This window comes from Muntiacus reevesi, chromosome 4 (genome assembly GCF_963930625.1).
Source record: "Muntiacus reevesi chromosome 4, mMunRee1.1, whole genome shotgun sequence".
Taxonomy (NCBI): Eukaryota; Metazoa; Chordata; class Mammalia; order Artiodactyla; family Cervidae; genus Muntiacus; species Muntiacus reevesi.
This window is the reverse complement of record NC_089252.1, coordinates 43176978-43321156: the sequence shown is the minus strand read 5'-3', so window position 1 is coordinate 43321156 and position 144179 is coordinate 43176978. Positions and strand designations below refer to the sequence as shown.

Below are 144179 nucleotides of genomic sequence, written 5' to 3'. Positions count from 1 at the left end.
GTCCTGTTAGAAGGCTGAAGGCAGATGAGAAATGAGCAGAGCCATTTATCAGAGCCTGTTCAGCACTTCCCTCCACTAGGACCCCCTGCTTCATTCTGTGAGCCTTGATTTCTGTCCTTTGGGCTTCATATTTTGGTGGGGTGGAGTAAAAGTGTTCCTTTATCCGTTTCGGTGGCATCATCTTCCCCGAAAAGCTGAAGAAACAGGGCTGGTGCGGTGAACGGTCCAGGCTGGTAAGAGTGGCCTGAGGCACCAGTCCAGCCATCCACTTGGAAGGCATGTGATGCCTTTGACCGTGCAGCTGCCAACAGTGCAGGTGGGCCCCTGGGCAGGAGGGCAGGCCCCACGGAAGGGCCTGGAAGGTCAGCCAGAGGGGGAGTAGACAACGCACTACCTGGTTCTCCTTGGAATACAGGGGCCTCTCGAGACACAGGAGGAATGTGCCGGAATCCGTGCACGCACACAGCGGTGACACAGGCTTGTTGTCACACGGCCTCGTGTGGGCTGCTAGGCTGGTACTTCCTCTGTAAGCACGGCAGGTCAGGAGGTCAGGGTGCCGTCGCAAACACCTGTGTGATGCTGGCAGCCAAGGTGATATGTCCATAACAGAGCCAGTACATTTCCTCTAATGGAAAATACCAGGGGAGCAGGGACTACCAAACATACCCACATAAAACATGGAGGCATCTGCAGAAATGCAGAAGGAAAATACTTATCAAGATACTTCTCTCTCTGTCTCACAAGCACAGACATGTCCCAACGTCCCCACCATGAGCTCTTAAGCATTACACGCGGAATGGCAGGAGTGGCAGAGTAGCTGGTTGGGCTGAGTGGGAGAAGTCCTGCATGGAAGCTCCTCTACCCATTTTCAGGACCCTCCCTCTGGAGTGGGGTGCCCCTCCTCCACCACCGACTAACATTCTTCCTCAGTGGGATGTCGGAAGGGTGTGTCAGTCCCCAGGGTAGAAGTATCCCAGGACCAATGGTTCTCATTTCCACTCCAGAGCATATATTATGTTTTTGCCCCTAGAAACATGTCCTTGAGAGTCCGAGGGATGGGGTTTCTGATTCTGGGCTTCTGAGCATGATAATATGAAGATGTGGGGCAAGTTCTGGGCGCTCTCCTCAGTTTCCCCATCTGTAAGATGGGAACGGCACTAGCAATGGCACTGCCCCAGTAGCCTGGAGACCCTGGCAGAGATACAATGCACAGTAGTTGTTCTCCACCTCACTTCCATTAACCTCTGCCTGGAATATCCTGATGGTCAACAGGACCTTGTTTTTCAAGTGGTTTCACTAATTAGATAGTGTACCTGCCTCGCCTGATTCTGGCTCAGCTCCCAGGCTTGGGAGCACCCACCGCATCGCCCAGGTTAGCTGAGGGCTGGGGTCTTGCTCTGGAAAGGACATGGTGTCTCCACATCCTCTGAGTGAAGTCACTTCTGTAATTTCGAAAATGTCTTTGAAAAACTAGTGACTACTTGCACATTTGAATTTGACAGCTCACTTAAAACATCTTAAGTTTCAATAGTTAATTGCATTTTAAACATACAACTGTTGGAGGGCTTCTGGATGCTAGGGTGATATTGTTTCTTGACCAGGTAGCAGTTACATGAAATATGTTCATTTACCAGAAACTTAAGTGTTCACTCTTCTGGATATATGTTTAAAAAAAATGGATTTACTATAGGTTTTCTGAGCTCTGTCACTTGAATTCATAGTTGGCATTCAGGACTGTTATGGAGTGACTGCTGGCTCAGCCTGAAGGTCAGAGGTCTGGACCAGAGTCTAAAGGGGACCTTGGAGAGGTCACTTTAAGGCTACCTCTGGTAGGCAAGGAGACCCCATCAGCTTGTTGCCAGCCAGATCAAAGATGTTAGAGCTGAGGTGTGCACAAACTACTATGAGAGTGTCAAGAATGGAAACTAACTTTGCCTTGAGGGTCAGGAAACTCCTCATTAAAAAAATGCCAGTGACATTTGAACTGGGTATTGAAGACTGAACAGGAGGGTACCTGGTGGGAAGAAAGAGATGGCGAGAATAGTATGAACAAAGACAGTGGCATTAAGGTGCAAAATTGGGTCTGAGGCTCATAAAATATTCTAATGTGGAAGAGCTTAGTGTGTAAGTGTGTGTGTGTGATTAGTGGGAAGAAAGGCTAAAGAAGTAAGCAGCAGTTGGATCATGAAGCACTTTGTCAAGCTCAGGAGTTGGGATTTATCCTTCAGTGGTAGGATCTCTGAAGGATGCTAAGTAGGAGCGCCCACTGCGACTTCCCCACCATTACCCTCTCTATCACCAACCTCAGCAGCTCTACAACCACCAGCCTCATCATCACCTCTACCTCCCCCCACCCACCTTTACCACAACCTCCATTTCCACTACTTCCTTCCCCACTAAGCGTCTGCCTGCAATGTGGGAGACCTGGGTTCGATCCCTGGGTTGGGAAGATCCCCTGGAGAAGGAAATGGCAACCCACTCCAGTACTCTTGCCTGGAAAATCCCATGGGTGGAGGAGCCTGATAGGCTATAGTTCATGGGGTTGCAAAGAGTCGGACACGACTGAGCAACTTCTCTTTCTTCTTTCTTTCCTTCCAGTACCACCTCCTTCACTAAAGAATCTACTGCAATAACTGCCTCCACAGAGTGAATTATCACAATGTTAATTATAGCACAATTAATTAGAGAGCAACTCTTAGATGACACTTATATTTAACTACCCAGCATGGCCTGGGGAAGGACACTGGGGGAGTGTGGAGCCTGGAGCCGAGCCCCTTGGTGGGAATGGAGGCTCCCTTTGCTAACCTGCACTCTTCTGCTCACCGTTGGTGTCATGAGCTGTGCTTTATGCGAAATGATAAGGTCCAGACCAAAAATTATCAAGGAGACAGAGAGGCTTCTGAATATAGGCTTGAAAGACAGCCCAGAAGGAATTTAGATTTGCTTATAACTTGTTGATAATACAATTTTTAGAAGTTTTTTTTTTTTTTTCCAATTCAAGGTTTCAGGATTTCAAGCAATGCAAATCACTGCCTATGATAGAAAAACAATAGCCAGGAGCACTACCTTTACTATCTCATTCAACTGTTAAAAGAACGACACTGATAGGTTCATATTTTTCCTTGTTAAAATGAAAAACTTGCGCTCAGAGGCATTAGACAAGTTCCCCAGGGCTTCACAACTTATAAGAGGTTTTTAGAAAACAGCTGTGTACTCTCATGTGATCTGACGTCCTTTTGGGAATCAGTGAGGTGGGGCACAGGCCTGAGATGGGGAGATTATAGCCTGGGTGGAGAGTCTAGTGGAAAAGGAGTGAGGAGAAAGAGGACTCGCGTGGCTTTCGGAGATGCTCTGGCGCCCTCTGGTGACAGTATGAAGGTATCACGAACCAAAGAGTGCTTAGCGTGCCTGAGTCCAGTGATCATATATGTACTTAGGATGCATGCACATACACACGAAAAAGGGCACAAAGTGGGCGGTGGAGATGGGGACGGGAAAGAAAGAGCACAGGAGGGGAGGAGTCATTCTGGTCCCACTTAGCTATCAGCGTCTGTCCCCCGCCCCCGCCCGCATCTTGCCACAGACTATTTGACTCTCTCCCTTAATCCAAGCATGAGCAGCAGTTCTTAAACTGGTGTGAAGAGGAATCAACAGAAAGCCTGTCAGCACAGCATCTGGGCTCCAGCTTGAGAGTTTCTGATTATTAGGTCTAAAAGGGCCCCAGCAATCTGCCCTTAAAAACCACATCCAGGTTATTCTGATGCAGATGGTTCTTGGACCACACTTACAAAAAAAGAGAGAGAGAAGTGCTATTTAACATTTACCTTAAAAAATGATCCTTCATTATACACCAAAACTGTACACCCTAAACCAGTTAGCAAAGTGATCCAGAGGAACTCACAGGTTACTGTCTTATTTCTGCTGTCACATGGTTAAAGATGAAAACATGAAGTGAAATTACTCAATCGTGTCTAACTCTTTGCAACCTCATGGACTCTATAGTCCATGGAATTCTCCAAGCCAGAATACTGGAATGGGTAGCCATTTCCTTCTCCAGAGGATCTTCCTGACCCAGGAATTGGACCAGGGGTCTCCCTGCACTGCAGGTGGATTCTTTACCAACTGAGCCACCAGGGAAGCCCAAGAATACTGGAGTGGTAGCCTATCCCTTCTCCAGGGGATCTTCCCAACTCAGGAATCGAACAGGGGTCTCCTGCATTGCAGGTGGATTCTTTACCAGCTGAGCTACAAGGGAATCCCTAAAGAGGAAACACAAACAACCTCCAACCATACTGGTGGCTTAATTCAAAGAGGAAAGTTAAAACATTTTAAGAACATTCAAATGAGTAAGTCTGTTAAAAGAGTGAATCCCAAACTTGAGTTTCTTGGAAGCACACTTTTAGAGAAGTTAATATGTGCCCACATAAAAAGCCTTCACTGATAAAGTAGGAGATCCATCAAACATGCTGGTACTGAAAGTCTTTGAGAAGACCACAGTATGGAAACATGCTTAATTTTATTTACCTTAATATACCTAGAACTTGTTGGGTCATGTGACTTTTTTTTCCTGTTTTTTGTAACATGTTTATTAAAGTTCTCAATAGACCAGCTTGGGAAATACTACCTTAGAATAATAAGAATGTAAATTAAAGATTTTTCTGGGTTCTGGAAAAAAGTCCAATACGTGGGAAACAATAGTCTTATATAAATGATGCTAACTAAATATTCATATGTAAAAGACTGAGAATTCTACCTCACACCACATATAAAAATTAACTCAAAATAGATCAGGAACCTAAATGTAAGAGCTAAAACTGTTAAACTCTTAAAAGAAGAGTTTTCATGATCTTGGCTTAGGCAATGATTTCTTAGATATGACACCAAAAGTACAAGCTACAAAAGAAAAAATAAATTGGGCTTCACGATAATTAAAAGCTTTTGGATTTCAAAGGACACCATCAAGAAAGTAAAAGGACAACTCATAGAATGGTAAAAAATATTTGCAAGTTATATATCTCATAAGGGACTTGTATTCAGAATATATAAGGAACTCTTACAACTCAATAATAAAAAGACAACCTAATTTTAAAAATGGGCAAAAGATATAGACAGATATCTCTCCAAAGAAGATAACACAAATGTCCATTAAGGACATGAAAAGATGCTCAACATCATTAATCATCAAGAAAATGCAAACCAAAACCACAATGGGATATCACTTCACACCCACTAGGAAATCTATAATTAAAGACAGATAATAAAACTGTGAGAAGTGGAGGAAATTGGAACTCTAATACGTTCCTGTTGGTAAAAACATAAAATGGTGCAGCCATTTCAGAAAACAGTCTGACAGCCCCTCAAAAGGTTAAACAAATAGTTACCATATACCTAAATAATTCCTCTCCCATGTATGTACTGAAATGAAATTAAATCACACAAAAATTTGTACATGACCATTCATAGTGGCATAATTCATAACAGCCAAAAGTAGAAACAACACAAATATTCATTAACTGATGAATGGATAAACAAAAAGTGGTATAAGAACACAATGGAATCTATTCAGCCATAAAAGAGAGGAAATGCTAATTCCTCCTGTAGTGTGATTTGATCTTGAGAGCCTTATTTCTGTTAAGTAAAAGTCACATTTCCATATATGTGAAATGTCCAGAATATGCAAATCTATAGAGACAGCTGATTAATGTTGACCTAGGGCTTTGGAGAGGCTGGGGGAAAATGGGGAGTGACTGCCAATGAGTAGAGTTTCTTTTGCAGGTGATGAAAATGTTCTAAAATTGATGATGGTAATGCTTTTTATACAATTCTGTAAGTATTATATGCTTCAGTGGGTGAATTGGATGATATGTAAATTGTATCTTAATAAAAGTCTTATAATAAATTTACAAGTTTTTTTCTTCCATAGAGGCAGTGGAAAGTTCTTGAGAATTATGTATGAAAATGAATATTTATTTAACAATTAAGTGTTTAGTCTATCTTGACCACCTTTAACAAGACCTACTGCCTGTTTGAGCTAAAATGATAACAAGGACACAAAGTTTAAAAAATACATGTTCCTAAGGGTGGTGGAGACAAGATGGTAGAGTAGAAGGATGTGAGCTCACCTCTCATGAAAACACCAAAATCACAACTAACTGCTGAAGACCCACTGACAAACAAAACAAAAAAACCCACTGAAATCTACCAAAAAGCATATGCTATGTTCAAAGACAAAGAGGAAGCCACAATGAAATGATAGGAGGGGTGCATTTGTAATAAAATCAAATCCTGGGTGGGTGACACACAAACAGGAAAATAATTATATCACAGAGGTTCTCCCACAGGAGTAAAAGTTCTGAGCCCCACGTCAGATTCCTCAGCCTGGAGGCCTGGCTTTGAGAAGAGAAGGCCCCGGAGCATCTGGCTTTGAAGGCCAGTGGGGTTTGATCCTAGGAATTTCATAGGATTGGGGGAACAGAAATCCCACTCTTAGAAACTGCACACAAGGTCTTGTGCATACCAGGAATCAGGGGAAAAAATCAGTGACCTCATAGAAGCCTGGGCAGACCTACCTGCTGGTACTGGAGGGTCTTCTGCGGAGGCAGGGGTGGCTGTGGCTCGCTTTGGGGACAGAGACACTGTTGGCAGTAGTTCTAGGAAGTACTCATTGGCATGAGCCCTCCTGGAGGCTGCCAATTTCTCACCCAGACCTGGCCCCACCCAACAGCCTCTATGCTCCAGTGTGGGATGCCTTAGGCCAAACAGCCAACAAGGCAGGAACACAGTCCCATCAATCAGCTGACCCCACAGCTGTCCACTAAACACATCTCTTGACATGACCCTGCCCACCAGAGGGACAGGACCCAGCTCCATCCACCAGTGTGAAGGACCAGTCCCTCCCACCAGAAAGCCTGGAAAACTCTCCTAGACCAGACTCATCCACCAAGGATCAGACAGCAGAAGAAAAAGAACTACAATTGAAGCCCACAGAACAGAAGCTGCAATTACAGAAAGCTAGATAAAGGGAGATGGCAGAGGAATCTATTCTAGAAGGAACAAAATAAAACCCCAGAAAAACAATTAAGTGAAGTGGAGGGATGCAATCGACCTGGAAAAGAATTCAGAGAAATGATAGTAAGGATGATCCAAGATTTCAGAAAAAGAATGGAGGCACGGTTCAAAATGTTTAACTAGAGCTAGAAGCTAGAGCTAGAAGATCTATAGAACAAACAAACAGAGATAAACAATGCAATAACTGAAATGCAAAAATGCACTAGAAGGAATCAATGGCAGAATAAATGAGGCAGAAGAATGAATAAGTGAGCTTAAAGACAGAATGGTGGAAATCACTGCAGTAGAACAGAATAAAGAATGAAAGGAAATGATAATTTAAGAAACCTCTGTTGGTCATTAAATGACCAATATTTGTATTACAGAGGTCTCAGAAGGAGAAGAGAGAGAGAAAGGACCTCAGGGAATATTTGAAAAGGCAATAGCTGAAAACTTCCCTAACATGGGAAAGAAAACAGTTACCCAAGTCCAAGAAGAAGAGAGAATCCCAGGCAGGATAAACTCAAGGAGGAACATTCTGGGACACATAATAATAAAACTGACAAAAATTAAAGACACAGAGAAAATATTTTTAACAAGGGAATATCAATAAATAACTTACAAGGGAATTCCCATAAGGTTATCAGCTGATTTTTCAGCAGAAACTTGGCAGGCAGAAGGGTGTGGCACAATACATTTAAAGTGATGAAAAAGAAGAACCTACAACCAAGAACACTCTACCTAGCAAGTCTCTCATTCAGATTTGATGTAGAAATCAAAAGCTTTATAGACAAGCCAAAGCTGAGAGAATTCAGCACCATCAGACCAGCTTTGCAACAAGTGGTAAAGGAGCTTCTCTAGGCAGAAAGGAAAAGGTCACAACCAGAAACAAGAAAATCATGAATGAAAAAGTTCACCAATAAAGGCAAACATACAATAAAAGTAGGGCATCATCTACACAAATATGATATCAAATCAGCAATCGTGAGAAGAGGAGAGTACAAATGCATGATACTGCAAATGTATTTGAAATCAAAAGACCAGCAGCTTCAAGCAATCTTGTTTACGGTAACCAGAAAGGAAAAATATACAATAGATACACATATATACACAAAGAAAAAGGAATCCAAACACAACACTAAAGTTAGTCATCAAATCACAAGAGAAGAAAACAAAAGAAGAATAGGTGCAAAAAGACCAGCAAAAACAAATCCAAAGCAATTAACAGAATGGCAATAAGAACATACATATCAATAATTACTTTAAACATAAACAAATTAAATGCTTCAACCAAAAGACAGACTGATTGAATGGATACAAAAACAAAGCATATATATATATATATTGTCTGTAAGAGATCTGTTTCAGATCTAGTGACACATACAGACGGAAAGTGAGGGAATAGAAAAAGCTTATTCCAAACAAGTAGAAATTGAAAGAAAACTGGAGTAAAAATACTTATATGGTGCAAAATGAGCTTTAAAATAAAGATTGTTACAAGAGACAAAGAAGGACAGTACATAGTGATTAAGGGATCAATCTAAGAATAAGATATATAGAAATTGTAAATATATATGCACCCAACACAGGCAAATAGTAACAGTCATAAAAGGAGAAATTGACAGGAACATAATAATAGTGGGGGAATTTAACACCCTGCTTTCCTCAATAGACAGGTCAAGCAGAAAATCAGTTAGGAGACACAGGCCTTACATGACACATTGAGATCAATGGACTTTGCTGATATTCTTATAGAATCCCATCCCAAAGCAGCAGATGAAATTTCAAATGCAGATGAAATCTTCTCCAGGATTTATCACATACTGGGCCACAAAGTGAGTCTTGGCAACTTTAAGAACGTTGCAATCGTATCAAGCATCCTTTCCAACTACATTGCTATGAGATTAGGAATCAACTGTAAGAAAAAATTGTAAAAAACACAAACACATGGAAGCTAAACAACCAATTGATCACTGAAGAAATCAAAGAGAAAATAAAAAACCAAACACTAGAGACAAAAGAAAACAAAAGCAGGATGATCCAAAATCTATGAGATGCAGCAAAAGCATTCTAAGAAGGAAGTTTATAGCAATGCAATCTCACATCAGGAAACAAGGAAAATCTCAAATAAACAATCTAAACTTACAGCTAAAGCAACTAGAGAAAGAACAAAACCCAAAGTTAGTAGAAGGAAAGTAATAAAGATGAGACAGAAATAAATGAAATAGAGATTAAAAAGTTGAAAAGATAAATGAAAATAAAAGCTGGTTCTTTGAAAAGATGGGGCTTCCCAGGTGGCTCTGGACTAAAGAATCCACCTGCCAATGTAGGAGATACAAGAGACACAGGTTTGATCCCTGGGTCAAGAAGATCCCCTGGAGGAGGCCATGGCAGCCCACTTTAGTATTCTTGCCTGGAGAATCCCATGGACAGAGGAGCCTGGTGGGATACAGTCTGCAGCATCACAAAGAGTCAGACACGACTGAGTGAGCATGCACACACACTCTTTGTAAAGATAAAGTGGGCAAAACTTTAGCCAAACTCATCAAGGAAAAAAGGGAGAGGGCTCACATTAATAGAATTAAAAATGAAAAAGAAGTTACAATTGGCATCACAGAAATACAAAGGATTACCGCAAGCAATTGTATGCCAATAAAATGGACAACCTAGAAGAAATGAACAAATGCTTAGAAAGGTACAAGACTGAACCAGAAAGATATAGAAAATATAAATAGACCAATCACAAACACTGAAACTGAAATGATGATAAAGAAACTTCTGACAAACAAAAGTCCAGGACCAGATGGCTTCATAGGTGAATCCTATCAAAAACATTTAGAGGAGAGTTAATACCTATTCTTCTGAAATGCTTCCAAAAAATTGCAGAGAAAGGAACACTCCAAAACTCATGCTATGAGGCCACCATCACCCAGATATCAAAACTAGAAAAAGATATCATGCAAAAAAGAAATTTACAGGCCAATATTACTGATGAACATAGATGCAAAAATTCTCAACAAGATACTAGCAAACTGAGTCCAACAATACATTAAGAGGGTTGTACACCATTATCAAGTGGGATTTATCCCAAGGTTGCAAGGATACTTCAATATCTGCAAATCAATCAATGTGATACACCACATTAACAAATTGAAGAATAAAAACCGTATAATGATTTCAATAGATGGAGAAAAAACTTTTGACAAAATTCAATACCCATTTATGACACAAACTCTCCAGAAAGAGGGTGTAGAGGGAGACTATTTCAACATTATAAAGGCCATATATACAAAGCTACAGCTAACATCATACTCAACTGTGAAATACTAAACATATTTCCTTTTAGATCAGGAATAAAAGAAAGCTGTCCACTCTCACCACTTTTATTCAACATGGTTTTGGAAGTCCTAGCCATGGCAATCAGAGAAATAAAAGAAATAAAGGGAATAAAACTGTCTTGCAGATGACATAATACTACACAGAGAAAATTTTAAAGATGCTACCAGAAAACTACTAGAGCCTGTCAATGAATTTGATGAGGTTGCAGGATATAAAATTAGTACACAGAAATCTCTTGCATTTCTACACATTAACAATGAAAGATCAGAAAGAGAAATTGAAGAAACTAATTCCATTTACTACTGCATCAAAATAAATAAAACACCTAGGAATAAACCTACCTAAGGAAGCCAGAGACCTTTGTTCTGAAAACTATAAGATGCTGATGAAAAGACTGAAGATGACACAGACAGATGGAAAGATATACCATGTCCTTGGACTGGAAGAATTAATACTGTTAAAATGACTATATCACCCAAAGCAATCTACAGATTCAGTGCAATCCCTATCAAATTACTACTGGCATTTTTTTTTTTTTTTTACAGAATTAGAACAAAAAAGTTTACAATTTGCATGGAAACAGAAAAAACCCCAAATAGTCAAAATAATCTTGAGGAAGAAAAACAGAGGTGGAGGAATCAGGCTCCCTGGCTTCAGAGTGTACTACAAAGTTACAGTCATCAAAAGGTTATGGTACTGGCACAAAAAGAGAAATATAGGTCAATGGAACAGGATAGAAAACCCAGAAATATACCCACACACCTATGATCAATTAATCTATGATAAAGAAGACAAGAATACATGACAGAGAAAAGACAGTCTCTTCAATAAAGGGTGCTGGGAAAACTGGACAACTACATGTAAAAGAATGAAATCATAATATTCTTTAATATCACAAACAAAAATAAGCTCAAAATGGATTAAAAACCTATATGTAAGACTGAATACTATAAAACTCTTAAAAAAAACATAGGTGGAACACTCTTTGATATAAATTGCATCAATATCTTTTTCAATGCATCTCCTAGAGTGATGGAAATACAAATAAACAAATAGGATCTAATTAAACCCAAAAACTTTTGCACAGCAGAGGAAACCATAAATGAGACGAAAATCGACAACCCACAGAATGGGAGAAAATATTTTCAAATTATGTGACTGACAGGGGATTAATCTCCAAAATTTGGCTAACAACTGATGGCTCAGTATAGAAACAAACAAACAACTCAATCCAAAAGTGGACAGAAGGCTTAACTAGACATTTATTCAATGAAGATATACATATGGCCAAGAGTCACAGGAAAAAGCGCTCAACATTGCTAATTATTGAAAAGTAGAAAAGTGTTAGTTGCTCAGTCATGTCTGACTCTTTGTGACCCCATGCACTGTAGCCTGCCAGGCTCATCTGTCCATGGAATTCTCCAGGCAAGAATACTAGAGTGAGTAGTCATTTCCCTTCTCCAGGGGATCATTAGAGAAACGCAAATCAAAACTACAATGAGGTATCACGTCACACCAGTCAGAATGGCCTTCATCAAACAATCTACAAACAATATATGCTGGAGAGGATGTGAAGAAAAAGGAACCCTCCTACACTGTTGGTGGGAATGTAAATTGGTATAGACACTATGGACATTATGTCTATAGACTATGTCTATACACTATGGTATAGACATTATGGAGGTTCCTTAAAAAACTAAAATTAGAACTACCATATGATTCAACAATCCCACTTCTGGGTGTGTATCTGGGGAAAATCATAGTTTGGAAGGATACATTCACCCAATGTTCACTGCAGCTCTGTTTACAATAGCCACGATATGAAATTAACCTCAATGTCCATCAGCAGATGAATGGATAAAGAAGATGTGATACATACATGCACAGGAATGTTACTCAGCTATAAAAAGAATGAAATAAGTCATTTGCAGCAACACTGATGGGCCTGGAGATTATCATATTAAGTGAAGTAAGAGAAGGACAAATATCATATGATATCACCTATATGCAGAATCTAAATGATACAGATGAACTTATTTACAAAACTGGAATAGACTCACAGGCTTAGAAAAGAAATTTATGGTTACCAAAGGGGAAATATGAGGAAGACAGATAAATTAGGAGTCTGGGATTGACGTATACACACTACTATATTGGAGTGGGTTGCCATTCCCTTCTCTAGGGGATCCTCCCAACCTAGGGATCAAACCTGCATCTCCTGCATTGGCAGGCAGATTCTTTACCACTCAGTTACCTGGGAAGCCCTATATATATACAATGGACTTCCCATATATACAGCAGGTAATGAACGAGGACCTACTATATAGCACAGGGAAGTATACTCAATATCATATAATAACATAAATGGGAAAAGAATTTGAAAATGAATAGATGTATGTATATGTATAACTGAATCATTTTTCTGTACACTTGAAACTAACCCAACATTGTAAGCCAACTATATTCCAATATAAAATAAAAACTTAAAAAAAAAATGTTCCTGGAGAAAAGACTGGGAAGATATTCTGCTTGAACTAAGTCTAACAATGTGCCCAATGACATTCACGGAAGCTTAGCTGAGAGTATTAGCAGTATCTTACTTTACTCTTTCTGGAACTTTTAATAAGGCAGGGTGGGGATTATCATCTCCACTTTATTGGTGAGAAAACAGGTTTAAGGACAGGAAATGCCTTGTTCCAGGTCACAGAAGGAAACCACGTCCAATGCTTTGGTTCCACCAGTGTGGTTTCCCTTCAGTTGTCATGACTGTCCCCCCCGCAGATCTCCGTGTCACTTACTGGTGTTCAATTGCTCAAAGCCTCTTTTGTTTAATTTCCTTGGCCAGAATCCCTAGTCCAGGCTGGCTACTTTTATCGGTCTCCAATCAATCATGCCTGACTTAACAAACATTCTCACACAGTCCTCAAGTTCCATCCTTGCTCAAGAGACTCCAAGGGCAACCATGAAAGCTTGGGTGTGAATTCTGGATAAGAGATTTATGAGCTGGTTATTTGTGAATACAACTTTTAACTTACTGGATTCTTGGGTATTTGATCTGTAAAATGGGAATAACATGATCAACCCTATAAGAACCATGAGGTTAACTGAGATTTTACTTAAAATGCTTTATGGCCGTGTCTGTCACACCTGATCCTACTCCCTGACCTTGCATTAAATCTGAAGTATTTTGCTTAGCTTGCCAGGCCTTTGGAAAGCTCTTCCCTTTCCAGAAGCCATACAGAGCACACAAGGGCCAACATCACACTATTTTGGTGCTGGGCTACTTTTCAGTGAGTTTTCTGGTCTTAATCGTCTCTCACCTTGAAAATCACTGTCAAAGTGTGGTACTGAATCATGGAATAAGGGTCAGAAAAAGCTGGAGCTCTATCTTAATAATCCAGATCTTCTGAATCACACCCCTTGGGTGCTACTGGTAGAAAAGCATAAAACAACATTTTTCATAAGCCTTGCCATTATTATACCCCCTCCTACACCCCTGGTATACAGTAGCTATAAATTCTAAGCTTCTTGAAGTCAGGAGATGTTACAGGGTCTTTGTTCCTACCACATTATTTAGCACAGATTTAGGCACCTAAACAGGGCTTAACACCAGTACTTCTGTGATTGAAGAGACAATTCCGCGCTCAGCTTACTAGTTCTCAAACTCCACCTGCACCAGAATCACCTGGATTGCTGGTTCCCACCCTCAGAGTTTCTGATTCAATAGATCTGGGGCAGTGCCTGGGAATTTGTATTCCTAACATGTTCCTAGGTGATTCTAATGTTCCTGGTCTGGGGACCACAACCTTTCTCCATTCAAATCTGGCCTGAAGACCAGCAGCTTCAGTACCACGTGGGAACCTGTAAATTGCAGTGGTTCAGGCCCCCACGTGTACCCTCTGCTGTAGCTTTGTCCTGGGCCTCTATGTGAACCCCACTCTCACCCCACACAGAGCCCCCTCTCCTATGCCCCTCACCCAGTCCTTCATATACTCTGGAGGATCGGCCTTCTCAAGTCACTTGGTGATGCTTGTAGAAATGCCGTTTTCTGGTCCTCTTCACCTGTTGAGTCCCAGTCTCTGATGGTGGGGCCGCAGGATCTGCTTTTGAGCCAACACTGCCTTGTTTAAGGATGCACCTTCCAGAATTATTTGCTAAAGTAGGGGTTGGTTTGTTGGTAATTATTTACCAAACACTTATCACTGCCAGGACATGGAGTTGGAAGCGGGAGGGGGTGGGGATGGGTGGGTGGGTGGGGCGGGGGGCAGCCTGAGAGATGCATGATCTGGCCCTCAGAGGGCTTTTAGCATATGGAGAAGATGGTTTAGTGAACAAGTCATGGTGTGACAGATGCACAGGAAGCCAAGTCATGGAGGTGCTCTCTGCTCATACACACTTGTGTTCGGGTGAAATCCTGCTAAACTTCTCTATACCAGGGGGATGAGACTGGTAGGGGGAAGGTTGGCTGCTCTTCTCTCTTTTCTACTGTGAAGGGTTTTGCTTGTTGACCATGAGCAGGGTCTCCTGAGTCTTGCCTTGACTCTAGTTGGGAGAGCCATGGACATTTCCCAGGTTTCCTGGCCTTCAGAGTGGCAGGTGCCGCCTCTCTCTGCATATCCCTCTTCCCGGGTTACTTGCCTTTCTCTCTGTGTGGTCCCTTGAGTTACATTGCTGTCTCAGGCTGTCACCATGAGGAAGGAGTTTGGAAAGCAGAGGGGAACTTTGAAGGTGTTGCCATGGGAGAGAGCTCAGCCTCCGGTAAGGGCCCGGTGCAGAACCGGCTACGTAATTCACAGGTCCAGGGCAAAATGTAAACGTGGGTCTACTTAGCCAAAAATTAAGACTTTTGAGATGGTGATACAATAGCATTAAACCAAGCTGGTAGCCCACGTGACTGCAGGGCCCATGCCCAGGAGGCCAGTCTCAGCCCAGGAAACGAGACAGACTGTACATCACTTTAACTTGCAAATGACTTGCCTCTTAGGGAATAAGGTGGTCTGTGTAGGAGAGAACTGGGGGAAGAAGAAGAGAGAGGAGGCAAAGCCCTATTTTTCTCAACATGGCTTAGAGGATTTACTTGGGTAGAACTGTGTCTGAGTTTACTTGAGTGTAACTCTCTCTCACTGCTCCTGGGGAAGAGGGTGGGGTGCTCTGGGGCATATGAATCCTGGTCACTATCCACGGGGGCCTCGGAGCCGGCTCCTGTTGAGAACCTGGGACCAAGGCCAAGGAGCCAAGCTGGGGCCCCAGGGAAACGGGATTCTTAGGCTCAGGAATGGTGGTGGACACTCTGACCCCCGCCCCAGGCTCTCTCTGTCCTGCCCTCCTGTTTATCACATCAATCTTTCCCCCTGCTCTCTGCCTGCTCTGTGCCAGGGTAGCCACAGACTGGATGAGCACCAGTGTCTCTTGGGGAGTTTAAAAACAAAAGAACCATCAGGTGAGCTGAACAGGTCTTTGGTGGGGTCAGAAGCACAGCTAAAATATGTCTAGGTTCAGAGGTTAAGAAGTGGACCCCAGAGCCAGGACAACTGTCCCTTGACAAAATAACGCTGCCTTGATTCCTCCCACATGCTAAGTCACTTCAGTCGTGCCCAACTCTGTGAAATACTATGGACTGTAGCCTGCCAGGCTCCTCCGTCCATGGGATTCTCCGGGCAAGAATACTGGAGTGGGTTGCCATGTCCTCCTCCAGAGAATCTTCCTGACCCAGGGATCAATCCTGCGTCTCTTACATCTCCTGCATTGGCAGACAGGTTCTTTACCACTAGTGCCAGCTGGGAAGCTCCCACCTGATAACTGTCTGGAGAACCTTCTCCCTGCAGCCTCCCTCACACCCATCTTCAAGGGCACCGGCCCACAGCCCAGCACTCACAGCACCGAGCACCTTCCACGCTTTCTACCGCAGGGGTCCAGACTTGGCTGCATGTCAGCTTTTCCCGGGAGCTGTGAAAACTGCTCCTTCCTTGGCCCAACCTAGAGGTTCTGATGGAGCTGCTCTGGACTGTGGGCTATGGCCACTGGGGTTTTTTAATGCTCTGCTCCCTTGTAACCAAACTTGCAATCATTTTGAAATGTATGGAAACATCAAATCACTGTGCTGTGTACCAGGAACTAATAGTGTTATAGAGCAATTATACTTCTAAAACAGACAAACACTCATAGAAAAAGAGACCAGATTCATGGTTACCAGAGATGGGGAGTGGGTGAGTGGCTGGATGAAGGTGGTTAAAAGGTACAAACTCCCAGTTATAAGATAAATAAGCACTAGGGATGAGATGTACAACACAATAAATATAATTAACACTGCTCCACATTATATATGAAAGTTAAGGGAGCAAATTCTCCAAGTTCTCATCATGAGCAAACAATATTTTTTTCTATTTCTTTAATGTTGTATTTATATGAGATAATGGATGTTCACTAAACTCATGATCATCATTTCATGAAGTGTGCCTGCCAGATCATTATGCCGCACCCCTTAAACTTATACAGAGTGACGGGTCACTTGTATCTTGTTAAACTGGAAGAAAAAGCTGCTCTGCTGTCTGATTTGCTCTCTTCCTGCCCCCATGACTCTCCTTATCACGTCTGCTGAGGCCACACCATGGAGGACAGTTTCTCTCTAGCATTCTGGTGGTTCTCCTGGTGCAGAAGCAACCAGCGGAGACAGGAGTAAGAACCACCCCCGTCCCCATCCCATTCCTGGCTCTGCCATGAAGGGTGGAACCTCTCTTTGGCACCAAAACCCACCTGCTGTTTGCTCTCTTCCACTTAGAGGACCACCTGGCCCACCAGCATATGCTCCCTGCATTTCTCTGTGTTGGGCTTTCCCCCGTCTTCTTTATTTCTTTTCTCAACTTTTAAATGTTTTAAAAAAGTGAGTGAAGTCTCTTAGTCATGTCCGACTCTTTGCAAACCCATAGCCTGTAGATTCCCAGGCTCCTACGACCATAGAATTTTCCAGGCAAGAATGCTGGAGTAGGTTGCCATTTCCTTCTCTAGGAGATCTTCCTGATCCATGGATTGAACCCAGGTCTCCTGCACTGCAGGCAGACGCTTTACCATCTGAGCCACCAGGGAAGCCCCTTTCTTTATTTCTTATCGCAGGCGTCTACCTGGTCAGGATTTCCTACACATGGGTCTTGATGGAGCGTCCCTTCCTGCCAGTATTTCTGTCCGCCTGCGGCAGCAGCTGCTACCCTCACTGCCCTCCCAGCCCTCCACGCCCTGGCCACCCTGCACCCGGCAGCCTTCGACCTCATCCCGTACCTGCTGGCACGGCACCCCTGCAGCTCCTCACCTCTCGCCACTCTTCTCAGCCGGACCAGCGCTGCCTGTGCGCACAGAGTCGGGGAGACGGGCTCTGGGCCCAGGGCAGCGGGGGCGGAGGTGCTGGCCACAGTCCGCTGCTTCGTGCCTCCTCCTCAGGGCCAAGGCCGCCCACTCGGCAGGCTTCCGGGGCCAGTGCAAGACCTTGCTTGTCTGCCAGCTATTTCCTGTTAAGTGGTTTCATTTTTCTTTATCTAGTCTCCTTGGGGGAGCAGGGCTGGGACCCAACAACCCTGAGAATGAGGCAAACCTTTTCAAGGATCCTCTGTGCCTCCTGTACATGCCCCTCCTGCCTCCAGGCGCCTCAAGCTTTTCACTGTAGCGGAATCAGGCCCACTGCTCCTCATCAGAATCCACTGGGGGACCAAGGGCAGCAGGGCCTTGTAGTGTGTTGGAGTGATTCTATTGGGAGTCAGAAAAATAGGGCCCAGGAAATGGACACCCAGCTGTCTTCAACTTGGGCTGCCCATTGGAACCACACCAGGAGCTTTGAGAAATACCTGTTCCCAGACCCACTGCTGACTTAATTGGTCTGGGGGTGGGGCTGGGCATCCCAGATTAAACACTGTTAGCAGTGATTTCAAAGTCTGGATCTTGATCCAGCAGCATCCCTATAATCCAAGAGTTTGTTAGAAGCTCAGATTCTTGGCTCTACCCCGATGTACTAAATCAAAATCCTGGAGTTGAGGCCCAGGGATCTGGGTTTTGATAAGCACCGTAGATGATTCTTTAAGGCACAAGCGTTTGCAAATGGGGATGTACTGGAGTAGGCAAAGGGGACGGGATGATTGCAGAGAGCATCCCATTTCAAAGTCTATACCAGTGGTTCTCAAAGTGTGGTCCCTGGACCAATAGCATCAACATAACCTGGAGACTTGTTAGATATGCAAACTCACAGGCCCTTCACCAGACCTACTGAATCAGAAACTCTGGGCATGTTGGACATGCTTTCTCAGTGGTTCTGATGTGTGCTTGAGTTTAAGAGTCACTGGTCTCCCATCTACTTGCCTCACTTGCGACCATTACATGATTTGTGTCCGCACTGTGGCGGCTCTGTAGGGAAAGGATGGCAGCCAAGGACAATTGTAGAGGCTTGAAGTTATTACCCATAAAATGATGACAAGCTTAGGCTGCATCTGTTCTGAAGAGTTCTTTCCTTAATCACTCTTCAGGGAATGTCTATTGAGGGAGGCTACAGGCAGGAAGTTTTGGAGGCAGGATTCTGTGAGCTGCCCACCCTTCCCCGAGCACCTGTGTGTGTGTTATATGCATATGCCTGTGGATGTGTAACAGGTTTCAAGTTCCCCCAGAATGAGTGCACGGGCTCTGCAGAGAGAGATGGGGAACACAGAGGAGCCAGTTATTTCCCAGGGCTGCTGGGTGCTCACCTGTGGGGTAGTTCTGTGAATAATAGAGACAGAAACAATGACAACCGTGTGTGTATATGCAGAATACTGCCACATGTATGTATGAGTGTGTAAGTGCATTGTATGCATGTATTGTGTATCTGTGCGTACATGTGAATATGTACATACTTCTGTGTTTAGCCTATGCGTATACATCTATGTGAGTTTATATGTGCGTGTGTGTGAGTGTTGTGTGGGTGTGTATGTTACAACCACGATGCTCACAGGACTTATGATCTAACTGGAGAGGAAAAACACATTCAATTGAAATAATCAAGTTGTGCCCTAAGCTCCACGGTACTGACTTTAAAGAAGGCATCATTTAAACTTTTGAAGAAATTGCCCTAAAACAGGTGGTGCTCTTCTCTGGTGAGGCAGGAAGAGGAAGGATTGGGTAGTTCAAATGGAAAAGTGAGGGGGCACCTTTAGTGCACCCCCCTGGGTGCCCAGCCAGTCCTTTCATCTTAAAGCCTCGAAAGGGTTCTGAGCTGGCCCCGCTGGCCCCAGACACCACATTTTAAAGAAGACCCCCGAGACGATGCCCAGGCTCTGCTGGATGTTTCCAGTCACTGGGACTCTGCATGGTACTGTGGCTCCTCCATCTCTCCAGCGCCCACGGCCCCTGCGTGGACTGATCTGTTTCCAGGGCTTCTTAAGTAGCCTTCACATGAACACTGCTCTTAGGTGGGTACAGATCTTATTTTGTAGACAATGAACTGCAGGCTCCAAGACAACCCCCCAGCCAGTAAGTAACAGAGAGGGGCTGGATCCAAAACCAGGCTCATCTGAATTCAAAGCTGAGACCTTTTCATATTGACCTCCTGACTCGCCAACAAGGTTTGATGACTGTAGGAGGCTACGTGGATTTATTATGTTTCTTGTAGGCTCCTGGTCTTTCTGAACTCAGCTCATATCCTCAATTCCTACATCTTTCAATTATTAATTTGTTTGTTTCCCCCTTCAGTTCAGTTAGTTGTTGCTTGATGTTTTTTTTTTTAGGAAAATTATTTTTATTTAAATTAAAAAAGGATAAAGTACAGTGAGCACCTGTTATTCACCACCCAAAAGAAGAAAAAAAAGATTACCTGGTTCTCTTTATTTATTTATTTTTCAATTATTTTTATTAGTTGGAGGCTAATTACTTCGCAACATTGCAGTGGGTTTTGTCATACATTGACATGAATCAGCCATACCTGGTTCTCTTTAAAGGACCATTCCTTTGTTCTTTCATCGAACCATGGTAATGATAAACGGAAGCATTCCCTGTTTAGGTACTCTTACTTGGCAACTACAAAAGTGCTATTTCATCTTATGTCTGTCTCCTCTATTTAACTGGAGGGTGAAACTATTAATACCAGACAGACAGGAGGGCCTGTAGCAGCGTAGACCTTAGGACGTGCATGTGATAAAACACAGGCCTCACAGACTAGCCCCAGATCACACTCTTTCAACCCAGGACCCACCCTGACCAAGGAACTGACTTTTTCTTCAAATATTGGACAACATGATCTGGACACAAAGAGTAAACAGATTCAGCAGTGGATCGAAAAAAAGTACAAAGTCCAGATTACAGTGAAGAAAGCAAAGAGTGCAGACGAGCCTGAGAACAAAACGATAAAAGTGAAAACAGGCCTGAGCGACTGCTTGTGACTGTTTTCTGAACTTACAGGTACAGCTGTGGAAAACCTGGAAAACGTAAAGGCAGAGAAAAGTAATAATTCTGCCCAGTCTTGTGGCAGCTTTCTGATTGGGTTTTCAAAATCCAAAATGTACACACTTTTTTGCCACTGTAGCATTTAGTACTTCACCGCGTGAGAACATTACTTCCTCACTTAAGGGTATACTATTCTACTTCACAAACTGTGAAGTAGAATAGAGGGTCTAACATTTAAATAGGAAGACTAGAGACCCATACAGGTTCATCTTTTTAAGTCCGATTCCTCTTTATAAATGCCTATGAGATGCATTCAAGTCAAACTCTTCTAGAAAGTGTTAGTTTACAGTTCAAGGATTAGTCTGTGGAGGATCTGTGGATTTCACTTTTGGAGATTCACAGCTTAGCAGCAGATAAAGGCAGCATTTACTCCAGTGGTTTTCAGCCCTAGCTCCAGGCTAGAATGACCCAGGCCCTGGGCCCAGTCCAGCCTACCCAGAATCTCTAGAACCAGGTGTCTGTCTTCTTCTAACCAGCTCTGTGAAGGACAGTTGGGAACAGCGCTGAGCTGACAATCCGGGGGCATAAGGGCGCCCTGCTAGTGCCCAAACCCACCGCTTCGCACTTTTTGGGAGAGGGCAGTCTGGGCCAAACATAGCCTCTCAGTGTCATGACGGGGGATTCAAAACTATCAAGCCTTTAGTGCGTTGGACTAGTTACATGGAGTTTGTATAATCACCTGGTTATTGGACAGGTTTCGATCAGCTTAACCAGGTCTATACGATTTGACTTAGCAAATCCCTTATATAGCAATTCAAGAATGCTGGCTTTTATGGGTATCAGATAAGCATGAACACTGAAGAATCAGAGGTGCTGGTTTATACTAGCCTTTTGTTTCCTCTTCTAGGAGGAGATGTGTGATTGAATCGTCCAGACCATGTCTGGAATTGCAACCTTCTCATCCCGGCCGCAGCCCATCACAGGAGGCAAGGCTGTGATGTGTGTTCTTTGTCCCTTGAGCAAAAAGGAGGAGGCTGCGTGGAGAGCAGCTCCGGGCACCCCAAGAGGAGACACTCTGTATTTTGAGGCTGATTGTTTAGCACACAAGGGTTGATGATGACTGTGTACTTTTGGCCTATTCTTTTTAGATCATTCTTTATACTTTTTTGGCCTTATATTTCACTTTTCAAGGTGTTATGACTGATATCCCAGCTTTTTTTTTTTTTTTTTAGAATCTGTGTGTGTTTATCTTATTTCCTCTTCTCACATTCAAACATTTATGCCTTTCTGTTTTAAATCTATTTATTGTAAATAGCAAATTGTTAAGTCTCAAAAAAAGTGCAACCTAAGAGTCTCTGTATTCCAGTGGTGAATTTAATAGTTAACTTTTTTTTTGGTCAATTAGGTACTGTCATATTATATCTAATTTCTACCTTTTGTCCTTCTGTTTATTTTTTTGTGCTTACTATTTATAATATTTTCCTCCTTTTCTGCTTTAAATTGTGAAGATAATTTTTCTTCTGGTTAAAAATTTGTAGTTCTGATTTTGTTCTCATGGTGGTTGCCCTTATCACCCATGTTTATTCCTCCTGTGGACTTAGTAAACTTACCAATTTTTGCACAAGCTAAGTACTGTAATAGGTGCTCATGCCTCCCTCTCTATCCCACTCCTTGCCATCATTTAATATTCCAGTTCTAGGTCTATTTCTTCCACTTCTCCCCTTTGGTTGTAATGATCGATAAACAATTTGGTCACCTCACATTTCCTCTGTCTTTTGCAGCATTTCCTGGTTTCATTTTTCTCCCTTGTTGGGATGCTTCCACTCAGATTGTTTTCAGTGCAGGCGTCTGTGGGTGAATCTTATGCCTGAGGACACTTTTGTTATTCTCGTTAATGACTCCTGTGTGTATTGGCCCTAGTCTTGGAGTCTGTGGTTAGGAAGTCTACAGTATTTCTCTTTTCTCACCAAACTGACTTGTCTGTGGAGTGCTGGTGAGCTGGCCATCTGGGAAAACTCAGACTTGTGATCTGTTGATTTCTGGGGTGTAAATGCTCCCATCCTGCCCGATTTCCAGCTATCCAGGCAATGCCACTAAGTGAGACCCTGGAGCGATGTGTTCAATGAGGGATCGGTATAACCAGAGCTCAGATGCTGCTTGGAGCTGGCTCCTCTCTCCACTGTTGACACAGAAGTGAAGGGCTGTGTTGCCTGGGCTTCCTTGGTGGCTCAACAGTAAAGTATCCTCCTGCCAGTGCAAGCGATGTGGATTCGATCCCTGGGACAGGAACATCCCCTAGAGAAGGAAATGGTGACCCACTCCAGCATTCCTACCTGGGAAATCCCATGGACAGAGGACCCTGGCAGGTTGCAGGCCATAGGGTCTTAAAGAATTGGATACACCTTAGTAACTAAACAACAACAAGCAGGAGAACTACTTGGGTAGCCTCTAGATGTTGTACATTTCGTAACTCAATTCTTGTTTTTAAATCCCATCTATTTCTACCTTGCTTGGTATCCTGGGCCAACTCAACTTGCTTTATAGTGGAGGATTTTGAAATATTTAGAACAGCTGAACGAATTTGTTAGTGGTCAGTAATCAGAATGGCATGCATGTAGAGGGTTTTCTGCTCTTAATAAAACCAGATTATAACACTTTAGTGGAAAATGCACGAAAAGTGGTATTTTAATAGTTCTATGTCATCACTTAGACGTTCTGGGGCAGCTGAGAGAGCTGCGAACATAAACAGCCTTCTGGTGAAATTCCCGGATGCTGGATCCTCAGAGAGCCATAACTCCCTGGTCATGAAAATAGAGCCCGAGACCTTCTTGGCCTCCAGGTGTGATCACAACTCAGAGGTAGCCTCTGGAGTGTGACTTGCTCCCATTTCCTATGTGGACATTTGTTTCCAGAGGTGCACCATTTTCCTGGAAAAGCTATAATTGGTTAGATATAATCTGGAAGAGAGGTAGGCAGCCCAGAATTCTTGGGCTGGTGGAAGAGGACTGGGATCCTAGGGCTGACACAGGAAAGAAAAAAATCAACGCAGACACCAGCTTTTGCTAAATATTAGATTTATAAAGAGTTTGTCCCCTACACCCTGCTTCCTTCCTTCATCTTCTGCCTTAGGTCCTAACCCCATCATGTTATCCTGGAAATATGGAGGGCGTGGACATTGAGGCACTGTAAGTTCACCCCTGTTCTTGGGGGGAATGGGTGGGAAGGCTGAGCCACATGCCCCTTTTCCACAAAAGGGTCCTGTGTTTTAGGAACTCAATGTTATAACCAGAGCAACTAAATAACATTTAGTTACTGGTCATTTAAGAGGTGCTGGATTAGTCATTTTAGGGCACAAGACTCTCCCCTAAAAACTGGAATGAGTTGTAACAATGAGCATTTCAACTCAAATAGAAAACAATGATTATGGTCATTTCTGTATAATTCTCTTTATAAGCAAATCAAACCTTCTTCTGATAACTTTCAACCTATCCTCATCTCTTTTTTCTAGAGGGGAGGACTTTTATTGTTTTGGACTTTATATAATACAGTCATGACAACGAATATATAGCTGTTTCTTTCTCAGTGTTAAGACAGAATGTGTGGCAAGTGATCCTGTGGAAAGAGGTAAGAGTGTATCTTATCTGTTCATCCTCATGATATATGCTTTCAAATATACGCTTGATCACAGAACAGGTGAGCCCCATTTTTAAGAAAACCCACACCAACTTGCAAGCTTAATCATTTAATGAGTATACTTATGAATATTATAAAAGGAAACACATTTGTTTAAAATATGATTTAAATGTTGAGAAAGATCACTTTTCATTTAATGACATTTCTAGTAACATTTGTGATGTAAAGGATGGCATGTTGTCATTTCCTATAACTTAGGTTATAACCCCAAGTCAGAGAACATCACACGTATTCACGTGTGCTCAGTCGCTTAGTCATGTCTGACTCTTTCGACCCCGAGAAGCCCAGGCTTCTCCGTCCATGAAATTTTCCAGGCAAGAATACTAGAGTGGGTTGCCATTTCCTACTCCAGAACATCGCATGACTTGAGAATAAATCTCCACACAATGTTAAAATTCTCCTGCCTCTTCTCCTGGTAGCCCTTTCATCTTCTACTTAGCTTAAAGTAATTATTTATTGGTCATGTTGATTTGTCAGTTTAAAGGAAAGAGAAGGATCAATACTTCTGAGGTGGAAGGGACTGCAAGGCCCCTCTCCGTCGTGAAACCAGAAAGAAATTGAAGCTGAGAAGGGAGACAAACCCACCCGAGTGGTTGGAGTTCACTCGTGGCAGAGCTGGAGGCAGATCCGCCCTTTGCCTTGTTGGCTAATTTCCTGATACTGGACATCACTGCACTAAATGGCTGATGACAATTCACCCATCTCTGTTCCCTTCCTGGTGAGTTGTCCTTAGGGATGTGGTTTATTTTGCAAAAGAGGGAAGCTTCTCGTCAAAGGGAGCTCTTATGGAGTGAGCTATAGGTATAAAGTCGAAAGTAACCATATTTTTGACAAATATTCTGCATCTTGGAACAGAGAGCTTCCTGAATAGTGACTGCAAGCATATTCCCCTGTTCTTGGGAATAACTAGGGTGTAGGCTTGCTTGGGGGCAGAATCACAGAACAGACAGAAGGAGAGCTTAAGTGGTCTTCAGCCTGGGAACCTGGACGCCCTGCCAAAGGCTGAATTTACAGAGACATGTATCGCAAAGGGCAACTTAGGAGACATCGTAGGCCTGGTACTTTGTGATGGTCGATGCTCTTCTGTTTTTCTCCTGGGACAGGTAGTAGATGCGGTTGGCCTCTGGGTAGGTGACTCTGCTGAGTGGGAGCTTGTAGATGGCGGGGTTGTTGGTCGTCAGGAGCAGGAAGGTGAGTGCAGAGAAGCAGAAGGGCCAGGTGCAGGGCGGTAATCCAAACTGGGGGGAGGGGAAGGCAAGAGCAATCTTGGTTATATCAGATGCCCGTGCTCATTTCGTCAGCCTTTCTCAGCCACCCACGGTCCTGGGTGGAGACGGGGAGGCTGTGTGGGGCCTGACTCCAATAGCGCTTAACTCATGACCAGTATAAACCAAATACTGCCGGGGGGAGGGTCGGTCTCCACTGACGAGCACATATTCTCCAAAATGCAGAGCCCTCCCGGAACCCTCTTATAAGGTGCCTCTATGTAGAAGACACATTTTTCTTGGGTGTCTGGCCAGGCTCTGCCTCCCACTATAGGACTTGTGGCCATTCTTCACCTTCTCCACAAGCCCCTGTTGAAGGAACAGCACTGGCAGCCATTTGTTGTTGTTGTTGCTGTTCAAAACCTTTTTCTCTTTGTTCATATCTGCCTGGACTAGAGATAAACACGTAGCCCAAATACGGCTTCCCTTAGGCAGACAACCTGGGAATAGAATCTCCCTCTTAAGAGTATGAACTAAGAGACACAGAGACTGTGTTCAAAGGCTCTCAATCAGAAAAGGACTCGAGAGCCAGCCAGTGCTGGGTGGATATTTGGGGGCCTGTGTGCAGCAGAAGAAGCCCATTCCAGAGAGACACAGGAACAGAGCAGACATATGGAGAGAAGCAGAGACGTAACACCTGAGTCCCAAGGAGCTAAGACCAAGAGGGACTCCATCTCTCCTCAAGGGCGCTCCCATCCCCAACAGCCCCTCTCCTGATGTTCCTCTGGTTTTTATTCCTTAAAATGCCCTGAGGCTTTTAAATACCCCTCCTCATTCTTCATTTGGGATAACCTCAATAGCTTATTAGCAAAGAGCCTGAAGTTCCAACTATGAAGCAAATCAAACCAATGCCCCTTCTCCCCAACACATCCTTTTATCATAAGCAGTAAAAACCTCAGGGAATGCCATTGAAGGAATGAGGCCAGGTGTGTGTGTGTGTTCAAAGATGACCCTGCTGGGTGGGACTTAAGGAGCAATGACAGCCTCATATCAGAACTGTAGCCTTAAGGAACACCCACGACTTATGATTTCCACTCTGTGAGTATATCCAAAGCCCTGCTAAGACTGTGTGGGGTGTTTGGGAAAGCACTCCCTTCAAGTCCTACAGTGGGAAGGATGTGGGCTGGGAGTTCCACAGACCCAGATCCAAATCTCAGCCCCAGTCACCTTTGCGGGAGCCATTTCCTCTTTCTGAAAACTGTTTCCTCAATAAGAAAACAGGCATACAGCTATCTACTCAAAGAGTTGGTGCCTCGTGCATACTAAGTGCTCAATAAATGGTCTTCACTCGTGGTCACTGTCATCCAGCAGAGGGCAGCCCTGTGAAGTGATGGGGCTGCACATGCCTGGGCCGATTAGAAAGCAAAATTGTGCGGCTCCTCAGAGCCCTCTTCTGGGGAGGCATGAACAGTCTCATAAATGTCATTCAACACTTTTATACCCTGTTTCTCAAGGAGACTGGGAATTCCTTCAGAGTGAATTAATAGCCTGCACTTTTTTGTATCCCTGAGAGTGGGCAGCCACAGTGTCTTAAACATAGTACGCACACAGAAAGTAAACAGGATTTTGTTTTGAAAAATATCTAGATTGAGTGGTGTAACCTGTAACTTCTGTGCACATAGAGGAAGGGGCCATTGACCACAAGCAAAATGGGAGCCAAAACTTCCCGTTTGCATCCTTCCAGTATCTGGTCTGAGGAAGGACACATAGCTATTGGATGGACAATTAAGTGAAAGAATGGGGCAAGAAAAGATGAGAAAGCCTGGAGCAGACAGGAGCCTCAGACACCAGGCTTCATCCTGTTTCTGGTGATTGTTTTAGTCCCAGCTCTAATATACCCCATGGCGGGGGCTCACTACCTTAGAGTTTCATTCATTCCACATTTCTTGAGCACCCACTATGAGCTGAGCACTGTAACAGGCACTAGAGATAAAGACAAGAATACAATCAGGCCCCTGTTCTGAAGCGGCACAAGGGCTGAAGGTGGAAGAGGACTAGTGTGTGCTAGACTTGTCGCAGCGTCATTTGTTATATGCACTTTGTCATATGTCAAATGTCATATGTCATATGTCAGGTGTCATAGCAGATATGCACACAAAATGTGATAGGGCCCAGAGCAGGGACTTAATCCAGCAGGGGACACAGGATGGTATCAGGGAAGGTCAGTTCTATTGCTTAAAAATTTCCTTCCTATGTTATGTGCAAACCACCCAATGTCACTGAGGGTGGAGGAGAGATTTAAACAGGAGAGACTTAAATCCTCATCTTCACCCTCACCTGTAGGACCATCAGGACTTTTCCTGGTTGCCTGTGTGATGAACCTTCAATGCTTACGGGGTGGGGGGGAGGCATCAACTGTAGGCTGAGTCCCGTGTACTCTGCAATGGGGCCTGGGCCCCTCCTGTGTATATGGGGCTGGGGCTGGCCATGTGGCTCCCCTGGACCTCACAGGCCACTTACATTGGTGCTGAGACAAACAAAGGTTCTCAGACTGCCATGCAAGCCCTCAGCCACAAGCTCTGGTTTCTCTCGGACTTGGCTCCGTGTCATCCCAGAAACCTTGCCTCATGACACCAGACCCAGTAGCTGCTGTGGGATGAACAAAGATGAACACTGGCCCACAAGTTAACTGGGTGTTGATCCATAAACATAGGGAAAAATTAAATAATGATGTTTTAAAATTAGTTGTGGAAGAGATTGACTTATAAGAAACTTACAAAATATAAGCTTACTCAAACTCATGTCCACAGAGTCGATGACGCCATCCAACCATCTCATCATCTGTCATTCCCTTCTCCTGCCTTCAATCTTTCCCAGCATCAGGGTCTTTTCCAATGAGTCAGTTCTTCACATCAGGTGGCCAAAGTATTGGAGTTTCAGCTTCGGCATCAGTTCTTCCAATGAATATTCGGGACTGATTTCCTTTAGGATGGACTGGGTGGATCTCCTTGCAGTCCAAGGGACTCTCAAGAGTCTCCTCCAATACCACAGTTCAAAAGCATCAATTCTTTGGTGCTCAGCTTTCTTTATAGTCCAACTCTCACATCCATACATGACTACTGGAAAAACCATAGCTTTGACTAGATGGACCTTTGTTGGCAAAGTAATGTCTCTGCTTTTTAATAAGCTGTCTAGGTTGGTCATAACTTTCCTTCCAAGGAGCAAGCATCTTTTAATTTTTTGGCTGCAGTCATCATCTGCAGTGATTTGGGAGCCCAAAACAATAAAGTCTGTCACTATTTCCACTGTTTCCTCATTTATTTGCCTTGAAGTGATGGGACCAGGTGCCATGATCTTAGTTTTCTGAATGTTGAGCTTTAAGCTGACTTTTTCACTCCCCTTTTTCACTTTCATCAAAAGGCTCTTTAGTTCTTCTTCACTTTCTGGCATAAGGGTGGTGTCATCTGCATATCTGAGGTTATTGATATTCCCCTGGAAATATTGATTCCAGCTTGTGCTTCATCCAGCCCAGCATTTCTAATGATGTACTCTGCATGTAAGTAAAATAAGCAGGGTGACAATACACAGCCTTGACGAACTCCTTTTCCTTTTTGGAACCAGTCTGTTGTTCCATGTCCAGTTCTAACTGTTGCTTCCTGACCTGCATACAGATTTCTCAAGAGGCAGGTGAGGTGGCCTGGTATTCCCATCTCTTTAAGAATTTTGCACAGTTTGTTGTGATCCACACAGTCAAAGGCTTTGGTATAGTCAATAAAGCATAAATTGATGTTTTTCTGGAACTGTCTTGTTTTTTTGATGATCCAACGAATGTTGGCAAGTTGATCTCTGGTTCCTCTGCCTTTTCTAAACTCAGCTTGAACATCTGGAAGTTCACGGTTCACATACTGTTGAAGTCTGGCTTGGAGAATTTTGAACATTACTTTGCTAGTGTGTGAGATGAGTGCAATTGTACAGTAGTTTGAACATTCTTCACCATTGCCTTTCTTTGAGATTGGAATGAAAACTGATCTTGTCCAGTCCTGTGGCCACTGCTGAGTTTTCCAAATTTTCTGGAATACTGAGTGCAGCACTTTTACAGCATCATCTTTTAGGATTTGAAATAGCTCAACTGGAATTCCATCACCTCCATAGTGATGCTTCCTAAGGCCCCCTTGACTTTGCATTCCAGGATGTCTGGCTCTAGGTGAGTGATCACACCATACTGGTTATCTGGGTCCTGAAGATCTTTTTTAAACAGTTTTTCTGTGTGTTCTTGCCACCTTTTCTTAGTATCTTCTGCTTTTTTTAGGTCCATACCATTTCTGTCCTTTATTGTGCCCATCTTGGTATCTCTAATTTTCTTGCAGAGATCTCTAGTCTTTCCCATTCTGTTGTTTTCCTCTATTTCTCTGCATTGATCACTGAGGAAGGGTTTCTTATCTCTTCTTGCTATTCTTTAGAATTCTGCATTCAAATGGGTATATCTTTCTTTTTCTCCTTTGCCTTTTGCATCTTTCTTTTCTCAGCTATTTGTAAGGCCTAGTCAGACACCATTTTGCCTTTTTGCATTTCTTTTTCTTGGGTGATGGTCTTGATCACTGCTTCCTGTATAATGTCATGAACTTCCATCCATAGTTCTTCAGGCATTCTATCAGAGCTAATCCCTTGAATCTGTTTGTCACTTCCACTGTATAATTGTAAGGAATTTAATTTAGGCCATACCTGAATGGTCTAGTGGTTTTCCCTACTTTGTTTAATTTCAGTCTGAATTTGGCAATAAGGAGTTCATGATCTGAGCCATAGTCAGTTCCTGGTCTTGCTTTTGCTGACTGTATAGAGTTTTTCCATCTTTGGCTGCAAAGAATATAATCAATCTGATTTCAGTATTGACCATCTGGTGATGTCCATGTGTAGAGTCTTCTCTTGTGTTGTTGGAAGAGGGTGCTTGCTATGACCAGTGTGTTCTCTTGGCAAAACTCTATTAGCCTTTGACCTGCTTCATTCTGTACTCCAAGGCCAAATTTGCCTGTTACTCCAGGTATCTCTTGACTTCTTACTTTTGTATTCCAGTCCCCTATAATGAAAAGGACATCTTTTTTGGGTATTAGTTCTACAAGGTCTTGTAGGTCTTCAGAGAACCATTCAACTTCAGTTTCTTCAGCATTACTGGTTAGGGCATAGGCTTGGATTACTGTGATACTGAATGGTTTGCCTTGGAAATGAACAGAGATCATTTTGTTGTTTCTGAGATTGCACCCAAGAATTGCATTTTGAACTCTTTTGTTGACTATGATGGCTACTCCCGTTTCTTCTAAGGGATTCTTGCCCACAGTAGTAGATATAATGGTTATCTGAGTTAAATTAACTCATTCCAGTCCATTTTAGTTCACTGATTCCTAAAATGTTGATGTTTACTCTTGCCATCTCCTATTTGACCACTTCCAATTTGCCTTGATTTGTGGACCTAACATTCCAGGTTCCTATGCAATATTGCTCTTTACAGCATTGGACTTTACTTCCATCACCAGTCACATCCACAACTGGGTGTTAATTTTGCTTTGGCTCCATCTCTTCATTCTTTCTAGAGTTATTTCTCCACTCTTCTCCAGTAGCATATTGGGCACCTACCAACCTGGGGAGTTCATCTTTTTGCCTTTTCATACTGTTCATGGGGTTCTCAAGGCAAGAATACTGAAATGGTTTGCCATTTCCTTCTCGGATGGACCATGTTTTGTCAGAACTGTCCACCATGACCGTCCATCTTGGGTGGCCCTACATGGCTCATAGTTTCATTGAGTTAGACAAGGCTATGGCCCAATGTGATCAGATTTGTTAATTTTCTGTGATTGTTTTCCATTGTCTGCCCTCTGATGGAGAAGGATAAGAGGCTTATGGAGGCCTCTTATGGGAGAGACTGACTGAGGGGGAAACTGGGTCTTGTTCTGATGGGAGGGGCCATGTTCGGTAAATCTTTAGTCCGATTTTCTGTTGATGGGTGGGGCTGTGTTCCCTTCCAGTTGTTTGACCTGAGACCAAACTATGGTGGAGGTGATGAAGATAATGGCGACCTCCTTCTAAAGATCCCATGCACGCACTGCTATACTCAGTGCCCCCAACCCTGCAGCAGGCCACCGCCGACCCACGCTTCCACCAGAGACTCCTGGTCACTGACGGGCAAGTCTGGGTCAGTCTCTTGTGGGGTCACTGTTCCTCAAGATCACATATTGAAAGAAAATGAAGAGCTTCCCTGATGGCTCAATGGATAAAGAATCTACCTTTTCAGTATTTCAGATGCAGCCTTGCAGAGATTGCAGAATCTCAGTGAGGTGGCTTAATTTTTTCCCTGTATCTGATACATCTGCATAATCATCCTAGCAACCCACGATGGAGGATCCACAATGCAAATGATTTGAGACAAGAGAGGTGGATTGGGGAGGGGTTCTTGGAAGAGGGGCTTGGGGGGCCGAGAGAACATGGGGGAGGGTGTGAGGCATGTCCTTAGCCCTGTTGACTCACCACAGACAACATGTTAGCCAGGGCGGTACCGAGGTAGGCTGCAAACAGTGCTGCAAGGGAACGAAGAAATAGTCAGGAAACCAGCAGTGCCTCAAGTTTATACATTCTCTCCCCATGCATTTTATGCCACAAATGCTATCTCTCAGGTTAAAAAAAAAATTGAGTTACATTTCCATTGCTTGGCAGCTTTGAAAAGTGTTAAATTCCACGCAAATGCCGGCATAACTAAGACAGCAGATGAACTTTGTTAAAAAGGACCAGAATTTAGCTGTTACAGTTCTCCTGGGTCCTACCACCTTGCATTCTAGCAAAGGAACATTTAGCAGCATAAACCATAAATGAACATTTTACTATACAGCCAAGGCGTGTGAATCCCAGAACTCCCTGCTGGGATATTTCATCACAAGTTATTAACATAATATGGGTTTCCAGGGAGGAACAGCATTCTGTAAGTTTGAGGAAGACCAAATATGCTTGCTGCCTCGTCATCTGGGCTTTGTGTGTTGAGGGCATCGCCAGGCTAGCCACTGGGGAGACCCAAGAGCTGGTGGGAGGTCAGCGTCTGTGAAAATGGGTCACAGTAATTGGGATTTGCTTCTGAACCCTCAATTTCTCCACTAAAAACATCCCAATGGTTCCTAGGATATTAACAACAGCAAACCTTTATTAGAAAGTCACTGAATACCCCGACCACACACCTACAAGCATTATTTGAAGGTCCTATGGTCAGTGTTTGGGTGTTTAAGATTAACTGCCATGTCTGATGTAAATCACCCAATTCTCCATATAAAGATTAATTTACACAAGAGTTGCTTCAATCACCGGCCTGGAAAGCAGCAATCACAGACAACAAATGAACAATCTCCATGAAAAACTCTGTCTTCGTGTGGCTGAACACTTTGCATTCAATGTAAATAGTTTCTAATGTAAACTATTGTAATGTCAAGAACTATTCAAAATAGTTTAAAATAAAACTCCCTTTATAAAGCAAACAAATCCTCCCATTAATCTTTGGAGGCTCAGCAGAAGTTTCGCAGGTGGTTTCCTTGTGGGCATAGACGCTGGTGTCATTTGAAGTGGATAGGGAACTCTGCACGCAATACCTACCACAGGCAATGGCGAGGAGGTGCGTCTGCCAGGTGATGACATAGAACATGCCTCCTATGGCGATGCAGGCCAGCGAGCTGTTGAAGCCACACAGTCCGAAGTAGATGGAGTCAAAGGGCGTCGCGAGAGTGAGAGCTGGGGGAGAAGACAGGCTGAGTGCTGTGTGGGATCAAGTGGGCCCACTAGCCCTGAAGTCCCCCGCCGTCCTCAACTCAGACAGTTATCAGTACCCCCGAAGAATTTATGAAAAGGACTCCTGACTATTCAGGGGGAAAACATCTGAAGGAGACAAACGGCTTTAGAGTCACATGCATATCAGTGGTTCAGCTGGTATGGATATGAGACTCTTTTGAGTAATGATCTGAAGTTTGATTTAACAGTGCCAGAAGAAGGAGGGTTAAGGTATCAACCTGAATGTTCTCTCAAGGAGAACAAGCTTCTTATGATTAGAGATAAGGCTTACAATATAAACACACCTGGAACAAGCTCCTCCCAAGCTTTTAGTTTATCCAGAGGTGTAAGTGTCCAGAGCTTTTCTCTAGATGGGGTTTGCTCAGCGGAGCAGCAGGGTGCAGCACCCAAAATGCAAAGAACAGGTGACGTGGAAGGAAGAAGAGTTTACAGGAATAAGCAGGTGGAGCAATGAAGACACATGTCACCATTTTCTTTGGAGCTGGCCCCAGGCACAACATTCTTGCAGCTCATTAATAAGGGACCCATTCATAAGGCCCATTAATTAAGTTAATTAATAACGACACTAACCTGCTAACATCCCAATGGCAGATCCGATCGCAGCGTGCAAGCAAATTAGAGGCGATGATATGAACAAAGCTATGAGGAAAATGCCTCCAGTCCAGGGGTTATCACAGCCGTACACTTGGCCGATTCCAACAGGGATGGCTCTCAAAAGCTGCAGGTCCAACAGGATCACATGCAGTTATGGAGGCAAAAGAGACAACTTGAACCTTGGCTGGAAAATATTTGGTGCCAAGCCCTCCATACTAATATTTTGCAACAGTTTTCCAAGATATTTTCAGTTAATTTCACTTCACAAGGAATACAAGATTTATTGTTTTAATCTTGAGTTCTAAGAACAGTAAAGGGTTAAAATGTTGTTTCCTTTATTTAGAAACATGAGTGTAAGGCACTAAACTCCCAGGCTCCTCTGTCCATGGAGTTTTCCGGGCAAGAATACTGGAGTGAGCTGCCATTTTCTACACCAGGGGATCTTCCCAAACCTATGGATCAAACCCATGTCTCTTGGATCGCCTTCACTGGTAGGCAGATTCTTTACTTCTGCACTATCTGGGAAGCCCTACAACCCTGAAACTCTCCTTTAAAAGCTCCTGAACAGCCGTGGGGAGTTGATTCTTGTATAGGAGTCCACGTTCCACCCTGGTTGCTGGCCTCTGAAATAAAGCATATTTTCCTTTCCTACCAGTGCTTGTCTCTTGAGAACTGGCTTTTGAGTGGTGAGTAACTGGACTTGGGTTTAGTAAAAATCAGTGTGCTGTTCATTAGAAAATTACTAGATGGCTGATCAGAGTTGGGATAGAAAAACTCTTGTAACATCTTTTTTTTTTTAAAGCTAAAAACATGCATAGAAGGCCAAATATTAGATGGGAAGATGGTTCTTTGTGCCAAGAACAGCATGTCTGGTCATGCTGGTGCAGTCCTCTGGATGAGCAGCTAGACTTGTATCCACAGAGGAGCCCCTGGGCGGGTGGTACCCTGGCATGTGCGGGTTTTAGTGGTAAAGCCATCACGTGGTGGCTGATGGGGGAGTGCCCTGATGTGTCCGGCCCCCGTGTGTCTCAGGAAGTGAGTGTCTGTGGACGAGAAAGGAAGTCCAGAGTCCAGTGCCTTGTGGGCACTTGCACATGCACCCTGAAGTTTGGGAAAAGATCCTGGGCACTCAGGCTTCCCCAGTGGCAGAGGTTGGGTCTGTGCTTTGAAGGGTGGCCAGAGGGACTTGAGCTAGGAAAACGTGGGAGGGGCTCTGGGCCTGCTGGGGGGCATTGGGTTCATGCTCCCCTTGTTTATAGTTCATGGTGAAGCAGGTCTTCCCTCAGCCCACGTCCTCCGAGGCCTCCACCTGGGGTGCTGGGGTGGGAGGTCTTATGGCTCTAGGGCCCTCACCCCACATCCAGACAGGATTGCAGTGGTCTAGTGGGCCACCCTCTGGGCTCAGTCCCCCCGTATCCTAGGACAGAGAACAGGACAGGACTCAGACATCGGCTCTGCGGGAGACAGCGGGACAGACAGAGTTCTAGATGGAGGCAGTGGCTGGGCTATCTGGTCCCCAGCCAGTTGCAGCCTCCGGCAGGCTCTCCCATCACCAAAAAGCAGGGGAACTTGCAGAACCTCAAAATCCTTGGGAGGCCTAGACCCTCTCTCTAACATCTACCACTGTTCTCCCAAACTCAAGGCTCTAATTGTGACTGTCAAAATGACAAGACATACTCACCATCATCATAATCCATTCAAAATTAGCCAGAAGAGTATTTCTCAAAGAATAATCACCAAGCACTGACTCTGTCTTTCTTGGAACTTTGGGGCTTCCAAAGTATTTGTACAGTATTTTGCATTTAATTTTTTTTTTTTTTTTTTTTACAAAATTCCTAGTTATCTTTTATATGGAAACTGTGGTTTGGAGAATGCAAAGTATCTCAGACTTGCCCTTTCTACCATCATCCCCCCATAGCCATGCCAGTTAGAGCCATTTTGACTTGAAGATACTGATTGGGTGAATATCGTGAAAGGGAAGCGTGAAGGTCTGAAATGCTAACATGGCATGTCTCTCACCTTTGGCTCACGAAGGTATACATACACACACACATACACATCAACAAGCATGGGGCTAAAGTGAACACGTCTCTTCCTAGATAATACATCTTGAGCAAATGCAGGGCTCTTTTTTCCATGCCATCCTGCTGTCTCCCTGAACTCTCAGAAAAACTAGGCACCGTTATGTCTGACACAAAGTCCCTTCAACAAGCCCAGGTGGCGTTGTGGTTAGATGATAGACTGCTAATAACAAATTTCAGAGTGAGCGCTGGTCCACAGAGCTATTTAGTGTAACAGTAGAGGACCTCAGAGAAAACGTGCCCAGTTTAAGAAAGAAGGTTGATGGGCATGTTTCTCCAGGCTGACTTACAGCTTTCAGCCTAGTTTTTTTTTTTCAGTCTATCTTGGCAGACGTCCAGAGGCCAGCATTATATACAGAACGCTTACCAAAAGCTTAAAAAGCTCTGCTAGATGTTTCTTAGTGGAGGAACACCTGTGTTTTAAAGTGGGCAATGCCCCAGAGAGCGAGGGGAACCCGCTCCCCAGCCTGGAGCAGAGACTTCTCTAGCCAACAGACGGCAGTGTGGTGTGCACGTCGTCAATGATTCAAAGACATTGAATGAGAAGAAAAACACGATGTAGCTTGGATTGAACTGGAGTAAGGGGTCAAAAAGGCTCAAAAAAAAAAAAAAGATAAAAGAACCCAAATCTAGAAGTCAGGAGGCTTCTTTTGACTTTACCCCTCACTCATTAGCTGCATGACTTCAGGCAGTCTCTTAACCAGGCCTTGGTCTCTCTCTCAGGCTGTGACAGGACAGAGTGGGGCCAGAAATGGCCCTTTTAGCTCTTAAAAAGAGAAAAGAAAAAGCTGGTGGCTAATGAGATTTTGTAGGTAGAGTGCCTTGCACTGAATAATTGGTAATAGGTATTAATATAACTGGATATTTCTGACATGCAAAATAAGTACATGCCACTTTAACACTGGGTGCGGGCAGGCGCTGCCCTTCCACCGTCCACGATACCTACCAAGGGCACTTGGATCTCTGACCAGGTGATGTTGGGCATGGAGGAGACCGGCTGCAACAGCGTCGTAGGGAAGAAGAGGTTGTAGTGGCCTGTGGCTGCCAGGTACAGGGTCACGGCGATGTTGAAGGGCAGCGTGAAGACCGGGAGGTCCCACTTGCTGAAGATGGTGCCCAGGGCACTGGAGAGGATGGGGCTGACGGCAGAAGCACAGGAGATGCTGCTCAAGAAGCCCCCTGGCCCTGGCGCTAGACTGAGTGGGACAAGGGGGCTCCCCGAGCCTTCTCGGGGGAAAAACAGCTGGTTGGCTCCCTCTCCCAGCCTGACTGGCGCTGGGCAGCCCTCTCCCTGGGCCTCCTGCCTCCACCCCACACAGCAACAGAGCAGGTACCAAGACTCAGCTTCAGGAGCAGGTCTTTTGGGGAAAGTCCTAAGGCAAGGAAGTCACAGAACTTCCTTGAAGGCCTTAGGGCTCCCTCTGCAGGCGTGAGCAGAGAGGACAGACCAGCGAAGGGGAATCCCATTCATTCATTCAACAAATGTTTGCGGAGGAGCTGAGGGCGATCCTGGCCGGGGTGCCCTGTGGTTTCTGCAGGGGAAGGAGGAGCTGGGGTCTGGCCCCCTGAGGGCTCTGGGCAGTGACTGCGCTTGTTGTCCACCCTGGGAGGTAGCCCTGGTAGGGCCATGGGGTCCGAGGACAGGCCAGTGCTGGGAGAAGGGAGGAGAAGTTTTCTGGAGAGTGACAGGACCTCATGGCTCTAAACCCTCTGTGGACCTCAGTTTCCTTCCCTGTGCTCTGGTGGGGGAGGGCCAGGGGCTCTTTTAGTTCTCAAAAAAGAAGAGTAAAGGAGCATAGGTAATGAAATACTGTGTGTGGAACGCCTAGCACAGCGGGGCTATCACTGTACAATGTCAGTAATTACTTTTAGATGGTATTTCTGATGTGACGATATTTCTAAGGAAATGCTGCTTTGAACTCCTGTCTAGACGGTCACGGCGTTAGGGGAGAAAGGTGGGCAGCCCTTCATCTGCACCCACAGCCTCAGAAGCAAACTTACCAAGACATGGACATCATGATGACCGGGAGGAGAAGCCACCAGAAATAGTCGCCTTTGTCTGAGAACACAGCCATCAGTAGCCCCACCAGCACCCCGTTATAGCCGTGAAGTCCAGCTGCGATGGCGGACCTGGGGGGGGAGGGCTACTGAAGGGGGGGTCCCCTGCGACCCAAGGCAGGGCACGGCCCCCCTGATTGTCCTTCTGAGCCAGGCTTTTCTCAGCTGCAGCCTCACCACACACACTTTCCGATCATCAACCCTTCACCGGCCCCTGGACAACGTGCGGTTTTGTAACCAGGGGGTGGTTGTTTTAGTTATGGGTGACCTTCTTTGAGGAGTTTCTGAGCCGTGAGCCAAGCAGTGAGGATGGGAAGCTGGTGAAGGGTCCCCGCAGGGAGCTGCCCCTGGTCTCGGGCCGGGACCCTGGGTTTCCCGGGACTCACTTGTCCTGACTCAGGATGAGGGCTGTCAGGGTGGACACCACAGTGCCCAGGCAGCCTGAGATGGCCCACCAGGGGTTCTGGATGAAGAGGCCGAGGACGATGAGGATGCCGCTGAGGGGGTTGTTCACGAACATCACCTGGGACGTGCCCCGGAGCACCCAGTCGAGGAACTGGAACACCGGGGATTTGTCTGAAAATGGAACGGGTCAGGGAGTCAGTCAAGGCTCAGTTGTGCCAGGCGAGGCCCCAGCAGGTGAGAGGGTGAGGGAAGCTGGCAACCAAGGTGGGTTCAGCCCCCTGATGTCACCTGCCACAGAGCGGGGTGAGGAAAGAACCCCAGAGGGTGTCTGACTGCCCAGAAAACCCTTCATGCCCACTGTGAGCTGGCTGTGGTCTGTAGGTTGTTGTTCAAGCAGTGGGTACCCGGTACAACCTGTGCCCCCAGGAGAATGGCCTGAATTTTCAGGAGGATGGATCCAGGTGCCAACTGCCTGGCCTGAGCTCTGGGAGACTGCTAATGGGAACCTGTCAGAACAGTAGACACATCTCTCCCATAAGCCATCTCTAGGTGGGCATTTTTCTAGAAAGCTGGCTCTAGAATCCCAGTACTAAAAAGTGACATTCTGAGGGGGTATTGGCAAGAGCATGACTGTTATGTTCAGAGTTGAGAGCTCGCACATCTACGGGTATTGGCATTTACATTATGAGAGTCCATATGCCTGTTGTAACAGGGAAACTCCTATCCAATCCTATCCATGGAAACAGGACTCCATCCCATCTATAGAGATCCGAGCAGCGTGTTTCCTAGAGGACGGCCAGAGGGGACCCTGGCCATTAGGGGTGGGAGCAGGGGCTGCTCTGGTGGAGCGTTTACCTTTAAGACCTTCCCCACACTCCTTCATCTCTCCGGTGATGTACCCCAGGGTTTTGTGGACCCTCTTCCCGATGGCAGCCAGGGAACTCCGAATCCAGGAAGTCTTGGAGATGCCTGTTTCCACCTTTATCTCGGAGCTGTCCTCCATGGTGTCTAGATCCTGTCCAGGGACAAGAGACGGGCAAGAAGGCCCCACATTCTGAGCTTCTCACACTGAGGAGTGAAGTGCTTACCAGGTGGCAAGCTCAGATTTTCATTTGATATTTAGTGAAATTGCTATTTAAGCATCTTTGTTTCTGTAGACTAGAATATCTTTTGTTTCATTTGACATGTTACTTCATTTAATATAGGCAACAACCTTGTACTGTCAGCATCTGTATCATTTACAGATTCAATTAACTGTGGATTAAAAATATTTGAAAAAAATTTCCAGAAAGTTCCAAAAAGGAAAACTTGAATTTGCTGCACACTGGCAACTTTTTATTAATATGTATCATTTACATTGTATTTACAGCTATTTACACAGCATTTTCATTGTATTAATATTAAGTATTGTAAGTAATCTAGAGATGAATTAAAATGTATCAGAGGATGTGTATAGGTTACATGCAAATATTAATACTACGCCATTTTCTGTAAAGGACTTGAGCATCCACAGATTTTGGTACCCATGGGGATCCTGGAACCAATACCCCATGACAAGTGTAACAAGACTGTAGCTTTAGCCTCATTCTGTGGATGAGGTCTCAGGCGTGGATGGAGAGGTTAGGTTCTCCTTTATAAGGGTCAAGGTCAAATGATAGAATTTAGATTTACCCACAAATTTTTAGATTCTTTTTTTAAAAAATATTACTTCTAGTATACCACACTCTTTCCAGAAGATAGTACCCCCCCCAAATTCCAGTATGTCTAGTCTTTAAAATTTATCTATTCATAAAATTAAACAAGTAAAGATTCTGTTTTGAAAATTAACACCAACTTATTTCCTAAATACTTGAATGCTGGATTCAGAAGGACAAACACAAGATAATCAAATAAAAGCAGCAGCAAATTTTATAAAGTGAACTGAAAAATAGACATCTTTATCCCACATAATTATGTTTCTAGAAATATGAATTCAAGAAAAGTTTGCCTAATCCAGAGGATGTCTTTCTGAACCCGGTTTTTCTTCTCTGCGGCAGTCTCTGGGATGCGGGTGCCATCCCTGATTCAGGTCACTCTTTACTCACCAGCAACTCGACCGTGGGCTTCCGGTATAGGTGGGGAGAAGGGTCTTTGGGGTGTCTCTCCTGCTGCTCACCTTTACCAAACACTGGAGTCGGAAGAAGAGAGCACCATCAGTTAGCACCTCTACCCTGGCACCTTTGCAGCGAGCTTCCTGCCAGGTTTGAGCTGGAATGCTCAGCACTTCCTGGCCCACTGAGGATGCCTTGGGCATGTCTCCTTGTAAAGGAAGGCCCCTCCTCTGCTACTGCAAACACCCATGGGCAAGCTCTTTGGGGAAACAAAATGCACATCTTGATGTGGAATTCAGAGGCTCGGCTGACTTTTAGTAAAGAAGCTCTGATTTTACTCAACTCCTGTGTTTTGTAGATGAGGAAACAGAGCTACTCGTGAGCCCTGAACCCAGGGTTCTTTCCCTACATGACACAAAGACTGATATTTATAAGGTGCTATTGCTCATAAAGCATTAAGCTGCCTGAACCATCCAAGGTCTATGTTCAAATTTTACTACAACTCTTCCCAGCTGGATGACCTAAGCTGTTTTGGTCTTTTTAGGATTATGTCTCAGAATTTTAGATATTTAAGCAGCAGTGGCTGGTTGGATTAAGACAACATACCCATGTTGTTAACTCAAAACAGATTTTGGCATGTCCTTGTAATTCTAGAAAACTCATTTTAAGTATTTTCATTATTATAAGATAATTTATTTGTAAATTGAGGAATTTCAGAAGTGTTTAGGTATCATGAAAGGCCTTTGGAAGTTTTGCTGTTAGTGCTCTGGTGTCCTCTTGTGGTCAAGTGTGAGAATGGCAGTCTGAGCTCTCGATGCCGAGAATCTTGAAACAATTGGCCATTCTGCCTGCATTTATGAGATTTCAGGGCACTTAGACACTAGAAGTCGGAGAAGGCAATGGCACCCCACTCCAGTACTCTTGCCTGGAAAATCCCATGGATGGAGGAGTCTGGTAGGCTGCAGTCCATGGGGTCGCTAAGAGTCAGACACGACTGAGTGACTTCACTTTCACTTTTCCCTTTGATGCATTGGAGAAGGAAATGGCAACCCACTCCAGTATTCTTGCCTGGAGAATCCCAGGGACGGGGGAGCCTGCCAACTATGGGGTAGCACAGAGTCGGACGCGACTGAAGCGACTTAGCAGCAGCAGCAGACACTAGAAGAGATGCATCAATGGCCCTGTGCCCCATCATTTGAAGGAGCAGGAACTGCAAATACCAGTGTGATGGTTGGGAAGTTACAGTACGTGGGAGAAACAAATTAAGGAAGTTTGAAAGGAAGAGTAGGAAGCAAAGAGGATACTCTAGCCTCCGAGGCCAGTGTGTGTGACATTCTGAGAGATTCTCTGCTTCTGTCTGAAACGCCAGCTCTCCAGCAGCTCCCACTAACCCTTCTCCCAGGCTCCTTAGTGCAGGGCTCTCTGCCAGGCCCTCCCTTACCCCAGCCCTCCAACACCATCCTAAGAAGATGTTTGCAGGGAGAGTGTTAACTTTTGGAAGCAAACTGTGCTCTCTTCCTCGGGATGCCCTGGGGGCTCTGTCAAACTTCTGGCCCAAAGGAGTGCTCTCTGGGGGTAACAATTAGGCCTTCATGAGACTTCTCCCACCTTGCATCTGATTGAAGACTCACCCCCCCCCCCCCCAACCCCCCATCCCTCCCTTGCCTCCTCCCTGTTTGCTCCAACCTGCTCCCAGCATCCAAGTTTCTGGCTTCCCTGACTGTTCAGCTTTGGCTGCCATCTGGATCTCTTCTTGGCTGCTGGGAGCCCCTCCCCTCACAGCTGTAGGAGAGAACTTTTTATCTCTAGCGGCGTGACAATCATGACCACATCGTGATTATGATTTGCAGCATTTTTGGGGTCACTTTAAGTGTGACATTTTATTTAATTTTATTTTTTTGTATTTTGGCTATACCTGCTGTTGGCCTGCAGACCAGTTCTCCAACCATGAACTGAACCCAGACCACTGCAGTGGAAGCACCAAATCCTAACCAATAGACCACCAGGCAACTGCCTTACGGAGGAGAGCTGTTCAAGCTTCTTCTGCCACCTAGGCTGCCTCCCAGATGAACTATAGTAGCATTTCTGGGCATGGGATGCACGTCGTTCCAATGTGCCGTCAAGTTCGCAACCCTCCTGGCCAAGACTGACAAAGCCTGTCTCAGTTCCAGTCTCCCCTTCCCTGGCTGAGACTCTGAGACCCATGGCTGTAGTCAGAGGTTGGGGAATGATGAGAATGAGTCTCACCCTCATGGATTTCCCCACTGCCTGTGATAGAGGTGCTGCCAGGGTCCCCATTTTAGAGGTGAAAAGGTCAAGGCCCCCTGGAAGCCATGGGGGGAAGCACACACCTTTGTTCCTCCTGTGGATGGATGACCCCTCGATATGGAACACGTTCCTGGGCTTGGGGAGCACGGCCTCCGAGCCCTCATCCGCCTTGGGGCTCGTCGAGGGTGGCTCTGCCTCAGTGTTGCCTGGCCAGGGGCAAAATGAGACAGGTCAGTGTCCCACCCTGGTCCACCCCCAGAGGCAAGCAGAGAGCGCTGGGAAATTCATGCAGAGCTGGAGGAGCAGTGCAGTCTGAGCTGCAGTAGTGATTGCGTCAGTGTCTAAGGAAAAAGCCCTCTTTCCGGTTCTTCCTGCTAAAACTTCCACTTCCTTTCCTTATAGAAACCACTCAGAGATACCTATCAGTGTCAAGATACAGACGGGCCAGCCTGCCTTGTTCCCCCAGCAAGGCACTGTTCTAAGCCTCCTTCACTGGTCTTCGGACTGGTGTGGATGGTGGACCTGAGCCCACTGCCCATTCCCGTCCTTCGGCCAGTGCCCTGGTCTCTGCTGCAGAGTATGTGTGTGTGTGTGGGGAAGGGTCCTCAGTGCTCCCTGCACATCAGAGCCACCCAAGTGCTTAAAAAATGTCTGACTCCCATCCCAAACCAATTTTAAATCAGAATTTTAAGGTCAATGGTATTTAAGAGATGACCCTATTGTGCAGTTGGAGCTGAGAACCTCTCAACTAGAGTCTTGCTACTCAAAGTGTGGTCCCCAGACCAGCACCATCAGCTTTCTCTGGGAGATTGTTAGAAATGCAGAACCTCAGCTTCCACCCAGACTGATGGAATCAGAATCTACAGTCCAACAAGATTCCCCAGGTGCTTTCTGGCACATTGGTTTGCTCTGTGGGAGGTAAGAGTCCTGAGACTGTGATCAGCTACCAGAAACCTGCGGTGAAAATAGAGTAGCTTATCACCTGGGCAGGGTTCTCAAAGTGGGGTGTGTGAATCGACAGCATCAGATCACCTAATGGCTGTTATGAAGCGTGCCCCACACTGATTAATTTGGGTACTTGGTGGTCCTCAAGGTATGCAGTTTTGACACTTGCTGCTTGTGGTTCCAGTGAACTCTGGAGTTAGATGATCAAATGGCTACCTGGAATAGTAGAGAGCTCTTGCACTGTCTTTACATTTGGATACTTTTGGGGCATAGTTATCTTCGAAAGATGGAAAACTTAGGCTCACGTGATTTCTGAAGCACTCTACAGTGAGTCACATGGCCCTCAGCCCTCGTTCTTTTCTCTGCATCTTTGCTGCTCAGCATCTGGTTTGCGGACTGGCTTTATGGACATCCAAGGGCGCTTGTTAGAAATGCAGATTCTTAGGTCCCATCTCAGACCCACTGAACTGGAATAAGTTTGTTTTTTTAAACAAGATCTCCAACTGACTTGTGTGTACATTAAAGTTTGAGAAAACTGGTCTAGATCACATTGTAGAAACATGTGTAGAAACATCATGTAGAAACAGCTTCAGGAAAGCTGAGAATATAGCATCAGCAACCAGAATATGGGGAACGTGTATGAGCAAGAAAAGGGGTTTGTCTATACTCTCAGACTGAAGTTCAAACATGAAACTTCAAACACGCCCCTCCCCTCTAGGCTTGGGATGGGAAAAATCTTCTATTTTACTCAGTATCCTGCCTGTGGGTCACCATGGAGCCTTAACTCCAGAGACTGGAGAAGCGCTGGTACATCAGACACAAGTGAACAAGGCACCTCTGCAGGTAGGTTCTGTGCAGGAGGGTGGGGACCCAGAGGGTATCATTGCATCATCTGACAAAGCAGGGCATTCTTCCATAGCCAGTCCGCAGGGCACATCTGCCATGCTGGAAGGGCACCTCTGCCTGCCCAATGCTTTTCATCCCTCATATGCCAAGTATCAGCCACCCCAGTCACCCTCGGCATAGAGAAATATACTGACCTTGTTTAGCATCATAGACTCAGAATTGCATGGATCTTCAAAGTCACAGTCTACCTTCCAAGTCCAGAGAAATCACATTACTCCCCCCTCCCACCCCTCCCAAATCACGTCGTTATTAATTATGGCACAGCCGGGAGTTGCACCCGGGTCTCCTGGCTCCCAGTTTGCTGATCTATAGAAGAACTGTCTCCCCTTTCCTGCCCTGGCCCTTTGCTTTCAGTCCTTATCAATAGACTGTGCTGCCTGCTCAGAATCCAGGAAAGTAGGGTAGGGTCCATATTACCATGTATTCCTAGAACTGATGTCCGGGGCCACAGAAACAAAAACAGAGAGTATCTTTCTTTTCCTTGAACCCATGTTTTGTTCTTATGTGGGGAGGTTGGGGAGGCAGCCCCAGATGTGGTCTGATACAGTGTTACTTCTGGTCTCCTGTGGGCAGGACGGGAGTGCCGGCCACAGACTGACCACCCAGGGAGGCTGACAGCTCCTCCGGATGTGCCGGCCAAGAGAGGAGGGTGGCAGGTGGGAACAAATGCCACAAGGATTGGAGAGAAAATAACAAATTTCCCCAGGCTGTGAAAATACTTAAAGCTGAGGTGATAGCAATTTCCCAGTACCTTTGGGACAGATTCTCAGGACTTTCATAACAGATAAAGGCAATTTCAAGGATAACATGAACACATCTATCAAATGCTCTAGAAAGAAATGTCCCATTGGTGTGGTGGGAAAAAAAGAAAACAATGATAATTCTGGCCAGGAACTAGCATCACTCATTTCTGCACTGCATTTTGCAAGTCGTGAAATTTCATTGACAGTTTCCCCCATTGCAAGCACAGTGGTACTTAGAAGGAGATCAAGAGACCCTATAGGGCTGATTTTGCCAACCCAGCCTGAACAGGATGATGACAGGCATTTTGGAGGGTACCTGCTATTTCATTCTCATATTGTTACGAAGATGAGATTAACGCTCGCAAAATGCTGGGGAGGATAACTTTGCAATGCTGACATCAGGGAGCTGGCTCCTCGGGGAGGCCATGCCTCTGGAACAGCTTGTGCTCTGGGCAGGGTGGGTCCTCATGTCAGGCCAGGCCTGGCAGCTTACACGTACCAGCACCCACTCCTACCTCGTGTTCCTGTCTGTCACCCTCATAGGATCCTTGACAGCCCGTTTTTTCCCCTTACAGTGGTTTTTCCTGGCACCCCCAGCACCCAGCATGATCCTGGCATATTGTAGGTACTCAGAAGTATTTGTTGACTATGTTAATGAGCGATAATTACCCTAGACATTTTAATTTCTGACTGGTTTAATGAACCACCATTGGCTGGGTATGAACCATCATTTCAGGGTATGAACTATTAAAAAAAATAATGTATCTCAATGTAGATGTTAAGTACTTCGTAAATACTGAAAGTGAGAGCCTTCCACAGGTTCACGAAGGTGATGGCTGGGCTGTGTAGGGATTCGGAAACTGATGGGCAAGAGCTGAGCGTTTCCAGCACCGCCTGGAGAGAAGAAGGGGAGTTTATAGACGTGATAAAGTGATGGGCCGCCTTTGACCAACCAATCAGAGGCCCAAAAATCCATCATGAGTGGATGGAAGAACACAGGTAATGAGAGAGGATGAAACAGGCCACTGGAGACAGAAATCTTGCTCCATGTGATTTGTTTTGGTTAGCAAGAGGTTATACCCCATGGCTGAAAACCACCAAGCTGCTTGGAAGGTGGGGAACTGGGTGTTCTCAAGCTCAAGAACAAAAATTTTTTAACAATAACTCACTTTGTGGGGTTATTTCCAGCTTTCCCCCTAACATCATGGCAAACAAAAGATAGTACTGCGTGGCATGACGCAGCAAACCGATGGCCTGAGCCTGGGGACTCGGGCCACGCCAGGCTCCCTCTGTCTGCTTCGAGGACCAAGGACTTTGCTCTCTCAGCCCAAATACATGAGTGCTGGGAAGCTTACTCCTTGAGAATCTGCAGGCAAACCTTAGCAGCTGAGTAACTTCTCGGTGTGCCCACCTGCTATAGGGAGGGCTGTTACCTCCTTCTCTAACCAGACGTTTAAGTGTCCCAGTGCAGGCAGCATTATGGGCTGTCCAGGACCATTTCAGGGGCATGGTCCCTGCCCTCAAGGATTGCCAGCATCTTGTGTCTTAAGAGGCAAGGGTCCAGCGAAGCTGTCCTCTCATTGATCCAGAGAAGGAAAGAACAGTCATGAGCCACAATGATTTGCTCAAAAGCACTTTTTTTTTCTTTCTGGAGAGTAGTATCCATAGTATCTACGCCTCTACTGATTGCTAACATACAGAAAATGCCATCTGTTCAAATATCAGGGGTAAGAGTCATTTTAAAGAAGAGCCCACCTGTCAAATACAATTTTGAAGCTTACTAAAGTTCCTTTGGGGGGGGGGAAACCAAACCCAAACCATATATGACATCTTTCAGAAGAGGAAAAATGATCTAGTCTATTTTACTAATAATCAACCTTTACTCAAACAAGTCTCTACCTATACACTTTCTACAAGCTGTCTTTCTCAGGCTTTGAACAGGTTTTCCTGCCTCCTGGAGGTGGGTCAATGCTGTCCATCTGTCACTTGCAATGCCCAACACATAGAGGATCTGGAACCTACTGTCAAGACCCTTTTGTCATCTCTCCCCAGATCCATAGGTCTCTTATTTCTCCAGCTTACTGTGGCAGAGGCTCCCACAACATCATGAGGCAATTTCCTAGCTACTATACCAGAAGGATATTTTTTGAAGTGACAGCTGTATATAACTTGATTCTTCCCTACATCCATTCCTACAGGATAACACTTTGGCCGTGATTTGGGCTCACATTTCCCATGCAGAAGTTGAGCTTTGCACTGTGGTGTGTGATTTTCAAGGCTACCGTGTGTGTATGTGTGATGCAGACATCTGTGGGTGGTAAATGAGGTGTTATCTTTTTCTGTGAAGTTGTGTTTAGTTGACATTTTCAAAGATCATTCCATTAACTATCAGAGGCATTGATCGTTAACTGGAAAAGGCTTTTGAGCATATCCAGTCCAGCCCTCTGATCCAGTCCTTCCTCTAGTGGCCACATCCTCAGAGAGGCAGAAAGGAAGGCTTAGAGGAACGGGGGAACTTTGGAGTCTCTGTCTCACTCCATGAAGACATTAACTAGCATAAATGAGTTGGTGCTTCATTTAACCTCATTTAACCTTCTAACAACCTCATGAATGAAGTTGAGGAGAGTGTGAAGGTCAGCGCGCCCCATCGGTAACCGGGGTAACATCTGCCTGACCGTCCCCTGAGTGAGTTTTCACTCTCCTTCCCCTCTTCACGCCCAGCTCACACCTCAGAATTGTGTGTCTGTGTTGTTAATTTCCCTCCTTTCAATCCATTCTGTGCTTCAGTTATTAGGCATATCATTAGTGACTCTCTCACTCAACCATCTCCATGGCTCCCTATTGCCAAGGGTATAATAATGCCTAAACTGCTCGGCCAGGCTTTCCAACTGTTCTACAATATGGCTGATTTTCACCGTCCCACTCATCTTTTGCTGCCCAACACACACCCTGCCTTGGCATTGTGGTCTTGCCTCTGGCCCTCTCTGCCTCTTCTTGCCTAGTTTATATTCAGCCTTCATCATCTGGTTTATGTTCCACTTCCTCCATGAATCCATCCTTGATTTATATGCCCACATGGATCATTCTGTTTTTTGCAGAAGGTACTGCAGATCCATCTTTTCAAGTTAGGGCCACGGGGGAGTTTTATACTAACAGTTAACAATGCACATGAAAATTTTCCAATCCAATGAAACTACTTGGAGCTGTCTTTAATGACCAAGCGAATTTGGGTCTGTGTGTGTGTTAGTCTCTTAGTTGTGTCTAACTCTGTGGCCCCATGGACTGTGGCCACCAGGCTCCTCTGTCCATGGGATTCTCCAGGCAAGAACACTGGAGTGGGTTGCCATTTCCTTCTCCAGAATTTGGATCTAGGTATTAGCGAACAAAACAAAACAGAGGCGCAGAGAAAAGCAGCTTTCCTGACGCCAAATAGCTGATTAGTTTCAGAGCTATGTTTTAACCTCCTGGCTTTACTCCTGCAAGATGTTTTACAGACTGTCGGCGCCTTCGCAAATGATATCAATGGACTTGTGATCTTTTTATTTTAAAGAATTATGAAGTATTTCATAACCTAAAAGGAGTAACGAACGTTACCAAAAACAAACAGAAAGAATCCCCCTGTGTGCCGTTACATTGGTGTCACCCAGTGACGGGCCAAGGGAAGTCTGGGCTGCTGTGCACCTGCGTCTTCTTTGACGGCAAAGCTTCCCTCGCCCCGTCTCCCCTCCCCGCCACCTCTTCCCTGCGTGGTCTGTGGCAAACACAGCTAACTCATCGTAGACCTCTTTCCCAGTGAGTTTCAACACAGCCTCAGAATCCTTCTTAACACAAATCTCCAGACAACCAATAGCAGTTAGATACAGTTGGCACTTGAGAGTAAACTTATTTTTCCCCTCCCCTCTTAAAGGAGAGTGTGGATGCTGAACAAGTCTGCGAGAAAGGGTACATGAAAGCGGGCAGTGGACTAGCCATGGGCTCTCCGAGACTCACAGGATTGCCCCATCTCAGCAAGTTCACTGAGGTGCCTATCCTTCAGTGCTAGTTTTGAGGAGATCACATACCGTACCAGATTGTTCATTCTCTGATCAGATAACAGCAGTGTCCTGGGACATTGTTCCTTATGGCATGGCTACCTATCTTCCAGAAACATCACTGTGTAGCTACACAGAACATGTCTAAAGTAATCTCAGATGGCCGTGAAAGAGAGGGCCACTGAGGAGATGGGCTGTATGAAGATGTTTGTGGATACTGAGATGCTCTAGTTCTATTGGCATGTCTGTGGAAGGAGTATAGGACCTGAGGTGAGAGGCCAAGGTGCCTCTGGACCAGGTACCTCCACCCTGGAAGCAGCAGATAAGGACTCCTGGGAACAAGGTTTTCAAATCAACCTCAGCTCAACGTGGGGCTGCCCTGGGAATCACACCGATGTCAATGCTGTGTGTTGCAGAGTTGTAGAAAGGATGATAAATAATATGAAGGCTCATCCAGTGGACAGGTAGGTGGTAAGGGGATTAGAGGCTGATGGGTTAACTTAGATCCATCACCAGATGTGCAAGAAGAGCTCAGTGTTAGGACACCTGGGCTTTTGTCCAGGCTCATTTATCACCTGGACAGTTTCCTGGATAAGCCATGGGGTTCCTCACGGGGTTTGAACTATTAATAGAATTATTTAAGAGCTCTTCCAGCTTGAAGCTTCCAGGATCTGAACTCTCTCTGGAGTTCTTAATAAGGTCCCCCATTCTCAGGACTGTCTTTCTGCAGCTCAGCAGAAGGAACAGAAAGACATTGACCTTTCTTTTTTCAGTTCCTTTGAAAAGTCAGCTAGATGGCCCTATTGGCTAGGGGGTCTGTTGTTCAGTTGGTTAGTCGTGCCTGACTCTTTGCGACCCCATGGACTGTAGCCCACCAGAATCCTCTGTCCATGGGATTTCCCAGGCAAGAATACTGGAGTGGATTGCCATTTCCTTCTCTAGGGGATCCTCCCAACCCGGGGATCGAACCAGAGTCTCCTGCATTGGCAGGTGGATTCTTTACCTCTCAGCCACCTGGGAAGCCCAGCTAGGGGGTCTACCTGATTTGTTTCTCTCCCCCAGACCTCTTACCTGAGTTCCTTTGGATTTCCTGCACAGGTCTGGAGGAATCCAGACCACTGGGATTTGGGAAGAAACTTCTTTCCAACTGGGTGGTGTCTCTGGTCCTCAACTCAGGCGCTGGACTTCTCCCTAAAACTGAACCTCTTCAGTTCCCACAGCCTGCCAGCTCATCCTCTGGCTGACTTTCTGTAAATTCCCCTGGCGTTTCCTAACCTTATGCCTGGTGCCTGGCTTCCACTTGAGGAAGGGCACCATATGGAAGAAGAGGGAGAGAAAAGGATCGCTCTTCCTGCAGCGTGCTCACTCTCTGCCTTTCCTAAACTCGCTGGGGAAGACTGGCCTTGGCCACCATGGTGCCCCCATCAGGCAGGTTTCCTTCAAAGGGGCAGAGCCTGGACTGCCTGGAGGTAGTTTGTCTGTCCTTCCTCAGGCATCGCCTTCAGTCACCCCTTTCCTTAGAATTCTTGCTCCAGGATATGCCTTTAAGGCAATTACCTAAGTGTCGTCTCCTCAGAGGCCAATTTGCCTTCCCACCTCAATGAACTCCCTTAATCTCCCACACAGGCAGGCCACAGACTGAGTAATGTTATTACCATCTGTGTCTTGATGGATATTTCTGCACAGCCTAATTAATACTAGATGCCTTCTTTCTGGTGTTGTGGAAATTTCTAGACCTTTCCTCCTTCTGACTCTGCTGACCGGGTCCTGGTGGGCCCTCTCAGAGCAAAGAGGGCATGACCTAACCCCCGTCTCCAGAAAGAACTCTGAGCTCTATATATGAGGGAAGCCGCCCTCCTGGGTCCCAGACATCCGTGGTGGTGGTGGTGGGGGGGGTCTGGTGGGCTGGAGTCTGGGGAGGAGGCCCAATCCAAACACGTTCTGTTTGGCTTTGTGAGTCTGAAGGGTCAAGCATCAACTGCGTATCACCCCCACCCCTCAAGTGACAGGGTGTGAGGTGGCTGCCCAAGTTCAGAAACAGAACTCACACTGAGGACATTAGCTACACCTGAGTAGACAAACTCCCCGCTGACGTCAAAGGCCCCCTTTCCACCAGGCCAGGTGTTCTGGAACTGCCGGAGACGGGTCCTGATCACAGTGTGAGGGGGCCCTTCTGAGGAAGGAAAGCAAACAGACGAGTGGGCGGGGGGAGCCCCGCATTCCAGGGAGGGTGGGGAACTGACTGGAGCTCAGCTCCCGCACAGGGGCCTTCCTTTCGGTGTTGAAGTTCAGGGCCTGTGGCCACCTGCTGGTGACACGCTCCTTGTCCCCCAGCCTGCTGGTCTCTCAGCTCAGGAGGCCCACCTCATGCCCTCTCTTGCTCTGGCCTCTCCTGAAGACTCCTGAACTTCTGGTGGTGCATTCCTCACTTCAGCCCCCTATGCATCCGAAAGTAACAGGGAGATGCTACCCAGGAACAACATGTGACCAATTAGAAAAGACAGGAAATGATTACCCAGGAGGGAGGCGCCATCCAGGAAATTCACCCACATCTCAGGAGCCAAATGGAGCGGTGTCCTCAGATGAGTGGTGTCTGTCACACACACTAGGTTAGGGAGGGGCAATCGAGTGCTCCTGGAAAGCAGAAGACTGAGGTGGATGCTTGCCACCAAAGGGTCTTACCAAAGGCCACAGCTCAGATACTGGGGTATCCCCAAGATAATTTATGGGTACAGGTACTTATTTCCTGGTGGGCTTGGTCCATCAGAATTTACTTCAGAACTATCTTCTTCATAATGCTCATGGCTTCAACTCTGCATTTCCAACTTTGTAGGGGCAGGAGCCTGCACTGACCTCTAGGAGCCAGCCTAGGGGAGGTCAGATTCCTCCTGGGAAAAGGTTACAGTTCCTGTGGAATAAATGAAAGGTAAGCTAGAAGCTCCCTGGAGAGTTACTTCCTTTTTTTCATTCAGTCTCAGCAACCTGTGGAGGAGAGGCTGGTGGCTCCTAGTTACCAGTTCACAGAGAATAAGAGGACTTTTCTAGCAATGTCCCCTGCCTCCCTCCTTGGGGCCTTAGAATTCTAATTCCACTAGGAACAGAAGTGTTCCCTATGGATTCTTCTATTTTCTTTGAATCACAAGAGGCAAGAAAAGCCAAGTAAGTTGAAAAATCTCATATTAAAAAGTGAATGCCTTTTAAAGTTGCCAGATGAGACTGTAATTTATTGAGTGGAAATCAATAAACCACGCTGAAACTGCCAACTCTTGGCTGGTTTTAGATTATATTAATGGCTGTCCCCAGGCCCTTACAACATTCATGACCCAAGGAGACAAAGCTCAGGACTTGTACAGGAAGTACAAACAAACCGGAACACATAGATTCGATGTAGCCACAGATGTAAGAAGATTGAGTTTCCTGATGGGCAGATCTTATAGGGTTGACCGGAAGAGGAATCCCTGGAGAGAGGAACATGATGAAGATGAGAAAGTCAAGGAAGAGGCACAGTTGGATGATGCTGATTCCTCAGGTTGCATCCACACAAGTAGCCATGTTGAGTATTTTGATAGACTGAGCAAATGGCTAACCAGTCAAGCCCTAGGAAAACCTATAAATGCAGCAATGGTATATTTTTGATATATTTGTCTCCATGTTCATACTTTTTACCACCTTAATGATACCTCCTTCTCATTTCTCTGTAGGAACTCAGGGCCATAGTATCACTGAAACTTGGAGCTGGAAGATAGGCTGCCACGGTCATCTGGTCTACCCCTACTAAAAGCAAGCATCTCTAATAGGTCTCCTACCCTTCTCCTGAACTCAGAGTTTCACAGAACAACCATTTTTCAGGCAACTTCCATTGTAAAAAATCATCCCTTTCCGTTGGTTAAATGTCTGTTTGCTTATCACTCCCATCTAGTGGTCCTTATTCTATGCTCTGAAGTACTGTTGAGTAAAATGACAACTTCTTCCACAGTCATGGCCCCAGGCATTTCTTCTCTTCTCTAAGCCAAATACAACAGTTTGTTATCACTGATGATGGAACAAAGGGCCTCCATATCTCATTCCTCCAGCTTGGCCCCATCTCAGCATGCCCTCTTTTGCCAAAGACACTCTCAAAATGTGCTATTTTTTTCTTTGTACTCTCCTCTCCTTTTTCATCCAACCAATTCTCAGAAATGACGCCTTCAACCTAAGATGCAAGTGATTGATCATGCTTACTATATTACCTTCCCAGGACTGTTTACATTTTAACAGGTTCAAAGACTTGAACTGAAGGGACAGCTGGGAGTGTTTGGGCAGGCAGGTAATGACAAGATAGAGAACAAGAGGAGAAGAGGCATAGAAATTTTCCTGAAACTCTTAACATCATGCTTAATACTTTTCCTAAACAGAAGATTAACCCAACAAGATATTTCATTCACCACTCAAAATCATGAAACTGGTGCTGTGACCTTATGCGGCTCAGGCAGTCTGTGGTGACATCCTCTCAGGTAAGATTACTCACATGGCCAGGCAAATCCCCATAAAGTGAATTCCTTGAAGGCAGGAAATGGTCTGATTCTTTCCTGGTTTGTTGTCAAGGGGGCCTGAGTGACATATTAAAATAGTTCCTCATACAATGTCTTCTGGATGAATGAGTGAATGAGGTCAGAAATACAGTTAAAAGAAAGTGACAAAGTTAAAAGGAAATGATAAAGTTTAAAATAAAAGGAAAAGGAAATACCAGAAAGAAAGTGGATTCAGCAATGTCAATGTCAACTGAATCAGAATTTGGTTAAAGGCACTAATGAGTATAAAAATGGGCAGTCTATAGTAGTAAAAGATAAAATTTAAGAAGAATCAATGTTAATCACAGTCCATAGGTACCAAACAATGTAGCTGCTAAATATATGAGACAAATATTTCAGAAATACAAAAAAAGTTTAATAAAACTATACAATTATAGTTGAATTTTAATAAACCCTTTTCAGAATTAAGATTTATAAACTAAAAATAAATAAGTGCATAGAAGAGTTGAATGATGCAGTTAATAAATCAATTTAATATACATTTCCTTCAGATAAAAAATCTGCATTTTGTATGTTCAAAATCAAACATATACTTGGCTACAAAGAAAAATGCATAACATTTAAAAATAAAGATTGTACCAGCCATTTGCTCATAATCCTATAACAGTAGATATGGAAAGCTGAAAAACATCAAAAAGTTTAAAGTGCTGGAAATCAAGAAACACGTTCTTCAAAAATTCTTGCCTCAAAGAGAAATAAAAAGTAAAATAACAAACTTTTAAAACTGATGAAAGCAGAACACTTTATTCCAAAACCTATAGTACACAGCTAAAGCTGTAATTGAGGGAAATTAATAGACTTAAATGCCTTTGTTGTTAAAGAGCAAAGATCTAAAATAAGGAAATTTTATATGAATTTTAAAACATTCGGAGAAGAGAACATTTAAATAAGCCACAAGAAAACGGGAAAAAGAAATAAAAACAAATCGAGATGAGTAGAAAAAGACAAATAAATTCTAAACTGTTTCTTTGAAAAAAATCAATAAAATGAATGAACCCCTCATAAGCCTAAAGGAAAGAGAAAATTACAGAAGATTAGAAATGAAAAAGGAGACAAAGCTGCAGATAACTGGAGAGATACAAGTTACCACGAGAACATTATGAGTAATATTCTGGCAATAAAATTTTAAAACTAAAGAAAATGGATTATTTCTTAGCAAGCTCCTAGTTTGAAGTAGAGATTTTGATTATGTCAGTTATCATAGAAGAGACTGGAGAGATAATTAAAACCAACCATTTAAAAATGCAGCAGAACAACACTGTTTCACAATGATAGTAGAACTTGTCAGTGTTGCAGGACAGAAGACGAAAATGGGTGGGAGAGATGGCCAGGTCAGAGGGAGGAGACAGTGGAGAGAGGGAGAAAGCGGTTTGTTAGGGAAAAAAGAGTTTAAGACAGCACTTCTGCTAAAGCCCCGCCCTCCCCAACTCCACACATACATTACTACTCTCTTGAATTTCAGAGAATAGTAGTTTATTTCTGTTCAACCATAAATATGTATGTTCAACTATCATTTGTACACCCAAGAGCTGCTGCTGGTAATTTGAGATGATGGTAGGAAAACAGCTATGACATGTTCCCAGAAGCCCTTCTTCCCTCCTGGAGGCCTGCTCCCGAGAGCCCCATGCTGGTGGGGAGAATCTGAAAAGTTAGGGCTCTGACATGTTCATTCAGGGGCAGGAGAGGGGGAAGCTCTGGTGAAGGTGGGATAAGATAACATCAGGGAGCTAGCTCTCAGGTCCTGGGGGCTATTTGGACTACTTCAGAGCACATCTGGGCATCTGTCCATGGCCTGTGGACAGAGTCACCTGCACTGGGCAGAGTTTTCTTAGCAGGTTTTTCACTTCTGCCCACCCTCATCCACGCCTGAGAGAGAGATGCCACTTCTGCCCACCAGCCTGGCTTAATGACTGATATTTGTTCTGCCTCCAGGAGGAGACTGTTTGACCACATTTGGAATATATCATCAACTTTCAGCATCTTAGCCTCAAAGGATTAAAAAAAAAATATTTTATCGATCCTGTACAACTTCTCTTGGCAAGGTAATTCACTGATTAATAATACACTTTGTCTGGTTTTTTCTTACATCCTACTAGCAGATAATGTGTAAAAACACGTGTAAAAACATTTACTTGTACATAAGTACCTGGTCATCTTGATCGCAGTGCATTATAGAGTTTCTGGGGCCGTGTGGCTTTTCCAGATTTGGTGGACATACTTTTTCCTTTTTCAGAATAACTTAGCTTTTATCCATTTTTCTCCTAACGAGTTTGGCAGCTTGCAACACAGTTAACTTTTAATTCTTGTGGGGGAATTAAAGCAGGAACTTGGGAGGGAAAAACAACCGGGATAACTGTGACCCACGTGTTACCTTGTAAATGACAAACCAAGAAGTGGCGTAGGAAGAGAAGGAAGGGGAGAGAGAATCTTGTCCAACTGAGCTCAAAGCATTTCTCATATCCAGATAGTTTTCCTCTCCTGAGAATCCAATAAAAAGCGTGGCTAAAGGGCTGTTTCCATCAGATCCAGTGCTTTGGGTGGAGATTCTCAGGGCTTAATGGAGAGAACAGGGGATTTCCTACGACAATTTGCCCATAATGAACGAATAGGGTTTCGGGTTCTATCTCCTGCTAGGATACTTGCGGGGAGGGGTCTCCTTTCAGAGGGTGATGGGGTCCTCTCTGGAGGCCTGTCAGGAAACAAAAAGTCCTCTTCCTCCAAATGGAGGTCACGGGTCACAGTATGGTGGTACAGTCTGGCCTGCGTGCTCACTCCAGCCCTGAGATTCCAGCGCCTCCCTGCTCCTCCTGCCTAGAAACCCTGCACTGAAGGGCTCCGGTTTTCTTCTTCCTCCCGTGGTGGTGAACCTACTGGCCGAGGCACAATAGCCAGACCGGGTGAGCCAGAGGGGTGGTTCCTAGACCCGGGTGTGGACCGCGGGGCTGGTGTGAAACTGCGCCCCCTAGTGCTCAGCACTGGGCTTGTCGGTCTCCGCAAGAGCCTCAGGGCAGATCTTCCTGCTTTCGGCCACCCTGATCTCCCTTTCTTGGGTGCCCTCGATTTCCTAAGGCTCTTCACACTATCACCCAGCATGTAAATGCCTTGTGGCTTTGTCTGGTTAAAGAACCTGGTGGTGTCCTTTGAGTCTGCCCACTTCCCACCAGTTCCTAAGTCACATATGGATCTCCAGACCCTGATCGTCTATAGCAGGGCCCAGCCAACTACAGCTTGTGACCAAATCTAGCTGCTCGTTTAATAAAGTTCGGTTGGAACACAGCCACCCTCTTTCATTCACATGTTGTCTAAGGCTACTATGCTCTATGATGACAGGGTTGAGTATTTGTAAAAGAGATTGTGTTGCCTCCAGAACTGAAATTTGACACTTTCCAGGACAGAGTTGACAATCCCTGGTCTGTATCTAAATAAAGATTGAATGTAAGTCAATACCTATAATTGGGAAGACAGATTATAAAATTCATTAATATTTGTTTGTTCTTCTACTTAAGAATAACCATTTAAGTATCATAAATCTCATAAAGCTTCCAACACCCATAGGCAAACTGGGAAATGAAATAGATCTCTCCAGCCTCTCACATACTGAGCTCAGGTGATTTCCTCAACTGAATTCCCTGCTCAAAGTCGCTGGCTTGACCCGCAGTGAGAAATGCCAATCTTTCATCATGAGTCGTGTAGGAGCCTAACTTACTGATTACTTCCTGCTACAGACTATCCTCTTGCCCTTTACTCTGACCCCTAAATGTCTGAGTCCCTATTTGGACACTTTCAGTGCCCTAACTGTCCCCATTTTGACTTTCAAACTGTGTTTCTCTATCTGAGATTTCTCTCTTTTATGTAAAGCTGTAATGTGCCCACCAGTCATTAGCTCTGTGCACTCTGGCATCTGCATTCCCTGAGTTTTCACCCACCCAGGAACCACTCAGCACGTTTGATTTCTTAGCTTCTGTTGTTTAGTTAAACCTGCTAAGAAGATCATCTCTGAATCACCTTTACAAAAGACTAAATACACACACACAAAAAGACTAAATACAAAGAATGGTTTTGTTTTAAGTTGCTGACATTGAAAATACATGCCTTCCTACTAACACCAGGAACTCATCACCAATGTCTTTGAACAGTGCACAGTGGAGAGTTAAGGTGATTTGGGCAGAGAGAGAAAATCAGTGTCAGGGAGAGGGAGGGATAGGCGTGTTTTGTTCCACACAGGTGCGAGGAGAGGCAAAGAAAAGTGAGTGCTGCAGCTGATTGACCCAGAGCTGAGATTACAGGGAGCAGACCCCGGTCCAGGCAAAGAGCATTTCTGCCTATAACTTGGCTAGTCACCACTGGAGGACTTCTCTTCTTCCTGGCTTTTCACTGTCAGGTAGTAGATGCGGTTGGCTTCTGGGTAGGTGACTCTGCTGAGTGGGAGCTTGTAGATGGTGGGGCTGTTGGTCGTCAGGAGCAGAAAGGTGAGTGTGGAGAGGCAGAAGGGCCAGGTGCCTGGTGGCACACCAACCTGAAAGCAAAAACACCGGGATCTGAAAATGTTCCTGGGTTCCTGGGACCTTGGAGGAGAAGGATGTGGTAGGGGCTGAGAATGGCGACCCTCCCCTAGTGACAGCCTTCGTTTCTGGATTGATCATGTCAGAATGGTTGGTTTGAATTTGAGGTGTTGGTCCCTTTGGGGATCAGAATCTTCTAATGATGGAGCTGAAAACCCCCTAGAGACATTCTCTCAATGCCGGCTAAACATGAGTACCTCCATGTGTCCACCCATATTCTCCACTGCTGGTTACAACACCCTCTCTTTCACACACACATCCACACGAACACACCCCTCAGAGGCACATAAAATATGCCGTGGCCAGTCCTTCTCTGGACAAACCCTGAATAAACCTTGACCAGGCTGTTATATGGAGTGCTAGCGACTGGAACCCACTCACAAGACTCCAAATGTCCTGAAGGCCTGGTTGGGTTGGGGCATTTTAGGGTAGTGTCAGGAGACCCCAGACTTACCACTGACATTATGTTGGTGAGGGCTGCTCCCATGTATGCACAGAACAGGGCTGTGGAGACACAAGGACCATCAGGAGTCAGCTTCCCAGGGCCCGCCCCCAGCCTTCCCTAAGAGCGGGCTCCGCTCTGGCCCCAGGGCCACTGTGTTGGCCCCACACCCTGACATCTGGCGTGTTTGCTTGTGACCCATCTCTCACTGGGCTGTGTGCTTTCTGAGGGTAGAGATGAAAGCTTGCATATCCCTTTATTCCCTCCCCACTTCCATGGTAGCTCTGTGTGGAGTCAGGGGTCAACAAGCATCTTTTACTACACCACAATGACCTTGGTGATGCTCTAGCACAGACTGGATGACTGGGTGATTGTCCGTCTGGAGGGATGAGTTATCAGACTATATGAGCTCTGAATAAAGTCCCTCTTGTCCAAGACTCTGAGCTGCTGTGATGCTCCTGGACCCTCACCAAATCCCCTCACAGCTGGACCATGTTGGGTCCCTGAGCCAGGCCCCTGGGTTCACCCACAGATGAGGACCCCCAGAACAGTGAGGGGAACTCATCCACAGTCCTGGTGCCTCTGAACAAGCTCCTTCTGCCTATGTTTGCTCTGTTTCCCTGTCCAGAACACCTTTCCCCTGTCTTTGCTTATCCAAATCCCACCCTGAAAGGGTTGAGATAAACCTCAGCCTCCTCCCAAAGCCTTCCCAGGTGGTTCCAGCCACAGGAATCTGCCATCTCTCTGAGGATCATAGACAGCTACAGTCTCAGCCTCAAAATAACTGGCAGTTTTGACTTGGTGAATATTTGCTGGGCCCACTGTTCTCCAAGTCCAGCCTCCAGCTGGATGCTGAGGAGGGTAGAAGAGACACAGCAGGCATTTACAGTTCCCACGCTTAACTGGGGGAAACAAATAAGAGAGCCCTTCTGGATGATATTCTGCCCTTCACTTGCCTCTAGTTTTGTGTATTAGTGTCTTGTTGGTTCCAGAGGACATAAGCAACTCCAGGACAGGGAGGCTGATGGGACTGGAGTCTGAATCTCACTTCTGCCATCAGTAGTTGTGTTTGGACAAGTTTGTCAACCCCTCTGAGTCTCATTTCCTCACCTGTAAAATGGGACTAAAATCTAGGCCTGGCAGTGATCTTGGCAGGATGAAAAGAGTACTGTTTATCCAGCACAGAGCATGGTGCTGGGGTGCAGTTTAATGACTGTGGTCCATTTCTCTTCACACAGCGCATTCTTTGTTTACTTGATGGAAATCAGCCTCCTTTATGTTATGTTACTATCTTCTGGAACCTCAGTCCTCCCAGGTACATCATCTCACTGGCTCTTTCCAATAGTCTTTTTAGATATCACAGATAATTGCCCTGAATATTGGGCAATTACATCTGCTCTGCTAGACCATGGCTTCAGGAGGATGTGGTCTGTATCTTCCAGGTCTAGCCGAGGGCCCAGCACTTAGTGGTGCCCTGTGGATAGTGGTTGAGTGAGAACAGTTGTTGAGGTCAGGAATGCTGCCACTAGCACACGAGGAAATGTGTGTGTGATTTCCTTGTGAACTTTAATGGTTCATGAGGAATAGTGATGGTGACTCCATCTGATAGAGGAAGAACCTCAGATCCCCCAGCCCTTAGGGTACCCCCATTAAATCCCTTAGTGATAAGACCCCGGCCACAGTCCTTCCATTATTACTGCTCAGTACTGATGAGGGTCCACCATGGGTGTCCACACCCAGGGGAGTGGGGAAGGGCAAGGAACAGCAGAGTGACTTGGCTGCCAGCCTTCTCCGGTACCTACCACAGATGAGGGCCAGCAGGTGGGTCTGCCAGGTGAGGGCGTAGAACACGCCCCCGATGGCGATGCAGGAGAGGACACAGTTGTAGCTCCAGAGGCCCAGGTAGATGGTCTCGAAGGGCGTGGCCACCGTCAGGGCTGTCGGACAAGGTATTGCATTTCTGGCTGATTCGAGGTCACAGCGTGAAGGCCACCCCATGGCTGGTGCCAGTTCTCAGGTGCTCTTCCTCCCATCGCTGACCCCCGCTCCCCCCCAATACCTGCACATCAGAGGAGCCTCTACAAAGGGTGTCTGGTCTTAGGAAAGCGACAGTGGGGGGAGAGAGCAGTGGTTTCCACTGATTTTCAAAGGGTTCATTCAGAGGTATGACCACTTCTAGGGTGAGGGGGTGCCAAGGACGTGGGCTGCAGGCCCACCCCACTCCTTTGGCCAGAGCAGCTGCATTTTTAGCAAGAAAGATTTCAACAGAAAAGTTGTGCTTCAACTAGTTGAGAAAAATTATGTCTAGACACATATAGATATATGCAGACAGAGAAATGAGATGGCAGAAGGGGTTGGATGTGAACAGCAGGTGAATCTGGGTGAAGAATTTGTGGGTGTCTCTCGGACTATTTTTAATTTTGTAAGTTTTCACAAGTTTGAAATTATTTCCAAATAACATTTTTTTAAAAAAGTCGTGCTTCCAAGAAATTTTTAAAAAATATTGGGATAAGTCAATAGGCTCCTCTTCCCAAAGCACCCAAGGTCTGTTTCTGACTCTACTCTCTTCACTTACATATATGAACATGTGTACAGACACATACATAGAAATTGAATCACATTTGTTAAATGGTAATCCAATTCTTGGGAAAATTTTTCCTGTTAGCTTAGTGAGAATTTCAAAGTTCTAGGTCGTTTATACCCCCACTGGGTCGGCTAGAGCTCCCCACCCACACCAGGTTCCCGTCTGCCTCCCACCCCTCAGCTCCCAGGGGCTACAGGCCAATAGGTCTCAGGCCTTTTGCATCTCCCCACATGCCCTGCTATCTTTTGGAGACTCAAGAAAGGAAAAAATAAGTCTCAAGCCCTGACAGTGTTTAAAGACTTCAGGGAAGACAGTAAGCCTAGACTCTTTACTGTGTGCTGGGAGAAACGACCTCAGGGAAATGACCCCTGCCGAGAGGGGGGCCCTGGCCTACCTGCCAGCAGCCCCACAATTGAGCCAATGGCTGCATGCAAGCAAATGAGTGGCGAGCAGATGAACAGGGCCACCAGGAAGACGCCACCTGTCCAGGGGTTGTCGCAGCCGTACACCTGCCCGACCCCGACAGGGATGGCTCGTAGCAGCTGCAAAGTCAACAAAATCCAGGTCAGTGGAGTGTGGGCTGATAATGCAAGGACCAAGCCTCAGGGTGAGGACTGAGCCTTTCCCCGGGGGGTCACGGTGTGGAACGGGAGGATTGCTGTGCCCGCCAGTGTGTGGGAGAATGTGGAAGGGAAGGCACGAGCTGGAACGAATCGCTCCTCACTCCACCACCTGGCAGGCATCTGAGCATCCCTCATGCAAAACCGAGCAGGTCCCCAGCACAGAGGCTGGAGCCAGGTGGTTCTGAGGGACATGTGGCTTTTGCTTTGGGGGTTTAGAGGGTGCCTCCCTGGACAGCCACTGGGAGGTTTCAGGGCACCAGAGGGCTTCCTCTAGACCCTCTGAAATACTAGAAATATTCCAGAAATTCTGGAAATATTCTAGGCCATTTAAAAAATTTTTATAAATTTTTTTAATGGAAGGGTAATTGCTTTACAGAAAGTTGTGTTGGTTTCTGTCTGGGCCACTTTGATGAATGATTTGACCAAAGATCATCCAGCTCACAGTGGCCGATCCCGGGCTAGAGCCTCTGAGCCTGACTATTGGTCTCTTGGTTGCTCACATTTGGTGCTAACCGGGATGGGGGAGCCCGGGAAGGAAGAGGAGCGCTTCCTCTGCTCTCCAGGAGCACTTGGCAGACAGGTAGCATGAGGAATATCTGGAGAACAGCATGAAGCACTGGATCCCTGGGCTTGGGAGTCACTGGGAGATGTTGGATCTGGAGATGATTGATTTGGCAGTGATGTCAAGATAACTTTTTTTTAAATACCCAAATCACCCACATTTCAGCAAAAAGTTCTTTGAGGGCACAAAGGAAAAGAGGGAGATTGACAGGGCAGGGAGAGCAGTGGCCCAGAGTCAGGAGCCCCAGCTTTTAGGGGTTTCTGCGGAAGTTCGTGTGTGACCATCTCTGTACCATCAGGAGGCTGCCCAATAGACAGTCTTCTAGCTTTACAATTCTGCCAACTCCTCCCTCCATTATCAGCTCATGAACCTCTTTGAGCACTCCTTTAGCTGGGGCCATAATAGGTGCTTCATAAATATGTGTGGATTAGTTCAGTGGTTTCCAAATTTTGCGAACATTGAAATCACCTAAAGATCTTAAAAAAAAAAATTAATGCCTAGCACCTCCCCAGACATCCTAAGTGGTATGAGGGGGCATGGCCAGAGCACCAGGTATAACAGATTTTGGGACCAATGGATTAGTCATCATCTACTGTAGATGTTGGGAGTTCACTGCATTTCTCCCTTTGATGAAATTTTGTTCTTTTTAACAACTTGATTTAATTCTAGGGTCAGTCTGATTTCTTTAGCCAATTTGAGGAGTCCCAGATAGTTTTTAAACTATGTCCACTCTTGCCTCCAAATAGGTGGCCTTTTAAACACCAACGGCTGTTTGGTCCAGAGCCTATAGACTTGTGCAAGGAATCACAGGGTGGGGTCCTGTCTTATTTACAGGAACCCTGAAAATCCTTTGTTTCAACCTAGGGACCTCAGTTCCATCTTGGAACCCAGGTTTAAAGTCCAAGCAGGAAAGAATGAGAGAACTGAGGGGGCAAGCTGCCTTGGATGAAGTCTGAGTTTAGAATGACACTCTGCTGGGATCCAAACTTCAGCCTGGTGAAACGGGGCCCGACCCCTCCATGCTGCTCTCTAAGTTACAGCCAACACCTTGGTGCAAAGGGCAGTCAGGTGTGCGGTGGAAATTTACTAAGGACCGGCCTTCTCTGTCCTCCGGATAATCCTTGTGTAACATCAACAAGCCGGCTGAACAAAACAGAAATCATTCCCCTCATTGTTTTAAAGAGAAAGAGAGAAACGGCACTGATTGGTCAAAACTCAGATCTGGATGGTGTAGAAGGAGAGGAGTCAGTGGTCAGAAAGGTGGTGCGGGGAAGCTCAGAGGGTGAGCTTGGGCCTCGGGACACTGGATTTGGCTCCTAGTACTTTTTACTGTTTGAAGATGAACAAGAAGCATCTCTTCTATGTGGCTGTCTCTATGCTGGTCTCTCAGCATGGGATGGCACAGCCTCGCGTGCAGGGCAGGTCGGGGGCTTGGTGGGCCTTTCCCCCTGCAGTGCCGCATGCCCTGCGGCTGTCACTCAGGCCAGCTTCGCCCGCGGGCTCAGGGGCAGCCGATTGTGCCCGGAGGCAGTGTATCCAGTCACCAGGTGGCTGATCACGGACCATTCAGATCATTTCGTTCCTGCTCAGACCCCAGTAGTTTTCCATTTGAGAAAGCAGACTTTCACTTAAACACAGGGCTCTGTCTTTTCCATTGCCTTGGATTTAGGCCCTAACCCTGCCTCTGATCCCATTCCAGCCCCAGCCCCAGCCCCAGATAAAACTTCTAGCAAGACAAAAACTTTAAAAAAAGTTTGGCATTGTTGGCAGCAGCGTCTGCCGTGAGGGACGGGGGAGGCCTTCCTTTCCTGACAGGTTCAGACTCAGGGTGTGGCGAGCCTGCAGGGCCTGCGTTGTGCATCCCACCTGCTGTCTGCCCGGTACCGGGGTCACACCGGGCCCCACACTAAGGTGTAAGCACATCGAGACGCAGGGCCAGGCTGGGTGGGGAGGGCTCAGAAATCAGATTTTGTGAACAATATTTGCATCACCAGCTACAGCTTGATCTTGGGCAACTAACCCTCCCTGTGCCTTAGTTTCCCCATCTGTAAAAGAGGATGATGGTAGTTAACTTTGGGTTATGGTGAGGTTTAAATGAGTTAGTAAACTAAGGGCTTCAAACAGTGTCTGGTACATAATAAATTTGCTTCAGGGTAAGCTGTTAGCTATCCCTATATTCATTAACAGGGCTTCTCTGGTGGCTCAGACAGTAAAGAATCTGCCTGTAGTATGGGAGGCTTGGGGTTGATCCCTGGAGGAGGGCATGGCAACCCACTCCTGTATTCTTGCCTGGATCCCCATGGACAGCAGAGCCTGGTGGGCTACAGTCCATGGGGCTGTCCATTAATATGCATTAACAAGGTCAAAGTTGTACAATTCTACATTTTTAATCTTGTGTGAGATTTTTATTATATCCCTTTATCTCTGATGTCTAGAGATCAGTAGAATAAATGCATTTGTATATCTGTGGATATCAAGACATAAGGCAATGTTTCTCAGCTTTGACATTATTGACATTTTGGGCTGGTTAATTCTTCGCTGTGGGGAGAAGGCCATGCATTGTAGGAGGTCCAGTAGCATCCCTGGCCTCTACTCACTAGAGGCCAGTGGTACATTCCACCTAGTTTTGACTTTTAAAACATTTCTGTAGACATTCACCCTCCTTAAGAAGGAAAAAAAAGAATCACTCCTGCTTGAGAGCCACTGATATGGAAAATACACAAAAATTTATCCCCATCTTCTATTGATAATATCTATTTTTTTTGGCAGTGGAGGGGGGCATGCCTCGTGGCTTGTGGGATCTTAGTTCCCTAACCAGGGATTGAACCTGGGCTCTCGGCAGTGAAAGCTTGGAGTCTTAACCACTGAACGTTCCGGGAATTCTCCTATTGTTAATATCTTTAAAATCTTAAATATTATTTCAGTGCCTTGACCCTTCACCCACTTATTCATCTTATTTAATATTTTCCCCTCAAAGCCACCATTCTGTATTGCCAGCCTAACCCTTATCTGTACTCTTGTTTATCACCGCTGCCCTGGGCAGGTTGTAGATGTCCTGAAGGCAGGGATGTTGTCTTATTTTCCGTGTATGCTCAGTGTCTGATGACAAGCCTGGCACCTATAAGGTCGCCAGTAGGGGGTTATGGAAAGAAGATATGGAGGTGGCACTGACCCCTTCCTGTGCTCCTCTCTGCTAAGATGCATCACTTACTGGAGGTGCAGAGAAGCTGAGCGCCTGAGTAATCCACAAAGTGGTGAGTGAGATGGCTGCAGGGGAAACAGGCCCCCACACACCTGCCGTTGGTGACTTACCAGGGGCATCTCAATCTCTGACCAGGTGATGTTGGGCACTGAAGACATAGGCTCCACCAGCGTCGTGGGGAAGAAGAGGTTGTAGTGGCCGGTGGCTGCCAAGTACAGGGTCAAGGCGAAGTTGAAGGGCAGGGTGAAGACAGGGAGGTCCCACTTGCTGAAGATGGAACTCAAGGCACTGGTAAAGATGGGGCTGGAGATGAAAGAGAGAAAACATTAACTGCTGTGATCAATCTTCAGCCTACACTGTCTAGTCCGCTCTGGTCACTGGACCACTCACTGTTCCCCTTTCCTTGGCATAGTCATTCCTGTCTCTCTTGAGAATCTAGTGGTCCACTGACCTGGGACTGGATATAAGCCAGTGTTCAATATAAGTCTACATCCTTGGGAAACAAAATTTAAAAGTCTTATAACTTGTTTTCAGTAGGAAACTTTATAAAATAATTTACATATTTCTTTGCTTCTTAAACCAAGAAAACAAATTCTAATCCTTACAAAATGGCATGTGTTGCCTTTGGATCATTACAAGGTACATCATGATGTAACCTGGGCTGTGATGACATTTAGAATATATGCTTTAAATAAGTTTCTAGGGGGAGGCTGCTATGGACATAGGAAACTCGCAGGCTTGAATTCAGTTGAAGTGCTTGGAGCTATTCTGGGAACCAGCATGTGAAGATGAAACCTTTAGTGGATTTTGTCCTGTTTTCCTTTCATCTTCCTTGTAGAGAGCATGGATTTTGGAGAAAGAGGGAGTGAGGTGCAAATCCTAACTCCTACACTTAAAGGCTGAGTGAGTAGCACTAGGAAATTTACCTTGCCTCATCTCAGTTTATTCTGAGAGGACCATCACCTGGCATCCAATGCCCTATGCCTCCCACAGGGGCACAGGTGCATAGCTGCAGGGCAAAACTTGAACTCATGTGATACAGTTGATTGGTTAACTTTTAATTAAGGATGCTCAATCTCAAACAGGCATTTAAGCCTGCCCTAATCCCTACTATCGATCCTAGCAAATTAACTTTCCAACTTGCTGAGACAACTAGTTCACATTTTCTCCTTTCTTCTCAAATCTTTGCTTTTTGTCTCCCTTTAGTTTCACTAATTACCTTGCTTTACTTCATTAAGAAAACAGCAATGACATGATGAGAAATGCCTCGTCTTCCTGACCATATGATTCATATTCCAACTGCTTTATTCCCACACACTCTGCCTCTCTGCCTTTTCATATAATGGAGTGTTCCCGCTCTCTTATCAGGCTAATTCTTTTTCTTGTGCTTTGCGGTCCAGCCTTTCTCAATGTCTTGGTTCCTGTAATTCTGTCCTTTCTCTTTTGCAGCTTCAACCTCTCCTTTTTCTCCAGGTCACCCTCATAAATACATAACGTGCTCTAGTGCGTGTATGCTCAGTTGCTCGGTCATGTCCAACTCTTTGCGACCCCATGGACTGTAGCCTGCCCCAGGCTCCTCTGTCCATGGGATTTTCCAGGCAAGAATACTGGCGTGGCTTGCCACTTCCTGCTCCAAGGGGGTCTTCCTTCCTCAGGGATCCAACCCGGGTCTCCTGTGGCTCCTGCACTGCAGCTGAATTCTTTACCACTGAGCCACCTGGGAAGGCCAAAGTGCTCTAGCACCTTGTAATATAAAGGTCTTCCCCCTTTAACCTGATTTCTGCTCCAGCTATTGCCCCATTTCTCTGCCTCCTGGACAGCAATACTCAGGACTAGTCTGTCTTTGCTGTCCCCAGTCTTTCTCTTCCTGTTCTTTACTGAACCCACTCCGATCAGGTATATGTTCTCCCCATGCCATGGAAATGGCTCTTGTGCAGCTCACAGATGCCATCTCTCTTGGTGAATCCACGGTCAGTCTCCGCCCCTTTCATTTGACAGTTGGATCCGCAACCCTTGCATCAGGGAATGAGACCACCCTTCTGTCAGGGCTACCACGACACTGCACTTAATTGCTTCTGCAGGAGCTCCTCAAGTCCCCTTTGGTGGTTCTTCCCCTCTCCTGCCAGACGTCTAAAGGTTGGAGGATCCTACAGCTCTGTCTTGAGTCTTCTCTGTTTGAATCCTCTCTTTCTGTGTGACTGTCTTTAGTCTCCAGGATGAAATATCTTTTCTATATGCTACTATTTTCTAATCTTGACCAGATCACTAAGTTCCAGATTTGCACATCCAATTTCTTTTTCAGCATCTCTACTCAGAAGGCTGAAGTTTAATGTGTTCAAACAGAACTCTTGATTTGTGTCCTGTCCCCCACCACCAATTTTTTTTCCCTGCCTTTTCCATTAGCCCAAGTTCTCATGCAGATTATAGGAGCATACTGAGTCTTCTTTCCTCCCTACCTCATCACAGTCCACAGCCTCCCAGAATGTCCTGTTGCCTTCACCTTCCTTAAAATATACCCCAAGCCTAGCCACTTCTCATCACCTTCATGGACATGGCTCTAGTCTAAGCATTTCTGTCCTCGGTGGGTTATTGCAGCAGACTCCTAACTACGCTTCCAGCTTCCATGGCTGTTCCAGCTAAAATCCACTCTCTACACTGCAAGGAGAGAGCTTTGTTTAAATTTATCCACATCCTTTCACTCCTCTGATTAAAGCCCTTTAACTGCCTCTCACCACAGCAGTAGTAAAAATCGAAAGGCTTACTGGAGAGGTACAAACTATTAGGTACAAAGTAAGCTACAAGGATATATTTGCAACACAGGGAATATAACCAATATCTTATAATATTTATAAATGGAATATAAACTTTAAAAATTGTGAATCACTATATTGCACACCTGTAACTTATATAGCATTGTCCAGCAACAACATTTCAATTAATAAAAAGGCTCCCTGGAGTCACGTGGTGCATGGGGTATGGCCCTCATTACTTCTTCCCTCTCCTGCCAACCCTGCTTCATTCACTGGGCTTCAGCCCCACTGGTCTTGCTTCTTGAACACATTATGCTTCTTTAGCTGGAATTTTTTCACATGCTGCTGGTTCTGCCTGTGATTTCAAATGGCAGGTACACTCTTGTCATTTAGGTGACTGCTTAAATATTCCCTCTGCAAAGTGGCCTTCCCTGATCATGCAAGTCTGGACCACCCTTTCCCATTTGCCCCATTTTGCTTTCCTTAAAGCACTTATCACATCTTGAAAGGATCTTTTTAATGAACAATTTATGAATTTATTTCTTTCTTTGCCAAGAAGAATGTAAGCTCCCAGAGGATGGAGACCTCCTCTTGCTCACAGCTGTCCCCACCATCTAGAATAGTCCCCGGACAATGAAGGCCCTCAGCAAGTTGTAGTTTGTCCGGTAACTCTGACAATACTAGTCCCTGCCCTGTGGACTGGGTTCTAGGGCTGCATGAATGGATTAGTGAAGTGCCAGGGTAGTAACAGAGAGATCAGCCACAGCAGGTGCACAATTTTTTTTTTTCATGTTAAATTGGGAAGTGAGGGTGAGGTCACTGTAGACACACTTGCACCCAGTACCCCGTGGCTTAAGGGCTTTTGTAGTTATAAACCAAATGGATGCAAATGAAGACAGGCCCTCCTCCTTCTGTGACGCGGCATGTGGGGGGCATTAAGGAAATCACCACAGAAATGGCTGCCTTAGCATTTTGTCTTGATACATTAAGGAAGAAATCCTAAGAAGAAATGTAAATTGCCCAGAATGCTTAATGTCATAATGTATTTGCAAACACTACTAAAAAGTACCGGAACAGCACTTAAACTAAATTAAACTAACTGGTTTTAGTAACTCCTGACTTTGAAACCAGAGAAAGATGTTAAAAATCAGACGGCATGTCGGAGAGTTGTAGGGTTCAGGGAATAGGGCACACGGGCTCCCCTGAGGCTTTCAGTCACTGCTCGGGTGTGGGTGTTGGTGTGGGTGTGGGTGTGACCAGAGGCAGTGGGTGTGACGCTACAGACCCACTGCAGGTTCAAGTGAACTGGGCATCACGTGTGTAAAAGGCCTATTTGTTCCTAACACCCTTCATCTTGACTTTATTTTGAAGAATGAGGCAATCGCACAGCAAGACCTCAACCGATGCTTCTTGTTTAAAAATTCTACGCTTTAAACAGAGACATTTTGTTCCAAGCAAGCTCTCTGATTCTGTTAGAAGCAAAATTTCAGTCTTTGGGTCTTGGTCAGGCCACTGGATAGATGATTCTCATGCAGTCTGGAGTTGAATAGTGCAGACTCTGGGTTTATCATGGGGTAGGTTACGCTGCCTCTGCATGCCTTGCCTTCCCTTCTGTAAACTCGGGACAGTAACAGTCCTCCCTTGCCTAGCACTGTGCCAGGCACTTAGAAAATACTCGGTAGGTGGTAGCCCTCATTAGTAAGCCTATCATAAAGAGGAGTTATCAGCACAGTAAAACCTACATGGTGGACTTCCCTGGTGGTCCAGTGGTTAAGAATTCATCTGCCAGTGCAGGGGACAAGGGTTCAATCCCAGGTCTGGGAAGATTTCACGTGCTGTGGGATAACTGAGCCTGTGCTACAACTGCTGAGGCTCACACGCTCTGGAGCCTACTTTCTATGACTGGAAAAACTACCACAGTGGAAGCCCACATATGGTGATGAAGAGTGGTCCCCACTCGCCATGTCTATAGAAACCCATGTGCAACAAAGATCCAGCAGAGCCATAAATAATAAAGAAATAACCAATATGAAAAAAATGTGGCATCTGGCCTTTGAAAGGTCCCTGTTATTCCCAACTCAAAATGACCCCCTCGTGGTACAACTGAACTCATGGACTTTTGGGAGACAAGCCAGCCTTTGAAGACACTGGGTCCCCTGCCAGTGTCAGACACGACGCCTTGGGTCCCTGTAGGTGTGTAAGCAGAAGGAAGGAGGTGTCTCACCAGGACATAGCTGTGAGGGTCACAGGGAGCAGAAGCCACCAGTAGTAGTCTAACTTCTCAGAGAACACAGCTATCAGCATTCCCACCAGCATCCCGTTGTACCCGTGCAGACCTGAGGCGATGGCGGCTCTGGGGGTGAAAACATAGTTACTGTGTAAATTTAGTGGCACTCACTGGGCCCATTCCTGGTGCTCACAGAAAAAAATCAGCTCACTTGATGAATATTGGGTAGTCACATTGCTGCCGGTATCTTTCTAGATCACACACGCACGCGCACGCGCGCACACACACACACACACACACACACACACACACACCGTGATTACTCTTGCTGATTTAGAATTAAATGATGCACTTTGTTTTTTTTTTTTTCCAATTATTTTTATTAGTTGGAGGCTAATTACTTCACAACATTGCAGTGGGTTTTGTCATACATTGACATGAATCAGCCATGGAGTTACATGTATTCCCCATCCCAATCCCCCCTCTCACCTCCCCCCACCCGATTCCCCTGGGTCCTCCCAGTGCACCTGGCCCGAGCACCTGTCTCATGCATCCCACCTGGGCCGGTGATCTGTTTCACCCTAGATAATATACGTGCTGTTCTCTCGAAACATCCCACCCTCGCCTTCTCCCACAGAGTCCGAAAGTCTGTTCTGTACATCTGTGTCTCTTTTTCTGTTTTGCATATAGGGTTATCATTACCATCTTTCTAAATTCCATATATATGTGTTAGTATGCTGTAATGATCTTTATCTTTCTGGCTTACTTCACTCTGTATAATGGGCTCCAGTTTCATCCATCTCATTAGAACTGATTCAAATGAATTCTTTTTAATGGCTGAGTAATATTCCATGGTGTATATGTACCACAACTTCCTTATCCATTCATCTGCTGATGGGCATCTAGGTTGCTTCCATGTCCTGGCTATTATCAACAGTGCTGCGATGAACATTGGGGTGCACGTGTCTCTTTCAGATCTGGTTTCCTCAGTGTGTATGCCCAGGAGTGGTATTGCTGGGTCATATGGCAGTTCTATTTCCAGTTTTTTAAGAAATCTCCACACTGTTTTCCATAGTGGCTGTACTAGTTTGCATTCCCACCAACAGTGTAAGAGGGTTCCCTTTTCTCCACACCCTCTCCAGCATTTATTGCTTGTAGACTTTTGGATAGCAGCCATCCTGACTGGCATGAAATGGTACCTCATTGTGGTTTTGATTTGCATTTCTCTGATAACGAGTGATGCTGAGCATCTTTTCATGTGTTTGTTAGCCATCTGTATGTCTTCTTTGGAGAAATGTCTATTTAGTTCTTTCCATTTTTTGATTGGGTCATTTATTTTTCTGGAATTGAGCTTCAGGAGTTGCTTGTATATTTTTGAGATTAATCCTTTGTCTGTTGCTTCATTTGCTATTATTTTCTCCCAATCTGAGGGCTGTCTTTTCACCTTACTTATAGTTTCCTTTGTTGTGCAAAAGCTTTTAAGTTTCATTAGGTCCCATTTGTTTATTTTTTCTTTTATTTCCAATATTCTGGGAGGTGGGTCATAGAGGATCCTGCTGTGATTCATGTCGGAGAGTGTTTTGCCTATCCTCTAGGAGTTTTATAGTTTCTGGTCTTCCATTTAGATCTTTAATCCATTTTGAGTTTATTTTTGTGTATGGTGTTAGAAAGTGTTCTAGTTTCATTCTTTTACAAGTGGTTGACCAGTTTTCCCAGCACCACTTGTTGAAGAGGTTGTCTTTTTTCCATTGTATATCCTTGCCTCCTTTGTCAAAGATAAGGTGTCCATAGGTTCGTGGATTTATCTCTGGGCTTTCTATTCTGTTCCATTGGTCTATATTTCTGTCTTTGTGCCAGTACCACACTGCCTTGATGACTGTGGCTTTGTAGTAGAGTCTGAAGTCAGGCAGGTTGATTCCTCCAGTTCCATTCTTCTTTCTCAAGATTACTTTGGCTATTCGAGGTTTTTTGTATTTCCATACAAATTGTGAAATTATTTGTTCTAGTTCTGTGAAAAATACCATTGGTAGCTTGATAGGGATTGCATTGAATCTATAGATTGCTTTGGGTAGAATAGCCATTTTGACAATATTGATTCTTCCAATCCATGAACATGGTATGTTTCTCCATCTGTTTGTGTCCTCTTTGATTTCTTTCATCAGTGTTTTATAGTTTTCTATGTATAGATCTTTTGTTTCTTTAGGTAGATGTACTCCTAAGTATTTTATTCTTTTTGTTGAAATGGTGAATGGTATTGTTTCCTTAATTTCTCTTTCTGTTTTTTCATTGTTAGTGTATAGGAATGCAAGGGATTTCTGTGTGTTAATTTTATATCCTGCAACTTTACTATATTCATTGATTAGCTCTAGTAATTTTCTGGTAGAGTCTTTAGGGTTTTCTATGTAGAGGATAAATGATGCACTTTGTAGCTAAACTCTCCTTTGCAAGTCAGGGGAGTCTACGCTCCTTGATACAGAGAGAAATCTAATAGAAACCTGACACCAGGAAGGTGTATGTGTGTGTATGTGCGCACACGCACGCATGCGTGTGTGAAAGAGAGCAGGAGGAAGAAGGAGGGAGGCAGGGAGGAGAGCGTGTGTTCTGACTGTACTGTGTGACACTGGGATTTTCTGACACTGAGTGCTTTCTCCTGTCTGAGGTTGTCCCTAGACTTGATGAGGGGTGTTAACTGTGATGTCCACACTCCTCCCCATACTCGGCATGGTAGGGGGACCCAGAGACCCCATAGAATCCAAGCTCTGCCACCTTGTGCTTCATCAGAGGTGCCTGTGTGCACCCAAACTCTCCCTGATCCGAGTGAACTCTGCCCTTGACCCTTCCCATTGCTCTGCTGGGCAAGGGATGAGACTGGGCAAATCGCATTGCAAACCCCCCACAGAGAATGAGATTTGTGTGCTGTGGTCTCCCCTGCCCTCCACTGAAAGCTTCATGGGGCAATGCTCATCTGATGTGAGTGTCAACAGCAGTCAATAGTGTCTGTACAAGGACAGTTGTTGAATGGATGTGAGTGCATGTTAAATCCTACCAGGTACTGACTGTTTGATAGGCAGAGGCATCTGGAAGCATCATGTCCTGTGATGGAGGGAGGGCACTCTGACCAGAGGAGGCTCCTGCCTGGCAGAGGTCATGGCTTGGGTCTAGAACAGGGGGACCTCCAGTTCTGGAGTGAGCAGGAGATCAGCTCAGCTAGATGAGGGGAGTGGAAGGCAGGGGAGAGGGTGGGAAAGCATATCTAGACAGTGTCTAACAAGAGAAGCTGAACATAGGGCCCTTGTGTGGGGACTCTTGTATGGGATTTGGGACAGCTGGGTCTTTAGCTGCTCCTGGGAGCAGGCAGGGGGCTGAGAAATAGCAGGGTGGGAGGAAAGACCACTGGAGTTCAGAGTCTCATCAGGACTAGAATAACTACCTGAGAAACCTATGTTTTGGGGTAAAAATCTTTGTCTTTAAGGGTGCTTACATTTTCTCCATATTTTCTCATTTCTGTCCCATGTGAGAATTTAGTATTATTTTAGTTTTAATAGCAGCTGATTTGGGAAAACTGAACAGAGACCATTGACCCATATTGGCAGGAGGTTGTATAGGAGCAGCAGGAATCAAAGGAAGGAACTCAGGGGAGATAAAATCAGGGGGGGGGGGGTGGGCGGATCTAAGGGCCATATAGTCAAAACTGTGGTTTTTCCAGTAGTCATGTACAGATGTGAGAGTTGGACCATAAAGAAGATAAAGCACCAAAGAATTGATGCTTTCAAATAGTGGTGCTGGAGAAGACTCTTGAGAGACCCTTGGACTGCAAGGAGATCAAATCAGTCAATCCTAAAGGAAATCAACCCTGAATATTCATTGGAAGGACTTGTGTTGAATCTGAAAAGTCAGTGCTTTGGCCATCTGATTAGAAGAACTGACTCATTGGAAAAGATCCTGATGCTGGGAAAGACTGAGGGCAAAAGGAGAAGGGGTTGACAGAGGATGAGATGTTTAGATAGCATCACCAACTCAGTGGACATGAATTTGAGTAAACTCTGGGAAACAGTGAAGGACAGAAGCACCTGGTGTGCTGCAGTCCATGGGGTCACAAAGAGTCAGAAATGACTTTAGTGACTGAACAGCAACAACAGGATTAGATAGGCAGAAGCAAATGCTCTCAGTTGGGAAGAGTGTGATGCTGTGTGGTAGGTTGGGTGAGGCCCGCCAGAGAAGGCTTTGGAATCTGGCTGAGGGATTGGGTTTTTATCTAATGCGCTCTTGTCTTAGAGTCTTAATCAGGTTATTTGGGACGATTAGGCAGACAAGGTGTGTGTTTCCCTTGTAATACTGGGAGCAAAAACATCCATGGAGCAACTCTTTGAATGACTTCGCGAGTTTTCCAGTGGATTATGGCCAGCAGGGAAGGGGGAGAATCAAACTGTCAGAGCAGGAAGGGACCTGGGCTTCTTGAAGATGACCTGTAGGTTGGCTAGATGGAATTCACCTCAGGGGACTTTTTGCAAACAATGATGGAGCAGAAAGACAAGAGCTGATCTGTTGGAGGCCAGTTATGTGTCAGCTGCTGCGAGGCTTTAGGTAAGTGGCAGCAAAGAATAGGGAATCCAGTGCTAGAAGCCGAGACACAGATCCCCTGAAGTGCATTTCTCCTGTCACTCACCAGAACTACACCCCAAAGAATTCAGCCTCTCATCCATCTGACCTGGAATGGCCTCCCAGCCAGAGCTGGCGTGTGCCTTGGTGGAGCTGGAATGTCGGTGGCTGGAGGAGTGTGGCACTGGTTACAACACAAGCAACTTGGACCATTCCCCAGGCCCTGGGGTCACCAGGGGCCTCTGGCTCTGCTGTCCACTCTGTCCATGTGCCAGGGAGAGTAGCCACGTGTCGAAATCTGAGCCCGGCCACCCACTGGCCATGGCACCATCCGCGAGCAACTCCCAGCCTCCTTTCTCTCACTTGCAAAATGTGAACGCTTTTTTCTCCAGGTGATTCACTGTCTGCTTTGTGAAGTGGCAGGAAGAACCACAGGTAACAAGGCAAGAAGGTGTTTTTCAATCTTTGACAGTACTCCACAGTAAGGAAGGAATGTATTTTGTAGTATGACCCAGTTTCTCTCTCTCTCTCTCTCTCACACACACACACATAACATGACTGAAACAAAAATTTCACAAAATAATACTTTACCTTTACTACGTATGGATCACTCTAATTTGTTTTATTTTATTCTGTTATTTTAATTAAAAATTTTTTTAAATGCTGCTGACCATTCATGATATGTGAGTGGATTTGTGACCCCAAATTAAAAAAAAATTGAGGACATGGGCATTCCTAAACCTCTCTGGTCATCAGAAGCACCCAGGAGAATCTTATTTAAAACACTATCCTCACATCCAGATCCACTGAAAGGGAACATCTCTGGGAAGGAGGGAGAATGGGGGGAGGTGAGAAATTACATTTCCTAACAATCACTCCAGGTGATTCTAGCCATCAGGAAAGTTTGGGAACCATAACTTATGGCAAAGGTCAGTTCAATAAAATGCTACTTATTGTTACTGGAATTTGTGGCCCCTGGTGCAGAGCTGGCCGCTCCCCCAGCCTGCCACTGTGCTTCCCGGCTCCTGTTTGTTCCCTTCTCCAAACCAACCCGACACTACCTTCTTGCCCGCTGGCCTTCCACTCTCCCACCTCAGCGCTACGAGTTCAAGGCTGCCCTCTCTAATCTTCCCAGCACGTAGAGATGTCTGCCTGTTCTGAACTCTCCAGTATGTATTCTGCCTAGTATTAGTCAGAGACATTTCTTGTCTGTTAGTTGTATCTCCCTCAACTGCATTGTAGGCTCCATGAAGGAAGAACAGCTGCACCTGCCTTTGAGGGAGTGTTTCCAGAAGGTTCTACAGTCAAATGGAGCCTGGCGCTGTCACTTGCTGTGAGCACACAATGTGAAGAACTCCAGTGACATGTTCAAAGGTGATTCTCAGGAAACTGGTTGGCTGATACTAGCATACAGTTGGCTGGTCACTCAAATAATTACTTCTCCACCTCTCTACTCTGAGAACCCAAGACCTGCATACAGAGGAACTCACCTGTCCTGGCTCAAGATGAGGGCAGTTAAAGTTGACACCACGGTCCCCAGACCTCCCGTAATCATCCACCAGGGGTTCTGGATCAGGAGCCCTATGAAGATGACGAACCCGCTGAGAGGGTTGTTGGCAAACATCACCTGAGCGGCCCCCCTCAGAACCCAGTCTGTGAACTGGAAGGCCAGGGGTTTATCTGAAAGAGATAGGCAGAGTCATCAGCAGGGTTGAGCCTGTGCTTCCCCGCCGGACCGCTGGTTGGCGTGGCAAGCAAAGCAGACGGGCGCGCTAGTGGGGACATTTCCTCTCATCCCTCCTGGCGCCCAGCCTGAGCCTCGGAGCGGCCTGGCAGTCAGTCCACAGTGGGTGCAGTTCTGCCGTACAGACTGAGCGCCATGCTGAGACCAACTTAATGCTGTTCCAGCCATCAGCTTGGTTGGCAAGGAAGCCCCAGGAACATTCCAAGGGAAATTTATTGGTCCAAAGGAAGAGGTGGGGAGGGAAGGAAACTCTTTTTGTGTAGAACTCTATGGCTCAGTTGAGGGCTGGTATCTGAGCAGGAAAGAAACTGGTCTGGAGGGGAAAGAAAGCTGGGAAAGAAACGATTTTAGCCCAGCTGTGAAATTAGCATTGAGTTATGCATTGACACTGAAGATTGACATCTGTTCTGTCTCATTCTCTGGTTTGGTTTCCAGGACAACCTATACAAGTGGGGGGTGGGAGGGGGAAGGGAGGGTGGGGGCTATTTGCTGCAACATTAGTTAAGGGAAACTGGGAGATGAATGATGTTAAAAGGAAAGAACCTGGAACACTGGGGAGGGTGAGGCCCATATTTTCTTGGCACATAAGAAATGACTGTGGAATAAGGGAAGGAATGACCATTTAGCTTGTTAGAAAATGGCTTACATGTTGCTACTATGGTGGCCCTATATCTATTCCAGGTAGGAGTGAAGCACTGGCAAAGAGCTAAAATCAGTGAAATGCACTGAATTCTGAAATTATGGGAATTCAGATGGTAGGATACATTATGCTCCCTGGAGCCAGCTTGGGGCCGCAACACCTCGAATGTGGGGACCTGCTGTGGGTAAGTGAGGGAGCAGCTTCCCCAGTCCAAGCCAGGGGGAGCGTAGGCTCCCTGGCCTGGCCTGGCTGCTTCGCCCCTGGACATCCGCCTACCTTTCAGCCAGCTCCTGTACTCCTTCATCTCGCCTGTGAGGTAGCCCACTGCCTGGAAGAGACCGATGCCCCCTTGGCCTGCAGAGCCCTGGGGGGCTGCCCCACTTTCTCTTCGTGTATCCTTTTCATTGGGTTTTTCAATCTTCACAATGTGGCTTTCTTCGTTGGATGACCGGAGACCCTTTCAGGAAGAGCCATGATAAAACATTAAATAACAGCTTTTTGAGAGCAGGGGCATTTGGGGTTAGGGAAGATTGTCAGATTTTTTTTTTCTTTAAATAAAGATAGGGGATTAGGAGATAAATGTCCATTGTGCAATGCTGTCTAGAGTGCTTCATGTAGGCCTGCCCATCCCAGGACCGCTACACATTCCTCATAGCAGGGTTCTTAACTTTGTGTGTCCATGGATCCCTTTTGGTAGCTTGGCAAGCCTGTGGACTTCTTTCTGGAATGTTTGTAAATACATGAAATGAGATTGCAATGAAAACCAATTATATTGAAATGCAGTTATCACAATATTTTAAAAATCTGATGTGCATATAGGGAGGGTAGATCCAATACCAATACTGATTATAATTCCAAGGTAGAGATGAGTGAATATGTGGGATGCCAACTCAGGACAACTCTCTAGGGCCATTCTAGCTCCAGAACTCACTGTAGGATCACCCAAGACCTTTACTGTGACTACATCACAGCTCAACTTTGGCCCAGTCCTGCTGCTTTCAGTTCTTTACAAGTATCGACCCAAGGACAGACCCCAGTATACTTCTTAGATCCATATCTCCATCTTGAGTTAGCATTCTAGGAGAACCCAGTCTGTGGCAATGACAAAAATCCCAGGTACTACTGATGTGGCTGTTGTTCATTGCTTATATTTATCATTGAAGTAAATGCTAAAGTTCACTGGAGGTTAGTGAAAATAAAGATACATTCTCTTCTTCTTCTAAGTTCCATCCATCCATGAACCCTTGGATCAGGACTCCTTGCTCTAAAACTATGCCTTCCAATATAATAACCAGTTGGACATATGACTCTTGGCACTTAAAATGTGGCTAATCTGAATGGAGATGTGTTCAAGTAGGTTTTGAAACTTAGTATGAAAAAAAAATGTATAAAAGACCTCAATGATACTTTCTATTGATTATATATTAAAATGATGATATATTCATATGTATTAAGTTAAATAAAACTTATTTATTCAAATACTATTATTTACTCAAACAATTTCACCTGTAATGAGCTGTTTGTATAGTTTAGAGATTAATATATTTTAGAGCACATCCCAATTTAGATTAACCACAGTTCAACATCACAAAAACAAACAATTCAATTAAAAAATAGGCAGAAGATATAAAAAGACATTTTTCCACAGAAAACATATAGATGGCTAAAAGGCACACAAAAGATGCTCAGCATCTAATTATTAGAGAAATGCAAATCAAGACTACAATGAGGTATCACCTCACACCAGCCAGAATGTCCATTATCAAAAAGTCTACGAACAATAAATGCTGGAGAAGGTGTAAAGAAAAAGGAACCCTCCTACACTCTTGGTGGGAATGTAAATTGGTACAGTCACTATCTAGAAAAACTAAAGACAGGGCTACCATATGATCCAGCATTCTGACTCCAAGGCATACATATGGGGAAAAACACAATTTGAAAAGATACACGCATCCCAATGTTCATTGCAGCACTATTTACAATAGCCAGACTATGGAAACCAGCTAAGTGTCCATCAATTGGACAGATGAACTGATAAAGAAAATGTGGTATATTTATACAATGGACTATTACTCAGCCATGAAAAGAATGAAATCATGCCATTTTCAGCAACGTGCGGACCCAGAGATTATCATACTAAATGAAGTAAGCCAGTCAGAGAAAGACAAATATCATATGATATTCCTTATATGTGGAATCTAAAAAAATGGTACAAAGAAACTTATATACAAAATAGAAACAGACCCACAGACCTAGAAAACAAACATGTTACAAAGGGGAAAGAGGAGGGAGGGATTATTACTTTGGGATTAACATATACATACTACTATATACAAAATAGATAAACAACAAGGACCTACTATATAGCACAGGGAACCATACTCAATATTTTACAAAATATTGCAATAACTTATCAGGGAAAAGAATCTGAAAAAGAACATACACACACACACACACACATATAACTGAATCACTTTGCTGTACATCTGAAACTAATACATTGTAAATCAGCTATACGTCTATAAAAAATAAAATAATTTTATCTACTTTTCTTTTTACTTTTAAAACATGACAATATAAATTTAAACTTATATGTGTGGCTCACATTATGTTTCTATTGTACTCTAATGCTCTACACATTTCTCTAACCTTCTCATGGCATCAAAACTTAAATGTCCTGAGGATGTCAGTAGAAATGGTGAACTGAGGCCCCCTCAAATTCTCTCCTCCATTAAGGCAATGAGAACACTGGGAAAAAATGTGACTGAGGTGGAGGAAAACAAGAAGCTAATAAAAAGCTTAAAAGGAAAAACTAGGATGTCCAAAGGGGCTTTAAAAGGCGTGGGCAATCTCTGGAATTCTGCGTTCAGTTTGGGTATATCTTTCCCTAACTCCCTTGCCCAGCACTTTTCTTTCCTATTTGTAAAGCCTCCTTGGATAACCACTTTGCCTTCTTGGATTTCTTTTTCTTTGGATGGTTTTGGTCACTGCCTCCTGTACAATGTTATGAACCTCTGTCGATATTCTTCAGGCACCCCGTCTACCAAATCTAATCCCTTGAATCTATTTGTCATGTCCACTGATTTTAATCATTATCTGAATGGTCTAGTGGTTTTTCCTACTTTCTTCAATATAAGTCTGAATTTTTCAATAAAAAACTCATGTTCTGAGCCACAGTCAGCTCCACTGTTGATGGGCATACAATATATAAAGATGTCATTTGTACAACACTAACAGCATAAAGGGGAGAAGGCAACGGCACCCCACTCCAGTATTCTTGCCTGGATAATCCCATGGATGGAGGAGCCTGGTGGGCTGCAGTCCGTGGGGTCGCTAAGAGTCGGGCATGACTGAGTGACTTCACTTTCACTTTTCACTTTCATGCATTGGAGAAGGAAATGGCAACCCACTCCAGTATTCTTGCCTGGAGAATCCCAGGGATGGGGGAGCCTGGTGGGCTGCCATCTATGGGGTTTCATAGAGTCGGACACGACTGAAGTGACTTAGCAGCAGCAGCAACAGCCCAAAGGTGATATGGATAGAATTATATAGTAATATAGCTTTGGATAATATTGTAATTAAGTTGAATTTAATCCAAACTATATTTTTATAAATTAAGACATTTAATTGTAATATCCAGGACAACTGCTCAGAGAAAAAACTAAAACATATACATAACAATGACAGAAGAATTAAAATGATACACTAGAAAATACCTTTTTAAGATAAAAGATGGCAGTAGTGAAGTAATACATAAACAGAAAAGATATATCATGTATAGAAAGCAAATAGCAAAATGGCAGGCATAAATCCTACCTTACCAGTAACTACATTAAATGTAAATGGATTATATACTTCAGAGACAGAAATTGGCAGAACAGAATTTTAAAAGTTATACAACTATATCTTCTCTAAAAGAGATACATTTTATATTAAAAAATATAAATTGATTGTAAGGATGGAAAAATATATATTGTGCAAACAGTTACAAAAAAAAAAAAAAAAACAAAGCAAAAGCTGGCATGACTATACTAACATCAGCAAAATAGACCTTTTCCTGAGAAAAATTGTTACTAGAGAGTAAGAAAGAAAAATTTAGTAATAAAATGATCAATCTACCAAGAAAATATAATAATTATAAACACTACATGCTTAACAACAAAGCCCCCAAATTTATGAAGCAGCAGTTTTTAGAACTGATGGGAGAAAAAGTTGATTTAATAATAATAATTGAAGCCTTCCATACTGCATTTGAAAAAAATGATAGAATATCTAAATAGAAGATCAAGGAAATAGAAGACTTGAACAAATCTAATAAACTAGATCAAATAGACAGAGGTAGAACACGTCACCCAACAGCAGCAGAATATACCATTTCTAGTGTACATGGAACCTTCTCCAATTTAGTTCATGCTATGTGAATGTGTGATCAGTTGTAACTGACTCTTTGCAACCCCAGAGACTCTAGCCCACTAGGCTCTTCTGTTCATGGGATTTCCCAGGCAAGAATTGTTGTCCTTTCCTTCTCCAGGGAATGCAGGGATCGAACCCACCTCTCTTGCATTGGAAGGTGGGTTCTTTACCACTGCACCACTAGGAGGGTCTGATGCTGAAGCTGAAGCTCCAATACTTTGGCTACCTGATGCGAAGAGCTGACTTATTGGAAAAGACACTAATGCTGGGAAAGATTAAAAGCAGGAGAAGAAGGGGATGACAGAGGACAATATGGCTGGTGGCATCACTGACTCAATGGACATGAGTTTGAGCAAGCTCTGGGAGATGGTGAAGGACAGGGAAGCCTGGTGTACTGCAGTTCATGGGGTCACAAAGACATGACTGAGTGACTGAACAACACTTGGGAAACCCATAGACCATGCTGGGCCATAAAATAAGTAAAACATTTTTATGGTTAAAAATATTAGTAAAGGGATTGAAATCATAGACAATACGTTTTCCGGCCACAGTGAAGTGAAATTAGATGGTACTGATGAAGCTATCTCCAGGGCAGCAAAGGAGATACAGACAAAAAGAACAGACTTGTGGACACAGAGAGAGGAGAGAGTGGGACAAATTGAGAGAGTAATGTTGAAACATATATGTTACCACATGTAAAATTAGATAGGCAGTGGAAATTTGGTATATGACCCAGAGAACTCAAATCTGGTTCTCCACGACAATCTAGAGAGGTAGGATGGGGCAGGAGGTGGGAGGGAAGTGCAAGAGGGAGGGGCCATACACGTACCTATGGCTGATTCATACTGACATGTTGCATAAACCAACGCAGTATTGTAAAGCAATTATCCTCCAATTAAAAGTAAGTACATTTAAATTAAGAATGGTAAAAAAAGAATCCACTGGGAAAGGATTAAAGCTAAAAATGAAAAAAAGAAAAAAGAAATCATAGAAGAATATTTGCAAAATATGTGAAAATTAAAGAACACACTCCTAAATAATCCATGGATCAAAGAGGAAATCAGAGGAGAAATTAGAAAATATTTTGAGATGAATGAAAACAAAACCACAACACACCAGACTTATGGGATGAAGCTAAATCAGTGCATAGAGTGAAATTTATAAACATAAATACCTATGTTAAAAGAAGAATTATCTCAACAAACTAACCTTTCACTTTAAGAAATTAGAAAATAACAGCAAATTAAGCCCGAAGTGAGTGGAAGGAAGGAAGTAGTAGATTATAGTGAAAATAAATGAAATAGAGAATAGAAAAAGAATATAAAAATCAATGAAACTAAAAGTCAGTTCCTTGGAAAAGTCAAAGTTGACCTTTTAATTTTAACTAGTTTGACAAAGAAAAAAAAGAGAAGATTGAAGTTACTAGAATCAGAAATGGAAGAGGAGACATTACTACCAACCTTAAAGAAATGAAAAGGATTACAAAGAAGTGGGTCATAAAGAAATGAATAATGGTATTCCAATAAATTAGATAACCTAGATGAACTGTATAAATTCTTAGAAAGATAAAAACTACCAAAATTGAGACAGGAAGAAATAGAAAACCTGTATTGATCCCCAAAAAGTAAAGCAACTGAATCAGTTAAAAGCCAAGTCAAACCAAACTAAAATTTCCCACAAAGAAAAACCCATGTCCAGGTGGCTTCATCTGTGAATTGCACCAAATGTTTAAGGAATTAATTCTAATACCTTCCAAAAAGTAGAAGAGAAGAGAACATTTCTTAAAATAATCTATGAGGCTAGTATTATCCTGATATCAAAGCCAGACAAAGACATGACAAGAAAGAAAATATAGATCAATATACTTTATGAATATAGGTGCAAAAATCCTTAACAAATACTAGCAAAACAAATCCAGTAGGATATAAAAAAGATTATGACCAAAGAGAACTCTAAGAATTTGAGACTGTTTCAACCTATAAAAACTATCAATAGATTGTTTAATAAAGAAAAACACTCACATGGTTATTTTAACAGACACAGAAAAACTATTTGAAAACTTCAACGACCTTTTCTGATAAAAGCAATCAACTAATTAGGAATATAAAGGAAGTTTCTCAACCTAATAATAAAAAATTTCAGAGCTAATATCATACTTAATAGTGAAACTGGATGCTTTCCCTCTAAGATCAGTAACAAGACAAAGATGTGTGTTCTTGTCACTGCTAATCCGCATTGTATAGAAATTTTAGCCAGAATAGTTAGGTAAGAAAAAAAAAAAGACAAAAGGGAACCAAATTGGAAAGAAAGAATTTAAACTATCTCTATTCGAAGATATCCTTTTATACAGAAAACCTTAAGGAATCTACCAAAAACCATTTTATTTCTATACATTGGCAATGAACAATCCAAAAATAAAATTAAGAAGACAATTCTATCTATGTAGCATGAAAATGAATAAAATATTTTGGATTGAATGTAACAAAAGAGGTGTAAAACTGCACTCAAAATTACAAAACATCACTGAAAGAAATTAAAGACTTAAATAAAAAGAAAGATAGCTTATGCTCACTGACTGGATGACTTAACTTTGTTAAGATACAATATTCCCCAAATTGGTCTATAGATTTGACACAATCCCTATCAAAATGTCAGTTACCTTTTTATTTATTTATTTATTTACTTTTTGTGGAGATTGAAGTTTGGATCCTAAAATTTATATTTTAGGATCCTGAAATTCAAGGGTCTCAGATTAGATAAAACAATCTTGAAAAAGGAGAACTAAGTTGGAGAACTCATATTTCCTGATTTCAAAACTTACTATAAAGCTCCAGTGCTCAAGGTGGTATGGTATTGCCTGAGGAATAAACATATAAATCCGATCTGTAGAAATTAGAGCCCAGAAACAAACCCATATGTTTATGGTCAACTGCTTGTTGATAGGAATATCAAGACAATTCAGTGGAGGAAGGATTATCTTTTTAACAATGGCGCTGGGACAAGTGGATACTCACTAGTTGAAAGATTGAAATTGGATCCCTACTCAAAATCATACACAGAAAGTAACTTAAAATGAATAAAAGACTTATATGTAAGTGCTAAAACTATAAAACCATTCGATTAAAACATTGGAGTACATCTTTTGACCTTGAATAAGAAAATGGTTTCTTGGATATGACACCAAAGTATAAGCAATCAGAAAAATAGATAAATTGGACTTAATCAGAATTAAAAACTCTGTGCTTCTAAGGACATTATCAAGAAAGTGAAAGGACAACCTACAGAGTGGGAAAAATAACTTATAAATTATATATCAGGAAAGGGCCTAATATCCAGAATATAAAAAGAAAGACTACAACTCCACCATAAAAGACAAGTAACATAATTTAAAAATGAGCAAAGGACTTGAAAAAACATTTTTCCAAAGAAAATATACACGTGGCCAGTTAGCACATGAAAAGATGTTCCAAAATCGTTTGTCATTGGTGGTGGTTTAGCCGCTAAGTCCTACTCTTGGCGACCCCATGGACAGTAGCCCACCAGGCTTCTCTATGGGATTTCCCAGGCAAGAATACTGGAGTGGTTTGCCATTTTCTTCTCCAGGGGATCCTCTCGACCCAGTGATTGAACCCATGTCTCCTCCACTGCAAGCAGTCTCCTGCATTGCAGGCAGATTCTTCACCAACTGAGCCACCAGGGAAGTCCCATTTGCCATTCGGGAAATGCTAATCAAAATCACAAATATGAAGCTGTCCCTTCATATTTACCTAGGCTATAATAAAAATACAACACAGTTTGTTGAGGAAGCAGAATTGCTGAGAATAAACACTAATGCAGCCTTTTTGGAAAACAATTTGTCAGTTTCTTAAAATGTGAATGTAGATTTACCATGTGACCCAGAAATATCGCTTCTAGGTACTCTTGCCTCGAGAATCCCATAAACAGTATGAAAAGCCAAAAAATATGAACCAGAAGATGAGCCCCTCAAGTTGGAAGGTGTCCAATAGGCTACTGGGGAGGAGTGGAGGGCAATTACTAATAACTCCAGAAGAATGAAGTGGCTGGGCCAAAGTAGAAACAACACTCAGTTGTGGATGTGTCTGGTGGTGAAAGTGAAGGCTGATGCTATAAAAACAATATTTGATAAGAACCTAGCATGTTAGGTCCATGAATCAAGATAAATTGAACATGGTCAAGCAAAAGATGGCAAGAGTGAACATTGACATCTTAGGAATCAGTGAATTAAAGAATGGGAACGGGTGAGTTTAGTTCAGATGACCACTATATCTACTATTGTGGGCAAGAATCCCTTAGAAGAAATGGAGTAGCTTTCATCATCAACAAAAGAGCCCAAGATAGGTGCAACCTCAAAAATGAAAGAATGACCTCGGTGCATTTCCAAGGCAAACCATTCAACATCACAGTAATGCAAGTCTATGCCCCAACCACTGATGCCAAAGAAGCTGAATTTGACCGGTTCTATGAAGACTTACAATATCTTCTAGAACTAACACCAAAAAAAGATGTCCTTTTCATCACTGGGCTTGGAATGCAAAGGTAGGAAATCAAGAGATACTCAGAAAAACAGGCAAGTTTTGCCTTAGAGTACAAAATGAAGCAGCGCAAAGACTAACAGAGCTTTGTCAAGAGAACACGCTGGCCATAGCAAATACCCTTTTCCACCAATCCAGGAGATGACTTTACACATGGACATCATTAGATGGTCAATATAAACATCAGGTTGATTATGTCCTTTGCAGCCAAAGACAGAGAAGCTCTATATAGTCAGCAAAAACAAGACCTGTGGCTGACTGTGGCTCAGATCATGAGCTCTTTATTGCAGAATTAAGACTTAAATTGAAGGAAGTAGGGAAAACCACTAGGCCATTCAGATACGATATAAATCAGTGGAGGTGACAAATAGATTCAAGGGGTTAGATTTGGTAGACAGACCGCCTGAAGAACTATGGACAGAAATTCATAACATTGTCCAGTAGGCAGTGACCAAAACTGTCCAAAAAAAAAGAAATGCAAGAAGGCAAAATGGCTGTCTGAGGAGGCTTTACAAATAGCTGAGGAAAGAAGAGAAGCAAAAGGCAAGGGAGATAGGGCAAGATATACCCAACTGAATCCAGAATTCCAGACAGTAGCAAGGAGAGATAAGGAAGTCTTCTTAAAGGAACAATGCAAAAAAAAAAAAAAAAAAAAGAGGAAAACAATAGAATGGGAAAGACTAGAGATCATCAAGAAAATTGGAGCTATCAAGGAAGTATTTCTTGGAAGGATGGGCACCATAAAGAACAAAAATGGTAAGGACCTATTTGGTAGGGACAGAAGCAGAAGAGACTGAGAACACGTAGCAAGAATACACAGAAGAACTATACAAAAAAAGGTCTTAATGACCTGGATAACCATGATGGTGTGGTCACTCACCTAGAGCCAGACAACCTGGAGTGTGAAGTCAAGTGGGCCTTAGGAAGCATTACTAAGAACACGGCTAGTGGAGGTGACAGAATTTCATCTGAGCTTTTTAAATGCAAAAGATGATGCTGTGAAAGTGCTGCACTCAGTGTGGCAGCAAATTTGGAAAACTCAGCAGTGGCCACAGGACTGGAAAAGGTCAGTTTTCATTCCAATCCCAAAGAAGGACAATGCCAAAGAATGTTCAAACTACTGTACAACTGTGCTCACTTAACATGCTGGCAAGATTATGCTCAAAATCCTTCAAACTAGGCTTCAGCAGTATGTGAACTGAGAATTTCCAGATGTATCAGCTGGATTTAGAAAAGGCAGAGGAACCAGATATCAAACTGCCAACCTTCGGTGAATCATGGAGAAAGCAAGGGAGTTCCAGAAAAACTTCTACTTGTGCTTTGTTGACTACACAACAGCCTTTGACTGTGTGGATCACAACAAACTGTGGAAAATTCTTAAAGTGATGAGACCACCTTACCTGTCTCCTGAGAAACCTGTATGTGTGTCAAGAAGCAACAGTTAGAATCAGACATGGGAAACTGACTGGTTCAAAATTGGAAAAGGAGTATGACATGGCTGTATGCTGTCACCCTGATTATTTACCTTATATACAGATTATATTATGTAAAATGCTAGGCTGGATGAATCACAAACTGGAATCGAGATTGCCAGGAGAATTATCAACAACTTCAGATTTGCAGATGATACTACTCTAATGGCAGATAATGAAGAAGAACTCAAGGAGAGTGAAAAAAGCTGGATTTAAATGACGTTAAAAAAGCTAAGATCATGGCATCTGGTCCCATCACTTCATGGCAAATAGAAGGTGGAAAAGTGGAAACAGTGACCAATTTCATTTTCTTGGGCTCCAAAATCATTGCAGATGGTGACTGCAGCTGTGAAATTAAAAGATGATTATTCCTTGGAAGGAAAGCTATGACAAACCTAGACAGCATATTAAAAAGCAGAGATAACACTTTGCTGACCAAGATGTGTACAGTCAAAGCTATGGTTTTTCCTGTAATCATGTAAGGATATGAGAACTGGACCACAGAGAAGATTGAGTGCTGAAGAACTGATGCTTTTGAAATGTGGTGCTTGAGAAGACTCTTGAGAGTCCTTTGGACTGCAAGGAGATCAAACCAGTCAATCCCAAAGGAAATAAACCATGAATATTCATGGGAAAGACTGATGCTGAAGCTGAAGCTCCAGTACTTTGAGATGAGTCAGTTCATCTGATGTGAAGAATTGACTCTTTGGAAAAGACCCAGATTCTGGGAAAGATTGAAGGCAAAAGGAGAAAGGGGTGGTAGCAGATGAAATGGTTAGATAGCATCATCGACTCAGTGCTCATGAATTTGAGCAAACTCCTGGCGTTAGTGAAGGACAGAGGAACCTGGCACGCTACAGCCCTTGGGGTTGCAAAGAGCTGGACATGACTTAAGGACTGAACAACAACAGCAAATACAATGAAATATTATTTGGCCATAAAAGGAATGATTACTGAAATAACCCAAAATATTATGCTAAATGAAAGGAACCAATCACGAAAGGCATATATTGTAAGATTCCATTTATATGAAATGTACAGAATGGGCAATTCTATAAATCCAGAAAGTAGATTGGTGGTTTTGCCAGGGGCTGGGAGGTGGGGAAGATGAAAGGAGGGCTGACTGTTAAGGAGTATGGACTTTCTTTTTGAGGTGATAAAAATGTTCTGGAATTAGATAATAGTGATGTGTGCACAACCGTGTAAATATGTGAAAAACCAGTGTATTGTATACTTTAAAAAGGTGAATTTTATGGTACCTGAATTACATCTCATTAAGAACCTTAACAGTCTTGGGTCCTTGGCCACTGAGTTGGTAGCTAGCCATGCTGCCTTGATGATGCTGGGTCCAGTGAATACTAAAGGCCTGCTTTGAAAGTAGGCTTCCTTTTGGAGACATTAGGGTAATTCATGGAGCAGATATAAGGGGAAAGATTTGGGGGACAGGTTGGAAGACTTGTAAGTGTGTATAGAGTATGCATTCTCTACTTGTGCTTAAAATCATGTCACACACATTTTCTATCTAAGGTCAGGAAGGATTGATTGTGGATGTGAGCTGTATTGGGTGGGGGAGAATCTACCCCAGTGTGACAGTTACAGGCATTAGGTCACACATGCTCCACCCTTCCTCCCACCCCCACCTGGGAAACATCCTGGGAAGGACATTCCTTACCTTTTCTTCAGGCATTTCTAGAAGAGGCAGGGCTGGGTGTGCATCCTGGGAGTTGGGGGGACAGCTTGGGCTGGGAAACTCCAACTCATAGAGTTTGTATCTGCTGGAAAGAGGCTCTGCCAGGAGAGGGCTGCTGTGAGTGTGAGCGTCAGACATATCTTTCAGGCTTTGGCTGCTCATTGGTCATGCAACTGGTAAAAGGAAAGAGAAAGAACAAGTGAGTCAGGATGGAGCCCTAGGGACTTGGCTGAGGCTGGATGGGGGCCTCAGGAGGCCTGAGGTCTATTCTGACACAAGGGACCTACTGTTCCAGTCACTTGTGCTACCAGAGGGGCCTGGAGCCATTCCTCCACCAACATGACCTGTACCATTCAAAATCCACCCATTCTTCCAAGTCCAGAAGAAGGTCCATTTCTGCTGTGCAGGTTTCCCTGACCACTCAGTAGGAATAGATCTCTTTTTTTCTGGTCACTAAAATATTTTTCCTCTGTCTTTCATATTGCCGATGGTACTGTTTTATTGCAGTAATTAGTTGCACGTGCATTTTCCCCTTTACATAAATGTAGATCTGGGTTTCCAGCTGAGGAGGGCTCTAGGAGAAGTTCATTTTCTTAGTTGCCATGCAGCCTATATTGCTGTCTGCTGGCCTGCAGAGCCCTTCTCTCCCCTCTGCCCTCAATGCCCTTTCCAGCTTCTACTTCCTGCCCCTCCCCAGGAGCAGTGAGCGGCTCTTGTGTGACCCACTGGAGGTTGTGTGGACTGATTCCTCCATGTGAGACGCCTTTTCCTTTCATCACTGGGCCAGGGCTTATGCAGGGCTTGGTTTTGGAACAACCTCTGCCCAATGTCTTCAGTTTCCACTTTAGTCTGGCTGTGTCATGGAAGTTATACTTCTTTCCTTCTTGCTTCCACCATTCTTTTTTGGTCTCCTCCAGCTCAGTTATGTCTTATTTGAATTTATTGTTTCTTCGGGGGGTGGTTTTGGGTCTACACGGAGTTGTATCTCAGTATGATCTAAAGTTTTCCTTATTGGTCCCTGCTGCTATTGCTTTATCTCCCATCTATGTACCTATGGCCCCCAAACCTAACATTTGCAGCCTAGCTTTGAGAACTGGACTCGCAGATTTAATTCTTTACTTCACAGAAGCTTAGACTTAATACACTGAGACAATTCCTAATGTTCCTTCCTGAGTCCTGTCTTCCTCTCTCCAAGGGGCCCATCCCAGGAAAATTCCCCCTTCCAAGTTTCTTCTTTAGACAACTCAGGAGTCAAACTCCATACTTCCTTCTCCACTCTCCAATCCAAAACTATCTCTAAAATACACCTTGATGTCCAGTATCACTATTGAGTTACCATCTCCTCTTGCCACTTCTCCAAATAACTGTCAATTGCTTACTCCCACTTCTTCTCAAATTTCTCCTCCAGGCTATGCCCCACAGCAGTTAAATTCGTCATATTAACATTCAAGTCCACTCATGTTTCCTGCTTAAATCCCTCCAAGGCTACAGATGGAAAACCACATCTTTAACATGGTGCTCAAGCTCTATATCACTGATTTCCACTGTGCTTTAGCCTGTTCTGTGCTTCTCCTACCCCTTATTTCTGGACCCCACACTGGCCTCCATTTAGCACTTTTTACCTCAGAGTCTCTGCAAATGCTGGTCTATTTGCCTGGAAGGCTTCTCCCTAGACCTTTACCTGGATAACTCCTGCTCTTCCCTCAGTCTTTGTCTTAATTGTTACATGTTGGACAAGCCTTCTCTGACGGTCTGCTGTCACATGTTCTCATGGGACCCAGTATTTTTCCTTATACTGCTGTATCTCCTAGCTCCTAGCACAGAGCCGGGCACATAGTAGGTGTCCAATAAATAGTCAGTGGAGCAGAAAGAGGGAAGGAAGAAAAGGAAGAAGAAAGGATGGAAGGCCACAGGTAACTGCTAGAGTGGGATAACTTTATAAATCACTGTGGGTCTCAGGTCTTGAGAACTTGAGGGGCCACCCACTAGTCCTGCACTTCAAGGCAGAACTGCCGAACTCTGCCCTGTCTAGGGCCTGTCCTCATTCCCAGGAATAGCTCATTTAAACCATGGCTGGTTTTTAGCATTGGTCTGCAAATATCATTCATATACAACCAACTCTTCTTTCTGGTGCTTCCATGGCTCAGGAAGAGGCCTTTCCTTCCTGACTGCAGCTGGAATTTCAGTGAGTTTCAGACGGCCCTGGAGGGGGCTGCGCTGGAAAGGTTAGCCAGAGAATCTCTCCCTTCCCAGTGCACTCTCTCCCTCTGGTGGCCAAGAGGTGACACAGCATGGTACGAATCCTTCCAAGTCATCCACATGAGAAGTGAGGGGCGATATCTAGACACGTGATCTTCATGACACTATATACCTGGATTTACTAGAAATGTTCTGGAAAGAACTTGTGTTAAATTCAGTGCTTGTAAATTACGTTAAAAATCCAGTTGAAAATTACTTTCTTTCCCAAACATATTTCACTGAATCTAAGATATTATCAACTGAACATTCTGTTATTATTTTGTGTCTTACCATGAAAGAAGAAAATGCTGCCAATTAAAATTGCAAGATGCACTCTGATTTAATAAATGTTAAAATATGAGAAAGATGTATATTTTATAATCAAAGACATATGACAAAAGTCATAGTGATACAACTCAAGTAGACCGGAATAGGAATTATTTTCTAACTATGGGATGTCAAACATTTATATATTTTTTGATGGAGAATGTGTGTATACATCACGAGACCTTGAAGAACAGGGCCTGTTACTGTGTTGATTTCTGCATTTGTATTGCTCAGGAGAAAGTGTGACACATAATAAACCCTCAACATAAGTTTAATAATTATGGAAAGAATGAATGATTACACAATGGAAGTACTCTCCAGAGTCTTTCCAAAAAGGCTCTATCTTCTCTTCTTTTGAGTGTCTCAAGTGCAGTTAATATTCCCATTTACAGATGGAGAAGTCAAGGCCCAGAAAAGCAGACCAAGAGTTGTTTCTCACATGGATGTAGCTCTCTGCACTTTCTGAAGCAAGCTTGCTGCCTTGGGATGGCTGCAGGGAGCAGAGACCCAGGGAAACTGGCAGTTTGCTACAGAGTCAAGATTAGACCCAGTTTCCCACCCTGGGCTCCTTCTGTTACTCCAACCGCCTTGCAGGGCACAGCTGGGGGAGGCAGAGAAGGGGGGCCACCCTTCAGCCTGGGGCCAGGCCCTCAGCCCAGTGTCCTATTTCATAAGCCCACATAACCTCAGCAGGAACAACGTGATTGCATCTCCTCCGGGGAACACAGCGTTCCTTTGCCATGGGAATGTTTATCCTACTCAAATGGGGGAATTTTGGCTTTGGGGTAGGGGCGAGACATGCAGCAAAAAAAAGTCTTGTAAAGAGAAGGTCAGTGTTTGGAAAGAGCACAGGCTTCGGAGGCTGAGATGCCCAGCTTCACTCTCTTCTCTGCCACGAGGTGCGGTGTGGGCCTCTGCTTCTCCCCCTTTAAAGGGTTCTTAGGATAGTGAAACTGCTGACTTGGTTCTTGGAGCATAGTAGGCACTCAGTGATTTTTCAGTTTCCTCTCTTCCTGTGCTCCCAAGCTGAAGGGAAAGATGGCTAAAGCAACCCGATGAAGTGCAAGCTGGCCGGTCTGAAACAGAGCGCCTTTCAGAAGTTTCCATAAGGCGTCGGCCACTTGTTAAAACTGGACGGGGAAATGGCTGCCCGAGCCACGTCCCGTCTGAAGGCGGCAGGCCTCAGAGCCCATTCCCAGCTCCGCTCTGAGCCAGTCCATTAAACCTGCTTCCAAGAACACATAATTATCTACTTGGCGTGAGAACGTTCTCCTTGGCTGCTTGTACCTCCTCCTCTCCCTCAGAAATGTGGACACAAAGGGCTGTTTGCATTGGCCTCCTATTTCTCCCAAAAGCTGGACTCTCCAAGTGTTCCCACGAGGGGGCTCCCCCCACAGACTGGGCCCTCACCCCTCGTTGTGAAGATGCTCCCTGTTGAATACCTACTGTGTGCCCCTGGGCTTCCCAGAGAGGGCACGGAGCTGCAGAAACAGGGAGAGAGGGAACAGACCGTCCATGTGGGGGCAAAGTGGCGGGGTGGGGGGCAGCGTGGGCACAGGGGCTGCTGGCGGAGCCCAGGGCAGCCCCCCAACCTCCCACCGCTGGCGGAGACCAGCCCAGGCGTTCATGTCAGGACTTGGTTGAACCAGCAAGAGGGAGGTGAATACTCCAGCCAAGGAAATGCCTGAAAACAATATACACCTGGTTTGTGCCAGGAAATCCCCATCGTGGGCCCTGCTGGAGCAGGGGGCTGCCCGCAAGGAAAGGCGAAGCCAGGTGTTAGAAGCTAGACTGCGAAGAGTCCTTAGTCCATATATTTGGACCCAAGTTCCCTTACCGACATAGAAAACATGGCTCCCACTCTCTTGTACTGAGTTTGAAATTCTTCTGGCTCTTTTCTCTAAGAGACGGTTTCTGGTAGCAATGCAAGAACACGCCCCTGCCCAGTGGGAAGGGGCTGCACCTCCCTGGCACATTCCTGCAGTTGGGAGAAGAGCCTGCAGCTGGGGTGGAGGGGGGAGCTTCTTGAGTTTTTGATGTGAATCAGTGCACAGTCCAAGAGCCCCCTCCCCGAGACCCGCTGGGTTTAAATCTGGGGTGACCTTGTCGTGAGGGGGTGAACATCAAATGGTCTTACATCATCTTTCACCCAACTGAGTTACTGAGGTTGCAGAGTTCTGGAGAAGGAGAAATGATTAGTAGGTTTCATTTATTGACTTGATTAATTTTTCCTAAGGGTTTGCAATTGATGTAATTATGGAAAAGGAGAGTTTCCATAAATTTTTAGAACCTTAGGAACTAAAGGTACATCCTAATGCTTCTCTCAAACAATGAAGGAGCTGAGTGCCTCTGACTGTTGGCAGGGGTCCCATGGCCTGTGAGGTGGGCTGTGCTGACTGTAAACAGCTCTGATTACTGGAAACCCTTGGACACATGGAGTTGACATCAAGCCCCCTGGGTTTTACCCGTCATGGGTTCCAGTTCTGTCCATACTGTGGGCATGGACACTTGCCCTTCCTGTCTCACATGAGTGCACTTCAGATGTTGATTCCAAGCCTTCCTTTCTCTGGGATGGACCTCTGGAGCTTCCTTCGGTTTGGTTCACCAGTCAAGGCCCCAGACTTTCTGCTGTTCTGATTCAGTGACAGAGGGACCAAAAGCAGGGATGTTACTCATCCTTGCTGAGTCAGGCTGGTTCCTGGGCCAGGGGCTCCAGGGTGATCCCTGAGCCGGTGGATAGCTGCTGAAAGGAAGAAATCAGCTGTGCAGGGCTCAGTGGATGCGGGAATGGGGACAGAATAGGCCCATGGGCTGGTGGATCATCCCCAAGGAGACCAGGGAGGGGATACAGCCAGAAGAGGCCTGGTCTCTAGATAGATAAGCTGGGGAAGCGGGGAAGGGGCCTGGCCAGCTGCAGGGCCAAGGTGAGAGGTGCCGCTCTCAGGGCCGATTGTGTAAGAGGTTGGCTGAGCCCTCCCTCTTGTCAGGGGCGGCCCAGAGCTTTTCTTGGCAGCTCCAGCCCAGTGAGTCTGATGTGGGCTCAGAGGAGCCTGACTCACTGGGGCCAGAGGGTCAGGCCGGGTGGACGAGAGTCAGGAGACACAGCTTCTCTGGGCCCTCTGCAGACTGTCTGGGGTTAGATGGCTGTTGGCCAGCGTGCCGGGGGGCTGCATCTTTCTAGACTCTTCTGCAGGGCCAAGCCTGGAGCCTGCAGCTGGGAATTTAACCAGGGCCCTCTGCTGGAAGTCTCAAGACTCTACGTGGGGCAGAGGTAAGAGACCAGACTTTTGATCTCTTCCTTAGATATTAGCTTGTGTTTGGAAGGACATTCAGAGGGGCTCACCACACCCTTCTCAGCTGACACTTTTCAAGTGGAATGACCCTTCCATGTTCCAGGTACGGAACTCCTGCCTCACCATGCCAACAGCAGTGATTACCCGGCCATCACCATTCCCTTCGAGGGCCTCTGTCTATGTCTGTCTATTCTCTCCCTCTGGGCGAGGCCAGTTCTGCACTGGTGCTGGACAAAGAATCTTAAAACACTAGGTCACGCCACAACTCAAAAAGCAGGTCTGGATATCTCATTACCTCTGGACGTGACCCTCTGGGCCTGGGAGTGATGGGGGCCCAGCGTACAGGCCAGCACGTTGCTCTGGATGTCTGGGTAGGAAATAGCTGTATATTTAAGCAAGCATGGCTTAGAAAAAGAGTACAGTGCCAAATTTTTACCTTAAAAAAAAAAGCATTTCTAAGTCTGTAGCAACCTAAAGGCTGCTTTAGTTGTGTCCACCTGGGAGGAGGTATCATGCGCCCCCATTGCGTGGGGCTTCTTGGGGGAAATGTTAAGCAGCACTGAAGCGGGCACCTGTCTTTACTCCTCATGGCTCAGCCTCAGGGCTGGACCTGAGCACATGCTCCTGTCCTGGGGGAGATCTCCACTGGCCCCACGGCCCCCTTGGGCTCGATTCTATGGCATGTGTGCTGTTCTCCATTATCCGCCCTGAACTTGGCTATGTCATAACCATTGTGCCTTCTTGACCGTCCGGAGGCACTTTTCACCTGTGTGGTGGTTGGGATCTGTTTCACAGCATAAGAATTACACACGTCTCTTTCACACACACACACACACACACACAGCATTCACACTATGAACCCCACCAATTCTGCACTGCTGCAAACCTTCTTGCACACAATATTTCGTACTTGACAGAGCACTTTCCTGATGATCACTGGATTTGTTTCCTCAAACGATCCTACCACGTGGGGAGAGTGGTAGAGTGATGTATTCTTCTCACCACAGGTCCAGGGCAGTGTTGGTCGCTGTTTGAAGTCACATGGGGTGGACACAGGAGCCGGGGCTGACCCTGCCTCCTAATGCCCAGACCTGGGTTCTTCCTGCATCACTGACATCCCTGCTGTGGGCCCTGGACTGATAACCCCTGGACTCTTCTCTAAGGATGGCCCTCGGCCCCCAGGCAGAGACCGGGGGCCTGGCTGTACACGGTTTAGGTTTTTGGTCTTTGGATGCAGTGTGTACAAACACACGCTTCCTTTCAGGCTGGACCACCATGTGAGCTGGCGCTCTGTGTAACCAGGGTGGCATGTAGCCTGGTCCATCCTTGTGGCAGGGAGAGAGTTCTGTACTTGAGCTCTCCAAAGGGCTTCGTTTGGCATGTCCGTAAGGCCCTTGAGCTACCCCCTTTCTTTTCAACAAAACTTGATCATTTTCTTTCCTGCACGGATGTTGTTTTCTAAAAGCAACACCGATTAGAGTGGGGAGTCAGGCTGTCCCTGGGAGGTTGCAGAAGCTAGGACAGATCCCATCAGGTGCTGTCCTTGGAGGCTTGTAACTCAGGTAAAACAGAGTCAGGTGAATAATGAAGGCCTCTGTGGACAGAGTGGAGGAGTGTAGAATGGGGTGAGGGGTGCTGATAAGAGGGGGCGGGGAGTCAGTTAATGGGTCATTCTTAAGCATCAGCTGAAGGACCAACTGGGCTGGACTCTCCCAGGGCAGCCTCCTGCCTGTCCATCCTGTGACTTCAGACAGTGCTTCTCAGCGTGGAGTAATGTGCTTAGGAGCTGGCTTTCCCTCAGTCTCCCAGTCTTCAAAATTAGCTTCACATAAGCCATTTTCTGCACACGATGAACCCAAGCCACTGTTTTCAGTTGGTTTGGTGGGAACTAAGTAGGGAAGAGTTGTTTTCAAAGCACCTGCCCTTTCCCTTCAGCCAGACATGAATTCTCCTTCCTTTAAACCCTGAGAGCAGAGATCCTCAACTTTGACAGCACATGGTCATCATCTTCCTCTAGGGAGCTTTAAAAATGCTGCTGTCTGGGCTCCTTCTCTAGAGATTCTGACTTGAGTGGTCTGGAGGCGCAGCGTGAGATGCTTCAAAACTCCCCAGGGTTACTGACTTGTAGGGCAGATGGAGACGTGCTGACCTAGGTCTCTGTGTCTGTCCTTGTTGTCTGGTCAAAGTGAGTGATGAGCATCAGCTCCAGTTCTAAATGCAGGAGCTCAGCCCCACCTGCAGAAGCAGAATCTGCACTTGAACAAGAACCCCAGGACTGCTCTTTCAGGTCTGAGGGGCACAGATGTAGGGGTCTCACCTGGGCATGGTGGCAGAGGGCCTGGAAAAGATCTGAATTCATTTCAGAACCTCTGTTTAGTGGTCCAAGCATTCAGCAAACAAGCAAAACCAGATAGATATAGGAATAGCAAAACCAAATCAAAACAGGGGTTATTTAGAGTTAAATGTAATCTGCGTCCTCTGTCTCCAGATGAAAGGACATGTCAAACACCCCAGTCTTTTCCAGTGTGTGTGTGTCTTGACCTGAGACGCTAAGTCCCTGCTTCCCAAATGCAACCTGCACCGGTCATAGCAATAGTCTACTCCTGAGGAAGCGAGTTATGGGGCGGCACGATTTCAGAAATAAACGTGTACTGCCTATGGAAACAGAGGCTCATTCAGTTGTTGGAATACTGAAATCCAATGCTCACCTTGCCTTGTAAATCTATGTGAGAGCCATAAAGAGGGGAGACACAGAGGGGCTGTTGATTTGCCCAGCCCTAAAGAGAACAGAAGTGTGGCCCTACACCGGGGTGAGTGGAAGGTAGGGGGCTTTGGTGGTGGTGTCCTCATGCAGCCTTGCCAGAAGCTTCAGTGGGGGCTGAAGGCAGCAGGACACACCAGGGAAGACCCTTGGGGGATCAAGTGATTAGTGGGACTCTCAGAGAGGAGAGGACAGAGAGACCCCCATCTGATGTGGAAAGGGACATTTCATGGAGATAGTAAGAAGAGAATATTGTTGGGATGGGAAGAGGGGAAGGCAAGTGTGGAAGGATAGGAGAATTCCAGACACAAGAAAAGAGATGAAGAGGGAGAAAAAGTGTGCCTGAGGACAGGACAGAAGAGAAAGTGAAGTCACAGCGCAATAGACGCTGACACGCTGGTCATAAAGGAAAGGCCGAGGAGGCAGGCAGACTGACGGGGCGAGGCCGATAGACACCCCGGAGCCAGTTGTCTCTGCTCTGAAGGGACAACGACCTTCACACTGTCACCCCCCGGCATGGCTTCCTTCCTCCTCCCACTTCCACAAGTCGAGTGAAGGACAGAGGAGAGGAATTGAGCACTTCTCTTCATTGGCCTGTGTGTGGCTCCTGGCATATCATCTGAACTCAGAAATGGCCCCTGGGCCAGCTATCTAAGAAGGAAAACCAGAGCTTAACAATTCCAGCTTCATTCTGCCCTTGCTCCCCGCTCATGACTAATAGGACTGACAAAACAAGCTTTCTTCAGATGCCCAAAGAAGTCACTTGGGGTTGCCTCAGTTGAGTGACAAGGAATGTGTGCATTTGGAAGTGGCTGAACACATTTGCCAAGATGACCCCCTGAGGCTTGACTGAGGTAATGGGAGAGCTAAGTTGGCTATATTTAAACGGCCAAAAAATCTGAAGAGATGGAATTTGTCTGGACATCACTGGAAAGTAGACTGAGCTTGTTGTGAAATCTCCGAAGATGTATTTTCTCTTGAGTATCTGAGAGGAGGGGTGAGGGCTGATGAGCAAGTTCCACTGGGACGGAACAAAAAGTGCATGGAATCTGGAGCTCAGCCAAACTCCAGCTCTGCCACTCACCGTGGTGCCACGTCGGACCCAGTCCACCCTCACGGTGAAGCAGGAGGTCAGTGACCGCCTTGCAAGGCCACGTGCAGAGGGCCTAGTGCACTGCCCGGCACTTGGTAGGTGTCAACCATTGTTAGTTCCTCCCTCCTTTCACCCACATGTTCTGGGGTTGTCCACAAATTCTAAAGACTCCAACAACCTGGGATTTTAAGAGAGTGGATTAGATAATGTAAATATTTAGAAATGTTAATCTTTCAAAATTTCTCTGTAGCAAGTCTTATAGTGAAAACTGTTCTTTCATTTGAAAGTGTTTGTTGAGCACCTACTATGGACCACTCACTGGAGATTCAACAGTGAGTGAGAAACAGCCCTTCTTGTCTTAATGGAAACCAGAAGATAACCTGTAAAGGCCCAGGGATGGGACTGTCTGGTTGCTACGAGGGCCGGGTAGGTTATGGAGGTGGCCTCAGTGATGAGAGGCATCACTAGAATGTTTTGGAGAAAAACTGGGGAGGCTAAAAGTCCTTCAATATTCAGGACGAGCCTATAGACAAGGGGTTGTCCCAATCAAATGCTCAGTGAGAAACCATCATAGACCAAGGGTGAAAAAAGTCATGGAAGCCAGAAACTTGTCTGTCAGTAGAAATATTTTTAACATCATCACTTCCCTAACATCAACTTTTAAGAGACCTTTGAATTGGGTGTTAAGGGATCTCATAGCCTGTTTTCTTTTGTTTTTCAGGTTTTCTAGGCACTTCTCTTTTCTCCTAGGGCTTTTCCTTCTACATGATGATTGTGTTCATTTTTTGGTAATATTCCTGATTCCTTCATGCACAAAGCTCATGCAACCAGCTGTGAGTTAAGAAGTGGGATTTACTCAGGATTCTAGGCTTCCACAGACCCCCTTGATCAGCGATTTGCCTCTACAAGGAGTCTAGCTTTGATTAGCGGTGCACAGGAGGATCACTAATTTGGGATAAGACAAAATGGCTCACTAGGGATCTGAACCCACTGTCTTTGGCAGCATTATGTCTACACTCTCACTAGGCTGAGAGTTAGGAAAATGCCTCTAAAACCTGATGACCCATCTATAACATCTTCAAGGGATTCTGAAGTTTTAAGGTATGCACATTTTGGGGAATACACATTAAAAATAAGTTGACAATATAGCATGCCCAATAATCATATTCTTTTAATTTAAGCCCCTCTTTATCATGCCCACAAAATCATACATACTCATTGTGAAAACTTCAACTATTGATGAGTACAAGAAGAGAGCAAATACTTATTCCATTGTGCAGATGCAGAAAAGGTCATCATAAACATTGGGGAACTATCCTTCAAACAACTCTTATATTCACAAGTAGCCAGAGAAATGGACAGACAAGAATAATTTTCTAGAAATAGGATCATGCCTTACAAGCTATTTTTTAAAGTTAAAAGTATTTATGGTACCTCACTGAGGTTTTGATTTGCATTTCTCTGATAATGAGTGATGCTGAGCATCTTTTCATGTGTTTGTTAGCCATCTGTATGTCTTCTTTGGAGAAATGTCTGTTTAGATCTTTGGCCCATTTTTTGATTGGGTCATTTATTTTTCTGGAATTGAGCTGTAGGAATTGCTTGTATATTTTTGAGATTAATCCTTTGTCTGTTTCTTCATTTGCTCTTATTTTCTCCCATTCTGAATGTGTCTTTTCACCTTGCTTATAGTTTCCTTTGTTGTGCAAAAGCTTTTTTTTTGCTACCCAAAACTCTACAAGCAATAAATGCTGGAGAGGGTGTGGAGAAAAGGGAACCCTCTTACACTGTTGGTGGGAATTTAAACTAGTACAGCCACTATGGAGAACAGTGTGGAGATTCCTTAAAAAACTGGAAATAGAACTGCCATATGACCCAGCAATCCCACTCTGGGGCATACACACCGAGGAAACCAGATCTGAAAGAGACACATGTACCCCGATGTTCATCACAGCACTGTTTATATTAGCCAGGACATGGAAGCAACCTAGATGCCCATCAGCAGATGAATAGATAAGAAAGTTGTGGTACATATACACCATGGAATACTACTCAGCCACTAAAAATAATTCATTTGAATCAGTTCTAATGAGATGGATAAAACTGGAGCCCATTATACAGAGTGAAGTAAGTCAGAAAGATAAACACCAATACAGTATACTAATGCATATATATGGAATTTAGAAAGATGGTAATGATAACCCTATATGCAAGACAGAAAAAGAGACACAGATGTATAGAACAGACTTTTGGACTCTGTGGGAGAAGGCGAGGGTGGGATGATCTGAGAGAACAGCATCGAAACATGTATATTATCAAGTGTGAAACAGATCGCCAGTCCAGGTTGGATGCATGAGACAAGTGCTCGGGTCTGGTGCAGTGGGATGACCCATAGGGATGGGATGAGGAGGGAGGTGGGAGGGGAGTTCAGGATGGGGAACACATGTAAATCCACGGCTGATTCATGTCAATGTATGGCAAAAATCACTACAATATTATAAAGTAATTAGCCTCCAACCAATAAAAATAAATGGGGGAAAAATAAAGTTAAAAGTATTTAATTTTTTGTGACATATACAAAAGAAAAATGGATTAAAGAAACTGCTAAACTTCAGATAAATGTTTATTTATCAAGGGAAATATTTTTGTTTTTTATAATCTTTAAGGCTAAAAAAATTATTTGGAAAAAAATGATGAATTCAGTATTGTTAAAAAAAATTCCAGGTTTCACACTTAGGTGATATTGATTACATCTTCACTAAGAAAAATGAAGAAATTGGTTTTCTTATACTTTTATCAGTGTTTACTAATTTTATTACTATTATTCTTTTTGCCTTGTTAAGGTTTATATCATTTCATTTTATTTTTTAATTGTAATTCAAACTCATCATCTATCTCTATTTATCTATCCAGAGAAAAAAGAGCTAATAGATTAGGCTCCTATCAAATGTGGCAGCTCAGCCTCCAAGGTGGGCCTCAACACTCTTCGCCTCCTCATATCTCAGAGCTTCTCTGTGTCACCAGTGGGACATGGTAGAAATGATGGTCTATGACCTCTGAGGCTGTGTTATAAAAGACAGCCTCACACTTCTGTCTCATTTGCTCTAGGGGAAACTGTTGCCACGTCATGATGACACTCAAGCAGCTACAGGAGTTTCTCATGGAGAGGAACTGAGATCTCTTGCCAACAACCATCATCAGCTCACCAGCTAAGTCACATTGAGAGTGGGTCCTCCAGCCCCAGCCAAGCCTTCAGATGAGCCCTGCTGACATCCTGACTGCTGTCTTATTAGAGATCTTAAGTCAGGGTGACCCAGTTGTGCTGCTCCTGGATTCCTGGATAAGACATTCTGAGAATAATAAATGTTTATTGTTGTTTTAAGCTGCTAAGTTTTGGGGAATTTGTTCCACATCAGTAGATAATGAATACACCAGCCATTTATACCTCTTTAAGGATCTGATTAGCCAGTCTATTAGCAGGAATATAGAAAGGCATATTTTTTTTACAGAGGAAAAGTTTCTTGGGGAGAAGGAAGGAATCAATATTTATTAAACACCTACAACGTGGAAGGTATTGTTACCTTATGTTATCTTATTTAACCCTTATAGCACCCCTGTAGAATTGTGCAGAGGGTACGTGCTTGCCAACTTGGAGGTAGTCTGCTACAAAAATGTAATGACAGGACCTATAAAAAAAGATCCGTTTGCCTCACACTTTTGCAGGAAATATGTTTCCTATCAATTGAGCCTCATGGGGCAGAAATTTCTTCTGGGAAAAAATATTGACTGGGAATCAGCTGTGAAATACAATCAACCCACTAATTGAGAAATGTATATATCCAGCCCTGTGGCTCATTCTGTAGGGACATACCTGAGAAGTACTAACCAGTATTACCTTCAACGAGGCAGAGACAACACTTAAGTCCAGGAGTAGAATCAGAAAGCAAAGTGAGAAAGTATTGACACAGTTAAAGTGCTCCATTATTTGATTATTTGGCTTTCCTTAACAAGAGCCTCTCATTTGTCAGGTTGTACCCATGAAGAACATGAAATATATGATTTCTGTTCGCTGGAACTAAGGGATGGTTAGACATGCAAAAATGAAGTAGGTTGCATTATTTGGAAAACTCCCATGGTGGGGTGGAAACCTGTAGCTTGGATTGCCCAGTCCTGTTTCTAGGGTACCTTACTTTACCCAATAGCCTGAAAAGTTAAAATCAAAATTTTCAGCTTCCCTTGCAGCTAGACTTTAGAAGAAAATCAAGTTTTTTTCAATTAGAGGTATTTAGGAAAAATTTAGAAGGTAGGAGTGTAGCAGTCTTTAACTGTTTTCTGATGAAAGTCATGTCATGAACATATGATGTTTTCTGCCATTCAGGGCGTTCAGCTCCAGTTTGTGCGGTTTGAGAAGCAGTAGGTGTGGTGACTTTGTGATTCCGGTGTCCTGATTTTTGGAATACAGTGGTGGGTTCTTGAATTCAAGTTTCAGTGGTGGTCTCAGAGGTAAATCAGTTTTGTAGTATCCAGGAGTAATTTCTGGCCCAACCTAGAGAGCTCCCTCCTACAACTCTGCCTCAAATTTTGTAAGCCCTAAAGAAATACACATGTTAAATCCCATTTTGCTTACAATGCCTATAGGGTTTTCTGTTTCATTTAGTGAACCCTGACTGATAAACGCTGTAAGAAAAAACTCAATGTTCAGAGTTAGAGCAGGGGATAGAAGGGAAGGGGAAATAAGAAAGGAATTTTTGGAAGAGGTAACTTTTTTAGCATAAAGAAATAAGGATTTCAGCCAGAGGAGAGATGAGGGCACCCAGGTGGAAGTGAGTAAAAGAGCCCATTTCTCCTTCTCTCAAGCTCATACCTATCACTTTCCACCCTTCAGCAGGGTGGGTTATGTTTTTTAGTAAGGCCTAGGTTTGAATGGGAGAAGGAAATGGCAACCCACTCCAGTATTCTTGCCTGGAGAAGCCTGTGGACGGAGGAACCTGGAGGGCTGCCGTCCATGGGGTCTCACAGAGTCGGACACGACTGAAGTGACTTAGCAGCTGCATCAGCAGGTTTGAATGAACAGTTTCTTGGAGTTTCTGTTTGCTGTCACTGGAAAGTGTGTTGTTTCAATATGGGATTTAATTCCCAGAAAACAGACTCTCATGGAGCCCCCTCATGGATCCTGTAAGACAAATACATCTGGAGAAGGTAATGCTTTTCCTTCCCTGCTGCCTTCCTTCATCACCCCCCTGGAAACTGCAGGCTGCTGTCCGGGCTCAGCTCCCGATCACCAGCTTCCCCCAGGGAGGATAAAACGGAGGGACCAGGTGTTCTCTGACATGGCAAATCAGAAGAAAAATCACTGTACTGGGAGTGAGGAGACCTGGGATCTAAATTTAGCTCTGCTGCCTACTGGCTGTTTAACCTTGGGCGGATTTAATTAATAACCAAATCTTTACTATCTTGTGACTCTGCCCACTTCGCTCCATTTAAAAGGCTGAAGTAAGCCAGAAAGATAAACACCAATACAGTATACTAATGCATATATATGGAATTTAAAAAGATGGTAGTGATAACCCTATATGCAAAACAGAAAAAGAGACACAGATGTAGAGAAGAGACTTTTGGATTCTGTGGGAGAAGGCGAGGGTGGGGTGATCTGAGAGAATAGCGTTGAAACAAGTATACTATCAAGGGTGAAACAGATCGCCAGCCCAGGTTGGATGCATAAGACAAGTGCTCAGGGCTGGTGCACTGGGAAGACCCAGAGGGATGGGATGAGGAGCGAGGCGGGAGGGGGAATCGGAATGGGGAACACATGTAAATCCATGGTTGATTCATGTCAATGTATGGCAAAAACCACTACAATATTGTAAACTAATTAGCCTCCAACTAATAAAAATACATGAAAAAAAAATAAGAAAACAACTTATTTTCACCTTGGAAATTAAGACTAAAATTCATAAATTGGTTAGGCTTGTTGTTTGGTTTATTGTAGGAAAAAGCAAACAAACTATGTCTGAGTATCCTAAATCCCAAGTTTTATGTCTCAAATATTACAAAATGAATCCCATAAATAAATACTTTGTCTCCCGTCTTATTTAAAAGAAAAAAGACTGCAACCTTATCACTTCTCCTGTTACACCTCCTAATATCTGTGCATGCTCCATGATCCATTCTCCTAGATGCACCCAGGATAATCCTGTAAGAATGCAAATAGGGTCATATCCTCATCTTTGACTCTTAAATGCTTCCCTGTGCCCCCAGGTTGCCAAAACTCCTGGGAAGGACCTTAAGTCTGGTTTGGTCTCAGTGACCCTCTTTACCCTTCTCTCCAGAAAAGGCTGTATTTTAAGGTGAACTAGAGGCAGTGGTTCTAAAGGAGGACATTCATATTGAGGGGTACATAAGACAGTCCACTGGGATGTGGCTAGAACATACTAGAACTTCTATGTGTTTTTTTTAGGATTTACACAAAATGGACAGTTAATTAATGACACCTGCAGAGACTTCAGTTTACAAAGAAAGATTGAATAAAATAAGCCCATATAAATTCCAAGAAAGGGATGGGACTGTTGTTTCCTCAGTTCTGATTATAAACTCATTATCAGCCACATTAAGACGTAAAGGCAATGGCAACCTAATTAGCCAAGATGAGAATTAGGCCAAAAAAGTGTCAAAATTATGAAATTGACTGTATAAAGGATTTACATTCACTATCATTAAAAGTGACCCTCACCTAAGTGTGTATGTGCCTTGACATATTGGCTGCTCTAAGTGAATGAATGTAAATTATAATTAAACAACCATATTGGGGTGCCTGCTCAAAAATATTTTCTGGTATAATTGCATAGTAAAGAAATTCAGAGACCACTGAGTTACACATAGACTTGGGTCTAGATGTTCTAAGAATCTGCCCTAGATCCAATAAATGAACTCTGGCTTAATGAAATAATGTGAACTTCTTGGCTATTGGTGATTTTATTGCATGTATAAAGTCGACTTGTTACTGTGCAGTATATTCTCAGTGTATGCTAAAAGAGTAGACTTGAAAATTTGGAATATTTTATCTGCAAAATTATTTGATCTGGATATTGTCTGATACTCAAATTTTTAAAAAGGTAGATATTATGTACCATTCAAAATTATGTCCCTGATAGGCTATATCATCCCTGCCCTCTGTGATGGTGAATTGCTTCCTGACATTAGGACCAATTGGATCTCACACCTGTCCATCATTTAGAACCCAGCAAGCAATGCCCTTTTTGAACCACAGCCATTGTTGAAGTAATTTGTTTACCCCAGCCATCAGAAAACAGTCAATAAACTGCAGGGACTGACAAAGTGGCACTGTATAGGCAACACAGGAAAATTGGAAAAGTGAATTGTAGGTGGTATGTGACCAGCAATAAATAATCAGCTTATTCCCATTGCAGCAATGTCTACGACCAGGAGAAAAATCTGACCAGTGGAAAATTTGAATCAGGCCAAAGTGGGTCATTTAATTCTGTATGAATATCTTTGAGAGTGAATATGCTCTGATTTTCTAGGCAAGATGTCTCTCCACAATACCTGGTTTTGTTAAAAGCATGTCTGCTGACACTTGGTCTCTGAAATTACTGTTGGCTCTCCATACCATGGGATCTGCAACCACAGATACAGAGAGCAGACTGCACTATGCCATTTTACATAAAGGACTTGAGCATCTGCAGATTTTGGTATTCACTGGGGTCCAAAAACCAATCCCCTGCTAGTATGGAGGGACCACTGTATGTCATTAGTGATTTATTATTCTGAGCTAAACATAGACCTCTTTGGGTACCTTCTGTTGAAAAACAGGCAGCTCTGGAAAGAGCACAGTGAGTCAAACATCCCTCAGTGTGACTTGGTCTAAATGGTTCCCCCTCTGGGGAGAGCTCTCAGACAGTATTAGGGCCCAAGGATCCTGGGAGGGGATCTAGGAGGAGGTGGGGAGCTGCTAGGGAGGGAGGGGAGTGAAGGCAGAGAAGCAGAGTGCCAAAGGCCAGCTTTAAAGGTCTTGTTCGTGACCAAGAAAGAATCTGATTTTAACCCTTTAGTATTCTTGCCTGGAGAATTCCACGGATAGGCGAGGCTGGTGGGCTACAGTCCATGGGATCACCAAGAGTTGGACGCAACTGAGCGACTAACACTTTTACTTTTCACTTTTCAGGTAAAAAATTGACTGTTTCCAACACTGAGTTTATCATAATCCTCGGGACTTGGGTAGGGATCACATCTTTCAGAATTAATTCAGTGCAATAGAACATTCAAGGAGGCACAGTAAATTCCAACTTTCAGTTTTCAGTGCACTTGCCATTGGCTTGTTTGTTGATGGACAATCCAGGCACATTCAGACTCTAGGCAATCACCCCATTTTCTTATCAATTATGGACAAATGAGAGACAGGAAGGGGAATTTCTAAGGAGAATGGAAAAATGGTCTTCAACACAAAATTGTTGTGTGATTAGGGGTTATCTGTCGAACCTCCTGCAGGATCCCATTTCTCATCATTATTGTGGATGATTGAGCATGATATTGTGGCCATTCTGATGGCATCTTTCAGAAGATTTCATTTCTGATGTTCACTTGCCTGCTTGTTCAGCAAGCTGACGTATCTGTTCAATACAGCACCCCCTCCCCGTAACACACACACTGATGGATTTTAGTAGATGCAATAGATTAGTAGTGAAAAAAATCAAAGTAATTTGACACAAATGTCCTCTTATGATAGAATTTATTAGTCATTTGCTAACTAAATCGATCAGTTATTTTTATCTTGACTTTTTTTGTTTTTGTTTTTAGACATAACAAGTTCAGCTAACTAAAAAGACCAGGTGTCTAATCGACTTGGCTGGTTGTGCTGACAGTTATTTGATATGACATCAATTGACTCAACTGACGGGAATTTGAATGAGTTCAGTCAAAATGTTTGAATCCATCAGCAGGGAGTGTCAACCGATTTTTTGCTCTGGAGAAAGCACTCAAGAGTCTGTCTTTTACAAGGAGGAAGTACAGGCTGTTTGGCCTCACAAAACAAAAAATCGAGAGGAGAACTCTTTGAAAGACCCTGAGTGATTTTTTTTTTCTTTTCTGAATGTCTTCTGAACTCTGTAAGGACCTAAGTTTCTCCAGGGAACATCAACCTATGTGCCCCATTAGAGTTTCATGTTTTAAGTCTCTGGGGAGGCTGGTGTCGGCAGAAATGAGTCTGAGGGTAGATGTTTTTTATGTTACAGCAGAGACCTCACACTAACTCTGTCCTTAGGGTGTCCAGAGCCAGATGATGGAGAAGCCGTGTCTCCTGCTAAAATGGGTTTTCAGTTTCCATGATCTGTGCTCCTCAGCCTGCCTCAAACTTCTTTTTCCACCCTCCTACTTCCTTCATCAGAGTGTCTAACGCCCTCATAATGTCCCTCTCTAGGGCAGATAATAGCCTCTAATACCCCTCAGGAAGGAGTGGCAAATCACTCCACTCATTAACCCTCCCTGAGACAGATTACATTCCCTTCAGAGACTGGCACTCCAGTAGGTACTGTGAGCCAGGCCCGTGCTAAGCCCTTCACACATGCTGCCTTGTTTCATGGTCCCAACAACCCCTGACCATCACAGGCCTCATCCACAGCTTCGCAGAGTTTATGAATTAAATATCCTTGGCTGAAGTTTAGAGCTGAAGTTCTGGCAATTTTCTGGATGTGTTTGGCTTGCTCTAGGCAGTGAACTGACACTCCTGGAACAGGCCCCAGATCCCAGAATGACAGAGACCCTTGGGCATCTTGTACGGCCACGCACACCCTCACCTAGAGAGAGTTACTGCAGTGGCCAATGACAGAGCTCTGACCATTCAGATCCTTCAGACAGCCCTGCCAAGACCAAAGGAAATGCCCCCGACCTCGTCCGAGGAAGCACATGTCACGCGCCTTAGTTCAGCAGGAAAGACTCAAGAGCTTGAGGGTCACTAAGGTCACTAAGGCTGTGTCTCGTCGAATTGAGACAGCCTGGACCCTTTGCTGCAATGCTGCAATTCTTGCACCTGGACAAACGTCTCCTTGAGCAACAAAATGCAAAGAAATTATATGGGACTAAAAATAACCGCATGCTTGTGCAGTTGGGGCAAATTCTGAACCAAAAGATACAAAAAGACCCTCCAAAAAACCCCTCTTCTCCTGAAGAGCTGGGAGCAAAAATTGGGTATCAGGAACAAAAGCAGGTGCTAAGCACGCCCCCTGCACTCAACACCACAAAGGGGTGGACAAACCACCCAAGCCACCCTTGTAGACTGACACGTGGACACACCCTTACCCTCACCCCATATAAAGAAGAAGTTGCCCAACCCCTCGGGGAGCCAGCAAGCAAGGTAACGCATTACTTGTTCTTGCTCCCCTCTGCTGCAGCAGGGGCCCAAATGAAGCCTTGCCTGGATTTCTTGTGTGATCTCTAGTCAATTTCTATCAATTGGGGAAGGCCAAAAACCCTGGCTGATATCAATATTACAGATTTGGTGTTCGTTCCCCAAGAAGTGCTTACTAATGGGTCAGTCTGATCAATGCATTTGAGGAAAAACATCATGCAGACTTTTCCTCGAATGGCAATCATTTAGCAAACATCTGCTTAGTGGCACAGATGTCAGCTGGGCTGGGGGCATCCTCTGGATCACTAGCCCATCGCACTAAATACAGAAGAAAACTCTGCTGGAATTAGCCGATGAGGTCAAAGCATTTGTACCCAGGCTCAGAAAAGATTACTAAAGTGATCTGAGTGGTGAATTGGTCCAACCTTGTCCCTTTCTGTGTGGCCACTGAGCAGTTACATTACAGAATATGTACACTGTCCTCTCTGGAAATTCAAGGTTGGGGTCAGTTGCCTGGAAAGCGGTTGGGGAAAGTCCCATAAAGGAAGCGACAGTTCTGGTCAGTTTCACCTGTCTTCTCTATTTTAGGGGACCCTGGTGCTTCTATACAATGGACATTTATGACTTTGTGTTTTTTCCCACAATACCTGCATGTGGCAGGTTAGGCTGCCAGAGGCTAAGGGTCTGTCCATTTTCACACAGCCAGTGGGTGCCTGGTTCTGCAAGATGGTGTGTGTTGGGGTGTGCTCTCTTTTGCCTATTCCATAAGATGACGTGGCAAGATGCTGATCCCCCTGGGCAGGGCCAGCCAAATTTGATGGAATAAAGGACAGCATGGTGATGAGGTGAAGAATGAGTCTCTGGAGCCAGATGACCGAGTTTGAGTCTCAGCGTCCCTCACCTCACCCCCACTTCCCAGCATCAAGACTTTGGGCAGGAGTTCTCTCATGTGCAAAATGAGGATTGTGGTTAATATTGGCCCGGAGTCAGCTTCATGGGCACACAACCAATGCGAGGGTATGTGCTTATGAGCTTAAGAGGGCCTGGGCTTGAGGTTTGATGCTCTATAATTGCCATCTTGAAGCTCTTCATAACTCACATACCTTAAGTTATTAAAAATCTTAAATTTGCGCTTTTTGAGTGAAGTCTGATAGGAGAGTGGGTCATGAGGCGGGGAGGCTTGAAGCCTCAGCTCACACTCAGGCCCACCTCCCGCTGCCTCCCCTGTTCTCTCCTCACTGTTCCCCGTCTCTGGGTGCCCATGGCACTGCCCAGCTTCTCCCTCTTTGCCCTGCATCCAGGGACGGCTGCTGCCTTCTCTGCGCAAGTGTGTCTAGACGCCTGGGTACAAGTGTGGGAGGTCAGGGCTGGGTAGCGCCCCTGAGGCATCTTGGCCATTCCTGGTACCAAGTGTATCCTGACACAGAGGTGGCCGTTTCCCTGAGGGGTCACTGTTCACAAAAGGCTCAACTCTGGGGCAGGTGCATGCATCTGAGGGTTAGGGGGTGGAAATCTGGTAGCCGGTGGGCCTTTATTTGTGTGCTGAGTGGCAGGGTGGGACTCCTGGTGTCTGGGAGAGTCTGCACTCACCTGGCTGGTGCAACAATATAGTATCAGATAAAAACACCATGACAGGCCAAGAAGGTGAGAGAACAAGAAAACCACTCCAAGGAAGAGTAGAAAAACTTTCATCTTTGAGTAACTTTCATTTTAGCTTTCTCCCGCTTTTTGGACAAGGGCCCCATAGTTTCATTTTGCACGAAGCCCCACAGGCTCTGTATCTGACCCTACATCGCCTTGGGGCTGTGGGGAGGGTTTTGGATGAGCAAGCACCTGAAAGTTCTGGGCTAGTGGGGGCCAATGGGGGCGTGCTCAGTGTGATCTTGTCCATTTCCAGCTGGAGGTGCTGACCAACTCTCAGGTTCTGCTTCTTTGGAGCAGGAGGGCTGCAGTCAAGTTCCCCAGGGGCGTCCCTCCACCCATCGAGCTCACAACAAAATAGAGATTGGTCTGCTCTCTTCCTAACTCCAGACAGGCTTCTTTAAATCGGGCCAGGTATTGACAGGTAACTAGCTATGTTTGCAACTGAAAGGGCAGGTCAGGGCCAGGACTGTGGCAGGCATCTCACTGAATCCAACTGGAAGGAGAGCAAGGGGATCATCATATGGTCACATCCACTGCGATTCAGCTCATTTCCATCATGATAATGAATTCAAGAACGAGCTCTTGAAATGAACTCTCGATCAGGAGGGAGGCGGTAATTGCACTGGTTATTAGCGATTACTCCTGGATGGGGGTTAGGGGTGTGAGCAATAGAATTAAATGAATTTCCTTTGAAAGTTCTGCTGTGCAAAGTAAGAGATATAAATGCTACATTATGTGTTTAAAATACCTCCAGGGTTTGGTTTATAGACTTGTTTATATTTATATATTTATTTGAATGTTTATGGCTTTCTCTGTGTCATTTTCACATTGGTATCTCCATACTCATTATGGTTTTATGACCGCTTTTTGGAAAGCAGTGGCTGTACACACCAGCACATGATTTGATGAGAGAAGGAGATCCAGAAAAGAAAAACAAGTTTAATATTATAGTTTGGGGGAAGAGCCTTCCCTTGGGGTCAGAAAGTTAAAAATGAAGCTTGAGGTCTGTGCACCTTAATTAGAACCTTGGAAATTTACTGCTTAGTTGGCAGCTGTGCTATGCTCAGTCACTTCAGTTGGGTCCAGCTCTTTGCAACCCTATGGACAGTTGCAACCCTATGGAGCCCACCAGGCTCCTCTATTCATGAGATTTATCAGGCAAGAAGACTGGATTGGGTTGCTATGCCCTCCTCCAAGGGGTCTTCCCGACTCAGGGATTGAACCCAAGTCTTCTGCCTTGTTACAGGTGGATTCTCCACTGCTGAGCCACTGGGGAAGCCCAGTAGACAGCCTAGTGACAGTCAAGTTCCAGCCCTCCAAAAGTTGGGGAGACAGAGGCCTTGAGAGGTGGAGGGACTGATCAGGACTCTTGAAGCTCATTGTCCAGAAATTAGGATGAGGGCCCAGCTTTCCTGATATCCAGATCTCCTTCAGAGCCACCCTCCTTCCCTTCCTGAATATAGAGTGACTTTCCCATTGGGCATTGCAGGCACAGCCCATAGTACTTTTAAGTGTCCACAAAAATGCTTTAGTTTCTTTAAAAATCATAAGTAGAAATGCATATAATTCAGTCAGGATTATATTTATCTCATTACCAATGCAGTCATAGAACATAATTTTTAATTATTTTTTATGGAAGAAGGGACTTATGAAAGTCAAGTGCCTAGGGCCCCCACAAGTCATCATTTTGACCTGCTGACTCAGACCAACCAAGACAGCCATGGGAGAAATTCAGGGCGGGGGACCCAGTCTTCCAAATCGGCCCCTCCTCATAGTGATGAGGCTCTGCTCCATCCCCATCATGCTCCTTTTAAGTAAGCTCTTTTGTCTCAAATGTCTGTTTGCCTCTCTGCAGAAAGGTCATTTCAAACAGGGAAGAGAGGCTCTGAATTACACATTAGGATGGGCAACGAGTGACAGAAATAAGCTACATGGGCAAATCTACGTGCATGTGCCCTCAGCTGCTCAGTCGTGTCTGATTCTTTGTGACCCCCACAGACTGCAGCCTGCCAGGCTCCTCTGTCCATGGAATTCTCCAAGTGAGAATACCAGAGCAGTTTGCCATTTCCTGGGCTTCCCAGGTGGCGCTAGTGTTAAGGAACCCACCTGCCAATGCAGGAGACATAAGGGATGCAGGTTCTATCCCTGGGTTGGGAGGATCCCTTGGAGGAGGGCATGGCAACCCACTCCAGTATTCTTGTCTGGAAAATCCCATGGACAGAGGAGCCTGGTGGGTTATAGTTCATAGGGTTGCAAAGAGTTGGACATGACTGAAGTGACTTAGCACGCATGCATGCCATTTCCTACTCCATCTTACTGACCCAGGGATGGAGCCCACATCTCTTGTGTCTCCTGCATTGGCAGGTGGATTCTTTACCACTGTGCCAACTGGGAAGCCTGGGAAAATCCACACTGAGTAGCAAACCTCTGCTGACTCAGTTCTGACCAGAAGACACTTGAAAGTCTCCATGGTATGTTTGAGTCACAGCTGCTGTGTGAATGCATGGGTGCCCGTATATAGAAAGTTCCACATAGTAAAATGCAAGGTGTGTTGCATATCTCTGGGTGGGTGTGTGTTTGTTGGCCTGCACCTCCTCAAATCAGACCAGACTTCAACTTTCTCCCATCTCAGTAAGATAGTCACTCACAGTAGTAGACTGAGTTTTAAGTCACCCCTAAATTCATGTTTTGAAACCTCACCCACAATGTGATGCAACTGAGAGGTGGGGCTTTGGGAAGTGGTTGGGCCTCAAGGCTGGAGCCGTCATGGATGGGATTAGTGCCCTCATGAAAGAGACCTCAGAGGGTTCCCTAGTCCCTTCTTCCATAAGAGGACACAGCGCAACAACTCTCTAGGAACCAGGAAGCTGGGTCTCACCACACCTCAAACCCACTGGTTCCTTCATCTTTGACTTTTTATGTCCAAAACTGTGAGGAATAGGGTTTCCCTGGTAGCTCAGATGGTGAAGTGTCTGCCTGCAATGTGGGAAAACTGGGTTCGATCCCTGTTTCAGGAAGATCCCCTGGAGAAGGAAATGGCAACCCACTCCAGTACTCTTGCCTGGAAAATTCCATGGATGGAGGAGCCTGGTAGGCTACAGTCCAGGGGATCTCAAAGAGTCGGACACAACTAAGCAGCTTCACTGGTGAGGAATAGGTGTTTGTTGTTTACAGACCACCCAGTCTATGGCATTTTGTTATGGTGGCCCAAACAGACTGGGCCCAGAGGGACTCAGGTCCCACGTTCTCTCATACTCGACACCCAGATGCACCATTATTCTTATTAGCGTCTCCTAAAATTCACACGTCCAATCAGCTTTTCTCATCTCCTCATTGCTAGGTGGCCAAGCCTAGGGCATCGTCATGTCCCTCCCGTGTTACGTGAACAGCCATCTGACCAGGACCTGTCTCTCTGCTTTCTACTTCAGTCCAGCCTGAGTCAGTGCCGTCAGTGCTCCTTCGGATATGTAGCTGGAAACCTACTCTAGCTCAGAATCCCCTGGGGACTGATCACTTCACTCAGATACAAGAGGTCTTCTTCTACCCACTTGGCTTCTAGGATTTGGACTCTGGCTGCTTCTCTGACATCATCTCCTTCCTGTGGCCTCCTTCTTTGCCTCGAACACGTCAAACTCACACCTACCCCAGGATGCTTGCATGTGCCATTCCCTCTGCTTTGAATACCCTCCCCTGGTTAGCCATGGCTCCTCAGAGATGCATCCTCCAGCCTGTTTACTACAGCAGCCCCAGCAAAACTTTCCTCCACACGCTCACCATCACCCACCACTCTAGTAACCCCCTTTTTTTGCTGTTTGTCCCTCCTATTGGGATGAAGTACCCCCCTCCCCAGGGAGGAACTATGTCTTTCTCATTGTTATATCTCTAGGCTTATAAGAAATCACATTTCAAATAATACTTGTTGAATGAACGGAGCAAAGATTAGGAGTGCAAAGTAATTTACTCTGTGAAAATGCCTGAACACCTGCCTGTATGGGCAGGTTTTCTATTTTTCATCCCAGATTTTGAATCGGAAATCTGGCTGATTTTTCTGGTCTCAAGGGTGCCCTTGCCTAGTTTCATCCCTCACCCTTTTCAAATGCTGGGTAGCTGGTTTCCCTGCCCATCCTCCATGGAGAGCATTTCTAAAATATAACTAGAGCCTGTACCTCCCCTGTGAAAGTCCTGCCAAGACTCCTGGCAGCCTCCAAGGGAACAGCGCGTCAGACCAGCATCCAGCCTCCTTGCCCACCCCACCCATCTCACCCTCTTGGCTGCAGCCCCCTTGGGCTTTTTCAGTTCCTGAAACTGGCCTCAAAGTTTCAGGCCATAACTTTTTTACGCCATAAATTATCATGACACTATTATTGCTCAAAACAGTTCTTAAATTGACAGGGAAGGGAGAGGGAAAAGAAAAATATCATTTCCCTACCCCAATAAATTTCAGATGGAACTATGGGCAGAGGAAGAAAGTGAGGATCATGGCTAGAAGAGCTGATGATGAAACAGAGGGGCACTGGGGTAGTTTTATGGCAAACATCTTGTTCATTAATTCAGCCGATATTGATGAAACACACTTTGTGAGCCAGACAGATGCTGGGGCCTGTGCTGGGTTGGGGCTGGGGGCAGAGGTGAGATGCTCATTGGATTGTGGAGAGGCGGATGGTAGGTTGGGAGTCATGCCACAGAGTGATGTGTGCCCAGTGCAGGGAAGCAGGGGTGCTGAGGGAGTCTACAAAAGGGGCCTCCCACATCCGAGAACAGTGTGCTCTGAGCTAGTCTTCAATGGGGAGGAGGAGGTGGTGAGGCAAAGACATGGGCGATGGTCAGAGGAGAGCATAGGCCTCATCAGGATTGAGGGCTGAGTGGGTTCAGTCCAGAAACCATGACAGCACAGGGTGGTCGCAGCAAAATGGTCAGGTGGGCAGGGGAGAATTACAGGATCACTGGGAGCTGTGGGAGCTATATGAAGGCGTTTAGCATAGCTGGCCTTATACACAGCTTAGAAGTTCACTGGGTAACATGGACTTGGAGGCAAGGAGATGAGCCAGGAGATTGTTCAGCAATTCACTTGAGAAATGAGAAACAGAAAGAAGTCATGCAGGCAACCACCTTGGAGATCTGTTTGAGGTTCAGGAGGGGTTGGTTGGCAGACAGCTCAAAGGTCATTCCTGGCGGACGGGGACACTAGGAGCTACTTGAGGAGGGGAGACTTCAGGAGGTGGTTGAGGGTCTGACCACAGAGGAGGTGGGCTGACTGGCGAGGAGGGCAGGCAGCTGTGATGGTTAGTTTAGTGCATCGGCTTGTCTGGGCTCCAGTCCCCAGTTACTCAATCAAACACTTACCAGGGGTTGGTGTGAAGGTGCTTTATAGGTGCATTTAAGGTCTATAATCAGTTGACTTTAAGTATGATCTGGGTGGGCCTGATTCAAACAAGCCTTACAAGCTGAAGTTTTTCTGATAAAAAAGAAATGTTACCTGTGGATAGTAGCTTCAGTACAGGCTTGAGTCCCGTGTGGATTTTGGACTTGCCAAGTCTACCCCCACAATCCCATAGCAATAAGCCAGTTCCTTGCAATAAGTCTGTCCCTATCTATCTATCTATCTAAGCTCCCACTGGTTCTATTTTTCTGGCTGACCCCAACTGATACAACAGCTATGAGGGAACCAAACCCAGCACCTTGCCTGGAGAAGACCTCTTATTCCCCACAGCCTTGTCACTCTCTAGGGCAGGGTGACTTTTCCCCTTCCTCCTTCATCAGGAGCCCCAAGGAGAAGCCAGAAGCAAAGATGAGTCTGTCTGGGGAAGGGAAGCACATCTCTATCCGCCTGTGTGTGTGCCAAAGTACATGTCCCTACAATGGGAGGACTGATTCTTGCCTCTCAGAGACCCAAATCAACCTAGCCCAGTGCATCTCACTTTATAAGTACTCCCTCTCTCTTGTTAACTCTTGGGCAATTCCCTGTGGGTTTATCACACCACGGGAGATTCCCCAGCCTCAGTGTCTTTTCCATCGTTTTTAATTCTCACATATCTCTGTTCCTCTATAAGGGCTTGAAATATATCCACCAAGTTTCTAACGAAGATCCTGCTCTATCTGCATATGTATCAATTAACCAAACTCAATCTCAGGCATCCTGGGGGTGAGATCAATTTTGTTCCAGATAGCTGTGCCAATTTCCACTGCCTCCAGTAGTATTTCAAACTCACTGAGAGCGCTTGGCAAGCCAAACATTTCCACATGGTTTACCCACATTAATTAATTTAGCCTCATGCTGCCGTGGAGGGATAGGAGAGGGCAACTGGGTGCACAGGTGGGGTTTAAAGGAGGGCTGGTAGGGACAGGGTCCTTGTGAGCTGGGGGAGGCCTCCTCCCCCCAACGCGCCTTCCCTTCTACCCCACCCCGCACCTCCACCCATGATGATCTGTGGCTTTCTTTTTCTTGGATGTAATCTACACGGCTCAGCAGGAGGGCTTCCATGAAGCAGGAGCAATGTGGGCCCCATGATCCCTTTTCTGCACCGTCTTAAGGATTGTCAGGGTGGCAAAAATCTTCTTAATGCATCTGCTGGGGGCAGCGGGCTCAGTATGATGCTGGCTCCCAAGGACTGAGTCAGGCAACTTGAAAAATGATGATGCCTGCAATGCCACCTGAGTGTGTGGGAGGGAGAGAGAAGGGCTGGGAGGGAGAGAAGAGGCTGGAGGCTGCCATGAGTACTTAGGTCCATCCAGGAAACCCCTGAGAATCTTCTTGGTTCTCATCCTCATAGCAACCCTGCTGGGTACTTACTACTATTTTCTTCTAGAAGAAGGGGAAACTGAGGCTTTGTCTGATGTTAAAGTCTTTGCTGTTTTCTGTATCCATGATGTATCTCACATGGAGGGGTGAATCCAATTGCAAAGCTTGAAAGAACCTGTGAATTTGGTGGAAAGTACCTGGTTTGCAGCATCAACACGTGACTTCGGGTAATCACTTAATGCCTCTGCCCCTCAGTTTAGCTATTGGTTGAATGGAAAGATAGTGTAGAACAGAGGAAAAACTGTGGGGTCTGAAGTCAGCCTACTTTATATTCTAGGACCTTCTATGTCATAGCTTTTATAAAACTCTATAAAATGGGAATGTAAATAACCTACCTTCTAGGGTTACTGATTAAATGACATATTGCATATAAAGCGCTTAGCGTAGGGTCAGTCATATTGTTAAATGCTAAATAAGTGAAGTATCACTAATCTTCATGGAGACATTGTGGAGATCATTTTTTTAGCCCATTTTAAATTAGCTCCTGATTTTTGTATAACATATGTTTGGTACTTCCAGAGATATGCAAACACACTGGAAGGGTGTAAAGCATACTATTATTTTTATAATGCAAGGAAATAGCTTAAAAAGGTGGTTGAGGAAGTAGGTAAAATTATGGAAGGGATGGTTGAATACATGAGGTGATCAGATTTTGGAGTAATTAATGTAGAAAAGTTTCATGGAAGAATAAATGTCTGGGCAAGTTCTGGAAAGAGGAAAGGGTTATGTCTGGAAGAGAGGAGCATTTGTTTCTGGAGGGGCTAAAGGCTGACAGAGGTGGAAGGACACTGTGTGTGTATGTGTGTACATCTCTGTGTAGGGGTGTGTGTGTGTGTGTGTGTGTGTGTGTGTGTGTGGCACGGGGAAGGATGACAGATGGACACCTGGAAGGAACCTGTTCTGACGGGTGTGACCGCTGCCAAGGGCAGTGGAATCAGGGTGGTGGTGAGCCATGAAATCCATGTGCAGGAGTCTCACTTTGGTAGCAAGACTTGGGCTGTAGAATTCTTGGCTTGTTTCCTGGAGTTCCAGAATTTAGAACTAGAAGACATCTGGTTCAGCCTCCAGCCTATCAGGCTAGTAAATATTAACTCACATTTTTACAAGGAAGAGCCACATAAGGTGCCAAGAGTTATGAGGGGCCTGGTATCACAGACCCCACTCTCCCCGGTTCACCCATCTGTCCTGACTCCTTCTTTTGGCAGAAGTAACAATCCATCCAGGAGAGAGAAGAGAGGAGGAGAGGGAGGAATGATGTGGCAAGCAGGACCTTGCAATCCTCGAGATAAAATGAGGACTGAAGAAAGCTAGGCAGTCCCACCATGAAGCTGGTGCGGGAGACCCGAAGTCCTGCTGTCTGATTGGAGGAGGACATGGGCTGTTTAAACTCTGCTTTCCCTTCACCTCAGGATCTCTTGAGTCTCATAGCTAATGCCCAATATTCTATGATATATCTTATATTTCAATCCCTCTTGCTATAGCAAGACCCCTAATGCTCTGCATCACTGAGTCTTCTAGCCTAGTACCCTGTGCTGGAGTCTGTACCGTGGCACTTCTCAAATCTCTGCTTACTCTAGTAGCAAATAATCTATGCCATCCTTCTGCCCCACTGCCCTGACTGTTCTAAACCCTGTAGCCATGGAGTCTATCCTACCAGCTCCCTCTGCTATGGTATTCAAGGTCCTCCTTTAAATCACATTAAAAAAAAAGTAAACAACACTGAACATTCATCAGTTGAGGAGCTCCTGCAGGTGCCTTTTTTTTTGTCTTCTCCATTGGTCAGTCATAGTTCCAAACATTTTTCATTGAAGGTGCTTAGGGGCAACAGTCTGGCTGGGAGGGGGCGGTGTTAAAACCCTCAAGTAGCATGTGCAGAGCAAGCCCAGCATTCTTCTTTAGCTGGCATACTAGAGAACAATAAAAATAGCAAACTTTTCTAAAAATCCTTTTGCCTAAGATTGAAGAAATGCCTGTGCTAAGTTGCTTCAGTCACGTCCGACTCTTTGCTACCCTATGGACTGTAGCTTATCAGGCTCCTCTGTCCGTAGGATTCTCCAGGCAAGAATACCGGAGTGGGGATCTTCCTGATCCAGGGATCAAACCCACACCCCTTATGTCTCCTGCATTGCCAGGCAGATTCTTTACCATCAGGGCCACCTGGGAAGCCCTGAGTAAATGCCTAGTCACTGTATTTAAGAACATTATTCTTAGGACTTTATTGTTAGTAATAGGATTATTATTTGGACTGGGTGAGGGGGTGGTGTAGAAGATGATGGAGAAGCTAAATGCTGCCCACCGCCACCACACTGGCAAGGTGCCAACCAGTTCTTCTGTATCCACACTGTTTGGTAAGTCATCACTGCCCACACATGCCTTTTGAGCACTTGAAATATGGATAGTCCAAATTGAGATATGCTGTAAATGTAAAATACACATCTAATCTCAAAGACTTTGTACATAAGAATGTGATATTTTTCATTAATAATTTTTAATGTTGATTATGTGTTGAAATGATACTACTTTAGCTATATTAGGCTAAATTTAAAATATGTTATTAAAATTAGTTAGAACTATTACTTTAAAAGATGTAATACACTAAAATTATTAAAACTTTTTTTAGTAAAAAATTTCAAATGATGTATGTGACACACTCATTGGAAGGACTGAAGCTGAAACTCGGGTAGTTTGGCCACCTGATGCAAAGAACTGTCATTGGAAAAGACCCTGATGCTGGGAAAGATGAAGGCGGGAGGTGAAGCGGACGGCAGAGGATGAGATGGTTGGATGGCATCACTGACTCGAGGGACATGAGTTTGAGCAAGCTCCGGGAGTTGGTGATGGACAGGGAAGCCTGGCGTGCTGCATGCAGTCCACGGGGTCACAAAAAGTTCGACAAGACTGAGCGACTGAACTGATTGAATGTGACACACATCAATGGCTCATGATTTGTTTCTATGGAACGTGCTGATTCAGAGCCCTGGATCTTTTCACATTTAATGACGCTGGTTCCAGGGGTACCCTTGGACTCTAGCAGTTTGAAGAACAGATCCAGGAAGTATCTGATTTATGGCCAACAGTCACGTGAAGGAAGGAATAACTTCACCTTCTTGCCTCCCTACTCTGTGCCTGTGTGTTGTTCCCAGGAAAGACACTCACAGTGAGGCTGACGATCACAGAGGTTGAGATCTGGGGGTGAGAGGATCCAAGCCAGCTCTGCTGGACCAGCCATCCACTGGGCCCCCTGCCCCTTAGCAGGCCACAGTGCTCTGTCTCCCTTTGTCAGAGAGAGCCGGATGGAGAAGCCCAGGGGTCAAGTGCTGCCCCTTTCTGCTCTAAAATGCCTGTTTCTCTTGGATGAGGGAGGCCTTCAGAGCTCTTAGGCACAATACTGTGTGTTTGGGCTGTAAAGCAGAGCCCTGGGGACTCGGCTCCACCTTCCAGTCTCTGGTCCAGGCTCGGTGGCTGCGGGAATCAACCTCCTGCATCTGCTTCTCAAAATGTGGATGGGGATAGGGTGCCCAGGTCCACGGGGAGCTGTGTTTATGGTGTTCCGCCTCCAGATGGAAAGGAAGCTGGTTCCATTTGATATCCCGATGTGTGGCGTTGGCGACAGGACATCAGAATATTTAGACATGCAGACAGTTGGCTGAATTTTTATTTACCGTACAGGCATTTAGAGACTCATAGAGTGGGATGGGAAGGAGAGGAAAGATTGAAAGAGTATCTGGTGTGATCCTCTCATTTCACATGTCAAATAAATGGAAGCAGAAATGCTAAAGGTCTGTCCAACCTCGCCAGCAAGAAGGTGGAAACTGCCACACTGGGCCAGTGTCCATTGGCCAGCAGCTTCCTTTCAAGATGTGGGAGAGGCATTGGTGCTGACCGTTCCTGACCCCGTGATTGCACATACTCATCACCGCCCCTTCTGGGGATGTAGAGACTCTGGAATCTGTTCCTGCAGGTCCCTGGCTGTTGTCAGCTGCTGCAAAGATTTCAGTCAAAGGCTTCTCATGGCCCCAAAGACTCTGCACCTTCCCCAGGCGTCCCAGGGCCTGAGACTGGAAGCTTAGGAATCTGCTGGCTCTCCTGACAGGCAGCAGGAGGACTAGTCTGGGTCACAGCTGTGAAGTCAGTGAAATGGCTTTGGCCCTCCCAGCTGCCTCCCGTGTGCGTGCCTTTGGGGGATGTCTCCATTGGTGGAGGGAAGCAGTCAGGTGAATAGCCTGCAGCCTTACTGTTCAAGTGCCTCCATGGCCCAGTAGCAGCACCTGTGAGCCTGTTACAACTGTGGACCCCCAGCTCCTCCGCAAACATGCTGAAGAACCCGCATTTCAGCAAGACTGCTAGGGAATTTGTGTGCTCAGTACAGTTTGTGAAGCCCTGGGTTAGAATATTAGTGACTTAATTCTGCATTCTGCTGCATTCAGGGGGTACTTACATAACAAAAGGGTAAGGTGAGAGTGAAGTGTTTGTTTCAAAAAGTATACCTCCATCAGTAGGTGAGAAGGGGAGAGTAAAGACCTTGGTGTCCATCATTGGTAATTAAGTCTGCATTTTGGGATGGGGAAGGTGGGTGGAGTGGGGTGGGGTGAGGTGGGGAAGGTAGTGGGTCATTTGAGAGATTAGGCTCTGGAGCCTGATTGTTGAGGTTCAAATATTGACTCAGTGACTAGGTCAGCTATGTGATCTTAGTCCCTAATGAGACCTTGGGCAATTTGCCCCAGTTTTCTCATCTGCAAAATGGGGATAATAGTATTACTATATTATCTATTTATTAGGATGAAATGATTTAAGTCTTGCAAGCCCTTGGAACGGTACCTTAGCACACTGTACATGTTTGCTGTGCCGTGCTCCGTCGCTTCAGTTGTATCTGACTCTTTGCAACTCCATGGACTGCAGCCCACCAGGCTCCTCTGTCCATGGAATTTTCCAGGCAAGAATACTGGAGTGGGTTGCCACCTCCTACTCCAGGGGATCTTCCCAACCCAGGGATTGAACCCGTGTCTCCTGCATTGGCAGGAGGAGGATTCTTACCAGTGAGACCCCTAGGAAGCCACTGTACATGCTTAATTAAAGTCAATTTTTATTCTAATCATTTCCATGCATAAAGCCACTCCTGACAGCTGAATCAGAGATGTTCCGCCCACAGAGTATGACAATCCTTTTTTAGGGACAACTGCTTGGATGACAAGTGAGTCATGATGTTCTGTGGACCCTTCCTTTCCAGAAGTATGGACTTTGGGTCCCTGGGGTGCCAAGGCCTAGGGAAGATGGGCCCCACTTGGCTTTCTGCAAGGCAAACTCCACACACACACACACACACACACACACACACACACACACACACGAACTGCCATTGCCATGTCCTGGGGCAGTTTCCAGAAAACAAAACCAAGCCACCTCCAGGGAGTCCTCACCCTGTTTTGTTTGAAAATAAACATGTAATAGTTTATGATGTGAATTATAGCTCAATAGGAAATGAACTAAGAGTGTCCAATTCCTTTAGGATGGGTCATTTCATAGCTGAGGGGAGTCTGGGCCTGTGAGTTCTTGCAAAAAACCGTGTCAACAGCTCTGATCGGAGGCAGAGAGAGCTGGTGCTCAAGGCGAAGTTCTCTGCTTAGTCTGTGCTGGGAGGTGGAGAGAACTCAGGAGTCCTGGGGTTTCAATTTGCTGAACCTCAGGCAGATCCTTCTCTCTCCCTCTATCCTGGGCCCTTCAGCTATAAAACCAGGGAACAGAACCTAACGGTATCTCCTGGTTTAGCTGGAGTTGCCTGTGTTCTATAAAAGTCATCTTGACAGCTCACTGGTGACAGTGGGGTGGTCAGCACCTTGACAGGGAGGGGAGTCAGGGTGACACCCCTCCCTGAGAGGAGTCAAACCTTTCGAAAGCTGGGTGCTGCTGGGGTCTGGAGGAGCTCCCACGCCCCCCACACCCGCCCAGTATGCAGCCTTTTTAGAATTCCCAGCACTGCTGCGCTTTCCTCAACAGCGCCTCTGGGCCCCCACCCTACCCCAGCCTTGCCACTTCCCCCTTCTTCAGCAAGTTAACCAAATTCTCTCTTCATGGACAGTTCAATGGAAAGTTAGTCTGAAACGACAGTATATCATATTTCATGAATTTAATAGGGTTTTCATGATTTTACAAAGTGCCTCCACCAGACACTCGCAGCTGGAGGCGGCTCAGCGGGAGGCTGAAGCCCTGCATCTGGGTTTTTCAACTCTTGCCAAAATCCATTGAATTTGATCCGGAATGACTATGAATCTTTGGAATGTACAGTCCCTTTTCTCTTGCCTTATCCAAATAAAAAGGGGGAGGGGGAGGGTGGTGCAGAGAAATATCCTAAGAGAATTCCATATGGAAACACTAAACGTGCATTATAAAGGATTTCCTATAAACAAAATCACGGTCAGAGATGTTGAACCCTCCCCATGTTTAAAACAAAGGGCTCTTGTTGTGTGTGTTTGTGTGCACTTTCTAGCATACACACGTATTCATGGGGTACCCTGGCTGTCCCCCTTTCTCCCTAGCTAGCTCTCTTCTTTTCCATCTCCCCTGCCCCCAGACTAGCCCCAAACTCCTAACAAGAACAAACTTTAATCGTTCTGCGCAGTAAATCCCCTACAAATAAATATCCAGGGCAACTTCAAACGCGCTTAATTGGAAGCACATGGGAAGAACGCCCCAGTCCTGGCCAAGGCTGCAGGGCTGTAATTTAATGTTATGATCTGCCAGAAATATGCGCCATAATGAGCAGAGTTTAGGTTTCCTTTCTGTGTATCAGAAAACTGCAGGTTTGAGTTTTTTCATGTTCTTTTTTTCTCATTTGCTCTGCTTTTGTTCAGTCATCAAACTTCACATTTAACATCCCCCCATCAACCCCAAACGAAAAAAGACAACCGCAATCTAAACAAGCCTTCCTCTCCTTTTAACCTCTCCCCGCAACTCCCTTGCTTCAAACTGTGCATGACTGTCCTGTCTTTCCCTCTGCTGTAAAAGAATTATGGCTTTGGGTTTATGGGATTTAAAAAAAAAAAAAATGTGTTCAATCACCAGGATGGGAGAAATGAGGCTAAACCACCTTTGGACTCTCTAATGGTTTTATCATAGAATTATAGGTGGAATGGGCTGGTGGGAACTTTGAGAGGTCTTGCAGTCAATCCCCCTGACTCCACACTGCTTTATCTCCAGCTGAGGTCCATGGGTAGCCATCTCTCCTCAGGGATCACCCAGAGAGGAGTTTGTGTAACACTCCCTGGCAGCTGAACCACATCCCTAAGCTTACAGTATAGGAAGTGTTTCACAGGTCCTATGGAAGTCACATGATCTAAGGCCATTTCTCTTCATCACATCCTTAGGAAGTGGAAGACTTTTCAATGTCATTTTTGAGAAGACTTCGTTGGGGAGAATGCCTCCAGCCAAGAGGTTAGGAGCAACTCCTGGTTTCAAGGAGAGGAAACCCAGTGCCAAGTTCCCTTTGCATAGAACTGCTGAATATCAGGCTTCGACGGAACCTCAGGGGCCATCCAGTCCAACTGGGCCTGAAGACCTGGGGTCTCCTTAGTGGTGCCCAGGCCCTTCTAGCAACTGGAAGCCCACTGTCTGCTTAGCCAGTTTCTGCTACTTTGTGAGAGCTCTCATGATCAGATAACTGTCTTTCCTATTGAACCCAAATCCATATTTTCATCCTTTGCTTTTGCTGGGCTTCATTCTGTTCTCTGAAGCTACATGGATGAATTCAAATTCCCCTGAATGACAGTCATATTCCTATCATATCATTATCATATTCATATCACATCATTATCATATTCATATCATGTCATTATCACATTCACATTATATTATTATCATATTTATATCATAACATTCATATCATATTCATTTTCCCTTTCCAAGAATTAAGAAAGGACCAACTCAGCTTTTTCAGTTACTCTGCCTCCTATCCCACCTCCCCAATTCAATATATAGTCTACACCACTCGGCAGACTCTTGGTCTTTGTTTATTCTACCTACAAAATTGGGGTAATTCTGTCATTTGTTCCTACTGCTTAGACTGGCTGTGAGGATTGCCCTGAGATGGAATATAGTTTCTGTTGCATTTTTCTTCAGCACTTACAAAGTTGGCTGGTGAGAGTGAGCCCTCTATCCTCACCATTTTCAGTTATCTTTCCTAGCTGTGTGGCTCTGGGCCAGCCACTCTACCTCTCTGAGTGTAGAGAAAATCTACTTCTGGAAAATCAGAGAGCTAGATTAAATGACCTCCAAGATTCCTTCTAGTTTAACAGGCTCACAAGGTCAGGTGTTGATACCAACTGGAGCCAATGCCCTAGAAGCGTTTGTATCTTTGATCCTACAGCCTTCTGCTCATCTATCAATTGGTGAATGAATGAGGAGTACTAAACCAAGTGAACTAAACCAAGTTAGAGAAGATATGGCTCTTGTCTGCTGGGAACCTACCTTCTGGTTCATGAGACAAGAGATACACAGAGGACAGAACCAGAGGACAGGGCAAGACGTCTTATAGCCAGCCAGGTGCCAGAAATGGTATCCTGGAAGGGGGGATACCTTGGCACACTGGTGGAAGCAACTGGTTGTGTGGTGGTATGCAGCAAGCCAAGTGTTTTCAGTAACAGTTAAGGGACTGTGTTTGTGAGTGTGTAATTAAAAACAGAGCAGAATAAGAATTTTTCTTCTATGCCATTATTCTCAGTCATGCACAATCTATGACAGGCTCTTAAAGAGGTAGATAAAGGGGCAAAATTATAGCTGGCATTTAATCTCTACTGCTTCCCATAACCTGAACCCTTCCCCACCAATCCCTGCCTGGGGGCTCCACCCCTTACCCGGGAATCTGTGGTCTGTGGGAGCCCCATTTATTTTACAAGGCGTGGTAGCCAATGCTTACTAACCACTGATATGTGATTGAAGGACAGAGGGAAGAGACCTGTGGGTCTGAAAAAAGAGCAAGTCCTCAAAGGATGGACTCAAAACTTGCACTAGACTGGCGTAGGGATGGGGAGTGCAGCCAGCCAGGGCCTGCTCCAAGCCCCCATCGTGCATTTGGACTATTGCCATTTTGCCTCCACTCTTGTTCCCTTACAGAATATTCTCCATGCGGCAGCCAGAAGAAACATTTGAAAACAAATTAGATCATGCTGCTTCTCTGCTCTGGATCGTTCAATCACTTTCCAAAGTACTGGGAACAATATCCTAACCCAAGTTTAGGCCTCTCAGGTTTATGAGAATCAGCTTCCCACTATCTTTCCTGCCTAAATTCCCACGTCCTCTCCTTTTGTGCTCCACTCCTTAACCACATAGCATTCTCGAGGCTCCCTATACCAGCCAGGCACATTCCTGCCTCAGGACCTTTGCACAGGCTGTTCCAGATATGGGACTCACTCCCTTGTTTTCTCAAGTTCTTTACAAGGTAGCCTTCCCTGATCATTTCATCTAGGGCAGCATTCCCTGACATTCTCTCCCTAACTCATGCCACTTTCCCCCATAGTATTTATCACCACCTAATCGTGTACTATCATCACATTTGTCTATGTCTCTCTCTGTCACAAGGGGGAAGGGAACTTTGTCTTGTTTGTCTCACTGGTCACCTAGATGGGCCCTTTCATTCTAGTGCTAAGGGAAGGGTCCAGAGAGGTAAAAGGACTAGTCCACAGCATGTTTCCGAGGGACCCAAGAGAAGAGCTCAAGTCGTCCAGTCTCCAGCCTGTGCATCTCTTATTAAGGCCTGCTGATTTTAATCTGAATATTTCAGCATTTAACGCTTTCCAGAGCATTTCCCACAAACATCATTTTGTCCTACATGCAGAAACCCGCTGCCAGATTCTCAGTGTCAGCTTACAGAAGCATTTTAAAGCGAACTTCAGAGATGAAGGGATTTTCTGACAGTCACACGGAGCTGGGGCTGGAACCCAGGGCCCACAGCGCCCGCCGACCAGGGCTTCAGACCTGCAGAGCTCGCCTTTCAAAGGAGGAGGCCTGGCACTGTCGTCGGCCCCGCGTCCCCCGACCCCGCACTGCGGTAACCCGCCGCGCCCTTGCTAATGGACAGGTGCGTTTCTGAGCACTTCCATTCACTTCTGGCTTCTGAGAAATCCAGCCCCGTCCCCCAGGATCCGCACTCTCCAGTAGAAGCAGCCCGGCCGGGGGTGGGGTGGGGTGGGGTGGTGGGGAGAGGAGGATTGACGGGGGTGGGGCAGGGCCCTTTCTGATGCTAAATTGGCCCGCGCAGCGGAGGGTGCAGCTGGGTTCATTAGCTGCCTTCAGTCCCGCGCGTTGGAAGCTGGAAGGAATGTGTGGTAATTAATAAGTGGGCTCCCAAGGGAGCAGTCCTGTGGGTGAGAGGAGGCAGTGAGGTCCTGTTAAGGCGCAACCGATCTGCCCCCCTCTGAAATTAATCCAGCCCGCGGGACAAGCACCGTTTCTGCCCGAGTTGTAAAAAGACAACGCCATTTTAAAAATCATCACCATCGACAAAATCCTAAAATGGCAGGATGTCCCTGTCACCCCGCCTCTGTGTCGCTTTGACTCTGATTTGAGACGGGCGCTGTCGGCACCGGTGGCGGTCAGTCACGTGCAAGGTCCGAGGGGAGGCGTCCTGCGGTATAAAATACACACTGGCATTTCGCAGACTCTGGGTGAAACCCAGCAGGTAAAATATCTTAGTCATAATCTTTTATAAGGATTGGATGTTGAAGTAATATTTTGGATCTATTGAGTTAAAAATATGAAGGTTAATTTTGGCTATTTCTTTTTAACAGTTTTAATGGGACCACTAGAAAATTTAAAATGACATTTGTGGCTTGCATTCAGCAGTCCCAGGAATTGGCTCATGCCAGCTTGGGAGAATCAATTGTGTGCGTTTCCTCCCACCTCTGTGTTTAGTGAGGTCAGGTTTGCGTCTTGAAATTAGTATTGGTGGGATTTTTAACACTAAAATTGGCAAGTGCTAGAAATTAGGATTTTTTGAAAAAGAGTTGATTTATCAACACACCACTCCTCACATTATATTTCCCTGTTAGTTCTATTCTAGGTGTTTTGTTTCTTAAGATTTCCTTTCTGGATGTGCAGGTTGCGTGTGGGAGTTTTGTGTGCTTTCCTCTGTCTCTTTACCCTAGCGCCTATATTCTTGTTTTTATTTATTTATTCATTCATTCACAATCGTTGAATAAGCACTGTGTATAAGGTACTATTTTAGACCGTAGAGATTTATGATGAGTGAGTCACAGTCCTGCTCTTGGAGCACTCAGGATCTGGAGGTAGTGAGAACAGAATTTGGGGCAAACTGCTGTTTAGTCGCTAAGTCTTGTCCGACTCTTTTGTGACCCCATGGACTGTAGCCCGTCAGGCTCCTCTGTCCATAGGATTTCAGCAGTGGTGAAGGTGAGGTCAAATGAATAGGACAACCTGCGGAGCATGGACAATGGCGAGACACAGACGCAGGAAAGGCTTCAGAGAGGAAGGGTTATTTGAGCAGGGTCTTCAAGGATGAATAGGAGTTTGTCAGGAGAGAATCTGGGAAAGATCATTCCAGCTTGGGATCACCACAGCATGGGAGACAGGACAGAGGAGTGATGTTAGATAAGACTGGAAGAGAATTTTGGAACCCAAAGAAGAAGCCTTTGTGAAACGTGCAAAAAAACCTCAGATAGATTTTCTCTTTTCCTTCCTTCTCCCCTTCCCCAATGTCTCTTTCTAATAATGGAAAATTGGAATATAGAGCATTTATCCTTTCAAGCCCCTTCTCCTGGGGGTCAGGGATTCCATGAAGGACATAAGGCTTTTCATGCCAAACCCTGGGCAGAGTGATGAGGAGATCAGACTGGAACCCTCGTAGGGCAGTGGACTCAGAGACTGTGTGTGGAGCTCAGGGTGCTCCACTTCATTATTTGGAGTGTTCCTAAGGACGTGGATACCTTTGGAACCAAAGGGTGTGTCACTGACATGAAGAGTGAACATGAAGTAAGGTCTCTGCCCATTGGTGCCAGGGGCAGAATGATATTACAGCAGAGGGTGGTGAAAAGAGCATGGCCAGGGGCTTGATGTTTGTAGTAGAAAAATCACCCCCTCATTTTGACCTCAATTTTCTCATCTCTAAAATGTTCAAGTTATATTCGATTCTGTGTTTCAACATTTATCATAGTTGTTGATTATTTTATGTTGTTTATTTTATGTTGATTTATTTTATGTCTCTTCTTCATGAGTTTTAAGAATATGTTCTATTTCCCATAAATAAACCCTAATTTATTTTTTATTGATGTGGTTTTAGTTGATAGTGCACAAGGGAAAAAACTTTCTCATCTCTGGCCCAGTATCGTTTCCTTCCTCGCTTGTCAGGGGTTATCTCAGTCTGTTCTTAGATCAGGGGCTATTTAGATGCTAGAGGCAGCGATTCGGCTACCTAGATCAGGTGCCCAGGGTGAGCCCTCCTTTCTATCGTCTCTCCGGGACTGAGGCTTGGTGATACTTCAGAAACCAGTGGGCCAAGAGCAAAGGTTTTCTGAACTGGGCGGGGAGATGCGTGTTCTGTCTGACCATTTCTTTTTTACATCTGTAGCCCACTCACCATCACTCTGCCCACTTTTGTCAGAAGGTGCCCCTACATGACGGATTTGTCTCCCTTTTTTTCTCCATCAGTGGATTCTTGGGGAGTCAGAGGACAGAGTTCCACTGGATGAAGGAGACTCCTTTCTTCCAGCATGGCTCTCCTCTAGCCATCCGGCAGACGTCTCCCAAGAGCCTTCGTTCTCCTTATCCTGATGACATGATCACTTGCGCCAACCCCCAGCTCCAGAGACACCTCCTGTTTCCTTCTGACTCTCAATTTCTTCACTTTCTCTTTGGGAAATCTCCCTAGTCTCGAGCCTGTACCCGCCCCCGCTGAGCACCTATAGACTTTTGCTGTGGGTCCTTGCCTGCTCCTTCAGGTCTGCGTCTTGTCCTCCAAAGCACACAGTAGGTCTGGGAGTGTGGGGACCCTGTAGTGAGGGGGCAAGAGGAGATGCCTGCTGGCTGGTAAATAAACCCCAGGACAAGTTTCCAGCTCATTGGCACCTTACCTGCTTTGTGTGTAAGATGGGAATAATATTCCCTGTCCTCCTTCACAGAGAATTTTTTGGAGGATCAAAGTGGACAATAGAAAACAGGATTTGAAAGGCTTAATAAGTGACCAGGAAGTAGGTGGAACTGAGGTGCCCCTTCCAGGTCTTGATCTCTGAACGCTCAGTGATGGATCGATTAGGTGTCATGACAGTAGTTTCAGTGATGTTTCCCTAAAGTTATATCTCTGATAAACATACAAACAGGAAAACTTGGACATCGGTCTGTCTGGAATCAAGCATAATTAGTTAAAAAAAGAAGGGAAGACTCAGGGTGGTGGCAGTTACAGAAGCTGTTTTCAAACATGTCAGGGGCTATCTGGTGGTAGATGATGGCTTAATGGAGGAGGAAGGTGGAAAGAGTCTGTAGACACTTAGAAGCAGGCAGAGATCTCAGGGAGGAAGGAAGTTTCTAAGGAGAGCTGTCCCATGGGTCCTGGGATGTGGGCGCCAGAGGACCCCTCAGGGATGCTTGCGAAGGGGTTGCTTATTCCCCAGACAGAGGGCAGCTTCTCTGGAGGACAGGAGCAGCTCAGACCGTGGCTCTCTTTGTGCTACTCGGACCTTAGACTGGATGACTGTCCCGGAGGCAACGGCAGGATGCAGAGGCCCATGCTGACTGCCATGGTGCCGAGCGTTTCCCCACCACTCTGTTAGCAGAACTGAGCCTGAGAGAAGATGTGCCACTTGCCGCAGGTGTTCGGCAGAACCAGTGTTCACACTTGGTCTCTCTGACTCAGAACAGGTGCTGCTGTGGCTTTTGGGCACCACCAGAAAAGTGAATGTGAAAGTCGCTCCGTCGTGTCCGACTCTTTGCGACCCCATAGCCATTCAGTCTGTGGAATTTTCTAGGCCAGATTTCTGGAGTGGGTAGCCTTTCCCTTCTCCAAGGGATCTTCCCAACCCAGGGATCGAACCCAGGTCTCCAGCATTGCAGGCGGATTCTTTACCAGCTGAGCCGTGAGTGGCGTGTTGATTCTCTCTTTTCCTTCAGTCCCTGGCTCTCCTTCTCTTGTGAAATCTGCCCCTTACGAGTGTTGCTTCTCGGCTCCCTCTCTTAGCCCCCTGCTCTCGGGGCTCTGTGCTATGGCCTCTCTACTTACCTTGGATCCTGAGCTGGCTCATCCCAGGGTGTCTCCCTTGAGGACCCTGGACCCCTCGCTGCCCTGCAGCCCATGCCTGTCCTTCAGCCCTGCAGCCTGCCTTGCGGTGCAGGGCTCTTTGGGGATGTTGGCACACTCATGGCCCGTGCCTATTAGGTGGCTGATCCTCTGGGCCCCTAGCCCTCCTGCCCTCTCTTCTCAGCTCCCTTCTTTATTCCTAAAGTGCCCGTTCAAACAGTCGCTGTTCTTTTCATCCCCTTCCCCCCTCCACCACCCAGCTCTCCCCTCCCTGCCCAGGGCAGAAGGATGACCCTTCATGAACACTTTATCCCCTCCTGGCTCTGCTGTGACTCTGGCTCATGTTGTCTGGTTTCCCGTATGACTGAACGCCTCCCTGTTGCCAGCAGACATCTTCCAGGTCTGATCTCTTGGCTCTGCGTAAAGATTGAGGTATTATGACCTCTTCACACTCCACCACAATCTATTCCCCAGCATCAGTATCCCAACATTCTGTCTTACACATCACACACTCTAGTTTCAAGACACACCTCAGGGCTCTGCAAACTCACCGTCCCTTTTCACAGCTCCATACTTCTGCACATGCTCCTCCCTCCCTCAGCCCTCCACGTGGTCCACATGTGCTCTATCTGGCACCCAGTTTCCTTTCGATACAAAGATTTTCCTGGTTCCCCCCCACCAAGCAAAATTAGCTCTTCCTTTTTATATTTCCTACAGCCTTCAGTTTATACCTCCAGTACTTTGCACTGTGTCTCCCCCACTAATCCATAAGCACCTTGAAGGCAGGGGTCGGTCTTATTTGTCCTTGTAGCTCTAGTGCCTGTGGCAGGCCTGGTGAGAGTTAGTGCCTGGCCCATGCCTAGTAAATGAAAGGGTAAGTCACTTGCTTCCACGCTGCTGACATGGAAGTGGCAGGCATGGCAATGACATATACCGAGCAATAGCAAACCTACAACCATGAAAGCAGGTTTTTCCCCTTTCTTTTTGAAGGAGACATAATTTTAAAACATTTGAAAATAACCATAACTTAGAAAACCATTTATGGAGGGGGAAGTAATTTCCCTACTGTGTAAACAGCCCTGTCAATGTGAACACCTGAATGTATCTTAGATCATCACTACCATGTTAACCCATTGATAAAAAAAAAGGAAACTCCCATGACTATGTTTATCCCTTGCATAAAGTTGTATATTTTTTTCAAAGAGCTCCATATGTGTGATCTCATTTGATCTTCATAACCTCCATGAGGTTGATTGCAAAAATGGCTCTCATCTTCCATCTCTCTCTGGCCCTGTGCCCTGTATAAAGAGCCTTTGCAGCTCTTCCTACAGTGGCAGAATCCACTTCCTTATCCCTGGGATCTGTGTTGGCTTCATGACTTGCTTTGGCAAGTAGGACTTTTGGAAGTGACATCATGCTAAATATGAGTTTAGGCCACCAAATGCCTTGCAGCTTCTGCTCGCTCTGTTGGACTCCTGTGACTATCATGTGATAAGTGTAGGCTGGTCTTCTAGAGAATGAGAGGTTGCATGAAGCAGAACTGAGCCAGCTGATTCATCCTAGGGAAGACCTCTGTCACGTGAACAAGCCCACCAAAGCCAACTCTCCACATGCTAGCAGACCCATGAGCAGGGCCATCCAAGACCCAAGGCAATCTTCAGTTTGTGAGCTAAACTGTTTATTCATGCCTGTAAGTTTGGGGGTTAGTTTATTATGTAGCAAATCCCAGGGACGGTGGAGCCTGGTGGGCTGCCGTCTATGGGGTCACAGAGTCGGACACGACTGAAGTGACTTAGCAGCAGCAGAAGCAGCTAATTGATAACACTTCCTGTGAGAGAAGTAGGACAGGAATGGCAGTTACAGGTGGGGAGGCTTGATGATTCCAAAACTCCAGTTCCTAATTCAGTGCTGTTTGCACAATGGTTTTCAATAATTGGTTGGTCACAGAGTCCTTCCTTCAAGTAAAATTGTATGGAGTCCCAATATGGAAAACTAGTCAATAGAACACTCTTTCTATTGAAGCTGGTCCAGGGCCCTAAATATACTGTTTATTTACATTATGGACCAGTGTAATATATATGAGATACTTAGACTTGGCTTTGAGACAGTTGGTGGCATTCAGGGCAAGCAGAATATGTAGTTTATGGTTGGCGATAACCTCAATCTAGTGGGAGAAAAACAGATCAAACCTGAAACGATGATGAACAGTATTGCAATAGTGACATGTACGTGTTGAGCTTTGTGGTAGAAGTTTTGGATTCTCAGAGTGCAGTAGCTATGGTAGTGGTTGACTGAGGGTATTCAGAAAAGGGGTCTTGGAAAAGGTGGATTGAAAAGCAGGATAAGATGTTAATGAGTGAAGGAGAGAAAGAGCCTCTTCAGGGAGGAAAATGATATAGCTCCAGGCAGGGAAGGAGCATTATTTTTTGTGGGACAGATCAGGAGGTTGGGTTCACAGGGTTAAAGGGGCTGCTGGGCCTTGGAAGGGAGTGAGTTAACCATGGAAACAGGACAGTGTCAGAGAAGTCCTTTAAGACCCATGTCTTCCATGAGACCTTCAAAGACTAGTTTATCTTATATCTGAACTTCATGTCCTGCAGTAAGTGTTTCATGACTTTTCTCCTACTCTGGAGTGCATGTTCCTGAAGGGCAGAGCTGGCTTCCTCTTTTCTTGATGTCGTCCTTACAGTTGAATATCTACTGGGAAAGTTGATACTTGTACACCGAGCACCTGATGAACTTCACTGTGTCAGGTTCCTATAACTCACAGCTTTGGGATCACAATTCCTCTCCTGGACTCCTGCTTAAGGAAGTCTTGAAGATTATTCTAATCACAACAGTCGGCCTAGCTCTGTGGTTGGGGAAATGTGACGCTAACAGAGATGGGAAATTGGATTTCATAGCTTTTAAGTCTATGACTTCTGGATTGTATGGGATGGGGAAAAGGGCCTATTAGCCATTAATGTTATAGAGACTATTATGGGAGATATGCTGGTTTTAAACATGTTCACCAGTTCTTTGGCAATCCTTCCATCAAAAGGTAGCTCTTGCTGGTCACATTGTTTGCAAATATTTTCTTCTAGTCTGTAGGTTGTCTTTTTGTTTCATTTATGGTTTCCTTTGTTATGCAAAAGCCTGTAAGTTTGATTAAATTTCAGTTGTTTATTTTTGCTTTTATTTCTATTGCCTTGGGAAACTGACCTAAGAAAACATTGGTATGATTTATGTCAGAGAATGTTTTGCTAACATTCTCTTCTAGGAATTTTATAGTGTCATGCCTTACACTTAAGCCTGTAGTCATTAAGCACTATTTACAATAGCCAAGACGTGGAAGCAGCCTATATGTCCATTGACAGATGAATGGATAAAGGAGACATGGTATATGTAAATGTGCATATACATATACGTGTGTGTATATATATATATATATATATACACACACACACACACACACATATATATATAACTCAGCTATAAAAAGGAATGAATAATGCCACTTGCAGCAACTTGTATGAGCCCAGAAAATATTATACAAAGTGAAAAAGGTCAAAAAGAGAAAGACAAATACCATATAATACCATTCATGTGTGGAATCTAAACTGTGATACAGATGAACTTATTTATGAAAAAGGAACAGACTTACAGAAATAGAGAACAGACTTGTGGTTGCTGGTGGAAGGGGAGGTGGGGGAGGGGTGGACTGTGAGTGTGAGATTAGCAGAGGCAAACCATTATATATAGAGTGAATAAACAACAAGGTCCTACTGTATAGCACTGGGAACTGTATTCAATAGCCTGTAATATACCACAGTGGGAAAGAAAACAAAGTGATTCAGATATATATACACATGTATGTACACCAGAATTAACACAACATTGTAAACAAACTATACTTCAATAAAAAGTAAATTTTAAAAATGGCGAAGCTTATTCTCTTCCTTTTGATTACAAGCTGGCCTTTGTGACTTGCTTCTTATACATAGAAAGTGATAAGTGACACTGACTTTTGAAGCTAGCTCAGAAAAGGCAGTACAGCCTCTGCCTAGCTGTCTGTACCTCTGGACTAGCACATTTGGAGCCCTGAGCCACCATGTGTATCAATCATATTTTCTATTTTCTGTATCTTAATGCTTTGCTAGTTGCTATTTTAATGCTTTGCTGAACCCAAAGGGACTGTCCCTCCAAAATTAGCTAATTCCTAGAAAGAGCAAGGAACTCACCTGGGAGTACATCCTTCTTATGCAAACTAGCTGATACAGATAGAGTCCATGTCCCCAGTCACCTCCTATATTGGACTTTCACATTCTGGGCCATTATTCATCTGCTCTGATCATCTCAGGGCCAGATACCAGACAACTAGGGATAACTCTCATGCCCATGAGCCTGATGAGATTATTTAAACTAGCCAGTCTTAAGCCTGCTTCCTCTGCCCCCCCATTTCCTCCCACAGAAATGCAATAAAGGCTGTCACCTACATTCCACCCTACCCCACCCACTAACTGACCCTGGTGCTTCCCCATGTGGCTCTCTGTGGTGTAGTGTGCCCCCTTCTCTTGGGATCTGTGAATTTATTAAACTGCCTTTTCAATGGAAAGTGTCTCCTGATCTCACTATACCTCAATAACTATAAAACCTAGATTTTAAAAGACCATGTAAGAAGTCTGGGTACACTGAAGCCACCATACCGGAGGGACCACATATAGAGATGACACAGAGGAGCAATGAGATGCTCAAGGAGCCCCAGATGATGTTGCAGCGTTTTTAACCCAAGTGCTTGATATGTGTGGGATTCCTTGAGAAGACCCCTGCTCCAGCCACCTTCTGATTACAACCTCATGGAAGACACCTAGCAAGAACTGCCAGTGAATCCCCAGAACTGTGAGAGATAATTATAGTGAATGACATTACTTTGTATCACTAAGTTTGGATGGTTTGTTACAGAGTCAAAGGTATCTGAAACAGGAGGGATGACCAAATTCATGATTCTGTTGATTTCATTTCTGTTCCCTCTGGTTGTCAAATCACTGTTCATACCTTTTAGGATCATTTAATTCCTGAAATTTGAAATGCCTCTAGTTCTAACAAGATTCTCTAGACTGCCCCTACCTGCCACCCCAGTTCATAATAGCCCTCTTGTATCGCTTGGTGCAATGCCTTAAAGAAAATATCTAAAACTATTTAGAAATATTTCTAGGAGCACCAGGATGAAATTCAGAACTCAGCATGGCCAATCAGAAAAAAAGAAGAGGGGAGAAAATAAAAACGAGACAAACCAGGCTTTCAAAGAAAATTGAGGATCTGGAGGGCCTTCAAGTCTTTTGATTTATATTTAAACATTTCTCAAGATTGAAGTCTTGATTAGCCTAGTCCTCTCAAGTTCTGCCCCAGTCCTGATTTATGGGAAGGCCAAGCCGGAGCAAAATGAAAGCAAAATGAGATATTCTTTAAAATTACCTTGGAGCACTTGAAGGAGGGCACAAGTGCTAACGTGGAGATTAAAAAGGAAGTGATGAGATGGGCTTCTGAAACCCTCGATCTGCAGACGTCTGGAGTGTAGGGAGGGGGGCTTATGAGTGATGGGCTACAATCGCTGCAGGTGAGACCCCGGCAGGATGCTTTGTTTGGCTTGGCTCCCCGTAGACTGAGCTCTCCATCAAAGAGTGGCTCTGAGAGCTCAGGCTGGCATTATGATTTGGTGACCCTTCCTTCATTAGCTGGAAGGGAGAAACTTCTAGTACAGAGAGAATGACAGGAGTGTGAAGGGAGGAGGTGGACTGGCTGTGGAATGTAACAGTAGAAATCAAACTCACAGCAGCTCAGAGGCTGAATCACCTTTAGACCCAGGCAAGAGGAGGTTTTGATCTAGACTCCCTACTCTGCCCCTCTTCCAGCCACAACTTCCACCTGGGCAAGAAACCTATGGGACCACAAAGACATGCTCACAGTAGCCAGCTGTCTAGACTTCACCCTGGGTATCTAGGATCTGTAATTTCCTGACTAAATGGTTCCAAGCCCACTCTCAGGGGCTGCATGGGCTTCCTGTTTGGTTCATTCTTTTGAAAACAGACCACGTACTGTGCGTACCCCAAGACTTGAGGGTTGGACTAGTGGTGGCTATTTATAGGGGGAAGAGCTGGAACACTTGATCTGGCATGTTCACATGCACATGCACAGGGACCTTAAAATGTGGACAAAGCCAAGGGTGGAAAGAAGAAAGTGGTATTGGCTAGACCCCGGACCCTATACCTTCCCAGGCTTTGGTACAGAAAACTGAGTATTCTAAATTCAAACTTGATTTTCCAGGTTGATATAAAGATATATTTGGATGGAGGAGGAGGGGATATATTTAATTTGCATTTGTTATCTTGATTTATCACTCTTGCCTATGTAGCCATATGGCATATATGGGCTTCCATAGCACTCTTGCCCCAGCCTGCAAATGTTAGGAGAGGGTGTGAGCAAAGGGCAGAGACAGAGTGTGACTTTGGTCTGTTGTGTTGACCACAGAGAGCTTGGCCTTTGACCAGCCTTCTCCGTTGAAGGTAGGATGGTATTTGTGTGATGGTATTGCTTTCAACTTTAATATCTCTCACATGTCTTCTCAGCTCAAGAGTCAACCATGGCCCCTCTCCCTTACAGGAAGAGTCCTGAAGATCTGTGGAACATTCTGGATTTAGTCTGCTGTCTTAAACCTACCTCCTACAACTGTCTTCTTTGCCTCCATGGACCTTCTGTGTGCTAGTAAAAACTTTACTACTTCCCCCTACTCTCCTCTACCACACACACAGACACACACACAGACACACACACAGACACACACACACACACAAACATACACACACACACACACACACATGGGTGAGCAGGTTCCTTGCTCTCAGTTTACTCATAACACCTTCTTTCTCAAATACCATCCCTCTTGTTCTTCACCCATTCAAATCCTACCCATTTTTAAAGATGTAGTTCAAGTTGAACTTTTAAACTTTGTTTATCCATTAATTCCTTCATTGAATGACTAATCAGTAAAACTCTGGCATTTCTACATGCTCTTCAAAGTTTCTTAGTTATAGATTTTGTATCTGAAGCTGCATGGCATATTTCTCATGAGTGGGAACTCTCTGTTGGGTCACTTTCACATTCCACTCATTGGTCAGCAGAGGATAATGATAAAGAGTTGATATGTGGCAAAGATATATTGATTAAGTAATAAGCAGATTGATAGAGCAATCAGTTGGTTAGCCACAAACCTCCCTCCCACAGAAAAGAATTTGCAAAGAGCTTGGATAGTCTGACTTCCATTCTCTCCTTGCCATTTTTTATCATTCCACTAGTTTATTTCTATTCCATTATGTAACTCTCATGCTGGGATTTATTTCAACCTCTTTGAACATATTGATATTTTGACTTGAAGTCTTAATGAGAATGATTTCTTTATGACAAATTTGAGTTTTTATTTGCAATTTATAATAAATTGCTCTCATATACAAGCATATGTTGAAATAAATAGGTTCAGTAATTTATTATTTCTTATTATTTCCACATGACTTTGGTTTATATTTCTAACAGAATCCCTATTTCTATCTTTTTTTTTCCTTTTAGGAAATATCTTATATAAGAACAGTTGTTCTTGAAAGAGTGACCCCTGGACAAGTACCATCAGCATCACCTAGATCTACTATTTGAGCAAGCCCTTCAGGTGATTTTGATGTATGCTAAAGTTTGAGAACCACTTTATTAGTTGACCCCTTCATGGATCACTCCCTTGTCATGGTAAAGAGACTTGCATAACTCAGTGAAGCTATGGGCCATGCCTGGTAGGGCCACCCAAGATGGATGGGTCATAGTATGGGAGAGGGAATGTCTATCCAATATTCTTTCCATGAGAATCCCATGAACTGTATAAAAAGGCAAAAAGATATCACACTGAAAAACGAGCTCCCCCTCTCCTGCCCAGGTCAGAAGGTGTCCAGTATGCCACAGAGGAAGAGTGGAGGAAAATTACTAGTAGCTCCAGAAAGAATGAAGTGGCTGGGCCAAAGTGGAAACAACACTCAGTTGTGGATATATCTGGTGATGAAAGTAAAATCCAATGCTGTAAAGAACAGTTTTGCATAGGAACCTAGAATGTTAGGTCCATAAATCAAGGTAAATTGGACTTGGTCAAGCAAGAGATGGCAAGAGTAAACATCAACATCTTAGGAATCAGTGAACTAAAATGGATGGGAATGGGTGGATTTAATTCAGATCATCATTATATACACTACTGTGGGCAAGAATCCCTTACAAGAAATGGATACCACTCTAATGGCAGAAAGCAAAGAGGAACATAGCCTCTTGAAAGGGGTGAAAGAAGAAAGTGAAAAAGTTGGCTTAAAACTCAATATTAAAAAACTAAAATCATGGCATCTGGTCCCATCACATCATGGCAAATAGAGGGGGAGAAGTTGGAAGCAATGACATATTTCCTCTTCATGGGCTCTAAAATCACTGCAGATGGTGACTGCAGCCATGAAATTAGAAGACAATTGCTTCTTGGAAGGAAAGCTGTGACAAATCTAGGCAGTGTATTGAAAAGCAAAGACATCATTTCGCTGACCAAGGTCTGTAGAGTCAAAGCTATGGTTTTTCCAGTAGTCATGTACAGATGTGACAGTTGGACCATAAAGAAGGCAGAATGCTAAAGAATTGATGCATTCAAACTGTGGTGCTGGAGAAGACTCTTGAGAGTCCCTTGAACAGCAAGGAGATCAAACCAGTTGATCTTAAAAGAAATCAATCCTGAATACTCATTGGAAGTACTGATGCTAAAGCTGAAGCTCCAATAATTTGGCCCCTTGATGTGAACAGCCAACTCATTGGAAAAAACCCTGATGCTGGGAAAGATTGAAGGCAGAAGGAAAAGAGGGTGACAAAGGATGAAATGGCTGAATGGCATCACCAATTCAGTGGACATGAACTTGGCAAACTCTGGGAGATGGTGAGGGATAGGGAGGGCTAACATGCTGCAGTCCCTGGGATCACAAAGAGTTGGACACAACTTGGCAACTGAACAACGATTAGTTGAAAAGAAACACTGAGCTGGCAGTGGAGACTCTGAATTTTGGCTCTGCCTCTTTTATTAAAAGCCTGTGTGACTCACTCTAAGTCTTAATTTCCTCATGCCAGCTTTTCTGTCTGTCTTAGTGTCTTTGGGGATAAAGATGGACTATTCTCATTTTAGTTTTTTGTACTGGCAACATGGTGAAAATAACAATGATATTTACTTCACAGGATTTTAAAAGATCAAATAGTTCATTGCATGCACACTCTTGCAGGATTCTTTCTAAAAATCCCCAGAATTCTCAAGGAAGCCCAGATTTTCAATATTCTACACTGGATTGCACAATCAAGGAACCTTGGTTTCTACCATATGTAGGTGTTACAGCCCATTGGGGAGTGCACACTCACTTGGCCGTATAGTGTATTTGAGGTGTTGGAATAAATGGTACATGTGATGGAGAATAAGCTTAGAAGAGGAAGCAGCTTCTGAAAGTTGGCATGGTCACACACAATGCTGCATATAAAATGGGTTTTGAGTTGGATCTTAAAGCTAAGCTGTGGAGAGACAGATAGTGGAGAAGGGCACTTTTGATTAGTCTGGTGCATGAATGCCAGGATTTAATATGCAAACTAAAATGGGGGATGGAGATAGGTTGGGTTGATGTTGAGGGATGTTGTGGAAAAAAGTTTGAAAAGGATGTTGGGGCCAAGTATTGAGGGTCTTGATGATGGGAAAGGAATCTGGAAACTCTGAGTGAGAAAACTGGCAGAATAGGTCACTGGTCATATTTTAGATTTTTCTAGAATCAGTGGGATATTTGGTTGGTGATATGTTGGGGACATCTTATCACATATTTTCAGGGAAGAAGACAGTCTGAGGATTGAACCCTTGAAGCTTATCTTGGGAACTGCCTTGGCTAGCTCCTTGGAATTGGTCTAAATACACATCTTAATTAATTCCTAATAGTTCTAAAGACTAGAACTAATCTCCTAATCACACAGATATCCCAGAGGAAAGGGAGCAAGTTCATCTCAGCAGTGGTTCTCAATCTTGACTACATGTTGGAATCACATGGGAGCTTTAAAAAAATCCATATCCAGACCATATACCAGGGGAGTTCCTTGATAGCCTATTGGTTTTGATTCTATTGGTTTTCATTGCTTTGGTCTGATTGGGGAACTGAGATCCCACAAGACACGTGGCACAGCCAAAATAAAAGCACATGGATTCTACCCCAGAGATTTTGCGTTAACTTGTCCAGCTTGGGCCCATGCACTGTTATGTTTTAAAAGCTCCCCAAGTGGTTCTATTGTACAGCTAGGGTTGTGAACTGCTGCCCCTACAGGATCCAGCACAGATAGTGTTCAACGAACCCAACAATTTGTGATATATTCTGCTCAATGAGGGAAGTGTTTCTGTTGTTTCAGACATCAGTTGTCTCTGAGTTTTGGTGGCTCTTCAAATAATGGAGCAGATTGCCATGGTCTTGTCAGGCTGTGTGTGTGTGTGTGGCAGACATGAGTGATCTTGGCTGGCATATTAAAAAATGTGGACCCAGGAAAGAAAACAGACGGTGCAGTGGAGCAGGTGAGAGGACTCCGGGTATAGGCATCTGACGACCTCCACATAATGCCCAACAAGGAGTCAGAATCCACAGATCAGAACCGTAATTGTAAAAGTGTTGACTAATTTCTCAGACTTTACATCTCTTGCCTGTTTATTTGTCTATCTTCCTCTCTGTAGTCCCCTAGAAACTACCAGTAAATCTTTGGAATTGAAAACGGATGGCAAGCCTGTTTTTAGGACTTGTAAGGAAAAATGGGAGACTTTGTGACATAACATCTTGAAGGAAGGAACCCCCAGCCCAGGCCTGGATATTGACAACTGTTAAAAGAAAAAAGAACAGGGCTACCAGGAAGAAAGCCAGCTGGGAGCAGAAGTCCCTCGTGACTTCCTTGTGTTTAAAAGTGCAACATACCCAATTCTCAGCACACAGAATTTATTAAGTAAATGACTGTCAAGTTGATATGTGTTCTAGTCCTGGCTTCTGTTCCTTCTGGATTGTGTATCCTTGAGTATGTTTTTCGTTCATAGAGCTCTGCTTCCTCCTCTGTAAAGAGGGGGTAAATCATATCCTAATAT

At 44.9% G+C, this 144179-nt stretch overlaps 1 protein-coding gene across 1 annotated transcript; it reads right to left on the bottom strand.

Annotated features, from left to right (window-relative positions):
- Nucleotides 1-25508: 25508 nt before the first annotated feature.
- SLC14A2 (solute carrier family 14 member 2) lies at nt 25509-90408 on the bottom strand. The gene is made up of 19 exons (XM_065935160.1): nt 90229-90408; nt 78395-78575; nt 77225-77414; nt 71133-71261; nt 66269-66461; nt 62166-62313; nt 60990-61124; nt 59200-59249; nt 58525-58699; nt 43071-43193; nt 40714-40796; nt 39485-39644; nt 38611-38800; nt 38168-38296; nt 37113-37305; nt 34062-34209; nt 33300-33434; nt 32193-32242; nt 25509-25709 (listed from the first exon to the last, which is right to left on the bottom strand). Exons 1-19 carry the CDS (start codon nt 90406-90408, stop codon nt 25509-25511), a joined length of 2793 nt encoding a protein of 930 aa, XP_065791232.1.
- Nucleotides 90409-144179: the final 53771 nt, after the last annotated feature.

Excerpts from the sequence above, each read along its gene's own strand:
- SLC14A2 (XM_065935160.1), bottom strand. The coding sequence starts at position 90,408 with ATGAGCAGCCAAAGCCTGAAAGATATGTCTGACGCTCACACTCACAGC. Across the intron at positions 62,314-66,268 it reads CAGAGATTGAGATGCCCCTG|CTGCTACGAGCCATCCCTGT; the intron begins GTAAGTCACCAA and ends TTGACTTTGCAG. Across the intron at positions 38,801-39,484 it reads GTGTGGGGAAGGTCTTAAAG|ACAAATCCCCGGTGTTCCAG; the intron begins GTAAACGCTCCA and ends TTCCATTTTCAG.